General features: G+C 34.3%; 2 protein-coding genes, 1 long non-coding RNA gene and 4 pseudogenes across 3 annotated transcripts; 5 read left to right on the top strand and 2 right to left on the bottom strand.

The window, feature by feature from the left end:
• The first annotated feature begins 933 nt into the window (after positions 1-933).
• LOC111879428 (DNA topoisomerase 6 subunit B) lies at positions 934-6,653 on the top strand. The gene is made up of 13 exons (XM_052767351.1): positions 934-1,003; positions 1,113-1,165; positions 1,325-1,422; positions 1,553-1,619; positions 2,354-2,464; positions 2,546-2,631; positions 2,707-2,912; positions 2,994-3,109; positions 5,939-6,027; positions 6,098-6,170; positions 6,278-6,369; positions 6,443-6,551; positions 6,618-6,653. Exons 1-13 carry the CDS (start codon positions 934-936, stop codon positions 6,651-6,653), a joined length of 1,206 nt encoding a protein of 401 aa, XP_052623311.1.
• Positions 6,654-15,119: 8,466 nt separating this feature from the next.
• On the top strand, positions 15,120-15,961 carry LOC111879434 (uncharacterized; annotated as a pseudogene).
• Positions 15,962-27,863: 11,902 nt separating this feature from the next.
• Positions 27,864-32,845, top strand: LOC111879276 (DNA topoisomerase 6 subunit B-like; annotated as a pseudogene).
• Positions 32,846-42,181: 9,336 nt separating this feature from the next.
• LOC111879444 (casein kinase II subunit alpha-1-like) lies at positions 42,182-46,477 on the bottom strand (annotated as a pseudogene).
• Positions 46,478-72,659: 26,182 nt separating this feature from the next.
• On the bottom strand, positions 72,660-74,957 carry LOC111879298 (uncharacterized). The gene is made up of 2 exons (XR_002846049.2): positions 72,991-74,957; positions 72,660-72,911 (listed from the first exon to the last, which is right to left on the bottom strand). It is a non-coding gene; the product is annotated as an uncharacterized LOC111879298 (long non-coding RNA).
• Positions 74,958-80,201: 5,244 nt separating this feature from the next.
• Positions 80,202-127,362, top strand: LOC111879450 (DNA topoisomerase 6 subunit B). The gene is made up of 21 exons (XM_052767345.1): positions 80,202-80,363; positions 80,474-80,703; positions 120,344-120,426; positions 121,912-121,964; positions 122,143-122,240; positions 122,320-122,389; positions 122,517-122,606; positions 122,714-122,765; positions 122,866-122,933; positions 123,006-123,112; positions 124,941-125,043; positions 125,131-125,216; positions 125,291-125,502; positions 125,584-125,699; positions 125,791-125,879; positions 125,950-126,022; positions 126,127-126,218; positions 126,296-126,434; positions 126,531-126,592; positions 126,692-126,818; positions 126,893-127,362. The coding sequence occupies exons 1-21, from the start codon at positions 80,202-80,204 to the stop codon at positions 126,911-126,913; spliced, it is 2,133 nt and encodes a 710-aa protein (XP_052623305.1). The 3' UTR covers positions 126,914-127,362.
• Positions 127,363-140,722: 13,360 nt separating this feature from the next.
• On the top strand, positions 140,723-143,431 carry LOC111879458 (DNA topoisomerase 6 subunit B-like; annotated as a pseudogene).
• The last annotated feature ends 748 nt before the right edge of the window (positions 143,432-144,179 follow it).

The following is a 144,179-nucleotide window of genomic DNA, read 5'->3' as shown; positions in this document are numbered from 1 at the left end:
AAATCTTCAAACTGAGTTTTTTTGTAATAATAGACAGAGTTACTTCACTATTCTCATTACCTGAGTGTGAGTCAATATCGTTCCAAACCAACAAACACGCCTACATGAGTCTGATTCTTCATGTCGCTCAACGATTCATACATAGAAGTAGAAAAAGATAAATATGATCAGTCATGACGGTGATAGCGGTGTATAGTGGTGAAAGTTAGATTAGGGTTTTTTTTTAAAGAGAATGTTTACATTGGCTGAGAGATTTGGGAATAACCATAATTTGATGCCTGAATTATTGGGATTGCTATGCAAATTCAATTTCAAAAAAGAAGATAATCTTAAATCGGACGAAGAAGACGAAATGCAAGAGGTTTATTATAGATAAGGGTAATTTCAGAAATTCACTTTGAAACCTTGAGCACTGATGAAACGACACGTAGGATAAATTGTACTCTTTTTATTAGGATAGGGGATTAAAAGAAAAGATTTTGTTTTCATGGATAAGAAAGGGATAACTCATTTATATATTCTTATGTTTTTTTTTAAATTTTAAATAAGGATAGAGATGTCAAAGCAAAAAAAAATTAAATGGAAGAATCAAATAAACATGTGGAAATATCACTTCCCATTTCTTGTTTTCATCGGGCATATAAATAGTGATAAGAGGGTAATTGGGTAAACTTCAAATAAATTGGAAGGAGATACGGTTGACTTCTCTCCAATTTGGGAGGAAGATCTTACTTTTTTTTTCAAATCCACCCAAAAAAAAAACTCGGGAACAAGATCATCTCGTCGTTTCCTCCCGATTCCTTCATTACCTCCCCTTCCCTCCTTAATTTAGACTTGGGACATTTGCTACAAAAATTGTCTTATTCGCTCTCCAGCAAGACGAAAACACACTTGCCGCCTCTTGAAAACCCTACTGCTCAGATGAATTCTCGGATGGAGTCCGGAGGGAGCAAAGGCGAATCGAAAACAACTGGGAAACGTAAAGCTAGTGATCTTAATCAGAGTTAGTATCTCTCTTGTTCAACCTCGATACCAGGAGATGGTATTCTATTGATTCTTGTTTAATTTTAACTTTTAATTGGTTCTTTCAGAGTCTCCATTGGTTTTTTCAGAGTCTCTTGCTGAGTTCTTTGCGGAGAATACGAACATAGCTGGGTTTGACGACGTAAGTTCTATTCTGTAATCTAGTATATGTTTTGCTTGTTTTCTTATGAATGCTTCAGTATAACTTTACATGATGTGATCTACTACCACATATTATAAAACATCGAAGGCAATTAGTTGTTATGTATTTAATGTTTTATACGTCGTATTTGAGTTTCAGCCTGGAAAATCGCTTTACAGTACGGTGAGAGAACTTGTTGAAAATGCACTTGATTCTGCAGAGTCCATTCAGGAGCTTCCATTGGTCGAAGTAACAATGTAAGTGTTAATATATATATATATATATATATATATATATATATATATATATATATATATATATGTGTGTGTGTGTGTGTGTTATATGCTCAATAGTTGTATTTTTATCATATTGTTTTTTGTATCACAGTGAAGAGCTTAATAGAAGCAAGCTCAATTCCATGATTGATGATGACTTTGATACATTAAAGGATAGTGTAACGACCGAAAAATACAACCAATTTTAAATTTTTTAAAAACAGCTCGATTCCATTAAATTTTTACAAAAAGGTTTTCAATACAACACATTTAACGTATTCCCAGAATCACATTACTACAAAATCATGAGGAGCGGTACAATCACGCCTTCGTCTTGCCACGGTCTCCTGAAGAACCTGAAAAACATAAAACCACAACTGTAAGCCCGAAAGCTTAGTGAGATATCCCCAAAATACCAACCACATACACCATACACGCATAACATGCCACAACATATATGATCATAGAACAACCATGCACTTCGGGTCTACTGTGTGACTGGTCCGCCGCACCGGCCTACAGTCCATCTAGTCCACCCTCTGAGTCTAGCCATAAACCTCGAGTCTACAGTGTGATTGGTCCGCCCGCACTGGGCCTTCAATCCACCTGGTCCACTCTCCACATACATCGAGTCTGCAGTGTGATTGGTCCGCCCGCACCGGGCCTTCAATCCACCTGGTCCACTCTCTGAGTCTACAGTATAACTGGTCCGCCCACACCGGGCCTTCAGTCTTCCCGGTCCACTCTCCGAGCCTCGGCACGTCTGGTCCGCCCTCTTGGGGCCTACAGCCTATCCGGACCGCTCGCTGGGCCTTCGGAACAACCGGTCCGTCCTGGGTATCTTGGCCTACAGCACAAAGCAGGACCCGCCTCAACCCAACTCCAGTCCAAACAACCATGTGCACATATACATACAATCAGAAACATTCCCCATATCCATTTACATGAAAAGATAGGTGGCAATGAGAATTGGCATGGAGCTGAGATCAAAGTTGTAATTGACGGAAACTGGAAAACATACGGTGTATGTAAATCATGTATCATTTTTGTTCAATGTAATTATCTCTTAAATTAACATATATGTATATATGATTTATGTTTGCAGTCAAAGATATTGGAGTATATGCGCCAAATGGCAGTTATTACTCCTTATGCAGAATTTAAGTTTCGATTTGTTGCAGTTACACCGAAGTGAGTAGAGTCTTATTTTTTATATAAATATAATTTCACATGTTGTTTGTTGATTAATGTTTGTTTTTTCTGTAGTGAAAATGGTGTGGTGGAGAAAAGTTATTCAAGATTGACAGAGGAAATGCCTCCAGTTCCTGTAGAAACAAAGTACCATCCATCAGCTGTGGACTCGCTGCATATCATCCAACGCCTGATTGGTCAAACTAAAAATCAGAATCTTCTGGATTTTCTTCAGCATGAATTTGTTAACATTCCCAAGGCACAAGCTAAAAGATTAATCGGTATATTTAAAACAATTTTACTACTCACTCACTTGTTTTTTAAAAGTTAATCTTTATCATGATGATGTTTTATTTATACAGCAAAAATGGCTCCCGATGTCACCTCCGAAACACAAGTCAACTCTTTGACTCTCCAACAAATTGCTTGCATGAATCAGTTGTTTCAACATACCAAATTTGATGATCCTAGTGGCAATGTATGATATTTTTTCCTCTTCTAAACATATATCACTACAAGAAAAGGGACCTCTAGGGACGAAAAATGTCGTCTCTATAGGTTCCAAAAGTCGTCCCTATAGGTTTCCGGGACGACATGTCGTTCCCATAGCTCTCGTCACCATAGCCTCGTCGCAATAGATCTTTTTTGCCGTCACTATAAATTCCGTCGCAATAGGTAGCAATTAGAGACAACATGTCGTCCTTTTTTGGTTCGTCGCTATACGATGCTAGTCTCCATAGATAAATCTGTAGAGATGACATGTCGTCTCTATAGGTGTGTTTATAAAGACAACAAGTCGTCTCCATAGATACAACTATGAAGACAACATGTCGTCTCCATAGATACAACTATGAAGACAACATGTCGTCTCCATAGATAGAGATATATAGTAAATACATTTCATCCTACAGCCACATGTTTTGCAATTGTACCTACTAATATCTGTTCACACACCAGAATAGAGTAATTTTGAAACAATATAAATTAGTATAATCAATTATTTAAATAAGATTGTTGTTTTACCTAGAGAGAAGAAACTTTAGTTGAACTCTGTTTTTTATCAACTTTCTTTTTGAAGTGTAATTTTCATCCTTAGTATAATCAATTAAGGGATTTGCACGGCATGTAATTTTCATCCTTATTGATATGCTTTGAGGATTTATTTAATGATTAATTAACCTAACCATGATTAGATTCGAGATGATGCCTTTCCAAAATCCTCTTATTCCATCTTCATTATAAACCTCATATGCCTACAAATGGCAGTAAATCAAACCTTGACTTAAAAAGACATGATGTTAAAAACATTAAACACAGATATGTTAAGATTTAAGACTACCAACCACTTACAATCTCCCATGGAGATTAGGCTTCATAGAATCAAGGTCATGCAATTTATCATGCAATGAAGAGCTTCTTTCTTTGCTTCTAGAATCTTTTGTTCTGCTTGAGTATGTGTCTAAGACACATTGAAAGGTTAGTTGTGTATTGACTATTGATATGAATTAATGTATAATCTTAATAAATTCTAAACTATAACATTTGAATAAGTTGTTATTTTGTACAAGTACCTGCATACGTGTCATAAGAACCCATATTGGGTTTGTAAACAATACATTCAATGCCCTGAAATAAAAGGAATTTGTTATCATACAAACAAAAATCAGTTGCACATAAATAACTTGTAAAGTTAAACAAAATACCAAACACTAATATGGCATTTGTATAAAATGATTTTGTAAAATGATTTGGTGTAATTACCCTGCTAATGCTACCACAACAAGCCAGAACAACATGCTAATTATAATAAATCCCCTGCAAAGAAACAAAAGAAGATTGTTATGTTAACAAGTGACATTCATGAGAAATCACATGCCAAATGAATTGAAGTGTAACCTGTGATGTAGCAGTTCCAAAAAGAGAAGACTTATGGCCGCTGTAGAGTCCTCCAAGACCTTCACTTCTTATAACCTGCTGTGAAAGGACAACGAATTGAAACTATTATGTTAATAAGTTTGAATGTAGAGGACATGATCCAGAACAACATAATCAATACAACTTATCACTGAATTCAAGGGTGTTGCAATGGATAATTGTGAATGTAAAGGGGGCTATACAGTGGGTCTTATATTAAAGTTCATGCAATTGCTTAAAAACACTTTATAGCAACAAAGAGGATCCTTTCATATATTGCTCAAACAACATCTTATGGAATTTTGTATTCAAGGCAAGAAAAAATTGAATTTCTTGGCTACTCTGATAGTAATTAGGGAGGTGCATAAGGAGATATGAAGATTACAAATGAAAATTACTTCATTATTGGATTGTGATCATAGAAGCCAAAACATGTTTATGATGAAACGAAGAACATAAACATGAAGCATTTAAATAAGTGTATCACAAGACCAATAGGAAGTAGACAGAGAGAGTAAAAGGGAAGGAATAAGTACCGATTGGAGAGGATACATGATGATTTGAGCAATGATACCTCCGCCAGCTCCGACAAGGTTATTCACGACGGTGTTCGACATTTATCTCCGTCGATGATTTCTGTAACAGCTATCAAACCATAGAAAATCACAATTCCAGTTTCAAATAGATAATTGCTAACATAGACCCCAATTATAGTTTCTAACTGAGAATTACTAACCTAGGTCGCCGGAGTGGGGCTTGTAATTGTTAGAATTCATAATCGGAGGTGAAAAGAAAGCCGGTAGTTGGAACCGTCGGTGTTGAAGCTAATCGGTGGTGGTCTTCAGCAACTAGCATCAGGATCAGTAGAGAGAGGAAGAAGATTTGCCGGTAGTGGGAGGTAAGGAAGTCGCCAAGGGAGAATCTTTGATCGATCAATCGAGAGAGACCGATGATTGATTATTCAGCATGTGTGAATGAAACGAATGGGGCTGTTCTAATTTTGGGCATAGAGAGTTATGGGGACGACAAGTCGTCCCTATAGCCATCCCCAAAACGACGTTATGTCTTTATTTCCGTCAACGATTTAAGAAATATTTTATTTTTTATTTTTTGTTTTTTATTGGAGCAATAAGTCGTCCCCATAGGTGTTTCAAGAACGCGCCAAATTCACTTTGTTTCCCGCCTAACATGTTGAGACGAGAGATCGTCTAAAAGTCAAAATTAATTAGACAACTCTATGGCAACGACATGTCGTCCCTATAGGGCGGCTATAGTGACGACATATGTCATCCCTATAGATTTCGTCTCTACAGGTGCTTATTCTTGTAGTGTATCTATCTAAGAGCTTCACCCATTAAGATCATAAAAATAACTTAATGCTGCTTCTTTCTAGTGTCTTGCACCTTTAGGAGATGAATCCTTTTGCGAGGGTATATATAAGGTGCTGCAGCCGAAGATGGTTGCAACATATACTGCAAAAAGGTAAGAATCCATCCATATCTTAAAAATACACTCATAATCAACCATGTATTTAAAAATGGCTACATTTCAGTGCTCAAGTATATCAAGGACACCCGTTCATTGTAGAAGCTGGAGTTAGTATGGGAGGAAAATGCTTCAAGCAGGTGGGTTGAGTGAGTTTGTTTCTGTGTGTGTGATTTTTTGTAAAATCTAAAATCACACTAATTAATAATAATAATAATAAAAAGATTTTCACGTTTGAAAACTCTAGGGTATAAATATCTTCCTGTTTGCAAACCGTGTTCCATTGCTGTTTGAGCAAGATGCTGATGTTGTCACCACAACTGCCACGAAGAGAATCAAGTAAGAGTTGTTGTTTTATGTTTTATAATCTTCACTTTTACTAGCAAATTTTTTATTGTTATGGAATTTTCAGGTGGGAAAGATACAAAATTTTTAAGAGGCAGGAAAAAATTGGCGTTTTTGTTAACATTGTAAGCACAAAAATTCCATTCAAAGGGTCTGGAATGGCTAAGGCTGTCAAGGTCTACTCTCAATTTTATTTTTAATATAATATAATAATGTTAATTTTTATTTTGCTTCCTTATTAGGCTAATAATAATAATGTCCTGTATGTTATTTTCTAGACTTGTCTTGAAGATTGCTGCAACCAGCTCAGGTCTCTAGACCTTAAAAGAAATATGAGTTTGTAAGTTGATCATCTTTTATATCTGTGAGATATTAATTACTTTTGTTTTTTTCTCTCTCTCTCAAGTTGATAATAGTTTATGTTTTTATATTGGCTGTAGCTACATTGATCAAGCTGCAACTGCTTGTGCTAGCATAACGGAGATTGGCCGAGATTTGAATGGTCCAGATACTAAAGTATGGACAAAAGAAGAGCTGGTTCGAGATTTTCGTGAAGATTGTAAAAAGGTATCTAAATATTTTAAAGTTTTGCTTTGCTTTAATAATTATTTCTAAATTTGATTCTTGTTTCTTTGTGTTAGGCGGGATTAATAACAGATTAGATGGCAATGGAATCGACGCTTTTTGGAGCTTTTGTTCATATGGGTAACAGTTTGCATCAGAAAGGAACAATGGCTATGAGACTTTTTGTTTTCTTTTGTTCATGTGGGTTTTTTGGATGTTTGAATTAGGGTTTTTTTTATGTCACTACTACAAAAAAGAGTAATACCGACGGCCAAATCCGTCGATAATCTGTTGCTCATACTCTTACCGACGGAATTGTAATACACCCAAATCCGTCGGTATTCGGATTACCGACAGATTTTGTTGTGACTGATTAGCGATGGATTTTGGCATTATTAGAAAAAATACATAAATTCATGAAAGAATAAAAGATAATTACATATTCAAAACAGAAAAAATCTTAAAACATTCATCAAATGTTATATTTTAAAACCAACAAAAATAAAAGTAAAAAAGTCCAATACTAGACGCACATTAAATCCATACTTGACACACTTTACAGCTACATAAGTGGATTCAAACACTACACAATTGAAAAATAAATATAAGTTTTAAAATTAACCTTGACAAGAACTATTTTGTTTGTCAATCTATTATTGTTGCTCCCAAGATCGATTTGCAAACCTCCACTTAGGAGCAAACTAATTGTTTCCAAGTCACTCGGTAGATTGATTGTCTATAGACAATAATTTACAAACTTAAATTTTTTAAAGCAGTTTTATAAAGGTAAATGATATGCTAAATAGCTAATAAGTACTTAATGTATGACCTTTTGCTGAGTAAAGATGTATGTGGTTCCTCTTAGCTGCAAAATTGATATGATCGAGTCAAAGCCTATAGTTTCCCTCGGCAACACCTATACAACTTCTATAAAGTGGTAAAAAGCAACAAAAAACAGAAACAATACTATCCTCATTAAGCCTTAAACATTTTATGACTACAGCATTTTATGTTGAAAACAAAGACCATAGTCAATTCCAACATCTATGTCCATATATATATATATATATATATATATATATATATATATATATATATATATATATATATATATATATATATATATATATATATATATATATATATATTTATATGAATTTATTGTTTGTTGTAACTATATATAAAGGAATATCTTATTTTTATTATCTGATGAAAATATCTTGCTCTTTACTGAAAAAAGAAACCTTGAATTGAATTCCTTCCACCTTGCCTTACAAGTAGTGAAATCCATCCTAAAATTTATAGGATTCCGAGGGAACTGAATTCCAACCATTTGGCAACCAAAACAAGCCTGGAATTAAATTCCGTTCATTTGAAAAAAAAAGGTTAAAGATCTTTAACTACTATAAACACAAGACCCATGAGGAAAATGAAGCACAAACTCTAGACGAGTTGATAAAGAAGATAAAGTTGTATCATGAAGATGATATTGATACCTGTATAATATTGACTAACTGCATAGTTGCCCATCCAAATAGAAGAAAAAAGTAATGCAAAATTTTCCACAAATAACATAATTAAGAATCAAATCCATTATTGCTAATAATAGAAATCTTCAAACATCAATTTTCCATGCATGCCATTGTAAGGATAAATAAATAATATAAAACAAAATTTTATTTTATTGCGTAAAAATTTGTCCTTACAATGCAACTCATTGAAAACTATGTTAATACATATTTCTTAGCAATCTTTTCTAACTCCAATTAGTAGCTCAAGATTCTAATCTTCAAGTAATGCGATCGAAATCCATTTTTTCACGATTAGATTCCGCTCACTTCTTCCCTTAAGCTTCCTCTCCTTTTCTTTGATCCTACAAGACATCGAAATGTAATCTTATCACATCATGTATTAAGAATCTAGAATAGGAACTTAAGAGAGTTAGTTAATGGATTTTACCTAAAGCAGAGCCATACGTTTTGACTCTCTCATCTCTTAGATCTCTTAGGTAAATAGGGAAGTTTCGTCTCCAATGCCCCTTCTCTTGGAAATAAAAGCAAATTGACTCTTTTGGAACAACGCATGGAACTACTTCAAACTTTGCCTTTCTCTTATGATCAACCTTTTCGATCATGGCATGTCTTTCATTGCCATTCCTATATCCATAGAGGTCTGTAAGGCAGATTCACCAATCAACTTTGCTTTTCCAGTGCGCTAAATCATTGCTGATTTAGCAGCATTAAGCATGTAGGTGAGATCTATAAGGGTCATGTCGTGATTTATCATATAGTACTTTCTTACGAACTCACTATATGAGTTAGGAAGTAACTGAAGAACCCAGTCAACAGCTAGCTCCTCACAGACAACGGATCCCAACATTCTTAACCTATCAATGTGTGACTTCATCTCTAGAACGTGTGCACACACTGACTTTCCTTCTTCATGTTTACTTACCAAAAGGGCTTGAGTGAGCTTGAACTTTTCAAGCCTTCGAACTTGTGGGTTAGGGAGAATAATTGGAAGAGGTGGAGGAAGTGAAGCATGATCTCTTGTTCCTCGATCGAATCGTGGAATATCATCTTCATGTGGAAAGCTTGTTCCATGAGATTTGGGAATACCATAGTTGTCATACTTTGACATCTACAAAACGAAAGAAAACAAATTCAAGTTAGTTGATTAGAATCCTCGATGTGACACCCAAATGAAACATCGAGGCTAGGATCCAACACAATACACTACAACCTAGAAAAAGGATGTCGTAATCTAGTTGCAGAATATTTGAAGGTAGGTAAATGACGATTTACCAATTTCCACCATGAAAAACAAAAAATAAATTTAAGTTTTAAATCTATTGAAAATTCCTAGATCTTTTGAGATTCATTGAACATTTCAATGGCATGTTTAAATCTTGATATGCCCCTCTAGTTTGTGACTGGGATACCGGGGATCACAAAGCGGGTGTGAATAACCATGCAAACTTACATGGTGCCCCTACATGTTACAGTCACCTATTCTATGTGTCGGTTAACCACACACGCTCCACCGAACTGTGACAAACATTGAGTCACCATTTGCTACCTTTGCTTAGAACCATTTAGTGTGTCGGTTAACCACACACGCTCCACTAACGTCTTCGCAAGGGCACAAAGTGTAATTTCATGGAATTGCATCAATTCACTTTTGCCTAAAGTAACTAAAATTGGGAATTTGTAAAGGCATTTAGTTACTTTTGTATTTCATTATACTTATAATGGAAGGTTTTTGTCCTATCCTACCCGTTCGGCTAACGACCCTCCACTAGTCAAGAGTGCGGTGGGTAAGAGTGGATACCCATTTTATTGCCATTTTATAGGCAATTTCCTTAAACACCCCTTATACACCAGCTTCGTGAATGAGGCCTACTAACGGTAAGACTGACTTTTACTCATATATATATATATATATATATATATATATATATATATATATATATATATATATATATATATAATATTAGACTTTTAATGTTATGTATAGTATAGGGTGTATTTTACACTTTTAAAATACTAGGTGTTCTAATTTAATAATCTATACTTTTAATTTAATTAAATGTAAACCAAAAACTTTATGGATTTATTAAATCTCTTTTAATTATACACTTTAATTAATTAATAAAACCATAAGGGTGTGATTTGAACTTTTCAAAACTATACTAGGGTTTTAGAATTTAACAATTCTAAATTAAACTTTTAATCAACTTTTAAATTCCAAAACTTGAGGGCAAGTTTTGAAACATTTCAAAACATTAAGGTTTAACTTATTTAAATTTCAAAAACAAAACTTTTGAGTTTAAATTTAAACTATAAAACCTAAAGGGGAAAATTGAAACTTTTTCACAAGATAGTTCAAATCTAAATTACAAATAATCAAACTTTATCTAATAAAAGAAATGATTATCTAATTTTTGACAATTATCTTCTATTTTGGTAAGGATAATCACCAAATATTGATAAAATTCGGATTTGATTACAAAAACATGTTTATGGTAATTATCCAAAGCTAAAACAGGAAGAAAATTGTGAAAACGAGCTTTCAGACCCTTTGACTCGTCGAGTCTAGACCTGGACTCATCGATTACAGCTGACTCGGCGAGTCAAACACTCAGAAGCAAAAAAAAAATTCGATTTTCAGTGATAATTTCGATCAAATAAGCATCAATACAATAGAAACCAACCAGGCTCTGATACCACTGATGGGTTTTAGCCATAAGTATATCCTATGTGCTCATGCAAACCCTAATGCTTGGATCTAGGTTTCTCTATTGTACATGCAACTCATCCAAGACTTTAAATCCTAGATCTAGCATACTATTAATCATATTAACATAAGAATGGGGTTTAGATCTTACCTTGATTGTTATGTAGCAATAACAATCTCAAATCCTCCTTTGTAATGACTTTAGAAAGCTTAGAGTCACAAATGTCACTCCTCTAATGGTTCACAAACACCAAGAGCAAGAGGATGAAGAATAAGGAGAGGGGAGGCTGCTCAAAACATGTGGAAACCCTAGTGAATAAGTTCACCACGTTTTTTAGTCTCAAGGGTCCTTTAAATAGTGAGACTATTATGGTTATCTAACAAGGAATTTGGATGCTTAGGCCCTAAGCAACCCATGGACTCCCTCCTTAGAGGCCTAGGACGATTTCTAATGGGTTGCCCCATAGAATTCGTCCACCCCTCTAATATGGAGTCCATTAGCCCAATATTCAACTATCACACAACTGACAGTTCTAGTCCCTTAAGTTTAATTAATGTCTTTTAGCTACAAACTTAATTCTTATTAATTCTTGACTAATATTAATTAAACAATATGATTTCTCCTTTAATATATTATTCTCATAATATATTAATAAATCATAATTAATCCTTTCTCTCCATAATTCATCCTATCAAGTTGCTTTGGTAAAGGCAACCCAAAAGGACCATGCACCATCGGGTCAAGTACATACCAAAATAGTTATGGACTTAGACACTAATCCAACAGGTGTGCGGCCGTACACATTCAAAGGATGAAGAATAAGGTTGAAACATGAAGAATCAAGGGATATTTCAAGTATAACAAGCTAAGGAATGAATCACTTACGTTTTTGAGGCCTTTGGAATGTTCTTGGTTGAAGATTCTAGAGAGAGAAAGCAGTAGTGTGCAGCCAAATGAAAAAAAGAATGAAAGAAGGGGGTCTCCTCATATATATAGAGGTGGGTGACCCACCACCCCGAGTGTGCGGTCATAGGGTGGGTGTGCAGCAGCATACCCATGTGTACGGCCGTACACTCCTCCCAAGAGGGTATATGGCCCGATTCTACTACTGTATGACTTGATAGCTCATCCCTAATCTCAACCTTAATTGTACTTATGCTTAGAACACTAAAACGAATCCTAAAATGACGCTAGAAGGTGATGGAATTGATTTTAACATTGATAGTAGTTCCATGTTGTCACAATGTTGACCTGGCTCGTCGAGTGCAAGTTCCCAGTGTTTGCGGCCGAAAACTCTTTGGCCAACTCGTCGAGTTTCCTTGCAACTCACCAAGTTCATGCATGTCCAAAGGTCAGGAAGACCCTAGCTGACTCGCCGAGTCATTCGACTGACTCGCCTAGCCCACAACAATCTTCATCGGACTCGCCGAGTCGACCATGAAACTCGTCGATTCCCTTCAGTCCTCTATCCATTCAGATGCTTTTTAAGCCATGAAAAGGTTCCATATTGCAGATCCAACTCCCCAAAGCATGTTTATCACGTAAAGTTGCAAACTTTATGTGCATGCAAGGCTCTAAAGACTCTAAATGACAAATCCAAGCTTGCAATGGAGTTTTACACTCAAGGAGAGGCTCATGCTTGCTAAAGCTGAAAGCTTTATGAGCTTAGAGGTCAAAGAGAGTTCAGATCTAAAGTTACAACTTCAGATCTTTGCTCATACCCAAGAATGGCTCCTTATTATACTAGAAAAGCCCTAATCTTTAACCAAATGAAATCTAGAATGAAATGAGGTCAAGATAACGACTTGCTACCTTCTAAAAGATGATAATTGAAGTAGATTTCAGATCTCCCACACGTTCCTTGTTTCTAGCCTCTTGCTCTCCAAGTTCTTCTTACAAAGATCCACCTTCCAAAGCTTAAAACACACAAGGATGAAGCACACACACAGATTAGGGTTTTTTGGACTCTCAAGAGGCTACAATGGGGCTAAAGGAGGTTTATGATCCTTTAAATAGGGTGCAAAACCCCGGAAACTAGGGTTTCATCCTCCAGCTCCTACTCGTCGAGTCCCTTCTTCGAGTCAGGAGTAGGTCACTTAAACTCGTGGCCCAACCCGCTGCTACTCGACGAGTCAGGGCATCCAACATGTCGAGTAGACCTTGAAATCATGAAAACTATAACCATAATCAATACCTGAGAGTCGGTGTGTTATAGATAATTAAAAAAGCATCCATCTTTCATGATATTTCTACTATGACAGAGGTGGTGTATACATGTATCATATTGCATAATATGATAACAAAACATGAGGGAAACGCAATATGTGTGTATGAAGAGAATGAAGTCATCCAAGAGACACAACCATTAGAATATCGTGGTCAAGAATGGATACAAAGAATGAGGATAATTCACAGAGCAGTAATCCATACCGAACTTCGCCGCCATTTGACCGATCGTCTTTGGACGATGGATAATCTTGATCTAAATATGCCACTGAAAGACGAATTGGATGGCCGGTATTTGGAGTTAGACCTGTTGCTTTAGTGTGTTTTTTATGAAATGTGTTTTAGTTATGAAGTGTGTTTTTTATGTATTAAATCGTGTTTTAGGTATTAAGTCGTGTATGTTGGTGTTAAGTCATGTTTGTAGTGGTTTGAATTATTAAATCATGCTTTTAGGTATTTTAAGTTTTAATTTATTGTAACTTTTTTAATTTAATATGAAATGTTTGTGTTTTAAAAAATATAATTGATATCATATTAATTGTTTGTGGTTGAAACAAAAAAATTTGTTTAATATTATAATAAAATAAAGTATTTTAATTAAATTAGAAAAAGAAAATAAAAAAAATGGAGTGTTAGGAGTGCTAGGAGTATTATCACTCCATACCAAATGCTAAGAGTATGTGTTAAATGGTAAAAAATGAGGTAACACTCCAAAATCTGACATGACAAAGTGTTAGAAGTGTTACTACTCCCGTTAGCCTAATAATGTAAAAGATGTTAAAATATTAAATGTGAAAGTTTACATATTTTATATAAAATTGGAGGCAACAAAAATTAATAATAATATATAACAATTATATGCTTGATAAAATGGTTTTATAAGATTACTTTGTGATTGGCGTCACAAAAATATTGCTATATATATTTTGAAGATAAGCTCTTTTATAAAATATTAATACAAAATTCAAATAATTGATGATAAATAGTTTGAAATTTTGTTTTTCAACGAATAGTGGAAAGTAAATTTACAACTAATTTTTTTTTTTTTTTTTGTGAAATTACTTTTAGAAAATAGATGAATATCTTATAACTTATAAATATTAAACAGAGAAAATAAAATATCCTCCTATATTTTCTTCTTACAAATTTTCATATCATGTTAAATGTTGACATGCGTAACTCACTAATTCTTTTTTCTTATCTCATATTTTATTTTGACACTTGTCATGATCTGGTTACTAAGAACATTTGCAGGAAGAAAATAATAGAAACATATTTAATTTCTCTATACAATAACATGGTCTTTTCTCAATTAGTGGTTCATGCCTTCATGGTTAAAATTTGAAGTTTTATTTTTGTTAAAGATGTTTCGGTTCTTAAAAAGCCAAAGGCCACCTAGTATCCACTTTTTTTCATCTTTTACCACTTGTTGAAGGTGATTTTGAAACTAAAACTCATATGGTCCCTTTTAACCCTAAACACTCGCTTAAAATTTTCAATACACTCGTACAATTTAACACTAGAAACCGAAGGGCTTCTTGCGCAACAAGGCATCTGGTAATGCTCTCCTTCCTTTGAAGTCTAGTGTTCAGGTTTCATCGTGGACATAGGTGAAATTAGGAGTAGTTTAGGAATATATCATTCCAAAAAAAGGTTAAATATGTTATTTACTTAGAGGGTAGTTCACCATTTCTAACTCCCACCTTCCTGTTTTTTGATGGAGTTGCTAATGTGGAGTTGGGTTATAGTGACATGGCATACATTTTATCAACCTGGACCGAAATTCATCCAGCTTGACCAAAATCATGTAAATCCAACCAGCTTGACCGAATTTCAACATCTCAATATGTGTTTCCAATCTTTTTTTTTTTTTGCAACAGTGGCACTTGTGCCCAAATGGAGTTGGGTTACAAAGACACGGCATACATTTTATCATATTTTTACTACAATGGATCGATTTCCCATGTTCGTGTGTCCTTCAAACCTATTTAAACTTCTGTTACATGGTTGTACACAAGGTTAGTAATGTAAATAACCAAGCAAACAATTAAACAAAATCCATATATCATTTCCATGTTAGCAAGTCACAATAACATCGGTTTCTCTTCAAGAGAAGATGAATGTGGTATCTCCTTAGAGCCCTGCACCAAGATGGTCATGCCCAACTGTTGTCATGCAATGTGCATCAATTGCTTCCATGACCGGTAACTTTTATTACAAACATGTTTCACATTTCTTGTTTTTAGGCTAAATTTTTAACATTTTTACAGGAATCCTGCCCTTTGTGTCATGGTAGCTTGAAGAGAGTCAACTCAGAGGACTTATGGGTTCTTCCATGTACAACAGATGTGGTTGACCAAAAAACCATGTCAAAGGAGGATAAGAAATGGTTTTATGAATGTATTAAAAAGTTGCCTAAAGATGTCCAAAATGCTTTATTCTTACTATTTGTTTTAATTTGAGTAGGGTAAAAGTGGAACGTTTTTCGTGTATATTCGTAATTTTAACGCAAGTGATTTTGCAGCCGATTTCTGCAAAATATGTACATTCCCAATGTAGAATTTAGCTACGTTTTAATGTATGTTTTTACTCGTAGTTATAGATGTCTTCTTTTGAAAGTTAAATCTCTTCAGTCAAATGATTAGCAAAAGCACCTTGAACACCAATCTATATATGATCCTGGAACCATAAACTTCATTAAAAATTCAAAATGTCAAATTCATTACATAAATATAATAGAGTAGAAAAGGGTTGGATCCATAGTTTGGTTTTATCTCAGACTTGATAATTTTATATTTGATTAAACTGTGCATTCATTTGAGTGTTGTTTAAATGTAGGGTGCTAATTCAAATCCCAGAAGCTATCTAACTGTCCACTGTGAGTGTTGTATGTGTCATATGTTATGTATGTGTGTGTCATATGGTGTTAATGTTTCATCTATCATGGTTCATGATTTAACTCTTTTTTTTCATGTCTGTTTTTAATGTAACTATGCAGATTAATAAGCTACATTTATAACATTTATCAAGGATTTAATTTAAAATTGAATGGCAAATACATGTTCGTGATTAAGGGGAATATCTTTTGGTTTCCATGAATGTCTTGTGATAATATTAGGATGAAGGTAATGTGAGTTGTAACATCTGCAATAGCATTGAAAAACTCGGAGCCAGAATGAATAATCATGCATTATACTTTGTTGCTGAATGTTTGGGACAACAAACTTTCAACTTAAAAAATAATGACATTAATGCGTGTGAAATAACGATGCTATAGTAATCACTAAAATTGTTGAAATATTTTGGCTTAATCTCGAAAATTGAAATTCTGATTTTGGTTTTCCGCCAAATTCAAATAGATAACTATATCCCATCATAATCTAAGTACAATTTGTTATCCAATTTTTAAATCAAATTTTAAAAAAGAAACAAACCTTCTGTTCCAACTCTTGCATCCCAAGGTATCAAGCAAGCAAGAATCATATCCAACACTATAGAATTCTTTTGTGCTTTATAGACATACAAACAAAATCAAATCATTAGATAGTAATTTACATAAAACTTTAAAATGTTACTATTTAATCAACTAATGAAAAGTACCAAGAGGGACAAAAGTGGACATCTTCAACTAGACATAACTGGACATCTTTAAATATATATGTGTCACCCTACCACATTTTGAAATTTATAGCTTATAATTATCAAACAATTAGCCCAGAAATGATATAGCTTATAATTTTCTTGGTTATCAATTTCCCAGAAGTTGTAAAAGAATTATTGTGAACTGTCACATGGAAGCTTCATTTTGGAATTAATGTATGAAGTCCAAATTGAAGGTTACCTTCGATAGAGGAAGAAATGCAATTGAAATTAATACATTCATTTGAGATAAGGAAGACGCAAAAGGTACCTGATGGATGCAGCTTCTATTATTCTCCCTCCCTTCTTTAATTTTCTTTACAAATGATGACCTAAAAACCCTAGACTAGGGGATATACAAGGAAAGGGAGGCAAGATAAAGCAGGATTAGACCAACAGCACACCGAGTAATGTGCCCCCTTATATCCCATTAGGCAACATAACCAAGTCTTGATATATACTCTTCTTCTGCGGATTTATCTCTTTGCTTCATGCTACTCCTTCGTTTTTGTCTGTCTTTCGGTTACTCGTATACCATTTGTCAAGAACAAAGTGATGATGAAAACAATTCTTCTAGGTAAATTAGTTTATAGCTAAAAATAACAATGTTTTGATGTACCAATATAAAGTTATTGAAACCATTTAACAAATAGAAATGAGTTAAACAAAATCGAAGTCAATTACCAAGATGATGATATACAAGAGGCATGGTGAATGTTTCCGAAATACAAAAGTCTTTCATATATGTAAGTACCATAATATAATATATAAAATACAAGCAGGTGTTGTATGTTGCATCAAACTAGGCAACGAAAAGTTCTATTGCATATAACCTTGAAAAAGCTTACCATGGGAACATGGTATATCAAGACTTCTTTTAGAGATTGCACTATCATACTCTATCGGTTGACCATATTTCATACACGATAGAAAATGTGGACCAACCGGTTAATTGAGAAACATGTAGGAGGTTTGTATTAGTTTTTATAACGATCTCACCACCCATGTTATTTGCAATCAACAATGGCCTAAGCATACCAAGACATCGGATTTAGTACTAACATATCATATATGATGGACTTAATGGCAGAAGCCAATGGTCCACATGCCTTATCATGTGTGGTACAATATTGAGATTTGCTTAATGAGTTACATTGGTATGAGTTAATGTGGGATCAAAACATACATAACTAACTTTAAAAAAAATTACGTAACTACTGTTCCAATGTTTTTATTTTATTACAATATCATTGTTATGTAAGAAATTAAAAATCAACCGTTACTTTTCATGTTCTCAAATTTTACACTTTCGGAACTTGTTTAGCCACATCTTTTCCAATTCCCACAATAACAATAAAGGTATTTCAAAACCAACTGTCAAATTTTATAGTTTATATCCAAGTCCATAATGTTTCTTGAATATATATGCATATATTAATTTATTTAAACACTTCATAAACTAATATAAATTATATTAATCTATCATTAAATGAAATACTTGTTGGTACTAATTGCTTTATGTACTCTTAGTTTATAAATTTTCACCACTTGTAAACTTATATTTTTATAACATTTATACAGGAATCCTGCCCTTTGTGTCATGGTTACTATAAAATACAATTCTGCAAAAGTTTTGAAAACCATTTCTGATAAAATAACCTCCTAAATGATTTGCAAGTTACAATCGTAATAAATATTACAATAATCAATAATTGTAATTGGTTATAAATATTATAAAACAGTCATTAAAAAAATTATTTTCTTTTCATTTCTCCATGTACTACCACCATGCCCCTACATCTCCTATCTAAAAAAAAAAAAAAAAAAAACAAACAAACAAATGTAAATTTTCTTATTTATTAACAAACTTGGCATAATAAAAATAATTTAATTAGAAAAAATGATACTTACCCAACTTTAAACACAATCGAAATCCTACAGCTTTTTCGGTAGGTAGAGTTCAGTTAAATACTTCATCCCAAGAAATGTCACAGTCTGAATTTTTATCTTCTCCTTAGTCTCCAACATTGTACTCAACTCTTCAACCCACTTAAGCTTACTATTCACACATTCCTCTTCTAACATATTTACAGCCTCTTAATCACGCAGTATCATTTAGATTCAAACATCTTCAGAAAAATTAAACTTTCTTATATGCGAGGGTTGATTGCCTAACCATTTAACATTTGGTATGATTAGGTAACCATTTTCATAAGACAAATTCCTTGACCCTGAAAACATTATTTGAGTTTCATATGAATCACAGTCTATTAAAGCCAAAACAGGTAACCCAAATTCCATTTTCAACTTTCGTAGAAAAAGTCGGGTGGCAACATCCGGTTGCCTTCTAGCGGTTAAAATTATACATGGAAAACCATTATATAATTTTTCCGTGGCCAAAAAGAGAAAAGATTTACATCATTTTCAACAAAAAGTATGAAAGATGCCTTAAAATTCACAATTTCAACATTTTTAATGTCATTTGGGATTGTTTTCCCCCATTTACATTTTTTTGTACAATCAAAAGTATTGATCATTTGCCTTAAAAATAAGATTTCCAATAACAACTCCTTTATCCGCAACAAATATATTCAAGAAAGTTTTCGTGCAATTGAGCATACAAGCACAATATTTTCAATGACAACATCAAAAATGGCCTTAAACAGTTTGGATTAATATAGAGAACATCTCTTTTGGTCATTGAAACATTTTATGATAAAGTCACCTCTATGATTGATAGTATGCAAGATGTAATTATAGCCATCCAAAATGTTTTTGGGTTATCAAAACGTTGTTGATAGACATTCTCCTTAATAAAGATCTGAACGTACTCTTTAATATTGATTTGGTTAACTGACCTGCGAGAGAGTATGCTAAAGTAGTAGTTATGCCCATTGACATTCCCCTCATATTTGAGTGCTTTTATGACTCTTATGACGGCTTCAAGTTTTAACGCAGTAGCTTGACGAAGGTTACAATTATGACCAAGATCCGAGAGAGAACGCTTTGTTAGTTCTCTTCTTAGGGTTCTTTTAATCTTTTAGGGTTTTCCTTGGTACTACAATATACAAAAACCTACACTTTACAGACAAAGTCTAAATTTTTACAAATATGGTTCCATATATTAATATCCCTTGATGTTTTTCACCAAAAAAAAAACATCAACGTATCCTAGCAGTAGCTTTTCTCATTGTCATGAGACTCGATACATCGTACTCTTGCATCCTCAACTTTTTTGTCCTTTGCTTCCGTCTAATATTTATTCAACTCATCCATTGCCACATGTCTATCTTTTAGCTCCCACCTCCCCCCATCATGGGGCAATACACCAACGGCGGCGGATCCCGACATCGTAGATTAAAAATCCAACTTCACAAAACCTCGAATCCCGAGCCGAAGTTACTAGGTCAGTTCTATCACCTCCAAAGCGTTCGCTCTCGGATGTTGGTTATAATTACAACTTTTGTCAAGCTGCTACGTTAAAGTCTGAAGTCGTCATAAGAGTCATAAAGTGATAAAAGCACTCAACTATGAAGCATAATGTCAAGGGGCACAACTATTACTTTACTATACCCTCTCACAAATTAGTTACCAGATCTATATTAAGGAGTATGATCAGATCCTTCTTAAGGAGAACATCTATCAGCAACGCTTTGATAACCAAAAACGTCTCAAAGGGCTATAATGACATCTTGAATACTGTCAATCATCTTTATTAATTACATATGTTGTATGTTTTCATCAAATGGAGTATAAAAATCTGAGCATCTGATTTTTCCCGCCAATTGTTTGCTAAAATGCTTGAATCAAATATTTCAGCCAATTTTTGTGTAATCTTTGAACTATCATATCTCTCTCATACTAGCTTGGAATGATTTAAAAAAAATTATGTGCATGTTCTCCTTTGTGTTAGCTACAATTTACGTTCTGAAGTCATTTTAATTGGATTAATATTGGCTGAGCTATAGTCCTTCGAACATTGGATGTTACAACTATATTTAGCACTTTTACTTTGTTTTGAAAATTTTGTGATCTTTGAACTGTCATATTTCTCACATTCTTGCTTGTAATAATGTGACCTTTTTCCAACGTATTGTCCTCAGTGTTAGCTACAATATAAGCTCTAGATTCATTGTAATTAGATTAAGTTGATTATTTGGATCAAGTGACTCAAGGAATACTTGATTAAATGACTCGAGTATTGCATTATGTTAGAATAAATTAAAAGTCTTTAATGTCTAACACATTCAATTAGAATTTATAGTTTTATTCTTTTAGAGTATACTAAAAGTTTTAATATTTTAGAGTTGAGTATGTTTTTTTTTTGTGGATATAGATTTTGAAGAGGCTATCATTGATGTGGAAAAAGAAGAAAACATGAAGAACGAGAGTATTCTAGCAGAATTTATTCTGCCAAAATGTATAAAGTCTTTCTGTTAGATTTTAATGTTTTTATTTTTATTTTTTTAGATTTTAATGTTTTTATTTTTATTTTTTTAACCATTCTTAGTTTTAATCTTTAAGAATAAATGTAATTCTTATACCATTAGTAATCATTTTTTTCCGAATGAATGTAATAATTGTTTAGTCTTATTCTTTACGAATTAATGTAATTCGTGATTCTTAAAAAATAAAATATGTATTCTTTAAAAAATGTTATTCTTGATAATATGTTGTATAATTCTTTAAGCATGTTAATTATAAAAAATGTATTTAACGAATCATATTCTGGAAGAATAAAATCAAAAATATATTTAGTAGTTTATGTTTGACTCTCTGTCATTCTGACAGAATAAAATCGGTTATTATTAGAAATTATAATTAAATTAAATTTGAATTAATTTAAAAAATTCAGATTTATAAAAAGGAAATTAGTTATCCCTTAAATCCGGAAATTTCATTTTTTTAATATAGGTTAATTGACCAAAACACTCTTCTACTGAATTTTTTGTGATTATATGGTACATGTTACCCTAGTGTAATATCTTAGACGCTCAGATCATGTACATTCATTTTATTCATCCATTGGTCCAAAATTGTGCTTACGGACACACAATAGAGGTTAGAATCAAAATCACATTGCCCTATATATATATATATATATATATATATATATATATATATATATATATATATATGTTAGCCCTTTAATCGCTCAAAGCGAAGGGTAAGAATAGTTTTTTTAGAATTTATTTTCTAGAGACAAATAGTTTTTTGCACAAATAGTTACCATATCTAAACTAATTAAGGACATCATATCATCTCCTTACTTATTGGTACCAATAACATATATATATATATATATATATATATATATATATATATATATATATATATATACACACACACACATACTAGAAGTTTGCCCGTGCAAAGCAATGGTGATGAATTGATTTTTTGGCGAATAGTTTTTTACGGGGAAATGATTTTTAGATTTTTATAATTAGTTATTATGCAATAAAAAAGTATAATTTTAAATAAAATATTTTTGTTTATACCTTATATTTATAATATCAGTTTATACTATTGATGTAAATTAATTAATATTGGTGTTTAATTTAAGAAATGTAAATAAATTTATATACATGAATTTAATATTTTAAAATTTTCATATTGCTCCAAATTGAATTTTTTTTAATTACTTTCCTTAATTCAAGTCTTTAAACTTTTAGTAAGTATTAATGAATTATTTATGCATAATTGATGTTAACAAAAAGCTTTGTAACTTATATCTTTTAAAATTCAAGATATGACTAATATGCTTATATATATATATATATATATATATATATATATATATATATATATATATATATATATATATATATATATATATATATATATATATATATATAAGTGTGTGTGTGTGTGTGTGGGGGGGGGGGGCAATGATCTAAATATTACGTATGTATTAAAATATAGTAGGATATTAGTCAAGACAACTATATATGAACATGTCGTGAAAAAATGCTAAATAATGATTCTAAACATTAGATGACCTATTTTTTTATAGATAATGTTTAATATATAGCTTATGTCCTTATTAGAAAAATTTTGTATTTAAAACATGTGTTTGGTTTGAAGATACCAAGTTTTATTCTATATTATGAAACACAACAGTAAAAAAAAATTAATTTTTTTCTTCTCAAATTTTTAGGTGTTTCAGCCGTTAGACACTACCGATAAATATTTTTTTTAATTATTTTAACGATATAAAATAAAAGTTAAAAAATGTTTATTAACTTAAGGTAACTGTTTTTGATAAGTTGATTTTTTTTTAACTTATTTAAAAGTATTTATAATATGTGAAATTGATTTTACCTTTTTACCCCTATATGCAAAAGATGTAGATTAAACTAATTTCATTCCTTAAGAATATGATGTTAAACCAATTACCTCCCCTGCTAATTTCAAAATCAAAGATTTCTTTTGGAATCTTCCTAACCACTCTAACATCAATGTGCAGCTTAAATAAACATATATATAAAAAGAAAATCAAGTTTCGTAACATAAAAGTACCAACTTTAATTTTGTGGTAAATAAAAGATGTGTTGAAAATCACACAAGATGGATGATTAATGTGCATCATAAGGTTGTACAATACAAGAGATATTGTGCTTCATAACTTGGAAACTTCTTGATATTCTATATACAATCCACGTTAATTGTTACGTTGCTGGAGATAAAATCAACAACACTGAAATTAAAAATAAATACATAGTTAGAATAAAATTAGAGATATTCATGTTTCTAGATTTCTATTTCTTGATTGTCTAAAGAACACACTTAGTAAAGTTGAGGTAAAGCTTCGAGGAACTTAAATAAGCCTATAATATAAATTATATATTGAACTTCTTAAACCATTTTTTGCCATTTTTCTCTTCACATAAATAAATGCAAAGTTTTTGTAAATATAAATGCAAATATATCTAATTAGTTAAACTATATTAGATATATACACATTAAAACTCACACATAGCAGCAACAACACATACAATCTCCACACATAGCTAAAAGTTTTTACTTTATTCTTGTGGGTTGCAGGGATAGCAATTTACTTGATTAGATTACCAAAAAAAAACCTTCAACTATTGGTAGAATCTGAGATGTCCCAGGGTAGTACAGTTGGGTATTGGGTAGGGGCGACAGCATGGAAGATTTTGCTTTCGCCCGTAACACGTGAAGTTTGGGACATGGATAAAAACGTCCAAAAAAGAGGATAACCAACAAACTTAGGTGAAGAGTGTTGCAAAACTAACCAGAACATTGAAGATTCTATTTTAACCTTTTTTTTAACTCTCAGTAAATGCAGTGAGCAGTGAAACGTTGTTGCAAATTACCCACATATATAACAAGGGTAAATTGGTCCATCTTGCCCTTTAACAACCGGATCTCTTTCACCTGCCATTTCCACAACACAAAGAAAGATTTAAATCAACATAATGATTGTATCATACCCATGACAAAATATAGAAAACTAAAACATATCTTCACCATTTTATCTTAAAAAGAATACCTTATAAAACTATAATATGAGGTAGAACGCTATAAAGGACCACACTGAAACTTTAGATAAAATCCCAATATTCAATGATCTCACAACCCTCTGTTTCACTTGAAAATAAGTAATTATAATAAATAAATTCAATAATAAAAATGATAACGTTAGATCAGGTAATGAAAGAAAATTATTTATACCTAATCAAGAATAAGAGATCTCATTCAATAACCAACCAACATAACAACTTGAAGAGGCGAAAGAGTAAGAACCTTAAGGTGTCGGTCCATTCCTCCTGCTCAAAAAACAAGAAAAAAAAACACCCATATATTTGGCTGTAACAATGTACTTTAATAATGAAACTCAAGAAACTTATCATTAGCCATCAAGATAATACGCACACAAAAACAGATCCTACACATAAATCAAACATAAAATCGAACATTAGTACTGGTTTTAAAAGAAGACTTTTGTTCCTGAACAGAAAATGCTGGTTAAGAAAAACAGGACCTGATTTGGATAATATTTCAAGATATTGAAGCTATATTTACCATCAACCATCAAGGATTCATAAACACGCACAAATAAACAGATCCTACACATACATCATTCATTAAATCAAACATTAGTACTGGATTTTACAAACAAAAAAAAAAAACTTTTGTCCGATCCTACACATATATCATTCATTAAATCAAACATTAGTACCAGATTTTACAAACAAAAAAAAAACTTTTTTTCCCGAACAAAATATCCAAGATCTGTTTTACGGAGGGCTTTGACATATGCGATAAGGGATGCGACCTATGGTTTTGGAGAGAGAGAGAGAGAGAGAGAGAGAGAGAGAGAGAGAGAGAGAGATTATGGATTATAAGAAACCATTGTAAATCAAAAGCAAAAACCATCAAATTAAAACATATGGAAGGGTAAGAGAAAATTAAACTTGAAATCAACATCAAGATAACCTTGAAGAAACAAATTAAACACACAAAAACTATATAAATCAAAAATAGTGAATGGAAATTGTGTCCGTCGACAATTGAGAAGACAGATAGTCACACAGAATACAAAACGGGAATTGATAAAGACAGCAAATCCGTTTGTAGGTTGTTGGTTTGGTTTGGGGGGGGGGGGGGGGGGGCGGGGGGGGGGGGGGGGGGGGGGGGGTAAACGGTGGCGTTGAGTCATGTTAGAGTTAGAGTTTCTTGATCGGTAGTGAAAGAAAATTATTTATACCTAAGAGCGTATGATATATATATATATATATATATATATATATATATATATATATATATATATATATATATATATATATATATATATATATATAAGAAGATAGGCTAGAACTTAGAGCGTATGATATAGAGTGTTTCCACTTGACCGATTCAATTGCCATAACTTGAGGAATATCGGTTCATCTTTGACTATTGACCAGTTTAATTTCAAGATCAGTGCCAGAGAACTATTACCGGATAAGATTTGATTTCTTTGTATGCATAAAGTCATTGTACATGATGTATTAATAGCTTCTACCTCTTAAATTTTAGCATTTGAGGCTAAATTCTTATTAAGGTGTGTGTGTGTGTGTGTGTGTGTCTATATATATATATATATATATATATATATATATATATATATATATATATATATATATATATATATATATATATATGACGGTTTGGTTCGAGTATCAGTGGATAACTAAATATCCAAACTGAAACCGACCCGTAGGTACCCGGTTTTTTCGGTTTCGGGTTTTTTTTCGATTTTGGGTTTTTTCGGTTTCGGGGTTTTTTGCACACCATTTACAACTTTATCTCAGCTCCATGCCAATTCTCATTGCCACCTATCTTTACATGTAAATGGATATGGGGAATGTTTCTGATCAAAAGATTATAACACACAAGTCAAATATATATATATATATATATATATATATATATATATATATATATATATATATATATATATATATATATATATATATATATATATATATATAATTCAACATCCTTTTATTTATAGGCTAAGAACAATACCTACCAATGTCTACATCCAAATTGCACATCGTAGCGTAATTTTCATTCTTCATTGATGAGTATATCTGAATAGGTTCCCCTGTACTCATCTTTGACCATATTGATACCTTAAAGACACAAATCTACATCATCATAAGAGAAACCATGAAATATAAAAGTTAGATTTAAAGAAACAAACAAATATATACCATTTTTGCACCACCAAGTCTGAATTTTCCACTGTTTGTTTGACCCATACTTTTTCCTAAATAAAACTGCATCATCTTTATATATTAGAAAAAGTAACTTGACAATGCTACATACAAAAACTTTAACTACAATTTATTTATGGGGATATATATTAAATAACTAAACCTCGTCCAAACATATTGGGGATGGCATGCATCATGGGGCATTCCTTTTCCATTATCCTACATACGAATTTCAAAATGTATGTTGTCAGCAAATAATTTATGGGAGTAAAAGTTCCAATCAATACAATAACATCTCCTGGTATCGAGGTTGAGCAAGATAGATACTAACTCTGATTAAGATCACTAGCTTTACGTTTCCCAGTTGTTTTTGATTCGCCTTTGCTCCTTCCGGACTCCATTGGAGGATTCTTCTGATCAGTCAAAATTAGGGTTTTCATGTCGTCTTGTTGGAGAGCGAACAAGACAATTTTTGTACCAGATGTCCCGAGTTTTACTAACAGACAGAAAAGAAAGAGAAGGGAAGGAAAATAATAAATAAATAAAAACATGTTCCTGAGTTGGAAGGAAATGAAAAGAAAGGAAATAACACAATTTTACCAATATTTTTTGGGAATCATATTACATACATAGTTCTAATTGGATACGAATGTTAATCTTATTGTCATCTTCACATTTTGTGTCTTCACATTCTTTTACACACATAAAAACATATTTAGTCAAAACCCACCAACATATAATATTCAACTGACTAAAATATCAATGGGTAGGAAACATAAATAATATTAAAATGAAAATTTATGTGACTATCTTTTACTAGCATTTGTCTACCTGAAAAGAAACCAAACTTTAAAATTTGTCCAAAACAATGCAATTTAATCAGACTAACATTCCAAAAACCAAAATTCAATTTGTGAAACTAAAAATAACTCAAACATAAAAACAAGAAATCAACACCTATTATCCGAAATAATTTATTTACCTGCACTCATCATTGTTTTTAGTAGATCCTACTGTATGTTCATTGGACAACTAAACAGTGTCCAAGCATGTGCTTGGTTATGAGCTAAATACATGAGAGCACCTGGTATTTCATGGGGTTTCAAACCCATCGGCTTGTGATGGTAAGTCTACGTTGTGCCAGAATGGCCATCAACAAGCAACTTAGATGAACTACTTGCATTTGTCTCTATTTCGGAATATGAGTGGGTGAAAGAATGTCATTATTAATTGAATTCCATGTGACTTTTTTTTGTAAAAAATGGAAAGGACTATGAAGAGGGCATCTTAACAGAAGCAAAACCAAGCAACACAGCACAGATATGGCCAAGGGCAAAATAGTTCAACGGAAACAACAAGGAAGAACAAATAGCATCAACAAGAAGGATTGAAAACAGAAAGCAACAACACATTTTGGCTTATTTTTGCTGATGGTATTGGTTCCTAGTGTTGAAAAAATGTGTAAATCAGGAAGAGCAACTAAGGCTGTTTTTTTTTTCTACATTGTTGTTGTCTAGATATAGTATTGTTTGGATTAATGATGCATCAGCAGCATGTTGACAAGAGAATGAAGAAATCCAGGAATATTTTTTACAAAAAGTGGAACATATTATAAATACATAAATAAACGTATTAATTTTACTAAAGTTTATGGGGAAAATGAGGTTATTTCATCTTCTACATAGTTAGCATAGACTCCACAAATTTCAATGCAGCCAGTGTCCACCATACAAATATTTCTTTGCTATGATATTATGATATCAACATTAAAATCAAGAAAATTCTTTTCTTGCTGCTAACATGGAAGATGAGAATAAGTTTTCCATTGTGTTTGTCAATTATTAATCATTGATAGATATCACAGTGAGAGAAAACAAGTAGTTAGGTGCATCATGTTAAAAGTTTTCACTTAAAATGTTTGATTGTCAATAACCAGGTTCGAGTGACTTTTTTCTTAGCTCTTCGAGAGTAAAGAAAAAAAAATGAAAATAGGATCAGCGAAAGTAGTCCATGAAATACGTAAAGCAACAATAACAAAGGAATTGAACCAAAACAGGTGACGATTTAATGAATCAATAGTCAAATAACACCCATAAACATTATTAGCTCATTGATTATTTCTTAGTTGAAATACACTTGCAGTAGAACACTGATTTGAAACTAAAAAAGAAAACAGAAACAAGTTTTACCTGTGAGATTGCAGGGACGAAGATTGAAGACCTGATGAACGGCTTGAAGATACAAATCTTTTACGTGATGTGGTTTATACAATTTATGATTTGCATCGTGCGTATAAATAGTGATAAGAGGGTAATTGGGTAAACTTCAAATAAATTGGAAGGAGATACGGTTGACTTCTTTCTAAATCTCTCCAATTTGGGAGGAAGATTCGGAGGGAAGATTTTCCCTTATCTTCTATTATTTTCTTTCCAAATCCACGAAAAAAAAAAACTGATTAGACTTGGGACATCTGCTACAAAAACTGTCTTATTCGCTCTCCATCAAGACAAAAACACACTTGCCGCCTCTTGAAAACCCAACCGATAAGAAGAATTCTCCAATGGAGTCCGGAGGGAGCAAAGGCGAATCGAAAACAACTGGGAAGCGTAAAGCTAGTGATCTTAATCAGAGTTAGTATCTCTCTTGTTCAACCTTGATACCAGGAGATGTTATTGTATTGATTGGAGATTAATTTCAACTTTTAATTGGTTCTTTCAGAGTCTCCGTTGGTTTTTTCAGAGTCTCTTGCTGAGTTCTTTGCCGAGAATAAGAACATTGCTGGGTTTGACAACGTAAGTTGTATTGTGTAATCTAGTATATGTTTTCTTCGTTTTGTTATGAACGATTCAGTATAACTTTACTTGATGTGATCTATTCCGACATACAATAAAACATGAAAAGGCAATTAGTTGGCCTTAGGGTTGTTATGTATTTAACGTTTTATAATTATATAATTGTATTTGAGTTTCAGCCTGGAAAATCGCTTTACAGCACGGTGAAAGAACTTGTTGAAAATGCACTTGATTCTGCAGAGTCCATTCAGGAGCTTCCATTGGTCGAAGTAACAATGTAAATGTTAATAATATTAGTATATATATGTTATATGCTATATAGTTGTATTTTTATTATATTGTTTTTTATATCACAGTGAAGAGCTTAATAGAAGCAAGTTCAATTCCATGATTGATGACGATTATGAGACATTAAAGGATAGTAAGGTGAGGTTTGTATACACAGATTTGTGAATAGATTTGATGAATTCTATTTAAACTTTCAAATAAATCATTTTTCTTGTTATAATCTTATCAGAAACGGCTTGGCAAAAATTCAGCACTTGGGAAGAAAACTGCTGCAAAACCCATGAAGGGCCCCTCAGGTTATTATAGGGTGACTTGTAAGGTGTGAAGATAACATAATATTTTCCATTTCAAACCTTGTATTATTCTATTAGTTTCATGTTTTACTCCCATAAATTATTATATATACATTTTGAAATTTGTATGTAGGATAATGGAAAAGGAATGCCCCATGATGCAATCCCCAATATGTTTGGACAAGGTTTAGTTATTTAATATATATCCCCATAAATAAGTTGTAGTTAATGTTTCTGTCTGTAGCATTGTCATGTTACTTTTTCTAACATATAAAGATGATGGTTGCAGTTTTATTTAGGAAAAAATATGGGGTGAAACAAACACGTGGAAAATTCGGACTTGGTGGTGCAAAAATGGTATATATTTGAATCTAATTTTTATATTTCTCTTATAATGATGATGTATATTTGTGTCTTTCAGGTATCAATATGGTCAAAGATGAGTACAGGAGAACCTATTGAGATATACTCATCAATGAAGAATGAAAATTACGCTACGCACTGCACTCTAGATGTAGACATTGATAGGTATTGTTCATAGCCTCTCTGATAAAAGGATGCTGAATTAAATATATTATTTTTTTGACATGTGCTATTGATTGAAATTTTACATGATCAGAAACATTCCCCATATCCATTTACATGAGAAGATAGGTGGCATGGAGCTGAGATCAAAGTTGTAATTGAGGGAAACTGGACAACATACGGTGTATGTAAATCATGTATCATTTTTGTTCAATGTAATTATCTCTTAAATTAACATTTATGTTTGCAGTCGAAGATATTGGAGTATATGTGTCAAATGGCAGTTATTACTCCTTATGCAGAATTCAAGTTTCGATTTGTTGCAGTTACACCAGAGTGAGTAGAGTCTTATTTTTTATATAAATATAATTTCACATGTTGTTTGTTGATTAATGTTTGTTTTTTCTGTAGTGAAAATGGTAATGGTGTGGTGGAGAAAAGTTATCCAAGATTGACAGAGGAAATACCTCCAGTTCCTGTAGAAACAAAGTACCATCCATCAGCTGTGGATTCGCTGCATATCATCCAACGCCTGATTGGTCAAACTAAAAATCAGAATCTTCTGGAGTTTCTTCAGCATGAATTTGTTAACATTCCCAAGGCACAAGCTAAAAGATTAATCGGTATATTTAAAACAATTTTACTACTCACTCACTTGTTTTTTAAAAGTTAATCTTTATCATGATGATGTTTTATTTATACAGCAAAAATGGCTCCCGATGTCACCTCCGAAACACAAGTCCACTCTTTGACTCTCCAACAAATTGCTTGCATGAATCAGTTGTTTCAACATACCAAATTTGATGATCCTAGTGGCAATGTATGGTACTGTTTCCTCCTCTAAACATATATCTATCTAGGTGCTTCACCCATTAAGCTCATAAAAACAACTTAATGCTGCTTCTTTCTAGTGTCTTGCACCTTTAGGAGAGAACTACTTTGGCGAGGGTATATATAAGGTGCTGCAGCCGAAGATGGTTGCAACATACACTGCAAAAAGGTAAAAATCCATCCATATCTTAAAAATACACTCATAATCAAGCATGTATTAAAAAATGGCTACATTTCAGAGCTCAAGTATATCAAGGACACCCGTTCATTATAGAAGCTGGAGTTAGTCTGGGAGGAGAATACTTCAAGCAGGTGAGTTATTATATAAAAGTTGTGTAAAATAACACTAATCTAACCTAATAAATGAAAATCAATTTTGCCAAATGTCATGTTCTCATTGAATTTGACACATGTCATTTTCTAAGAATTTTTGAATTATTTCTTTTCCACTTGTCATTTTCTTAAATATTTCGTTTTTCTTAGATTTAAAATCCACATTTTAATGAAATTTATATATGTAAAGTAGATCATTCTATTAAATTTCATAATAAATGTTCTACAACCTTTATTACTTACTTAATTTATTATATTCTTTGTATTTATGTAAAATTATTATTTTAAAAAATATGTAATGCCTATAATTTTATACTAAACTTTTTTTATAAACCCCTGTAGTACACGGGTCTCACACTTAGTTTGTTGCTATGGAATTTTAAGGTGGAAAAGATACAAAATTAATAAGATGCAGGAAAAAATTGGCGTTTTTGTTAACATTGTAAGCACAAAAATTCCGTTCAAAGGGACTGGAATGGAGTATATTGGAGATGACATAAGCGAGATTGCTGAGGCTGTCAAGGTCTATTCCCATTTTTATTTTTAATATAACAATATTTTGCTTCCTTATTAGGCTAATAATAATAATAATAATAATAATAATAATAATAATAATAATGTCCTCCTCTATGTTATTTTTTAGACTTGCCTTGAAGATTGCTGCAACCAGCTCAAGTCCCTAATAATTAAACAAAATATGGATTTGTAAGTTGATCATCTTTTATATCTGTGAGATATTAATTACTTTTGTTATTCTCTCAAGTTAATAATAATTTATGTTTTTAAATTGGCTTTAGCTATATTGATCAAGTTTCAACTGCTCATGCTAACATACTGGAGATTCGCCGACAATTGAATGGTTCAGATACTGAATTAGTGACAAAAGAAAAGCTGGCTCAAGATCTTCATGAACAGGCTAAAAGGGTATCTAAATATTTTTAAAGTTTTGCTTTGCTTTAATAATTATTTGTAAATTTGATTTTTGTTTCTTTGTGTTAGGCGGGATTAATATAAGATTAGATGGCAATGGAATAGTCTGCAGGTCTCCAATTATTGGAGCTTTTGTTCATAAGGGTATCAGTTTGTTTATTTGGGTTTTGTTCATAATGGAACAAAGATTATGGGACATTTTGTTTATTTGGGTTTTTTTTGTTCATCTGGGTTTGTTGGTCTTTTGAATTTGATGTTTGAACTAGGGTTCATTTATGTGTGGAAATTGAATATAGCGATTTGGAAAACAATTACTGGTTTTCAGGTAGATGCATATGATTGATCGGTTCAGTTTGGTACCGATTTACCGTCAATTTTAACTTACTCAAAGCTTTAGCCTCATTCTAGACTAGTATTATATCCGTCCGGTGGCCGGTTGACCGATGTAAAAACATGTATTTATTTTCTTTTCTTTTATATCATCCAACTTTCACTTGTTCCCATTATAGTATTGTAGTATAACAAATCTACCGAATTATAGTCATATCATTCATATAAAGTTGTTTTTTTTATAGACAACGCATTGCGAGCAAGTACCTTTGGTGATGTGTGATATCTTGTGTACATCTGTGTCACAGGGCCTTGCAAGTTTAACAAAGCTTCAAACTCAAATTTTCCGTTCACATTTAGACCATTTGTTGGATACAAACCAGAAAAACAATAACAAAATGCTTCTGTACACACATAAAGGAGAAGAGAAGATGGTTCTTCTGTTCTAAAACAAAGACTTTTATTATCAACACCAAGAACAACTTTTACATCAGATTTACACATATGTATATATAGAGTCTCAATAGTTATGACTTTTCAACCCAACCATGACAACCCTTCAAACCATTGTGATTCCTCAATTGTGATGCTTCTATTCAATCTGAACCATCATATCCCTGGGTAGAAAAAATATAACCCAAAATGCACAAAAGAACAAAAATAAAAAATTGTTACTCAGGGCCTGTGTTTGACACAGTTTCCTTAAAACAAATTCGTCTTATATGTGTGTTTGTTTCCAGGATACAACAGTAGTAAGGATACAACAGTAGTAACTGACTTTTCTTGGTCACCCGAACCCTCACTTGGTTTGGAAATTACCTTGGTTGCAACAAGAGATGATAGAAGTAGAATCGTAAGAGAGGAAGAGATTGATTTCATTTCATTCAGTGTAAACTAAATACTCAAGGAGAGGTTCTATTTATACTATAAATCGTCATTGATGTCATTAAACATCAAAACGTATCAGCCAATTAAATAGCATAATTAATTTATAGATCAAAACCGAAATCTATTATAATAGCTTTTAATTCGGGTTTGTAACTGTTAAGCGAAAAGAAAATAATTGCAAAATAACATCAAAACGTATCAGTCAATTAAATAGCATAATTAATTGATAGATCAAAACCAAAATCTATTATTAATATCTTTTAATTTGGGTTTGTAACTGCTAAGCGAAAAGAAAATAATCACAAAAAGGTCCTTGAGCTTTTTTGGTCGACCGATGGCGCATTCGTACCCGCACAACGCACACTCGCACACATGTTCAACGAACTGAAGCCAAATTGGCTCGCATTTGCACCCCTTTGTGTGCGTGCGCGCGCAAAAGAGAGCATTGGTTTCTATTAATCTTACAAAAATAACTAGCCTTTGTAGTTATAAACCAATTTCCTTTTCATTCTCCCACCAATGTGGGATGAGTTAAAACTCACTTAACTCCTTTATTTTATCTTCCAATTACCCTACTTTGACAAGTAATTTCTCATTCATTTTTAATCCATTTTGGACGTGTGACATATCGAAGCGAAGATATCATGGAGGAGAACACGAATATATAATCAATAGTCCATTTTGATTATATTTAGAGTCCTAAATTTGTGCTAAAAATTAGAAAAACCCCATTTTTGGAAATTAGTAAAACTAATTTTCCAACAGTCCCCCACATGAATGAAAATTGCTTCAACATTTTCAAGTTGCTTCAGTAAAACCCAGCAGTTGAATCATGCATAGGACATGTAGGTGTTACCCTTTGAACCTTCCCTTAAGGTACATATTTTTTTTACTAGTAAACCAGTGGACTCGATGTCCTTGAAATGTTCCTTCATTTGTGTAAATAATCAATACATATCTTACATGATTCTCCCTGACCTAGTTAGGTTCTCATTGATGTGTATGTTATGGTTATGGACACTTGCCTAGTTCTATAAGAGCTCTTACGATATTTTCCCATTCAATTCCATTTGAAGCGACCCCACTTCTCTCTCACATAGGTGATTATATCATCATCATTAAAAGCTAAAGCTTGATGATTTCCAACTTATCATCAACTACTATAAGCTTAACCTACATCATTATTTGTAACATCTGATTCCTGGTATGCATTTTATTATAATTTGTTCTTTTTTGAAGAGCTACTCAACGAGTTGGGAGCCCCAAACTCGTCGAGTAGAAACAAGATTTGATGTAGGATTTAAGTCGCCTACTCAACGAGTTGAGAAGCCTCGACTCGACGAGTATGCTGTCAGGATGAAACTCTAATTTCGGGGTTTTGCACCCTATTTAAGCATCTTAATCCCCACCTTATGGCCTCATTTCCAGCCTCTAAGTCCCAAAACCTAATCCACGAAACCCTAGAGCTAAGTGTGAGCTTGTGAGCCATTTTCAAGTGATCTTTGTGTGATTTGAAGCTTGTAGAAGAAGAAGAAGAAGAAGAAGAAGAAGCTAGAGGATTTCAGGAGAAGATTGTAGATCCAGAAGCAACATCTCATCCTCTTCATTTTCTGGCAAGCAAGCCTCAACCTTGCCTAATAGCTTGTTAGATCTCTTCTTTGTTGCTTTATGGGGTTTTTGGTCTAAGAAGCTTAGTCCTTGGGATATGGAAGTCCCAAGTGATCTACCTTTCAGAGTTGGGGTCTATTAGGGGTTTCATGGCATAAAGGGGCAAAATTTATGACCATGGAAGCCCCGTGCAATCTTTAAGGTGTTATTATAGCCATTTAAGCCCCAAAAGGCCATGCATGGAAGGAAAGTTAGGAGCTTTACGTGTTCAAATGATGTCTAAGGCCTAGATCTATGTTAGTATGCTTTAGTTTGGAGTATTACGGCTTTTGGACCAAGATCTATGTTCTAGATAACTAGGGTTTTAGGTAAACCCATTAAGAAGGACTAATAACGGGTAAAGTTAGAAACTTTACCCTTAAAAGGGCATTTCCAGTATGTAGATGAAGTATGGAGCATAGATCTAAAGAGTAGGGGCTTAATACTTTAAGATGGCCAAAATAGACTAAGGAACTCAACGAGTCCAGAGAGGGACTCAACGAGTTGATTCTTTTTATCCCGATGTTGTACAAGGTAGAAATCGACGAGTCCACGAAGGGACTCGACGAGTTCATTTGCCAAATCGCGACTATGAGTAGCCAAGTAACACGGAGAGTAAGGGGATAACTCGACGAGTTGGATCGCGATTTTAGGGTTTTTGATTCATAGAAATCGGCGAGTTGGTGTCACACCCCCAAACCAGAACGGCGGAAATGTTCGGGGGTGTAGGACGTTATGTATAGTATCATTACAATGCACAATAGTAAACAAGCCACAACATCATCCATTGCATTAATAATATAATTTAATACAAGTGTGTTATGTGTATAGTTTGAAAGACACCAAAATATGAATAAAAATAAAAGACGAGTCTTGAACACGCTCCGTCTTATCAAAACCTGGTCCAATGTATCTGTCTACTGGTGACCTGAGAATACAAGTTATTTTGAAAGAGTAGATCAGCATTTAAGTTGGTGACTTCATAAGTATTTTAGTGTCATTGTTTGTATAAGTTTGATGAAAGTGTTTGTAAGTATTTGATGTAAATGATTGTAAGTTGTTTGACGTAAATGTTTTTATGATTGTGTGAAGTAAAACCAACTCAAGAATGTGTCATATCCATTTGTTGGGCATGCACTACATTAGCCCACTGACCCAATTTGAGTCCGATCAGCTTCTAGCCCATTTTTCTTCAAGTTCTCTTCAATTTGAGCCCAATTTGGCTTCCCTAAATGATCCATAGCTCACATAATCACCTTATCACTAATTCTCGTACGCTCGAAAAATTCTTTCATCTTCGTTTAACTAAGAGACCATTTTTTCAATGTTTCATCCATCTAAAGCCCATTTTATGTATCACCTCCACTAGATATTAAGCCTAAAAATCTTTATTGTTCTCCAAATCCAATCGACTCCCAAAGATCCCGCTCTGCTAGTCTCCTTAAAATTTGCAATTATGCTCACAACACTAAAAAGTATCCAAAATAGTCATAAAATAACAAAAAGAAAAATATGCATAGAAATTAACTAAAATATGAATGAAATATATACTAAAACAAACTATTAAAATAAGTAAATAAAATAAAACTATCAGTTTCGTAGTTTAACGAAATCAGAAGTTGACGGAAATGTGTCCATCAACTAATGTTGATGATGTGTTCAATATATGTTAGACTAGGAATAGAGTAGCAGGTGCATTAGTCGTTTCAAAAAAATGTTGTTATTAAATATACATAAAGTTCTATATAATTTATATTTCTACAAATAAACAGTGATCGGTTGAAAAATCCAACGTGGAAGTAAATGTCGTCATAGATACTAATTCGGTAGTCCAACACAAAGGGTAGTCGGAATATGTTACCTTATGGCATTTTTGGTAATTTACTTCAAAATGAAGTGCCACAAAGTTTCCTCCACCAGCCGAACTACTCCCCTGTCGTCTGAATTTAGAATCACTGTTGTTTTCGTCCGAATTAGCTGTTAATTATGTGTGGGTTTTGATGATTCTACAGTCGAAGTTTCAATTAGATTGGTTTGATTTTGATTTTCTTCAATTTCTATGTGTTTTCCTTGATCGATCTAGAGCAGTTAGCCTTCAGGTATAGTACTATGCCGATCAAATACTATAGTCGTTTCTACAAATCTACGTGTCTACATGCAGGAGGTTACGTTAAAACTATAAAGTTTAGCTCTTTTATTTGATAGATCGGAGTCATTGGATTAATTTTGTTTAATGAATTATTGATCTTGGATATGATCTAAGGTAAATGATATGTTTGAACTGTCAATGTGTGTAACATGATTGATATGTGGTTTTACTTGGATTTGTTTTAAAAATGTACCTTTTATTGTATACTTTGCATTTGGTTCTAAAGATTGGTGCAGTGTAGGTTTTTCCTTGGAATCGATCGAAATTGATGTAATTTAATGAGGTTATCATCTATTCAAAACTACTCAATTAGGTTTTCACTTTTTTTTTGAATAACAGATTGTATGTTAGCGGTTTCATCTTAAATCTTTGTTTTTTTGTTTTGTTTTGTGAAGTTCTCAACAATTAGGAAATGTTGGTTTTCTCTACAATGAAGTGGACTATGTTTGCGCATGGTTTGGTTAAAAAGAAAAGTTTATTATTATCTTTCGTCAAAAATAAATGTACATTTTTTTGTTTCAAAATAATTTGTATGTTGTTTTCGTTTAACATATAAGTTGCATTATTTTTTTGTTATTAAAATAAAATTATATTATTGTTTTGGATATTATGTATGTCGAGAGTTTCTTATTAAAAATCAAAATATGTCAATATTATAGAGTTTTGTAAAAAAAAGTAGAGCAAATTAAACATCTATTTCTTTTTATAGGATTGTTGATATTATCTATATTTTTTATTTTCTTTTTATACTGGTGTACATATTAAGTTATAATATGGAATCTTTTTATTTAATAATTTATTGGTTAATCAATATATTAAAATAGTTGGTTTCCGGTTGATTTAAATTAGACATGTTTGATTTTTATTGTCAAGAATTTATTTTTATTTAAGATTTTATTTCTTGTTTTGTCAAACATTCTCAAATATAAAAATAATAATAAATTTCATGTAAAATGCATAGTTTTATTTTCTTCATATTGAAATTATTTTTTATTTTTGATAATTCTTATTTTCAGATTTGATATAAATGATGTGTATATATGTATAATAATGCTTATTACCACTTTATTTAGAAATGAGTAATTTACACGAATGGTTCCTATGATTTGGGGTAATTTACACGTTTGATCCCTAATTTATTTTTTTAACTTGGAAGGTCTATATTATTTGTTTTTGTTACGTGTTTGGTGCCTACTTTTTGTTTTTGTTACGAGTTTAGTCTCTGTCTTACCTAAAAAAATTATTATTTAAATAAGGAAAAATGATGGGGTAGGTAAGGTAAGGTGAGGGGTGGGGTTGGAAGTGTGTTTATTTAAATGAATTAAAAAATCAAGGACAAAATAGTATTTTTAGGTAAGACGGGGACTAAGTACGTAACAAAAAAACAAACAGTAGAAATCTTTCGAGTTAAAAAATAAATTAAGGACTAAATGCACAAATTACCCTAAAGGATAGCGACCATTCATGTAATTTACTCTTTAGAAAGTAATAGTTTTAAACTTAAAAAAACAATGAATAACTTTGTCTTCGTTCATTTTCACTTTATATTTATAATCTATATTAATAAGTAATAATTAACTTGTATTTTTGTGTATTTTGTATAATGTAGATAAAGATTATAATCAATATTTGTAGACATAATTTAACTTATTTTCCAAGTATTAATTAACCTCAATAATAAAAGCGTGAGTTATAACCTTCAGTTTAAATTTTGAATCGTTGCCTAGCATTTCCAATTTCCCACAATATATGGAACACGTTTTTATTTGCTATTTTACATAAGGATTTATTAATTTTAGTTTACGCATAATATAATTTTAAATTGAACATTTGCCTATCTTTTCCACCTAAATAGGGTTAAGTTATAAATTTCTTATTATTTTATTGGTAGTTACTTGTACCATGAGCTAAATCATTTAGACGTCTTAAAAAAATAATATTATTATATTGAAGCTATTTTTGAAAATAGTGAGATTTCCTTTATAATATTATATATATATATATATATATATATATATATATATATATATATATATATATATATATATATATATATATATATATATATATATAACAAGTAAGTTCTTTCTTTATGTAAATCAACCAAATTAGTATGGGTGTCAAATAAAACCTAACAACTTAATATATATATATATATATATATATATATATATATATATATAGAGAGAGAGAGAGAGAGAGAGAGAGAGAGATAGGTTCAAATGTTTTTGACAACTATTGTGTGCATAAATGCACCAATAGGAATTCAGGAAAAAATTAATTCTTAAATAATCAAGATAAGGCTAGATATGTAATTTTGCATATAAATTAAATAATAACCAAATATAAATCCCTTGATTCATGGATCAAATCCCTTAAATTAGACCACCGATTCTCCCTTTTCTCTAAAAATCATCGTCTACACTGCCGGACTCTCTGGATTAGTAGCAGCAAGGCAACTGATTTTTCTAGGGTTTAAAGTCGTGGTCTTCGGTTGATCATCCCAGAAGCAGAAATTAAAACGAAACTAAGGAGCTGTTCAAATCGGTTCACTTCATCTTCAAGTTCTCCATCGTCATCTTCAGTTGATCGTCCCAGAAGTCATGGAAGAATTGTTCTCCCTTCATCATCGCTTTTGATGCTTAATTCCCCATCTTCTCAGGCAATAACAGTCTGTAATGGTAATCATCTGTAATCAATCTTCCTTCTTTTTATTTTTTTAAGCTTTTGGGCTTTTTATGAAGTTGAATCTACGAAGCACATGAACGAGTGTTTGGTAATGGTTGTTAACTACTCAAAATTCGTACAAGTTACAACTAATTGATTCTTGATATAAGTTATAACTACAATGATTTAAATAAAGATTTGTGCATCTGATTTGCCCGCCAAATGTTTGTTAAAATACTTGAATCAAATATTTCAACCAATTTTTTTTTAATATTTGAGCTATCATATCTCTCTCATACTAGCTTGGAATGATATGAAATTTGTTTCTGCATATTCTCCTTTGTGTTAGCTCCAAGTTAGGTTTAGAAGTCATTTAAATTTGATTAATATTGGTTTAGTTATAGTCCTTCGAACATGCAATGTTACAGCTGTATTTTTAGCACTCTTTGTTTAGAAACATTTATGATCTTTGAACTGTCATATTTACCACATTCTAACTTGTAATAAGTTGACCTTTTTCCAAAGTATTGTCCTCTTTGTTAGCTACAATGTAGTCATTGTAATTAGATTAAGTCGATAATTTGGATCAGATGACTTAGGGAATACTTGATCAAGTGACTCGAGTACATTCTGTTAGAATAAATTAAAAGTCTTTAATGTCTAACACATTCTGTTAGAATTATAGTTTTATTCTGTTAGAATATACTGAAAGTTATACTATTTTAAAGTTGATTATGTTTTTTTTTTTGGATTTAGGCTTTGAAGGGGCTGCCATTGATGTGGAAAATAAAGAAAACATGGAGAACGAGAGTATTCTAGCAGAATGCTGTTATTTTTTAAGAATGTTATTCATTTTTGTTGATATTCTTTTAGAATATTTATAATATATTAAAATGTATAAGACTTTTAGTCTGTAACAATATGTATGAATTTGTATTTAAGTTCGGATGTATAAGAATATATTAGAATGTTTGTTATTTTTCAACATATGATTCAAGAATTTTGTTTTTCATCAATAATATTCTATTAGAATAAAATTCTGAAAGAGTATCATTCTAACAAAAAATATTCTAGTAGAATAAATCGGTAAAATTTAAACTGAATTAATTAAAAAATTCAGATTTTTTTTTAAATTAGGAGAATTAATCATCCCTAAAAATCCGAAAATTTCCTTTTATAAATGTAGTTATTTGTCCAAAATACCCTTTTGCTAAAAATTGTGTGATTATATGGTACATGTTACCCCATTGTAATATCATACACTCTCAAATCATGTCCATTGATTAATTTCATCCGTTGGTCCAGTCTGTGCATTCTGGAATACAATACTTAGTAAAAACAAAATAACCTAAGCCTATATATATATATATATATATATATATATATATATATATATATATATATATATATATATATATATACACACAAGTAAGTTCTTTCTTTATGTAAATCAACCAAACTAGTATGGGTGTCAAATAAAACCTAACAACTTAATATATATATATATATATATATATATATATATATATATATATATATATATATATATATATATATATATCAAGTAAACCTTTTAAGCATGTTTGTGTGACAGCATATTTATTTAGCTTTAATAGTAAAATAATGATATAAAAGTGAACTTGCCTCAAGTGATGGCAACATTACTACAAAAACAGCCTTTTACGACACATTCATTCAACCCAACCTACACAAACTTACTGTGTCCACATCATGTTGTTTTATGCAGCCCTCACTTGCATGAAATAAGGGTGCGCCTATTCCAATAAAAGAATATATACTTTGTCATATTACTCATGATTTTATAAAATTAGGTTTTTTAAATAAACACTTATATTAAGAAAATTAACAAAAATAAAAGTAACAAGACCATTGCTTCTTTTGTTGTGAGCCTATCCTAATGATCATAGCGAAGGAGTTTATCCCGAAAATCAATTGCCTGAAATGAAAAATTATATTTAGTTTTAGTAACCAATAATTTATTTATAAGATTAAATTAATTACCTTTGGAGATTCTAAATGCTGATTATCTGCATTCATAAACTTTGACCATGGTTTCCTGCAATGCCTGATGACAAAGTAATATAATACTTTAGTATATGATATCGATTACATCTTAATATTACATATTTTTAATTTTTTAAAGATTAAATATTACCTTCTAACAATAGCTTCAAGTTGCGGTTCAAGTTCTAACTAATATTTGTTCAAATATGTTTTTATTTCATCAGTCCCAAGCACCTATTTTCAGTTCACAAACTTTATTAAATTATTAATTCTTGCATTAATACTTTTTAAAAGAAAAAAAAATATTACCCTAGCAATTTTCACAAGCTGATCCTGATTGTCATGCCCATAAAAGAAAGGTTCCTTGCGAAATATCCACATCAAAAGTTAAACTGTTGTGCGGGATTTATTAATAAAATGTCACGTCAGCAGTATAATATTAAAAAAATATACCATTCCTGCAAACATGCGACCGAGTCTTCACATCTCTGTGCATGATTCCTTGTGAGTGACAATAATCCAATGCATCCAACCCCACATAAGAGACTAGTACCAACTTCAGAAATTTTACCATTTTACCCTTCTCACCAAATCCCATGATAAAGATAAAGTTACCTCAGAAACTCATAAATATAATATCAAATATCATAGTATGTTAATGTTGGATACCGGACCTTGAAAATAATCTGGTCCTTAACAGGATAAAGATATACGGATATAAGGATGCACTGATTTGTTTATTCAAGGAATGGAATCAAAGCAAAACATCGTTGGCATGAAATTATTTGTATATATGGAAGAATTCATTCTTTGCTTAGAACTGAAAATAAATCTGTGATAAGAAGCCAAATTTTGTCTTATTGTATCTATATAAAGGGCTAACATGACATCGGTATGAACAAAGGAAAGCTAACTTGATCTTCACGTGCTTGGTACTTCCAGGTCTAGAAAAAAAAACAAGTCATATATAGGCTAACAAGGGTATATGGGTTTTTTCTGATTTATGCTATGGACTTTTCGAATAAAAAAAATTCCATCGTGTCTTGGAAACCGAAGAAATATGAGCAAATGTATATCAGGGGCATATTGGTCTCGTCTTCAATCTTGTTCATGGAAGCTAGAGGCGGAAATAAGAAAGTTTTGGAAAGCAATAACCAAGAGTAGCTACAGGTCTGAAAAGTAGTGAATAGCATAAAAGTATGCAGCAGGTCATCTCTTCGTTCTGATGACAACAGAAAAGGAGGTATAGGGGCAGTTTGGTCAAGCAAGTTACATGGTTCAAAATAGAGGTGTCAATCGTGTCGTGTCGGGTTCGTGTTGTGTCGAAACACTAAACGGGTTGAAAGTGCTTGACCCTAACCCGACCCATTTAATTAACGTGTTGTGTCGTGTCAACTCGTTTATTTTCGTGTCGAGTTCGTGTCGGCTTTCGGGTTAGGGCTATAGCTCGAAATATGTCGTGTTATGTGAGGTTAAAAGAGTGAGCATCTTGAAAGAGTAGGAGTTAGGTAGGCAGAAAGGAAAAGCTAATACTTTGGAGGCAGAATAGTTGAAGTCATAGCAAGTTCAGATGACAAAATTAAAAGAGTGGGAGTTGGGGAGGCGGATGACAAAGGTCATGAGGATGCGAGACTGGTGAAAGACACTGAGTAGTTTGGGAGAGAATGAAAATTGAAATGAAGTCTTGATCTAGATGGCTAAGTCATTTCAACATTACAAAACAATTTAATTCGAAAGCTTTCTTTTACTTATGGCTTTGATTTTGTATCTCTCTAGTTTATTTAAATAATTCAAAATACTTGCATATAAATAAACGGGTTATTTTCGAGTCATATTCGAGTTGAAATTCTCAACCCTAACCTTACCCATTTAATTTTCGTGTCGTGTCGTGTCAACCCGTTTATTTAAACGGGTTGAAATATCTTACCCAAACCCGTTTATTTCGTGTCGGGTTCGTGTCGTGTCAATTTTTGCCGCCTCTAGTTCAAAAGGGTATTTTTTTTTCTACACACCAATCTATATTTACATCACACACCAATCTATTTTGACCTATTAAAGGTTGATTTCTCTCTGTTACTTTTTTTCTTTCTCTCTTTTTTATAATTAACCTTTCTATTGCTTTTTATATCTTATTAAATTTAATTAAATTTTATGTTTTATGAAAAAAATGATCTTAACGGAAAAAGTACTTGTAACTAAAAGCCAACAAAGGCACGGGAGGAGTACAATGTATTATTATAAACTAGTTTATAACCCGTGATAACCACGGTTATAAAATTAATTAAACTTTCGTATTAAAAAATCAAAATTATTACTCAATTATTTTAAATAAATTATTACTTAAGAGATATTTTTTTAGTTATATAAAATTATAATCGTTGATTTAAATAAATATGTTGAGTTATATCATTTATAATTTATATTAATTTTATTTTATTTTTTAATCTATTGTTATTAATTTAATATAATTAAAGAAAGAAATTTTAAAATTTGAAATTTAAAATGAAGAATCAATTATTAATTTAATAAAATTAGAGTGAGAAATTTAAAATTTAAAATTTGAAATTTGAAATGATAATTAATAGGTTGACAAGTGGCATGAGAAATGATATATAATGTTAATGATGGGTTCTAATTACATGACACTTGTCAACATGAGATTAAACATATTCTTTTATTAGAATAAGAAGATATAAATTATAATAACTATTATTATTTTATCATTTACATTTAATAATTTTAAATGTTTTGTTTTAAATTTTTTAGTTAAAGTTTAGCAGTCTTTTAATGTATATACTACACAATATATAGTTCAAGTTTTTTTTTAGTAAAAGTTTAGCAGTCTTTTAATGTATATACTACACAATATATAGTTCAAGTTTTTTTTAGTAAAGTTATTTTAAATTTTTTTAACGATCAACTATATATATATATATATATATATATATATATATATATATATATATATATATATATATATATATATATATATATATATATATATATGTATTATGAGAGAAAAGCTATTTTAAATTTTACATAATGTGAACCACCATGGATACTTAATTATTTTTCGTTTTTATTTTTTGTTTACCTAATTATACATATACTAAGTACTAACATTAAAAAAACGTTTTAAAATTATACATGCATTACAGAAACATTTTTTATTATTAAAAAAAACTTGGTAGTGCCATGTATATTCTTGTAAAACATTTTATATGAATCCCATAGCTTAAAAAGCTCTTTTCAATAGTAAAGTTAATATTTAAAAAAAAATTAACAAACATGAGCACAACTGATTACAACAATGTAAAATGAAAAGCACACAAATATTCAATTGTGCACTTGTAATCCTGTCACAAGAAGACAATTAAGTAAATGAGAATATATTCCAGATCATATAACTCTAAAACTTCATTACCACAAATCTGAAACAATAGTTTCCTTTCTCTTTCGTGATATGTTTGCCATGTGTCTCATACACCTTCTTTGGATCTTTAACATCACTCATTAACAAACATAGCATGGATTCCCATTGATTCTTATTGATGGAATCACCCACAAACACTAGCCTTTTTCCTCGGATCAATTCCAGCATGTTTGTTGCGTTGAACCTATATACAACGTAATTCATTCAAAATCAGAACCCAACAGCTCAGGTTTTTTAGGGGTATCAGTGTTTGCAACTTTATGCATATTTAGAATCAAGGTAATCGGAGAATAACTCTCTATTTGAAAAGTGCTTGCAGGACTAAGCATTAAAAAAATTACCTTGGAATGTAGCAATCGTGAGGCTTCCACCTCCATTTCATATAGTCTTTGTCCAATATTCCATTGTCCTCACAATTGAAACCTTCATCTATAAAAAGGCAAGTAAAAGTAGAGTACAGAGGATAACTCTCATCATAAACCCATTTCCCCTTTGTAACATCACACACCGTTTCACCCTTTTCTTCCTGAAAATCAGTTGTGTCAACTCTAGAGAAGAGAACAAACTTGAGAATCATGTTGATTGAAGCCACTAAATTGAGGAGCAAAATGAGCAAGCTTGGACTTGAATGTTGTACAGCTGTTGCCTCAGAAGCCCATAATCATTATATACTTATAAAGGAAACATTTTTTCTTTCACCACATTCATTTGAAACTCCCATTCCTTTTTCCTTTCACCACATTCATTTGAAACTCTCATGACTTTTCAATTTCTTTCTAATAATGATTATAAGTTGGTTAATAAGGTTAAATAAATATCAAACCTAAAATGTAATCATATATAAACTAAATGTCAATATTAAAATAATATATTTTCTTATACTTATAAAGTTATGCTTTTAACTTTTAACATATTATACTTAATTTATTAGGTTTAAGATGTTGTTGTATGTAAACCATTATCATTTTAAAGCTAAAACTTTTGAAAATTTTGTATAAAATACTTAAATTGTTAATTTAAATACAACCATACAAGATCAACTTAAACATAAACTTTTGTTTAACTTAAACAACCCAAAAAATATTTTGTAAATAGTTAAAAATGATAAATTGTAGTGTCTTTTTAATAATGATTATAAGTTGGTTAATAAAATTAAATAAGCATCAAACCTAAAGTGTAATCATAAATAAACTAAATTTTAATATTAAAATAATATTTTTACTTCTACTTATAAAGCTATGTATTTAACTTTTAACATATTACACTTAATTTATTAAATTTAATATGTTGTTTGATGTAAACCATTATCAGTATAAAGCTATAATTTTTGAACAGTTTTGACAAAATACTTAAATTTTTAATTTAAATATAACATTATAGTGTTAACTTCAATATAAATTTCAGTTCGACTTAAAAAACCCAAAAAATATTTTGTGAATAGTTAAAAGTGATAAATTGTAGTGCTAAATACAAAAACTAAATAGTAATATCAATTTAACTAAAATATTTCCTAAAGATATTTTTATAATCATTAAAAGTTTTAAAATAAGTAGTTTAAAATAACTTACAATAACAATAGTTAAAAATAATCTATATAAATAATTACAATGATAGATTAAAACGTTAAATAAATAAATTTTAAAAAATTAATTAACAATAACAATAACTATAAATAACTTTAAACCATATATTATATTTAATTTTATTCATAAGCAACCTGCGGGTAGAGGTCATTCAAAATATTGTGATTATGCAGTTTTAATAGATTTATATATTATCATATAAATCAAAATAATCAATCTATTATATCAATTTAGTATAAAAATTATTATATCAAATTTAACAACATAATTGTCATATTTTAAAAACATATATTTGTAAATATTTCAGCTATATAGATGTTTCTGCGCAACGCGCGGGTATACTTATAAAGCTAACATTTTTCCTTTCACCACATTCATTTGAAACTCTCATTCATTTTTCCTTTCATCACATTCATTTGAAACTCCCAAGACTTTTCAATTCCTTTCTAATAATGATATAAGTTGGTTAATAAGGTTAAATAAATATAAAACTTAAAGTGTAATCATATATAAACTAAATTTCAATATTAAAAGAATATATTTTCTTCTATTATGTTTTTAACTTTTAACATATTATACTTAATTTATTAGGTCTAATATGTTGTTGAATGTAAACCATTATCATTTTAAAGCTACAACTTTTGAATAATTTGTATAAAATACTTAAATTGTTAATTTAAATATAACCTTACAAGATCAACTTAAATATAAATTTTTGTTCAACTTAAACAATCTAAAGAATATTTTGTAAATAGTTAAAAGTGATAAAATGTAATGTCTTTCTAATAATGATTATAAGTTGATTAATAAGGTTAAATAAATATTAAACCTAAAGTGTAATCATAAATAAACTAAATTTCAATATTAAAATAATATTTTTACTTCTAATTATAAAGTTATGTATTTAACTTTCAACATATTATACTTAATTTATTAGATTTAATATGTTGTTGTATGTAAACCATTATCAATTTACAGCTAAAACTTTTGAACAGTTTGGACAAAATACTTAAATTGTTAATTAAAATATAATATTACAAGGTCAACTTCAATATAAATTTCAATTCCACTTAAAAAACCCAAAGAATATTTTGTGGATAGTTAAAAATGATAAATTATAGTGTTAAATGCAAAAACTAAATTGTAATATCAATTTAACTAAAATATTTCCTAAAAGTATTTTTATAATCGTTAAAAGTTTTCAAATAATTAGCTTAAAATAACTTACAATAACAATAGTTAAAAATAACTCTATATAAATGATTATATTGTTACCTTTAAAATAAAAAAAAAAATTGTTTGATGTTTTAAATAATTACAATGATAGAAATTAAAACGTTAAGCAAATAAATTTTAAAAAATTAATTAATAATAACTACAACTATAAATAACATTAAAATATATATTATATTTTATTTTATTCATAAGTAACCCACGGGTAGAGGTCGCTCAAAAGATTGAGATTATGCAATTTTAATAGATGTATATATTATCATATAATTCAAAATAGAGTAAATTACATGAATGGTCCCTATGGTTTAGAGTAATTTGCATGTTTGGTCCCTGACTTATTTTTCTTAACTCGGAAGTTCCCTACTATTTGTTTTTGTTACGCACTTGATCCCTGTCTTACCTAAAAAGACCATTTTTCCCTTGATTTTCTAATTTATTTAAATAAACACACCCCAACCCCACCCATTCACCTTACCTTACATAACCCACAAATTTTTCCTATTTAAATAATAGTCTTTTTATGTAAGACAAAGACCAAACAAGTAACAAAAACAAACAGTAGGGACAAAGCACGTAACAAAAACAAATAGTAGGGACCTTCCGAGTTAAAAAAATAAGTTACGGACCAAGCGCGCAAATCACCGCAAACCATAAGGTCCATTCGTGTAATTTACTCTTCAAAATAATCAATATATTATATCTCCTTAGTATACAAATTATTATATCAAATTTAACAATAACGTTATTGTTATATTTAAAAAAAAACATGTAAAGATTTTAGTTATATAGATGTTTATGCGCAACGCGCGGGCATTCGCCTAGTGTCTTTAATAAATCTCCAAATGCCATTGCAATCTCACCCTGTCATCATACCTATCGGCCATAGCCATAAAAAAAATCAATAATCTTCTACTTGTTTGTTTGCTACTATAACTATTCTTGCAGAAATACAAATGAACAAAACCAATCATTTATATGGGACATTTAGGGCTAATTTCATTAATGATGACCAACACCAACTGATATGTTATATCTTGACAGAAAACCATTTGCATCATCAAAAAATAGCCCTAGAAAGAAAGAAACTCAAAAAGAAACTAGAGACTAGAGAACTATTCATAAAACAAGTGTTTCCCAAGTTCTGTAAACCCGTTAACCCCAACGAACCCTTCTCATGCCCGAATAAGAAAAAGATTGAAAGTACAACTTACCCGAAATCAACTTTCACTCAACCTGAAATTGGCTCCTTCAAAGGCACTGGTGGGAGGTACATGTTTGCCCTAGATCCTGAACTCCCACCGGATTTCTTCATGGACTTCTTGCTCTTCCGTGGGTCGACTTTCTTCCCCGTGCCACTCCGATAACGTAGACATACCTACGAGAGAGTCGGTCCTCGAAAATTTCAGTCTCGGGTGATTCGGAGGTGGGACCACCGGTAGAGGAAGAATCATCAAGCATTGCTTTCATTTTGAAGGAGAAGGTTAGCGGCAACGGTGTGTGGGATTTGAGTGGGGACAGAGAGTGGGTTAAATCAGGGTTTAAAATTGTTGTGGAGTCGTCGTGCAGGCTTGAATAGTCGGTGTGGGTTGGAGGTAGTGGAGGTGGGTGAGGGGCGGAGATGAAGGAAAGGAGATGTTAGAGAATAGTTCGAAACGAACATAGGAGAAGAAAGCAGGGTTTAAAATTTTTGGGGATTTCATTTTCCCTCTAAGAGAGATGCGCGTTTTTTGAAAAAAAAATATAAAATGACATTCACAGAGGATGCAGATTTTAGATAGAGTGCCCTCCGTGTATTTAATTTTTTTTACATATGACAGTAATTTAAGGGCACGCAATAATGCGTGACCTAAATCCTTAAATTTTTTGAAGAGCTGACACTTTTTTAATGTCACTCTCTTTTGTGTAACATAAATCAACGAGTGTCGTGGTTTGCACATCGTAAAAGGCTCTTTTTCTTGTAGTGTAAGAAGATGTTCATACAACTCAATAAACTTGATTATTAACAGAAAATAATTATCATTAATATGCAAGAATATTTTAACAAGCTTAACAAGATAAATAACTCAATCAAATTAATCCAAACCACTCAATCAAACCATATTCATAAGATCATATAGTCTAAACAAAAGTATGAAGCCTTTAGCTTGTAACTACAACAAATAGCATCCTAAAATCGAAATCTAATGATTCAAACATGGTTCACACAAAAGATTAACATAAAAGTAATGTTTGTTTTCCTTTGATCTGTTCAAAATTGACTTCTAGGTTGAATTGTCAAAAACCACAGCTCTAAGAACCCTTTTGGCCTCCAACATTAGTTAGGGTTCGGAATGATAAAGTTCTATATACAAATTCTTAAAAACAATGCAACGCGATGAGCTTTTGGGAAAAACTCTCCGAGTTTTTCATTTAAATTGTGTGTATGACAAGTCGTTAAGAATCGCGAAACTTCTATTCAACTCGTCGAGTTGAAGTCCCAACTCATCGAGTTCACTTGGAATCAACATTTTCTCAAAACATGAAACTCATCTGAAATTGTGTCTAGTTTTCAAAAAAATTTGAATCTCGTCAATCAGAGTTACGGTTCATAAGATATGGCCAAAACACTGATGATGGGTCAAGTTGTCCAGCAACATCCTTCTTTCTTCAAAATCCAATCTCCAAGCTTCAAATTGCTAAATCCGCTTCCTTTTCCATCCGAGCATGCCATTGTTGCTGAAAAATGAAATTCTAAACTAATTAAGCACCTTTTGTTCATCAAATTATATAAAAACAACATAAATTATTAAGATAATGCATGAATTTTATAACTAAATATGCTCATATCAAAATACCCCACACTTGACTTTTACTTGTCCCCAAGTAAAACTGAATTTTAGCACACTAATACCATATACGACAATCTCAATCGAACCCAACCATTCTGCCAAGACCACAATGCACGCATTTGTGTCTAGAACTTTTCCTAAGGACCCCCTAATTCTAAATACTAACAATCCTCATAAACACTCACCCACTTTTTTGAACAACACTCATTTTATGCATCCCTCCGAATCCATCCCCATAAAACTTTCTTAACCTCTTTGAATATTTGGTTAAACCCAAGCATACATATTGTAAAAAAAAACTAGAAAAGAAAAATACAATAAAAATAAATAACTTGATAACTTTTTGTCGTGAATCTTTAATAATTTGCAGCTTTCTTCATATATTTCTTTTTTGTCTTCATAGCTTTGTAGATTTTTTCAAACAATTCATCACTCTTTTTTTTTTCTTTTTCAACTCTTTTTTTTTGTTTTTAAACTCTTTTTTTAACCTTTTTTTTAACTTTTTTTTTTTCAATGCACTTTTTCCATTCAAAACTAAAAACCTAGAAAAACATATGCTTAAGCAAGACTGCAAGAGAATTTAACTTCATCCTTTATTAGTTAAAGACATTACTGTAGTGTGCAATGACTACATAAGCTCTCCTGGATACATTTCAAGTACACGATGTTAAACATATTTTGATCCTCAAACTAAGCAAGGTTGTATTTTTGTCCCATGATTTCACTAGAATAAAGGGGGCCACAAATGCATTATAACGTATATTGGCTCAACTAAACGTTTAGGTCCACATATAATTATCAAACACAATACCAGCATGGAATCTTAATTGCTTTTACCAAATTTTTCTAAATTAACCCTAGCAATTTTTATGCAAAAGTTTTAAAATTAAACCTATGATTCTAATTTGACTAATGTAACCAACCCCTACCCCACACTTAATTCATGCAATGTCCCCATTTCACGTTATGCATGATAAAGAATATAAAAGTAAATAGGGAATTGGAACAAACTCCCCTGTGATAGAAGTTGCAAGGTTGATATTCTTCTGGTTAAGCTTCATCTTTAGTTGACTTTGGCATGGGAATAGCTCATTGACGCCTTGGGTGTCAAACATCTCATGTGGTTGACAGCTCTAAATATACCGGTAAAAACCTCTTGGAAAACTTCAAAAATGGACTTCAAAAATATAACCAATGCCCGCCTTGAATGGAATCAAATCAAAAACTTGAAAGGAAATAAACTAAGCAACTCGCCGAGTTGTAAGTGAAGACTCGTCGAGTTTGACCGTGACTCGGGCAGAAAATGCGTATTTTCTCTTGCACTCGTCGAGTTGTAAGAGAGCACTCGATGAGTTTTTGTCGTTGATCATGCAAATTCTTCTTTCTGCTTCAATGTTAGCCATACCGAGATTTGATTAAGTAAAAGAAAACCTTCATTTGCAGAAGATGATATAGATGAAGAGTTTCAAGAGTGCTAGGCCAAATCCACATAACTGTAATTTGACGAAGTAAAAGAAAAGCGTGGAAGTTGTGGAAACGTGGATGAAGACGAAGAAGGCACATGTTACAAAAGATGTCGGATGGAGGCCGAAGCCTATGGCCTATGGGGTTGAAAACCAGCCGACGGAAAGGTTCAGATAAGGTTAAGAATTAGACTTTTTTTTCTTAAAATAAGATATAATTGAGATCGTGCTATTAAAAGAAGTTTTATGTTTGGTCTAACCTTTTTTTTAGGTAAAAAATAATAACTCTCAAAAATTCAATTGAGTTTTTTTTTGTTAAATATTTAAAACACTAAAAATAGCTTTTAAAAATTGATGGTCTCTCTTACCTAAGCTATTTGATTTCGAAACTAGAATATATTATTAATAATATAATTTGATGTTAGTTAATTTTTTTTTTCATTTTTCATGATAATAAAAAGGTTAAAAATAAAGTTCCGATACAACATAAACTAGTCAAACATTTTTACCCATATCTAGATTTAATCTACATTAATATTAATGATAAATACAAAAGAAAATTTGTGAAATGACCAAAAAGGAGGGGTTGTTTGAAGAAAATGACCAAGAATTAGGAGTTTTCGAAAAATAACCACGACTTCCGTAGACAATAAGGATATTAGCGGTTTTGTCTTAAGTCTTTGTTTTTTTGTGTGAAGTTCTCAACAATAAGGATATGTTGGTTTTCTCTAGATTGCTTTGTTAGGCTAAAGGGTGTCACAAATTGCTTACCCGTGGTAAGCTTATGTGGCATATATGCTTGGGATGGAAATTTCACCCGACCCGGTAGGGAACCCGATTCACCCGCTCCAATCGAGGATGGGTATTCCCCGCCAAAACGGGTACCTGGTACGGGGCCGGGGATCCTCATTATGCTAAAACTGGGGATGGGGTCGGGGACGGGTATAACAATCCCCAACCCGCCCCGCCCCCGATATATATATATATATATATATATATATATATATATATATATATATATATATATATATATATATATATATATATATATATATATATATATATATATATGTCACACCCCAAAACCAAGAACGGCGGAAACGTTCCGGGGTGGAGGACGTCATGTGAAGTATCACAACAGTGTAATATAATAAACAAGCAACAACATCATCCATTGCATTATAAGTAGAGTTTTAGTACATGTGTGTTCTTTCATAAGGTACAACAATAAAATGAATAATCAAAATAAGGCGAGTCTTGTCTGTGCTCCATCTTCTCAAAAACCTGGCCATCGCACCTATCTAACTGATGACCTGAGAATACAAGTTATTTTGAAAGCGAGTATGAGCTTTAAAGCTGGTGAATTAATAAGTATTTAAGTGTCATTGTCTTGTTTGGAAAAACTGTCATGATTGTCTGGCAAATCTTTAAATGTAACATTTGATATAAGTTTGAAAATCCTAGAAAATCCCTTATTTCCTACAAGTATGAAATGTAGTCTTCTACCAAGACCCGAATGTTCTGTAAGTAAAATGATAGTTTTTCCTTTCTATTGACTAGTACTAAAGTATTTAGTCTAACTCCTCGTTTATGTGAAAGTATCACAAAATAAAGTAAACAGGAAAAAGTATAATCATGTAAATGTTAGCCGGAGGTACTGGTGCCAACAAGTACTTAGTCTAACTACTCGTTTATGTGAAGATATCACAAAATAAAGTAATAGGAAATATGTAATAATGTAAGTGTTAGCCGGAGGTACTGGTGCTAACAATACATCGCGGTAAGCGAAATAAATAACCTACTGAACATCCGAAGATTGTCCGATTAACCTCTGTAGCGAACAGTAGGTTCCAGGAATGGTTAGTCCCGTAATTGGCCCCTAATAATAGTAATAACAACCTAATGAACATCCGAAGATTGTCCAATTAGCCTCTGTAGCGAACAATAGGTTCCAGGAATGGTTAGTCCCGTAATTGACTCTCGTTGACCAGGGATAGGCAGGACGATTTACTGAAGGTACTAATAATTCATCCTAATGAACCGAGGTTCAAGTATTCATGTAAGTATACATAGGAAATTGTATCTACGTAAAGGTATTCATGTAATGTGTTCATGTAAGCGTATTCATGTATCATGTAAGCATATGTAAAGGTACTCATGTATCAGGTAGTGTACTCGTAAAGACTCATGAATGAACTGACTCTTGTGTGATTCCTTGTAATAGGAATAATGATTGATATCTTCTAACTATCCCTATGATAATTAACTGGAAAGTAATTGGTTGTTCAAGTAGATTTATGCACTCTTACTACTCAAGGGTGTGAGAAACTAAATGAAAGATGTAAACTATAATATTAATACATATATAAGAAAATATAAGTGTATATGCATAGTTTATTTCAAGAATGTAAAATGGTTTTGTAAGACATCTTATGGGTTTTGAACAATAATTAGCAATGACTTGATGTCATTTTAATAAACATTTCAAAGGTAAAACATTTGGTAACAATGTGTTTTTAAGATGTAAAACCATTTCATGCATCACATTTTGTAGCATTTAAAATCATTTAAAATATTGATTAGGGGTATGAACTCACCTGTAGTTGGTGATTGGGATGAACTGAACGGTATAGGATGGCTAGGTGTCAAGCGAGGACTTGTACACACACTACGATCCTAATGAACATATAATCACACATATATGCACTCAGTTAGACTCAAATGACTAATTGATAATCTTAAGACAACCTAGACATAATAAACACTTTATATAAGTGTTTTAAGCCCTAAGGATTGCATCTAAGCTATTGTGGGACAAGGTACTTGTGTTTAGGGTTCTTAAGGACCCCATATATGAGTTCACTCCTCATATACTAACACACATGGAGTTTACGGTTGTAAACTCTTGAGTTTACGGTCGTAAACTCCCAACCATGGGGTATTTGTGTGTTTTGAAGTCCCAAATGCTTCCTAGAATTATTCTAACTTGATGGTTCCATCCTTGAAGGGGTTTAAGCTCTAGAAATACTCCCATTAGGAGTTTACGGCCCCAAGGCCATTCCCCTTGGAGTTTACGGCCGTAAACTCCCTTGGGGTGTTGTTTTTGTTGTTTTCAAGCCTTATGCATTTGAAGGATAGGTTCTAGATATTTGTTTAAAGCAATTGGGGACCCTAGGCACACTTTGGTGCCCTTGTTAGGTGTTTACGGCCTAGGAGCATTAACAAGGCCGTAAACTCACTTCAAGAGGTGATTTTGATGCTTTCAAGTCTCTTGCACATGTGGTATAGGTTCTAGGCTTTTATTCCAAGCATATGAAGGCATTAGGCACACTTTGGTGCCCCTTTAGTGAGTTTACGGCCCATGAACCATGTCATGGCCGTAAACTCTCTTTGAAATGTGATTCTTATGTGTTTAAGGCCTTAGATTAAATGGGAAACAATTCTATGTAAAGGTCTAGGGCTTTAGGTGTATTAATAACACCCTTTGGTCCATTTCCATGGAGTTTACGACCTAAGATTGCTCTTGGGCCGTGAACTCCCATGTGTTTGTGTTCTTTGATTGTTTTCTTGTCCTTAATACACCTACAATTGAGTCTGAGGCAGTAGCATAACATAAGGAACAAGCTAGGCTCGGTTTCGGGAGTTTACCGCCCAAGAACACCTTGGGGAGTAAACTCCTAGATCTAATGATTTAGCCATCTAAATCATGTTATAAGCACCTAATAAGCATTCTAACATTACTAGAAAGAGTTACTCACGTTTTGGTATAAAAACCCAAAGATCCGTGAGAGAGAAAATGGCTTTTCTCTAGTTGGAAATGTGAATAATGAATGAATTTGGTTCAGAATTCTATTTATAGTCCTGAGATATTTTGGCAGAAAATATTTTTATTCCTGAAATGATCTCTAATATAATAGAGTGTTGGAATAACAGTGTTGCACAAAACCCTAGTGCACCCACTCTTCTGATATTTCCTGAAGTGTAAACCCTGAATTACTCAAACTTACGCGAAAAGTCTGAAAATTCACTGTGACTACTATAACTTCTATTGAAGTGATATAGTTTGTACAGAATGGAAATTTCAGATTGTCACATCATCCCCCCGTTAAAGGGAATTTCGTCCCGAAATTAGAATTTAGGCAAGGAAGTATGTACGAATGATCGACTCGTGAGGAGGAAAAACTTCCAAATCGATTGGTTCTAGCGCTCCTAAGTGAAATCGGGTTCTCGGTTGGCATTCCAACGAACCTTCACTAACTGGCGACGGCGTTGCTTCGTCCGCTTGACCTCTCGGTCGAGGGTCACTACGGTTCTAATATGAAGGCAAGGATCTCGTAAATCTCGATCTCGTCGAGAGGAATTACGAAAGTCCTAATGGAAGGATACTGTTTCAAGTTCGAGAGGCGAAGGGGAAAATGTACGTTATGGAGTTCGCGGAGTAGGTCTAGTTTGTGAAACGTAGGACCGATTCTGGTAAGAATCTCGGAGGTCCTAACTATATTGGATTTTAGCTTCCCACGCTTTACGAAGCGTAATAAGCCGTTCCCAGAGTGAGGTTTCCTAAAGAATTTGGTCTCTCACTTGGAATTCCAAATGTTCTTCCTCTCGCTTACTTCCCAGTCAAGGGCCATCCCTTGTTGGGTCAAAGTCGAAAGGGTTCCTAAAGTTTACGGGGAGTTCCGAATGGACTATGATAGTAGGTCTGTAAGACCTAGAATTTGGCGAATTTTCCATCGGTGACTATGGTGCCGACAAATTCCCAACAGTTTTGGATAATTTGACAGAGTACTCAAGAATTCCCACAACACTAAAAGTGTGTCTCAGGAATTTTGACTCTAAATTCCAAAACTCTTGTTCAGAGAACTTTGTGGAAAGTATCTCCGAGGGTAACGTTTCTATGGGTTCTTTCTTACTACGAGGGTGGATAAGTAGTCATTATATGGAGAAATGACGAACTGATCCCAGTAAGGAAGGCGCACTCTACTTATTCAGCTCATGAATATTATGGGCGTATTGGTCCTATCCGAGGGGTATCACTACGGACTTGAAGTGTCCGCATCGAGTTTGGAGGGTAGTCTTTAGGACATCCTTCCCTAACACTCGAACTGGTGATATTCGGATCTCAGGTCCATTTCTGAAGTAATTCTTTCCCTGTGTTTTCTCATTCAATTCGTCTATGCAAGGCAGAGACAACGATTTCTAAAGGAAATCTAAATGAAGTCTCCGGTCGTCGAGGTACATAAAATGCACTCCGTCGACTTCTGGTAAGAATAAGACCGGAGCTCTCAAGGGTGAGAAGCCTGGTCTTCTAATTCTATTGTTGAGTAGTTCGCGGTGTTGTCCGGGCTGTTCTTGTATCTTCCTTAGGTGTTTAGACTGTAAGGCAATCTGGTTATAAGAGTCATACTGGGTTCTAAGTTTGTTCTTATGCCAATGCAATTACTCGTACTCCTGGACAGTCTCCATCCTAAAGTTCATATTAGAATTCATACGTGATTCAAGGATCACAATTTCGTGTATACGAGTCATATATAATTAAGACTGAAAAGGTAGTCGAATAACTGATTCTTCCTTAATCTCACATCCCATCGCGGGAAAAGAAGTTAAAGTGGAATCATCAATTCTAAACCTGTAGAACATTGATTATATATCACTCTCTTGTATACCTTCTTTAGTGGTGATCAACCGTATGAATCCTGGAATTGAACTTCACGTACTACACGAGTAATACTGTTGGGATTCCTTCGGAAAGGAAAAGAACTATAAGGTACTCCTTGTATGAGTACTTCAGTGTTCTGATATGACGGCTTCGCTAAAGGACGTTTACTGAGAAAGAGATGTACTTATGAAGTTGGTATTGCGAAGATCGAATTGAATCGAGTCGTATGATAATGTCGGAAACATATGACAACTAAAGACATTAGACTTGAACATAAGGCGTTACAGTCAAAACACGACAGTGCAACCATTAACAGAGTTACTGAACTTAGGATTTACTACAAGACTATTGCTACGAACAAGGTATACTACAAAAGACAAGTATACGCAGCACGAGCATCCCTATACCGACAGGATCCCGCAAAAGATAAGACTCTAGTTGCACTAGTTTTGGGATGGTGCATAAGTCTGTTACAACGAAATGCCTAAGTTACATTAACGTGGGTCCGGAGTAGACTCTCCTGCGGCGGAGGTTGGTGGTAGACTTTCTTCTGTGCCAGCAATTGCTGCCCCTGGGCAGTTCCTTTTGTAGTGACCTACTTTGCCACAACCGTAGCAAACCTGGTTCACCCGGGTGTTTGGCACTTGAGTGTCCTGAGCTGTTGGCGTCCTGCAGAAACGGGCTGTATGCCCCTTCCTGTTGCAGTGTGAGCATTGCATCTCCTTACAAGGTCCATAGTGGTGAAAATTGCATTTAATGCATTTTGGGAGAATTCCAGCATAAAGTTTGGCTGGTTTGGGGACCATTGGGACGCCCGAAGGGATGGTAGTTGGCGGTGCTGATGTCGTGGCTGTGAAAGTGGTTACTGGTGGTTGTTTCCTGTTCGCCCTTCGAAGCGACTTGTTCTTCCTTTTGGCCCATAACTTCTGGCTGTTACTCTTGGCCTCGACACTCAGGGTACCATGGTAGTTTGTTGGTCGTTGCGGGGCTGGATTGTTACTTGGATTGGAATGATTTATAGCGATCCTGCTAACACTTGCGTTGTTAGCGTTCAGGTGGGTCAGAATAGCTGACACGGCAGCCGAGACTGCAGCTTGAAAGGTAGCTGCATCAATCTGAAGAGTTGGTGTTGGGTTGATGGGCTGATCGTTTTTCTTGGGATTCATGATTCTACTACACCGAAAGAAAAATGAATTTGTGAGTGAAAATGGTTGAATCTAAACGTAGTTCGATCGCTCATGTAAAGAATAGAAGTATGTTCTCTAAGGTTCGACCTACATCCCTATGATGCAGTCCTAATATGGAATGGAAGTATGTTCACGAAGGTTTGACCTACATCCCTATGATGCAGTCCTAGCAAAGATCGGGAGTAAGTTCATGCAATGGTCTCAAGATGTTTGTCGTGTGAGCCGAGGTATCGTTGGTTGGCGAATAACGTGATCCAACCATTGAAAGAGACTTGGAGATGTCTCCGGAGTTAAATTGCTATAGTCCAATGACTTGACTAGAGCATGTTTCAAATAGACTCTAATGAAAGTATGATAAGAGTATTTGAATAAAGAATAACTCAGAGGTTAGCCGACTGTTAATATCTCTGATATTCATGACGTACAAGTTTGGGAAAATGACCTTGTAAAAAGGTCTTACATCATAACCAGAGAAGATAGTTCCTGACAGTATAAAGACCTAACTAAAGTACTTACAGTACAAGATAGTTTCATAGAAAATGCCACATCAGGCATAGACAGGAACACGATTCCTTTCTAACAAGGAATATAAAGTAAAGCATCTACTACTGGCGACGGTCATCCCTCTAGGGATCTCTCAGTTCAGCCAGTTGGAATTCCACATCAAGTAGGTGTCTTTCGTACACTCTCTGGCGTACCCGAAGTTCCATGACTTCGGCTCGTGATTCAGCCAGTGCTTGCAGCAGGGTTTCATGGTCTCTCTCAGACCTCTCACGAGCATGTTCAAGGAGACTGGTGCGAAGCATATGCATTCCTCCATTTGTATCAACTTCTGTGATACGTTGTACAGCTGTCCTGCCCTGAATTTCGTTTCGGGCAACTCTTCGGATCAGAATTGGCATGATTCTGTCTGCTGAGCCCCCATTGCTCAGGTCATAGAAACTTCGGTCACCATTAAATGGCATGGGCTGATCTTGTCCTTGGTTCCATGTTTCCAAACATTCCACCCACTCAGGCGTCGGGCCATGAAAAGCCGGACGAGGGTTAGGAATCGGAAAGGGAGCTGCCTGGGGTAGGTTCTCAACCTCGGGTTCGGAGATGGCATCGTCTGAAAGGTCTTCAGCATGGTGATCATTCAGAGGGATTGGATGATCATTAACTGGTTCTTCTCCAAACCATCCAGCAATAACCGCGTTCGGAAGGAACAGGTTGTCGTGGGGATGGAATCCAGCCATGTTATCTACGCAAGAATTTGGGGATATAAGAAATAGCTACATAGACGAACTGACTAAGATAATTACAGTAAGACCAAATACCCCTATGGTATTTCTTTATGGTTGTGTTGGTAAGTTTTTAGACTTGTTGCCATATCACAACCATTCTTGGGCATATGCTAATCACTCCTCGGACCAGCATAGTTGATCAGGCTATGCCATTCCCAAGACTGACCATATATCCCCAGGCTTACTTGTGATATTCAACAATCGTAATACTTTTGTTCTTGTCGTTGTGACACTGATTTTAGTATGAATGGAGGCACGTATACTTTGTTAAATATTTTATTATTTAAAGGTATAAACTCTTTAGACAGAGTGTTTTAATCCCATGTATTTATAGTTAGTATATCTTTTATGGGTTGATATACTTAATTCACTATAAACAATGCTCTGATACCAATCTGTCACACCCCAAAACCAAGAACGGCGGAAACGTTCCGGGGTGGAGGACGTCATGTGAAGTATCACAACAGTGTAATATAATAAACAAGCAACAACATCATCCATTGCATTATAAGTAGAGTTTTAGTACATGTGTGTTATTTCATAAGGTACAACAATAAAATGAATAATCAAAATAAGGTGAGTCTTGTCTGTGCTCCATCTTCTCAAAAACCTGGCCATCGCACCTGTCTAACTGATGACCTGAGAATACAAGTTATTTTGAAAGCGAGTATCAACTTTAAAGATGGTGAATTCATAAGTATTTAAGTGTCATTGTCTTGTTTGGAAAAACTGTCATGATTGTCTGGCAAATCTTTAAATGTAACAATTGATATAAGTTTGAAAATCCTAGAAAATCCCTTATTTCCTACAAGTATGAAATGTAGTCTTCTACCAAGACCCGAATGTTCTGTAAGTAAAATGATAGTTTTTCCTTTCTATTGACTAGTACTAAAGTACTTAGTCTAACTCCTCGTTTATGTGAAAGTATCACAAAATAAAGTAAACAGGAAAAGGTATAATCATGTAAGTGTTAGCCAGAGGCATTGGTGCCAACAAGTACTTAGTCTAACTACTCATTTATGTGAAGATATCACAAAATAAAGTAATAGGAAATATGTAATAATGTAAGTGTTAGCCGGAGGTACTGGTGCTAACAATACATCGCGGTAAGCGAAATAAATAACCTACTAAACATCCGAAGATTGTCCGATTAACCTCTGTAGTGAACAGTAGGTTCCAGGAATGGTTAGTCCCGTAATTGGCCCCTAATAATAGTAATAACAACCCAATGAACATCCGAAGATTGTCCAATTAGCCTCTGTAGCGAACAGTAGGTTCCAGGAATGGTTAGTCCCGTAATTGACTCCCGTTGACCAGGGATAGGCAGGACGATTTACTGAAGGTACTAATAATTCATCCTAATGAACCGAGGTTCAAGTATTCATGTAAGTATACATAGGAAATTGTATCTACGTAAAGGTATTCATGTAATGTGTTCATGTAATGTGTTCATGTAAGCGTATTCATGTATCATGTAAGCATATGTAAAGGTACTCATGTATCAGGTAGTGTACTCGTAAAGACTCATGAATGAACTGACTCTTGTGTGATTCCTTGTAATAGGAATAATGTTTGATATCTTCTAACTATCCCTATGATAATTAACTAGAAAGTAATTGGTTGTTCAAGTAGATTTATGCACTCTTACTACTCAAGGGTGTGAGAAACTAAATGAAAGATGTAAACTATAATATTAATACATATATAAGAAAATATAAGTGTATATGCATAGTTTATTTCAAGAATGTAAAATGGTTTTGTAAGACATCTTATGGGTTTTGAATAATAATTAGCAATGACTTGATGTCATTTTAATAAACATTTCAAAGGTAAAACATTTGGTAACAATGTGTTTTTAAGATGTAAAACCATTTCATGCATCACATTTTGTAGCATTTAAAATCATTTAAAATATTGATTAGGGGTATGAACTCACCTGTAGTTGGTGATTGGGATGAACTGAACGGTATAGGATGGCTAGGTGTCAAGCGAGGACTTGTACACACACTACGATCCTAATGAACATATAATCACACATATATGCACTCAGTTAGACTCAAATGACTAATTGATAATCTTAAGACAACCTAGACATAATAAACACTTTATATAAGTGTTTTAAGCCCTAAGGATTGCATCTAAGCTATTGTGGGACAAGGTACTTGTGTTTAGGGTTCTTAAGGACCCCATATATGAGTTCACTCCTCATATACTAACACACATGGAGTTTACGGTTGTAAACTCTTGAGTTTACGGTCGTAAACTCCCAACCATGGGGTATTTGTGTGTTTTGAAGTCCCAAATGCTTCCTAGAATTATTCTAACTTGATGGTTCCATCCTTGAAGGGGTTTAAGCTCTAGAAATACTCCAATTAGGAGTTTACGGCCCCAAGGCCATTCCCCTTGGAGTTTACGGCCGTAAACTCCCTTGGGGTGTTGTTTTTGTTGTTTTCAAGCCTTATGCATTTGAAGGATAGGTTCTAGATATTTGTTTAAAGCAATTGGGGACCCTAGGCACACTTTGGTGCCCTTGTTAGGTGTTTACGGCCTAGGAGCATTACCAAGGCCGTAAACTCACTTCAAGAGGTGATTTTGATGCTTTCAAGTCTCTTGCACATGTGGTATAGGTTCTAGGCTTTTATTCCAAGCATATGAAGGCATTAGGCACACTTTGGTGCCCCTTTAGTGAGTTTACGGCCCATAAACCATGTCATGGCTGTAAACTCTCTTTGAAATGTGATTCTTATGTGTTTAAGGCCTTAGATTAAATGGGAAACAATTCTATGTAAAGGTCTAGGGCTTTAGGTGTATTAATAACACCCTTTGGTCCATTTCCATGGAGTTTACGGCCTAAGATTGCTCTTGGGCCGTGAACTCCCATGTGTTTGTGTTCTTTGATTGTTTTCTTGTCCTTAATACACCTACAATTGAGTCTGAGGCAGTAGCATAACATAAGGAACAAGCTAGGCTTGGTTTCGGGAGTTTACCGCCCAAGAACACCTTGGGGAGTAAACTCCTAGATCTAATGATTTAGCCATCTAAATCATGTTATAAGCACCTAATAAGCATTCTAACATTACTAGAAAGAGTTACTCACATTTTGGTATAAAAACCCGAAGATCCGTGAGAGAGAAAAGGGCTTTTCTCTAGTTGGAAATGTGAATAATGAATGAATTTGGTTCAGAATTCTATTTATAGTCCTGAGATATTTTGGCAGAAAATATTTTTATTCCTGAAATGATCTCTAATATAATAGAGTGTTGGAATAACAGTGTTGCACAAAACCCTAGTGCACCCACTCTCCTGATATTTCCTGAAGTGTAAACCCTGAATTACTCAAACTTACGCGAAAAGTCTGAAAATTCACTGTGACTACTATAACTTCTATTGAAGTGATATAGTTTGTACAGAATGGAAATTTCGGGTTGTCACAATATATATATATATATATATATATATATATATATATATATATATATATATATATATATATATATATATATATATATATTGTAACGACCCAATTTTCACGTCCAAAAATTTCGTTTTTAAGACATTACTTAGAAAACATTAATAATTAAAACATTGTTTAATTAAACCAATTCACATCGAAAACCAAATTTGAAATCCACAACATTTAAACAACCAAAATATCAGAGTATCAATCCCAGAATAAACTCATAACTGCGGAAACAAGAGTGTGTGTGATATGCCGCTACCGCGCCGGCTCCTTTCCGCTAGCTGAAGAGGTACCTGAAACAACAACTGAAAAATGTAAGCACAAAGCTTAGTGAGTTCCCCCATCTTACCACATACCGTACAACACATATCATACATACTGCCAGGCCATTCTGGGGTGCCTGACTACCCAGTACGGCCATTCTGGGGTGCCGACTACCCGTGCGGCCATTCTGGGGTGCCGTCTACCCGTGCGGCCATTCTGGGGTGCCGTCTACCCGTGTCAAGCTATTCTGGGGTGCTGACTACCCATCGGTCCTAACAACCGATCCTCGGGGACTATTTCACCCTCTACTGCTACTATCACATATATCATAACATAACATATTATCAGACATATATGGGGTGTCCGATCTACCCTTCGGTCCTAACGACCGAACTTGGGGACTATTCCTCGCCTACTACCACTATCACACATAACATATCATGCCAGCATATAAACATATCATCAAATACTGTCAGACATATCTGGGGTGTCTGACCTACCCTTCGGTACTAACAACCGAACTCTACTACTATCACATATACATATCGTGCTAGCATATAATATATCAGGTAGTAGCAAACCTAGATGATATCACAAAGACAATCATCTAACATACAACTCCTACTGGTGGGCCGGCATTGTGGCCGTAGACCCACCACTACTGGAAGGTAACTCACCTCGAAGTAGCTGCTGATCTGATCGGGAACTGACTGCCTACTGCTGCTGGTGCTGCTCCGGAAATCCTCCGGCTGCAATTCCCGCAACATACTCAATCAATTACTGATAACAGTCCTTTGGGTAAAATGACCATTTTACCCCTGATCATGTCATAAGTCAAGGTCAAAGTCAACTTTCAGTTGACCCGACTCGCCGAGTTGGCTCTCCAACTCGCCGAGTCCCTATCCAATCGATTGTCCTGAATCCTGTCTCTACTCGTCGAGTTAGGCATTGACTCGACGAGTTCTCCTTCTAAACTGATGTTCAAGTCCTTCATCCTACTCACCGAGTTGTATGAACAACTCGCCGAGTTCATCTTCATCTGATGAACACTTATGCTGAGGCTCGCCGAGTTGTATGAACAACTCGCCGAGTCTGTTCTTGATCTAAGAAGATTGCCTTGAACTCGCCGAGTCAGGGCATTGACTCACCGAGTTCCTTCATGGATGAGTTCGGCTTCCAACTCACTGAGTCACACCCCGTGACTCACTATTCCCACTCAGCAAACGCGAAAAGGGAAAACTCGGGGACTCGCGACTCGACTCGCAGAGTCAGATGAACGACTCGCCGAGTCGGCCACATGCAACTACTACACACGCGATTCTGCTTGAATCCAGCTTATGCTATCCACAGATCTGGGTTCCTAGAGCATGAATAACACGTAGAGTTTCCAACTTTACGTGTAGATATTCACCAATGAGGGTTTTAGGGCTCAAAATGCACCAAAAGAGTAGATCTAGGGTTTTCATGCAATATGGGTCCATAAAGGCAGTAGATCCAAGATCCTGGAGCTCAATCCCACCTAGATCTAGAGGTTACTCAGCTTATTACGAATCCTTAAACATACACAAGCTTGGAAATGGCTCAAGAAGGACTTAAATGGAGTTATAAGGAACAATAAGCACGAAACCAGAGGGGAAAATCAAGTTTTACCTCAAGGAAAACACTAAGATTGCTCAAAGATGGTTGACCTCCTCTTCCTCTTCTTGATCCACTCTTCTCCCTTCTCCAAAACTTCAAAACACACTAAGAATGCTTCAAACTCTCAAGGAATAAAGCTTTGAACGAGGGTTAGGGCTCTGAGGGTGAATGGGGGTTGGCTTGGGGCGGAATGAGGGCTTAAATAGGGTGCACACCCCTGAAACTTAGGGTTTCCTCAAACAGCGGTGACTCGTCGAGTCCAGGATATGGACTCGCCGAGTCGCCAACTTAAACGTGTCACGGGTCCCGTCTCTAATCGGCGATTCGGACCTATAACTCGCCGAGTCCAAGGCTTAAAATGAAAAAGAGCTCAAATGAAATTTACGTACCAGGAACCAGGTGCTACATATATATATATATATATATATATATATATATATATATATATATATATATATATATATATATATATATATATATATATATATATATCGATCATTTATTGAATTTGAATTAAGTCCACTAAAATGAATTGATCTATATTAGACCATTAGAGATAGAGTCCATATACCAAATTATGTACCCAATTCCAATAGTTCATCGATCGTCACTTTGTTCGTCAATCTATATACCAAATCGACACTTTTTGTTTTGATGTTTGTTAAACTTTATGATTGATGTAAACAAAATCTGTTTATGGAACATGGTTTTGATCACTTATTAAACATGTTTTTTTTTTGTGTAACTTGAGTTTATTATGTTGATAGATCGGAGATAGGTTGGGGATGGGCTGGGGAAAAGCCCAAAATACAAACGGGAGGTGATTTGATTCCCCGCATCCGTCGGGGATGGGGATGGGGACGAGGTTAGACACTCGGGAATGGGGATAGGGATGGTCAACCCCGCCCCAAACCCACCAAATTTCCATCCCTACATATGCCAACGGTAAATACCATGTCAGAATCCATTTTTAACCGCAGATATAACACCAACGACACATTTACACCGGTGATAAATTAAAAATACTAACTATTGATCGCTCAATGGAAAATTATGGTTTTTTTTTTTAATTTCAATTGTAAAAATTTTACCACACCCAACGTGGTGCCTATGTGTTATGTTTTTACCATTGACAAAACAACTGTCACACCCTTTAGCCTTAGGGCTTATTATTTTGTGGTCCAAGTTGATGTCTTTATATATATATATATATATATATATATATATATATATATATATATATATATATATATATATATATATATATATATATATTCATATCTGATGCTGAGGAAGAGTCATTTTTGGGTTGTAATAGAATTTGTAATTTAAAGGGCTTGTTCAACTTTTTTATGGAATTGCTCTAAAAAGCAAGCATTTTGTATTTATTTAGTAGACTAGGTGTGAGACCCGTGTATTACACGGGTTTATTAAAAATAAAAATTTAATATCAATATATAAATATGAAATATTTTATAATGTAATACTTTACATTACAGAATATAATCTTCTGAAAATTTGCAAAAAAATTAAATCGTTTGAAGTATTTATAAGAATTTATTACCAAATTAATAAGATGATTTTATTTCTTTATAAAACCCATTACAATTTGATGAAATTTTATTTTAAGAAAATGGAAATTCCTAAAAAATAACAAGTGGAAAATAAAATTTCCAAAACTCTCACAAAATGACAAGTGTCAAAATGAAAGAGAAGATGACATGTGGCAAAAAAAACCTTCATTTATTAGAGAGGATTTTATCTAATACCTGATTGGGTTTCAGAAAAAATTACGGAAATTATCCCTGTGGATTGTAAAAATTATACGTTTGGTTCCTAACATTTTTTTTGCACTCGGATGGTCCATAGGTTTTGATTTTGTTATGTGTTTGGTCCCTTGCAGACATTTTTTAATTTTTTTTATTATTTATTAAATATAAAAATAATTTAAGTAATTTTTGAAGTGGGATCCATTACCACCACCACCGTCTTGCTAACGGAACCAGCGACCACCCTTTTTACCTCTAGCAACCACCACCCATTTTCCCTCCGGCAACCACCACCCTTCACCTCTAGAACCCACCACATGTGTTCATATTTTGAATTCTAGAAACAACCAAACCACCAAAATCAAACATTAAACAACAAACCTGTGTTCCAATGTTCTAGATAGTAAAATCGATATCACAACCAAATCAACCAAACATCAAACCTAATTCTAGAGATGAAAATCGAAATCAACTGTCTTTATTTCGAATTTCAGAAATCCAAATCAAACCTAGTATCGATCTGCAACTATATGGTTGTACACCAACAAAGGAACTTCGATTTGTAGTGTTGGGGCTGTGAGGTGGAGTAGATGCGAAGCAGAGTAGACTATGGTGGTTGTTGCTGACATTTTCGACTAGAGAAGGAGGAAGTGGAGAAGCTAAGGCTAACACACAAAAGTATCTAGCCTCAAACCATAATCTAACATCAAAATTGGAAATCAAACAACCCTTCTAATCTGACGGTAACTCGAGGTGCAAATTCGATGTCGGCTTTAGAGGTACATTAGAGGTACAGAACTCTGGTGGCAACGACTTTAGAGGTGCCGGACTTCGACGACTTTAGAGGTACAGATCAATGGAGGTTCAAATGGGTGGATTTTAGGGTTGAGTTTACAGAAGAGAGCCCGAGAGAAAGATTCCATGTCTAGAAAGGGTGGTTGTTAGACTTGGAGTGGTCGCTCGCTGACAAGGGTGAAGTGGTGGTCGTCAGCTATGAAGAAAGTGGAGAGGAAATGCGAAAAAAGGAAGGAGATCGACGCTTCATTTTAGGGTTGGACCAATTTTCTATATTTAATAAATTATAAAAAAAAAAAAAAAAAAGAAGAAGTCTAAGGGCAATATGATATTTTCATGTTTGCAAGGGACCAAACACGCATTAAAATCAAAACCTAGGGACTGTTTGAGTGCAAAAAAATGATAGGGATCATACGTACAATTTTTGCAAACCACAAGGACGACTTCATTAATTTGTTATTGGTTTTAAACACCTTTTTTTGGAACAAGCTAGACAACATGCAGTTGGTTTATGGAACAAGGTTAGTTGGTGTTGTTACCCTAAAAAAAATTTGATATTAAAAAGTTGAATATATGACATGTGCTTTTGATGATGGGTATCAAGAACCCTCACAAAGGCAAACCCATGGAAGCCATTGGTAAGCAAGTTGGTGATGGAAACTATCTCTTGTTCCAGAATTTCAGTTTGTCCAAGTTTTCGTTGTTGGAAACCAAATTATTATTTTTATACGTATTCATAAAATCAGGAAAAGTAATTTATATCTTTTTAAATGTGTCTACTAGTCACCCTTAATGGGAAGAAATGCAACACAAGAACCTAAAGTACCAATCTAAGTCCCATCAGAAGAAACCAATTCAGAGTCTCGTGGGCCCTTAACATCAGCCCAAAGAATCACAGCCTTGAATGAAGTTTCCCTTATGCTTTTGGGTGACAAACTAAACATGCGTGAGTAATCTCTTATTTTTCAAGTTTCCCTAATTAAATCAACACATAAAAATGTACACCCTGATTTTTGTTTATTATTGAACACGTCTGCAGATGAACGTTGAGGTAATTTCACTTACTTTATTTATTTTTAATTAATTACAATAAATGATTAAAACCATAATTTAATAATTTTGATATCAGATTGAAGTGGAAACAGATGATAGAACCAGAATGTTCATAGGGACATTATGGGAATCAAAAACTAATGTCACAGGGGCTTATCTTCTACTAGAAGTTGGACTTAAGACATTCGGTGCTAATAGAATTCCAGAGTTTCATCTTCTTACTCAGGCTGCAGAAAGTATATCACAGTTTTGCACTATAATTAATATCATAATTTTTAATCTCTAAATTTATAAAAATGTTGCAGAAATGGGAAAGTTATGTGGAAGTTACCAATGCCGACAAAAAAAAAAAAAAAAGAAGAAGAAATTAAGGTTGTTGTGAATGGAGGAGGCAAATTCTATGTCCAAGTTGTTTCAGATTGATGAAGAACAGAAATTTAGTGATAATGAAAATTAAGAAAAGCAAAAAGCAGGAAGATATTAAGGAAAAAGATGAACGAAATGGAAAGTAAAACAGATTCAATTGAATGATGTAATAAACACAAGACAATCCCAAGGGAATCTCCCTTTTCTCACTAGCTAATAAGCTAAGATCCTAATACATTCACCATACTAATCCACATAGAAAAATAAAAATTCTCTCTCTCTCCCTCTCTCTCTCTCTCTCTCTCTCTCTCTCTCTCTCTCTCTCTCTCTCTCTCTCTCTCTCTCTCTCTCTCTCACACATATATTTAGCCACTTTTTCTGATTTGCCCCCGGAGCCCTTCTAGAATAATTATGCTACATATTTCTTTGTTTGTGTAATACTTTAGTAGTTCTGAATTAATATAACAGATCCAACAAACTCTTCTCGCTTCTTTAAACCTCACCCGTACTTGGCGCCTTTAGTCCCAAAAAGGGCGATAACTCATGGAAATGGTAATAACATCCATTTTTTTTTCCTTCCAAGGGTGCCTTACTTTTTGATGATGTGATAGTTGAGTGATATGGCAAAGACAATTTCCAAGTGTTTACACCGATTAGATACATCAGTTTCGTCTACACCTGGGCTGGCTCAACTTTGCTAGCTGTAAGGTACCGACTTTAAATGATGATTATGGTTACGAAGCAGCAATGCATTTGAGTGAAATCACACTAAGTGGGCCCATGGAGTTTAGGGCAGTTATCGAGGAGAATTATTCGTTTGGACGAAAAGTGAAAGGTCAAGACATGAACTATGTTGTTGTTTACTTGGACTGGAACTGTGTTGTTGGTTACTTAGATTGATCCGGAAGCTGATATAGCATCAATGGCTCCATGCTCGAGGTTTTAATATTATTAGAAGGATAGTTTTGCTTTCCATTAATTAATTTGGAAGCATTTTATTTTAGGGAGGATTTTGGTTCGGATAGAGACGAGGAGGACGTGGGAGCCGAAAGATAGACAGGTGGCAATGGATAAGTTGAACAAGTATCAAACGAAAGCAAATTAAGGGCAAAAGAGGTTGGGGTGTAGGATTATGGTGATATCGAGTCTAATGATGATGAGAGCCCTTTGCCCAGTGCTAAGAAAAATTGTTGCTGGAATACATTGATTTTTTTTTTGAGAAATATCAAGGGATATTAATATAGGGATCATATTTGTAAAAATTAAAACTTTGTCTGTATATTGTTGTTTTTCAATTAACACAAGGGCTATAGAACTCCACAATTTAGCATACCCTCACGCAGTCATTTAACTAGACCAAATCCTTCTTAAGGAGAAGGTCTATCAGCGTTCCTATGATAAACCAAAAACGTCTCGGATGACTATAATCACATCTTGCATATTGTCAATCATCATAACAGTTTTATCACAAAATGTTTTAATGACCAAAAGAGATGTTTCTATATGAATGTCAAGTTGTTTAAAAATCAAACTGTTTATGATGCTGTCATGGAAGATATTACTTGTATGCTTAATTGCACAAGAGTTTCCTTGAATATATTTGCTGTTGGTAAAGGAGTTGTCATCGGAAATCTTACTTTTAAGAAAAATGGTTATACTTTTGATTGTACAAAACAGTGTAAATAGGGGAAAGCAATCCCTCAAGATATGAAAAATATTGAAATTGTGCATTCTAAAACATTTTTCATATTTTTGGTTGAAAAAGATGCAATCTTTTCTTGTTGGTCACTGGAAAAATTCTACAACTGTTAAAATTATGCATGAAAAATGGTTATAGAATTTTTCCATGCACAATTTCAACATTTTCCATATGTTTGGGGATTGCTTTTCCCACTTTAGAGTGTTTTGTACAATCAATAGTATGATCATCTTCCATAAAACTAAGATATCCAATAACAACTCATTTACCAGCAACAAATATATTCAAGGAAGCTCTCATACAATTGAACATACAAGCAATATCTTCAATGACAACATCTGAAATGGTTTGCTTTCTAAACAACTTGATATTCATATAGAAAATATCTTTTTTGGTCATTGAAACATTTTGTGATAAAATCATTATGACAATTGACACTATGCAAGATCGGCTATTAACCACCCTAACAAACAAAAAACTAACACCAAATCATCATCATCATCAACAACTTGGACTCAAACGATAACTAGAAGCAGTAAATATACATATCTATTAACAAATAGTCTTTTTGCATTATTGCATCATTCCTATGTACCTTTTCTTCTTATGTTGTTTAAAACAGCAGTCTTCCCTTCAAATAAATCAAACAAATGATTCTCCTAATCATCAGGATTGTACCTTAAGTATTTTCCAGCATGTCTTCCACTCTCGAAATTTACTTCCATGTCTTCCTACAAATGCATGATATTTAGGAAGAACTTTCTCAGATATTGATATTCAAAGTTCTTCACGAAGTTGATCATCTGGTACCTTCCAAAGTGACTACCCTTTAAATTTCTTCAAAACACACATTAAAGTTCTTGAATTTTTCTTTTAAAATCAGCTTCAATGTGTTACTTGACCCAACACCACCAATTCCGTGTCTTTCATACACAACAACGCCTTCTCCATGACAAATTTGCCCTCAGTGTTTACAGATCCATCTGTCCCCGAAAGCTCAGAGTTTTTTTTAACTTTTGAACAATGTAGTTAGAATGTTGTTCATCAAAAATATGTATCCAGGTTTAAAGTTTTGATTTTTCATCGAGGTTTGATTCTAAACAAAGTGATTAGAGAAAGCAAACAGCAAGAAATAGGGGAGAGAGTATCACCGCTGTGGATATCATCAGCTTCCTTACAGCACGGATCATGTTCTTGAATGTTTGGTAAAAGGGTGTTTAACGAATCTCTATAATCAACCAGATACCAGTAACTTGATGTAATTCATGACATACGGTGTAACAGGATGAATCTCGCCGCTTGTAAAGCCCTTTTGGAATTTTCACCTTTGACGGCATTCTCGAACTCCATGAATGTTCCGATGGCAGCTTCACTTAATCCGGTTAAAACCACCTTGACCTCGTTGCCAAGACTCTGTCTTGCCCTTCTATTGTCGTCATCACCGGTAGTGGATTTATTGATAACGAAATTATTAGGTTGTGCGTGTATTGGTTGATAAATTAGGTTGGTAAATTAGGGTTCTAACGGAGAAGAAGGTGGAAGGACTGTGTGTAGATCGATGGTCGACGGTGATGGTAGAATCATGAAAATGGAGAATTGATTATCTCCACCGGCAGCGTAGATATTTTTATGAAGAAAATGGTAGTCGGCCGGTCGGAATAGGTTATAAGGTAAGGGTTTTATTTATATGATGATTTGAGGGTGAAATGGAATCACTTGTCAGTGAATATTTTTTTCAAACCTCTGTTGCAGTGACCAGTGAGAGAAGGATTAGAAAAGTGATCAAACCAAAGTTTTTGAGTAAACTATACCAGGGATAATTTGTACGTTTGATCCTTAGTATTTTTTTTAACTTGGTTCCTTAAATTTTATTTTGTTGCGTATTTCATTCCTATCAGACATAAAAAGACTCTTTCACCCTTATTTATTTTATTTTTAACATTTTTATAATTTATTTTTGTTATTATAACCTTTTTATAAACTAGATAAGGCCCACCACTAATAAATTTTAATCATTTATACTCATACAACCAAACAGTCATCATCATCGTCTCCGATAGCCACCACTGCCACCACATCTCCACCAGCCACCATGACTACCTGAATAGCTTCTAACCATGGTGTTTGTTTCTACAATTTACAGAGGATGAACCGAATGAAAATCAAACTAAAACAAAACCAAAACCAAATCAAAATTAAACCTGTTACATATAATCAAAACTTAACAAAACAAAAACCTAAACCTAAATGCTAAAACCTGATGAAAATCTCGATTTCAAAATCAAAATCAAAGATGAAAACAAAAACCTACTGAAAATCCAGATTCCAAAAGAAATGTCAAAACACTAATATATAAACGATTTCAATATCTCGATTCCAAAATCAAAACCAAAGACAAAAATTAAAATCAAACATGAGGAATTGATCAACGATTTATGAGACCCAAATAAAAATCAAGCGCGGGGCGGTGGTGACACAAATATCTAGAACACAACGGTTTTTGAAACGAACAAACATTTCTTGAACACACCGATTTTGGAAGCGATTTTTGGTGGCCATGACAGGGTATCTGAATCGATTTCCGAATAACATTTGAATAATCAAGGGAATGTAGCAATGGTGGTGCGGCTCCAATAAACGATGTTTTACGAAAGTTGTTGTATGCCGATGAACGTTGTTATAGTCGTGGCGATTTTTCCTGATGACGATGTTTTGGTGGTGGTGGTAACCGAAAAGGAGATGTAGTTGAGAGGAAACAATAAGGGGGTAGTGGGCAATGAGAGCAACATGAAAGAGGGAGGGGGGGGGGGGGGGGGGGGGGGGGGAGGTGGACAAATATCTGCACGTTCTAGGGTCTGAGCACCTTATTTGTCCTTTTTTTTATAAATAATAACAAAAATAATATGTTAATTAAAATTAATAAATAAGGGTAATATAGTCATATCACTACTAGAAATAAGAGTTTTAGAGATGGACGAATCCGTTGCAAATCCGTCGCTAAAGATAATTTGCGACGGATCAACCACAAATTTACTCCATAGCAAATTAAGGGGTGGCTAATGACTTAGCAAGGGATTTAGCGACGGCTTAGTTTTCTCTTGCGACGACCTTAGCGACAGAATATCCGTTGCAAAATGACACTTAATACTATTATTTCAGACCTTAGCGACAAAACCTAATAACAATATTCCGTCGCTAATCCTTTGCTAGCATCTATATCTGGTTTTTTAATTTGTCGCTAATCCCTCTCAAACTTTAGATATGATTTTTTTCGTTCCGTATCTGTTGCAAATTTAAGATGTGATTTTTTTTTCTCCGTAGCTAATCCCTTGCAAATATATAATATCATATTTTTGTTTGTTTTGAATATAAAACAAAATAATACCAAAAAAATCAAATAATTATATAATCCCAAAACAAATATTAACATTTAAATACCAAAAACATCCAATAATTATGCAATCTAAAACAAAACTTTAACAATAAAATACCAAAAGAATCTAACAATCAAAGTTTACCAAAACATCCATAAACATCAAATATCAAAGTTTAACATTGATTGATATTTGATTTCAAAGTAATGTACCATAATTCTAAATTTCCTCTCCTATTTTGCATTTCCGCATACACCTTCGTTGCTTGATATCTTGCATCCAAAAGAAGGATAATAATGGAATTGGATTCCAATTCCCATTTAATCCTGCGGAATTAGGAGAACCAATTTCGACTTAGTTTTTCCTGCAATGGAAGGAGACTTGGTTGTTTGATGTCTTCTTGTTTTTTGCTAGATTCAGGGTCTTTGATGGAAGCAATGCTTTTCTGTTGATGAAAAGGACATTAGTGTCTACTCATTTGAAACCAAATGTAGGACTGGAATGGAATTAAATTTCAATTCCAACTAAAAAGCAAATGATAATAAACATCAAACTGGTCTTAACATGGGCCCTTCTCTGATTTCATGCAACTGCCTTTATCAGCACAAATGCAGTTGACATCAACTAAAATTTTGAGTTACAAATACACCCAACATGTGGTTAGACGGAATGGAATGGACAAACGAAGGGAATAAAAAAAGGTAAACGGAATGAATCTTTAATGTACTCACTTGTCCTAGTTGGCAGCAGATATATTGAATTTTAGACAATGTCTAACCACATAAAAAAGATAAAATAATCAATAAAAAAAGATTTTCCCATAATTTGAAGATAAACATTGAAGAGCAGTCAAATCTTGGTAACACATAGAGAATTCACTATATATATATATATATATATATATATATATATATATATATATATATATATATATATATTGAGGTAAATGGCTAATAACTACATAAAGAAGGATTATTAGGCTTCATGTGTTCATACTCATTTTTCAATTAGAGAGAAAAAGAGAAATACCCTTTTCATGTTTAATTTCTGAAATACAGATCTTCTAAAAGATTCATACCTACTCATTTGTTCCTTAGTGAACTGTGATAATATTGACCTGGAACATGTATATAAAAACTTATATTATTATTTCTGATGTTAAAAGTGACTTTGAAGGACATATATGTAAACTTACTGCATTTTGGCCATTTTGTCGGGGTCTCTTGTAGATGGGAATTTTCCAAGTTAAACATCCATGTTTTCCTCTTCTTACTCATCGTCATCTTCTTTGTTCTTTTGATTGGTTGGGATGGCTGCTGAAGTTGAGGTGAACCCGACTCTTGATTTTGGTTTGTTTAAAGGATGAATACTGTTTTCCAAATCATCTCTTTGGGAGTTGATATTTGGTTTTGATGATAGAGTTTGAGCCACAATCTCATCATGAGTGTCAGGGGAATCAGCCAGGGATTCATCTAATTCCTCAAATGCTACTTCAAAAGGATCTTTTGATTGCTTCATGAAACCTTGTAGAACAACTGTTACAAATGGTATCCTTCAAGATTTAGCGACTGAGTTGCTTTTGTAACCATTGAATGACACTATGCTTGAGAAAACAAATGAAATTTGAAAAATCTTGAATAAAGAGGTGCTTTCCGTGTTTAATTTTAGCATTAAAACAACAATGTAAGAAAAAATTTAGGCAAAAACATTTTGTTTTTGCAATCAGAGATGTGTCTGTAATACTAACAGTCAAGATTCGTAGCTGCAAAATCATTTTAGTTAGATTTAAGTAATGTGAAAGTACTGACCAAATATATAACCGATAACTCCTTGCTTTTGTTCCCTATCGAAAACGATGAAACCTACAATGACGATTGATAAAGTTTCCACCAGCTCTCTTTATCCTCACTCGCGACCCAAAATCCAAAAACCTAAAATATGCATTGACAATTAAGTGTGATCAAACTATGTATAAAAGTACATATGCATGTAAAAAGAATTTTTATTCATCATCATGATAATCAAGAAAAAAAACTCACTACAATTGGAAGAAAAGAGAGAAATCAATCTCAATCATAGATACAGACAACTAGTCACAAAAGATGATGCCAAATCCAAATCCAAATCACAAACTCGATGTAACTGAACAAACAAACTCGGAAATAGCAAATCAAAATTCTACCTCACTCTGTACATAAGAGTATCATAATTCATCAGCAACACCACAAACTCACGATGAGCGAAAACTAGAAGAGAAAGCCCTTCTAGCTCTGGCAGCAACTAGGGATGCCAACAAATCAGGAATAACAAAACTGAAAATCGAATGGAATGTTTATAAGAAACGAAGTTACAAAATTACAATCCTTGATGACACAAGCAAATATCTAATCGTATAAAGTGTTAGGCTATATAACACTATTATTTTAATCAATAGAATTAAGACTTCAATTGACAGGGGATAGACTTTTACTCTTTCAGGGAGTGACACCTTCTTCTGTGACACCTAAATTATATTCATAGCAATTTCATCCAAAATTACATCAAATTTATTCAAATTTCATCAATTGTAACATCAATTCACAGCTAGTACTATCATCTAACACATATAACACATAACAACGGCCTAAAATTATGCAATTCATCCACAAAAGTTCAAATTTACCTCAAAGTTAATCGGATTCATAAGAATAAGTGCTTGAATGACCACCATAGTTTTCTAGCAACCAACAAATCAAAAGGCGTTGGCAGGAAACCACGAGTCAACGAGGAAATGAAACAGACCAAGAGGAAAGCCACGCGGATGTTCTTCGGCGTTGCTTCAAGTAAACTTCTGTGAGAGGCGATACAAGTAAGAGAGGCGATGCAGGTGGACAGTGGTGGAGGTGATTTCCATGGCGGAGGATGGAATTGAGTCAATTCGTTGCGATTTAGGGCTTTAGGAGGAAATTGTGTTTAGGGCTTTCAGACGGAATGAAATTAAAATGAGTGAACGTAAAAGAAAAGAGAGCGGAATGAGAAAAAAAGAAGTGTGGGCCTTTCAGCGATCGATTGGCGAGGCCCAATAAAAAAAACTCATGTTTTTAAGAAACTGTTCCCTAGCTAAAAATTTTTAACTTGCGACAGATTAGCAAGGGATTTCTTTTTGTCGAAAAAGTTAGATCAATCCGTCGCTAAGCCCTCGATAACCCATCACTGAATTTCTAAAACTAATCGAGTTGAAGGATTTTGTGAAATCTGTAGTTGATCCCTCGGAAAACATACGCTAATTAGCTACAGAAGGATTCTGTTGCTAATTCCGTCGCAGAAGGTTTGGTTTCTAGTAGTGTATTAGGTGCAACAACCCAAATTCTATGTGTTAGTGAAACTAGTCTTCCGTTATATATAATTAAGCTTTACGTGCGTTTGTGGTGGGAGATTAGACGTGATAAGTATATAATAAAATAAACGAAAGCACGTTAATTAGCGTTTTAAGAATTTTAATAGAGATTAAATTTATTTATAAGATTTAAATAATATTTAAAAGGTATTAAAGGTATTTAAGTTATATAGAATTTAGCTAACAAATTGAATTAAGGGAATATTAACAAGTTAAGGGGCTCAAAAAGATAATTTTGGAAACTAAAATTCAAATGAAAGAGTGAATAGGGGTAAAACGTTATAAGGCTTAAAATGACTGAGACCAAAATGGTAAATGTGTAAGGAAATAACTCCTCATACGTTAGTAACCTACAATGTGTCGTTCCCGTGCTCCCTTCGTCCGTTTCTTCCTATTGTTTCCTTCCTCCTTAACCGACAGTTACTTCCCACTCTCTAACCCTACTTAAGATTGTTGAAGCCTTTATATGTGGTTTGTTCTTACAACAAGAGGGTGTTGGGCAGAGGCCGAGAGAGACACAACGTGAGTGAAGTGAGGCTGAGTGATTTCCTGCGAGTATCTAATCTTCGGCGAGGTGATCCTATTTCTCGCCGACTTACTCTTGCAAACAGATCATCATTACGTGCCCTGCTACTGTACGAATGATTAACCTGATAAGCTTTCTCCTCTACTCTTATGTAATTGAGTCCCAAAAAGCCTTCATGTGTTCGTGACTACCTTCAAGTTGTTCCTTTCTTTCTGTTGGTGATCTTAAACCCTAACCCTCGACCGAGACATCGATTACATGTTTATGGTGTCCTTCTGTTCTTTCTAGAAAACCCAAGAATATACATAAGTGAATTCCAAGTGTTATATGTTGCCCGATGATGATTGTATGACTACTTGTGTCTGGTCCTATATTACCCTTTTCTTGTTTCCCGTTTAAACCAGAAGTATTGGAAGTGTAGTCTCCCTTTTTCCTCTTTTTATTTCAGTTGTTGTCATAGTCCCATTTATTCAAAGTCTTACAGACATAAACCCGGTGAGTCATGAGCCCATACAGCTCCAAGATGGGCCAATATCCTATGCAGTTGATAGAGAGCCTTTCTCTCATTGGTCGTTGTCTTTCGTCTTCCCCACCACGAAAATGTCGGACCACGATCGGCCGGGGTTGTATGCACGGACAACGCTCGTGGCCACGTAGACCATGAGCCTCTTCGTCGTTGGTATATATATATATATATATATATATATATATATATATATATATATATATATATATATATTTCTGTATGGTCAATTCCGTCTCTTTTCTTCTTTGTCTTTACAATGTGTCTTTTTATGTCATTATCTGTATTGTTGGTGGAAAAGTGTTGTTTCTATCTTTGCTTCACCGTTTTCTGACCCAATCACATTCCGATTTGTGTTATTCTTCTTCACCTTTTTGTATCTCTGTTTATATCTGCCGCCTTCTTCGATTTGTTGCTTTCACTTTCTTCTTTTAATCCCAAGTATTATTTATCCATTGTTTTTTTTGTGTGTGTTTGTTTGTTAATGTCTTCAGATTATTTCGTTTGGGTTTTTCGGTATGTCTGACCGTTGTAAGCGGGGGTTTGCTGTTGTTGGCTCTTCTTCTGTCGAGCTTGATGTTGGCTCCTATTCTGTCGGGCCTATTGGGTCTGTGGTTAGGCGTCATCGGAAGTCTCAACGAATGCAATTTGTCACTCTTCTTCTGGAGTATCTTGACTGTGGTGATTGTGATTGCGTTTGCAAATTTTGTGGTGTCTATTTCTGGTTTGTTGATGTGTGTGGAATGTACTAGTTTTAATCCTACTAACTTAAACATAAAGACAAACACACAAAAGGCAGTGTACCTATTGATTAACAGTTTAGTTCAGGTAAGTAGGGTATCGAACACAGGGAACGGTAAACAATTAAAATAAATGTTAATATTATCTAAATAAAAACAAATAATAGAAAAGGGGGTTTCTATAGTTTTGCAAGACTAGATACTTAGTAATCAAATAACACTCAAACAAAAGATAATTAATTAACAACTAAGGTAACAAAAGACAATAAGATAAAGAGACTTATGTTCAGATTCGATTCACTTATTCCTATGGTTGATTTCGTGGCAAGTGCAATGGTTACTGATTTCTAATGTGATTTGGTTCATGGTCACTATTATTAATCCTTTAACAAACAAGTTACTTCAAACAGTGATCAAGTGATTAAACTAACAAGTTTCCTAGTGTTCAGGTCGAATCATGTAAGACTTGTAATATTAGTTAACTAAATTTGTCAATTCAATCAACTCATATGTGGTTGTTCATCACACATGCTCAAACATCAACTTACTTATTTTCTAGTTAACTCTAGGTTCATGTTAACTAAATTGCGTGTACGGCAAGTCAGCGTCAAGAATCACGAAACTTCTATTTAACTCGTCGAGTCGGAGTCCCAACTCGTCAAGTTCTCTTGGAATCAACATTTTCTCAAAACATGAAACTTGTCCGAAACCGTGTCTAGTTTTCAAAACATTTTGAATCTCGTCAATCGGAGTTACGGTTCATGAGATATGGCAAAACAATGACGAGGGGTCAAGCTGTCCAGCAACATCCTTATTTCTTCAAAATCCAATCTCCAAGCTTCCAATTGCTAAATCCGCTTCCTTTTCCATCCGAGCATGTCATTGTTGTTGAAAAAATGAAATTCTAAACTAATTAAGCACCTTTTGTTCATTAAATGAGATAAAAAACAACATAAAGTATTAAGATAATGCATGAATTTTATAACTAAATATGCCCATATCAAAATACCCCATACTTGACTTTTGCTTGCCCCCAAATAAAACTGAATTTTAGCACACTAGTACAATATAAGACAATATCAATCGAACCCATCCATTATGCCAAGACCACTGTGCATGCATTTGTGTCTAAAATTTTTCCTAAGGACCCCCCTAATTCTAAATACTAACAATCCTCATAAACACTCGCCCACTTCTTTTGAACAACACTCATTTTATGCATCCCTCCAAATCCATCTCCAGAAAGCTTTCTTAACCTCAATGAATATTTGGTTAAACCCCCAAGCATATATATCGTAAAAAAACTGGAAAAGAAAAATACAATAAAAATAAATAACTTGATAACTTTTTGGCTTGAATCTTCAATAATTTGAAGCTTTCTTCATATATATCTTCTTTGTCTTCATAGCTTTGTAGATTTTTTCAAACATTTCATCACTCTTTTTTTTTCTTTTTCAACTTTTTTTTTGTTTTTTTAACTCTTTTTTAACCTTTTTTTTTCAATGCATTTTTTCCACTCAAAACTAAAAACCTAAAAAAACATATGCTTAAGCAAGAGAATTTAACATCATCCTTTATTGGTTAAAGGCATTAGTCTAATGTGCAATGACTACATAAGCTCTCCTGGATACATTTTAAGTACACGATGTTAAACATATTGTGATCCTCAAACTAAGCGAGGTTGTGTTTTTGTCCCATGATTTCACTAGAATAAAGGGGGCCATACATACATTATAACGTATATTGGCTCAACTAAACATTTAGGTCCTCATAGAATCATCAAACACAATACTAGCCTAATTGCTTTTACCAAAATTTTCTAAATTAACCCTAGCAATTTTTATGCAAAATTTTTAAAATTAAACCTAGGATTCTAATTTGACTAATGTAACCAACCCTTACCCCACACTTAATTCATGCAATGTGCCCATTTCTTGTTATGCATGATAAAGAATATAAAAGTAAATAGGGAATTGGAACAAACTCCCTTGGGATAGAAGTTGCGAGGTTGATATTCTTATGGTTAAGCTCCATATTTAGTTGACTTTGGCATGGGAACAACTCATCCACGCCTTGGGTGTCAAACGTCTCGTGTGGTTGACAACTCTAAATATACTGGAAAAAATCTCTTGGAAAACTTCAAAAATGGACTTAAAAAATATAGCCAATGCCTGCCTTGAATGGAGTCAAATCAAAAACTTGAATGGAAATTGACTAAGCAACTCGCTGAGTTGTAAGTGAAGACTCGTCGAGTTTGATCGTGACTCGGGCAGAAAATGTGAATTTTCTTTTGGACTCGTCGAGCTGTAAGAGAGCACTCGACGAGTTTTTGTCGCTGATCGTGCAAATTCTTCTTTCTGCTTCAATTATGATTTTGTGGTCAAAGAGGGTATTAAGGTAATACATCCAGTTATATTCTTTAGTGACGAGACTCCTTTTTAACCATTATAAACACCAGACTCAAAGTATCACTCAAATCTTCAATTTTTCTCGTTAACGACTCGACCCCTCACTTTAATCCCCTCACGCTTTAATTATTAGATTAATTCTCACCCTAACTTCTGCAAAGATCAAAAACAAAAACCAAATAATAAAAAGGAAAATCAAACTCTAATGATGGGTTGCCTCCCGCAATCGTTTCTTTTTGTGCGAGTCTTTAGCTAAACTCTTTACTTAATAAACTTCTAATAAAGTCAATGTCAATCCACCCGTTGCATTGAATATGTTTTGTGGACCAATTTGTAAAATTTTGTTAACTTAATAAACTTCTAATAAAGTCAATGTCAATCCACCCGTTGCATTAAATATGTTTTGTGGACCAATTTCTAAAATTTTGTGCTTTGCTTCTAAAATTGGCCAAACGAGCTTGAATATATAAAACCCAAGAATCTTGATAAGGGTTGGAACCGGTTAGATACTAATCAGAAATGGATCGCGCTTCAGAACTTTCTCCAGAGTTGGAGTCATCACCCCATGCTTCGAAACACAATATGGGAAAATAGGGGCCACGTCGTGGTAATGGTCAAACCACGACTTGGTTCCTGCAACTCAGCTTGTTCTTGTTCTTCATCTGACCCTTCTACTAGCAATCTTTCCAGCTCCTCCAAATCTCTTTCTGGATTAAATTCTTCATCTTGTAAATTTTGCTCTTGTAACTCAGATTGATCTTGTGTGTTAGGCAAATTTTATCTAACCATCTTCCAAATTTCCTTAAATCTTCATCTGAGTCATACTCCTCATCTTCTTGCTCAAATTCCTGTACTACTTCCTCAAGAAAATCATCAAAAGCATCGAGATTTGGAAAAATATATAATAAAACGATAATAAAACTTAAAACACAAAACGTGTAACTTTATATGAGATAAATCTCACACAAAGGATCGATAACACTAGCAAATAAAATTAATTATTTAGAACCGTTCCCCGGCAACGGCGCCAAAAAGTTGATGTGTGTGGAATGTACTAGTTTTAATCCTACCAACTTAAACATAAAGACAAACACACAAAAGGCAGTGTACCTATCGATTAGTAGTTTAGTTCAGGTAAGTAGGGTATCAAGCACAGGGAACGGTACAAATTAAAATAAATGCTAATATTATCTAAATAAAACAAGTAATAGAAAGGGGGTTTCTCTACTTCTGCAAGACTAGAAACTTAGTAATCAAATAAGGCTCAAACAAAAGACAATTAACAACTAATTGAACAAAAGACAACTAGATTCAATAAGATAAAGAGACTTCTGTTCATATTCGATTCACTTATTCCTATAGTTGATTTCGTGGCAAGTGCAATGGATTAATATATCAATGGTTACCGATTTCTAATGTGATTACGTTCATGTTCACTATTACTAATCCTTTAGCAAACAAGTTAATTCAAACAATGATCAAGTGATTAAACTAACAAGTTTCATAATGTTCAGTTCGAATCAAGTAAGACTTGTAATATTAGTTAACTAAATTTGTCAATTCAGTCAACTCATATGTGGTTGTTCATCACACATGCTTAAAATCAACTTACTTATTTTCTAGTTAACCCTAGGTTCATGTTCACTAATACTAGGCATACAATCTTGTTTTCACAAAACTATATGATTCAAGCAATTAAGAAGATGTTCATACAACTCAATAAACTTGATTATTAACAGAAAATAATTATCATTAACATGCAAGTATCTTTTAACAAGCTTAGCAAGATAAATAACCAAATCAAATTAACCCGAACCACTCAATCAAAACATATTCATAATATCATATAGTCTAAACAAAAGTATGAAGCTCTTAGCTCATAACTACAACAAATAACATCCTAAAATTGAAATCTAATGATTCAAACATGGTTCACACAAAGTATTAAGATAAAAGTAATGTTTGTTTGCCTTTAATCTCTTCAAAATTGACTTCTAGGTTGAATTCTCAAAAACCACAGCTCTAAGAACCCTTTTGGCCTCCAAAAATCGTCCAAAGCCTCCAACATTAGTTAGGGTTCCGAATGATAAAGTTCTATATATAAATTCTAAAAAACAGTGCAACTCAATGAGTTTTTGGGAAAAACTCGTCGAGATTTTCATTTAAATCGCGTGTACGGCAAGTTAGCGTTAAGAATCGCGGAACTTCTATTCAAGTGGTCGAGTTGGAGTCCCAACTCGTCAAGTTCCCTTGGAATCAACATTTTCTCAAAACATTAAACTCGTCTGAAATTGTGTGTAGTTTTCAAAACATTTTGAATCTCGTCAATCAGAGTTACGATTCATGAGATATGGCCAAAACACTGACGAATGGTCAAGCTGTCCAGCAACATCCTTCTTTCTTCAAAATCCAATCTTGAAACTTCCGATTGCTAAATCCGCTTCCTTTTCCATCCGAGCATGTCCTTGTTGCTGAAAAATGAAATTCTAAACTAATTAAGCACCTTTTGTTCTTTAAAATGAGATAAAAACAACATAAAGTATTAAGATAATGCATGAATTTTATAACTAAATATGCCCATATCATTTGTTGAAGGGGTTTTGAAGTTATCCACTCCTCATCGTCCGAGGTATAATCATTGTTGCAAGGGTGGGAATGTTATCCTTCCTTATCCTCCTAGATTACCTCTTGAATTTTATGGACTTATCGATAATGTTCGTTTTTTAAGGTACAATAGGGCTTATAACAATATGTTTTTGATGACATCCTTTGGAGCAAATATGGATAAGGAGCTGAATGATAGTTGTGGTCCGTATGTGTTCAAGGTTTCTGGTCAGATTAGTCATAAGATTGGGTCGCTTTGTCCTGATAGTCTGAAGGGTCTAAGGTTTCTTCAATTGTATTTATTTGATACCGAGAACGAGATTGTTAATAGGTTTAGGGCGTTTGACAGTCCCATAAAAAGGGATTTGGATGTGGGTATAGTTAAGTTTCTGGTTGAGTTTTTGAGGGCCAACAATGAATATGTGCGAACGTTCAAAACCGCAAAGCAACTTTCTGATGAGATGAATGTAGAATCTTATGCCGTTTGTTTGATAATGTTCCTATAACATCCTCTCTGGTACGTATCACAATATTGTCCACTTTGGGCTCCTGACACGAAAACTTCGCAGGGGGTTACCCATCCCTATATTGCTCTCGTCTGGGCACACGTAACTGCAGAGCTCTCGTGGGATCTGTTGCCCATACGACTTTAAAACGTGTATTGACAAGGAAGGTGTCCACACCCCTTATAAGGAAATGTTTCGTTCTGCTTCCAAGCCGATGTGGGATTAGATGTACACCACCTTCACCCCCCTAATATAGGGTTCGACGTCCCTGTTGAACACATTGACCCGTGCCCCAGTTGTGATACCATTTGTAACATCCCTCTCTGGCACGTATCACAGTATTGTCCGCTTTGGGCTCCCGACACGAAAACTTCCTAGGGGGTTACCCATCCCTGGATTGTTCTCGTCCGGGCACGCTTAACTACAAAGTTCTCATGGGATCTGCTGCCTTCACGGCTTTAAAACGCATTGTGACAAGGAAGGCATCCACACCCCTTATAAGGAAATGTTTTGTTCTCATTCCAAGTCGATGTGGGATTATGTGTACCCCACAACATCGGGAATCGTTCTCCGAGTTATAACGGAGAAGTTATGACCTGTCGAAGTTTTGCGGCAAAATCAGTACGACATCGGGAATCGTATAAAATGAGTTTGTGATAAAAAAAACTTTTTAGCCTTAGCGATTCAAACAAAAGTCGTAGTATACGTTGAACCGAGGGCGTGCATAAAAAGAACGTCCAAATCTGACTTTATATGAGAAAGTTATGATTTTTCTAAGATTTGGCATAACAGTATGCAGTCTGGAATTCGAATTTTAGATCGACCGATTTTTAGCCGACACAATCTAAACGAGAATCAAAGATGTCGTTAATAAGAGCTCAACGATAAAAGACAAACGAAACGAACGTCAGATGAAAAAGTTATGAATTTTTAACGGACCTTACCTGTCTAGGCCTATTAAAATATAACTTTATAAATAAATTCAAAACTAGTCGACAGAGTCTAAACGAAAGTTGTAGAATATGTCGCCTCCTACATGTGGATATAAAGAATGTCGAAAACAAAGCTCGTATGCGAAAGTTATGGAATTTAGAAGTCTGGAATGAGTTGTTGCGAAGAGGGTGACGTGGCCAAATCTCGACCCTTGCTTGCTCCCTACGATCTTCACTTCAGATCGCAACACATGCCCCCTTGTACGCGCAGCGTAGCCCTCGATGCAATGCATCGTACTGGGAACGTGCGGCGTATCTCCGAGGAACGCCCAACATAAGGCCGAAGCTCAGCCTATAAATAACATGCGAGGGCACCCCATTTTCCTCACACTTAACCCTTCTCTCTCTCTCTCTCTCTAACTTCTCTCTAAACCTCACCCAATCCTTAGCAACTTCCAAGTGTTAGAGGCGAGTTTCGGGCGCCAGAAGGCTTCGAGAAGAAGAGCTTTTCGGCTCGGAAGTTCTGCCCCCGCAAAGCCCAGTTCCTAGCCAAACCCCTCTGTAAGTGAGATATGATTACCCTAGTTTAAGTATAGCTTATGTTTAAGTTCAATATTGTTATTTTGAACTTATAAACAATATATATATATATATATATATATATATATATATTATAAAATATAATATACAAAGTGTTATTATAATATGTTTTAACTACTCGCGGTACGAGGAATCCGGTTTGAAGGGTCGTATGGGTTGTTGGATTTCAGAAGTGCTATAATGCCAAAATGGTCCTGCCCTCCGGTGTTTCCTGTATGCCCCCTGTCTGTACATAGTGGTTCAAAAGTATTGTTTAACACTTACAAAACAATATCGCTCGTAAATAGTCATAATAAATATTAGACTAAAATCTAGTCGTAATAATACTAGGTTCCGTCGAAGGAAAAGACGATTATTAGAAGTGAAGTGTTGTTCGAGTTTCGAGTCATCACTTTAACAAGTGAGTTCATAGTTACTTTCATCTTACACACACACACACACACACATATATATATATATATATATATATATATATATATATATATATATATATATATATATATATATATGAAGTATTTAATATAAATTACATGCTATGTGTGCATATTATCTGTGTTCTTGATATCTATGTTGGATGAACAAAACATACATGTTTTATTTGATTTAATATGTATACATATTTTATACCTATAATTATGATGAGTAAAGATGGGTAGATTAAAGATGACATGGGATGAGAGATTAAAGATGAGATGAGATGAGATGAATGATGAGAGATGAAAGATGATATAGATGATAAAATGTAAAAGATGATGAGAAGCGATGACCCAAGCGATGGCCCAGTCATTTAGCAGAGTATAGATGACAACCATGAAGTATTCTAGATAATCTAGTGGAACACTAGTAGGCTCGCAACCTGTAGGTGTTGTGAACGATATGTTCATCAGATGTACTCTAAAAATCCATTGACATGTATAATGGGTGGACTCCCTAAAATAATACAAGTCAATAAAAGAGATAAACCCTGGCAGCTATGGACTTAGTTCCTAACAAATAACATCGGCAACTATGGACTTAGTGCCTGTTATACAAACCTTGGCAGCGATAGACTTCATGCCTATTCCTTAGGACAATCCTTAGGAATGAACGAGTGAATGGTAGATGATTCTTAGGGTAGATCCTTCAAAAATAAAGAAGATAATGGGGATGTGTAATTGGGATAATTGTTTGATGATGAAACATAGTAACTTTATTATTGTGGGTTGAAAACCCTATGTACTCACCAGGTTTCCCAACCTAACCCACTTAGTTTATTTGTATCACAGGTGTCGATACGAAGCTACATTACATTGAGAGATTAAGAGGAGATGTAAATCACTAGTGTAGATGAATGTAAGGTCTATTTATGCTTATGTTTTTGTATTGACGATGACATCCCAAAGTTTTAATATAAATAAAATACGTTTCTTCAGAAAATGCTTTATAATATATTTATCATGTTTTCTAGGAACAAATTCCACAATATTATTGTAACATCCCAAAATTCAAGTCCGAAAATTTCATTTTTGAATTAATATGTTTAATAAACATTTTACCAAAACATTGTCGATAAAACAACACCTTACAGAATCAAAATGTTGTGTCTCAAACCATGACATCAAAAGTAATAAAAATCAGAGTACAATCCCTGAAGCTCAATGCGGAAACCATGTGTATATGTGATGCGCTGCTACACCGCCGGCTCCTTCCCCTTCGACGAAGAGGTACCTGAAACCAAACCAAAACTATAAGCATTAAGCTTAGTGAGTTCCCCCATCATACCACATACCATACAATATCGTCAGTATCTTTCAACCGGTAACCTTCCTTGGTATCTTTCAACTGGTAACCTTCATCGGTATCTTTCAACCGGTAACCTTCATCGGTATCTTTCAACCGGTAACCTTCTTTGGTATCTTTCAACCGGTAACCAACATCGGTATCTTGCAACCGGTAACCAACATCGGTATCTTGCAACCGGTAATCAACATCGATATCTTTCAATCGGTAACTGGGGACTATCTCAACCCTATCACTAGCATACAATCAACAAATATAAACATACAGTCAGGCATATACGGGTTCTGACCTACCCTTGGGTCCTACAGACCTCTGTTAGGGAAACTAATCCCTACTATACACATAATGTATCATCCAGATAAATCTCATAACCGACACATAACCAAACCAAGATAATTATCACAAAGACCATTATCTTCTAAATACCCCTTTTTGGTGGGACGACATTGTGGCCTTAGACCTATGAACCACCCCTATGGGAGTTTACGGCCCATGAACCACCCCTATGGGAGTTCACGGCCGTGAACTCCTATCCCTTATATTTCATTGAAGTTTAAGGCCCTTGGTTCAATTCTAGTGATTTATAATGAAGTATGATGCCATTTGGGGGGGTTAAAACCATCATTTGTCATGGTTTGGAGGTGTTTACGGCCTAGGCATGTGCTTGGGCCGTAAACTCCTTTTTACCCCTCAAATCTATGTGTTTAATTGGGTTTAAGGTCCCTAGCTTGTTGGTGGTCAATTCTAGAATTTAATCCAAGGTCATAGGTGTGTTTAAGGGCATTTTTAACACACAAATATGAGTTTACTCCCCATGAAGAGGAGTTTACGGCCCAAGCATGTTCTTGGGCAGTAAACTCATGTTTACTCTTCAAAATGCTAGTTCAAGGTGTTCTAAGTCCGAATATGCATGCCTAAAAATCATATCTAAGCCTTAGGGCAATTTGGAGGGGTTTTGGGGCTTAAAAACCCTAATAATTGGTGTTTACGGTCCAAGAGTGTTCTTGGGCCATAAACACATGATTATGTCCCTATTTTATGTTTTAAACTCGAAATTGCAGGCTAGATAAGTCATACAACGAGTTAGGATAGTTTACCTACTCGTTTGAGGCTCGAAACGGACGATTTTTGGCTCGAAATTGAGTTGTAGAAAGAGGAGGTTTGGGGAGTGTAAAAAGTCTCCAATGGACTCCATTCACCCTTATATAGGGTTTTGAGTCGGGGCTCAGCGGAATTCTACCCAATACTGCCGTTAAACGGGGCTTTTGGTCGCACCCGATTTAGTGGTCGTAATAATAAAAACTAACTTTTTCCAGTTAAATGGAAATCTATGTTATGTGTTTTTATTTCCTTTCATCACGAATTAACGGCCTAATAAATAAATGAAATGTTTATTTAATTGACGACCTCTAATTAACGGAACTTTTACAACTGGAATATTCCGTTAACGGTAACGGGGAAAGGTAACGGAACAACTTGGGTTGTCATATCATCCCCCCGTTAGAGGGAATTTCGTCCCGAAATTCAGGTCTAGGCAAGGAAGTAGGTATGAATGGCCAAGTAGAGGTAAGGGAGTACTTCCTATACGGTTGTCCTCGCATTCCCAAGTGATCTCTGGCCTGTGTTTGTCATTCCAGCAGACCCTCACGTACGGGATGCGGACTCCGTCTCGTGTAGCTGGTGGGTTCCGACTGGTGTATCTACGAAGTTAGGATTCTCAATGAATTCTATCAAGATGAGTGAGGCACGAAGATTGATGTCACGTAATCGCATATCTAGTCTAAGAAGTGGATCGACCGGGTGTGAATCTTGTGGTATATCCGAAGGTAGTGGCGGCCGGAAAAGGGTTGGACCGAGTCTCCATGAGGATTCTCATATGGTCCTTTGCTCTCGAAATGGTAGAGCTTTTTAGTACCAAGAACATAGTGTACTTCTATGGTAAGATCATCATTGGCGTGATCGCCATTCCGAAGTTCCTAACGTTCTCACTCGTACTGTGCGTGTAGTCCTTCAGGTTGGTTCTTAGGAATCTCGAGTGGTCTTTGGTTTTGTGTTTTCTGTCAACTGGCTGATAGAGACTTTCTAGATCGTCGAATGGGTTGCATGACTATGGTTATCGGTTTGCTGTAGAGTGTCTACCTCAAGCTTGTGCAAAAGGAATCTGCACTAACGAAGCTTGAGATGCGGAAACCCTGGAGGTCGGGAATATAAGGTTTCACCGGACGAGTGTTGGACTATCTCGGGAGGTGGTTCTACTATCTCTGCATGAGATAGTATTAGTGAAACACCTAATAGTCTAATGAATCTCTAAGACTGTGGTTTGATCTAGTGCGGAAAGCGCATGTTCCTGCATAACCCTTTGACTAACACCAAGGCTGGTGTCAAGTCTATAACCTCTTCAGGATCTGGGTCATGAGGCTCAACGCGACTACTATCGCACTTTAATCAGGGGTTCTTGGCTGCGAAGGTTATCATGTGGTTCTCGGTATTCTAGTGTTTACTTCGGAAAGTGTGATTCTTCGTCTAACGGACGACGACGATTTCCTCCTTGCGAGAGGGTGGAGGATGATAAGCACCACTTGTCTATAACTGGGTGGACGAGGTGCCTGAGTAGTGCGAACATCTACTGCAACTACTCTTCCGAAGGTTCTGAGTTTTCTCGGTCTAGGTCAATTCTAGTAAGTATAGGGTCTCATCACTCGGAACTTTACTAGCTTAACCCGCAGTGATTATCTTGATTCCGGCTCCTATGTTATGGATTAGGGTGAAAGTGTCTTGCGAAGAGGTTCGTGGTAGAGCTCATTCTTCGTCTAACCACAAATACCGGGTGTATGCAGGCAGTATACAATTGAGGTCGGCAGGATGTTCAGCTGTGCGACCCCACCCGAAACCCACAACCCAACGAGGAATAGGGAATAGGGAGGAAACACACACCTTAAATCTTTTTGATCTCAATTATATGCCACCTTTACGCATATACCTAGTTATAGTGGTCAGTCTCATGAGTTCTAATCTCTATGCTTACGAACCTGACGTGCGAGGTGCGAAGGGTCTTTCTGGGATTCTTTTGAGTACGCTCCGGATGGTTGTCGTCTTTTGGAGTACCTACAGTGTCGTTCACTTCGGTGTTCATCTGACTACGAGGGGTCGGTCAACGGCACACGGTACCCTCTCTTGGGTAGTTCGGAAGGTTTGAGATAAGAGGGACGATTGACGGATCGCATTAGGTTAGATTATTTGTGTTAGGTTTTAGGTTCAGGAGAACCTTTATTTGCCGACATGGCTATGGAGAAAGTTCTTTTTACACAGCACTAAGGATGAACACATGGTTGCGCGAAGTCAAACCATGATCAATAGAGTCGTCGAAGTTGGCACACTCCGACACGATATAAAGTGAGGATCGATAGAGTCATGTGCCAAACAGGCACACAAGTTCTAGGCGTCTCGGGTTTCGTCCTATGTATCACTACCGCGGATACTTGGACCGATAGAGTCGATGCGGAACTATAGAGAGTTCTAAGTGTTTCTGAGTAAAGTATCTTTTCATGAATGGATTCCCATGAGGCATTTCTATAATCGTCTCGCATATACTAGTCATGTATATTTAAGGTGGGGAGGACTGTTGACTGAGCGACCCCGCCCTAAATCCACAACCAAACGAGGAACAGGAAATGAGGCGGCATTCGCTCACTCTAGGTCTGTCCATCTTAAATATACCTAGCCGTAACGTATATGTTTAGCCATTATAGTTTTACCTAATGAATTTTAAATTTTATAACAGTGCTGCGACTTTCGCCTTACTGGGGAGAATTTACATTTGAATTAGTCTTTTATTGTTCTTAGTTTAGTTATCCGAGATCGAGAGACGTACCAAAATCTAACGAGTTCCTTGCTGCTTCTCCCTAAGCAGTAGTGTCAGGCTCCTTCTGTGTCTTTGTCTTTCCCTTCGGTTGGGCAGTCCTTCTTGAAGTGTCCCATCGCACCACATAGACAGCAAACTGGATTGGTCGTCACTTTGGTGGTTGATGTAATGAACTCAACCGGGGTTCTGCAGATGCGAGCAGTATGCCCCAACATGTGGCACCTAGCACAATAGAGCTCCCGGCAGGCATCATGATGATGGTAGCTGCACTTGCTGCAGTGGGGAAGGTCTTCTAGGTACGTTCTTCTTGGAGGTCGGGAGGGAAGGATTGACAGGGGTATGGACTACCTCAGCTCGTTAACCTACGGAAGGTCCTTGAGCCGAGGTACTTCCCTCCTCAATCTTGAGTTTTCTCTTTAGTGGGTTTAGTGGAGGTTCTTGGGTGGCTGAGTATGGAAGTGTTGGTTGTTGCTGTCCATTGCCAGGATCGGAATTCCCGACAGGGCCCTTGCTAACATTGGCGGCGTTAGCATTCAGGTGAGCCATGACAGCTGCTACGGCTGCTGAGACTGCAGCTTGGAACGTAGCTTCATCGAATAAGAGAGCAGGTTTCTTGCTTGTGAATTGGTTACGCTTCTTCGGTGGCATGGTTTTCCTACACGGAAAAGAATACAAGGTAATGAGATACGATGGTTAACCCTGGACATTTATGTCCTGAACATATTAGGCATAAATTTTCCCGTGCCTCGGGTACTGGTCGTCTGAGTGTTGACCTACATCCCTATGATGTAGTCCTGGTAATCGAAGTGGGGGTATGAGTATCGGAAAAAGGCCATAAGATGCGAGTCATTCCTACTAAGTTACCTTTATACTGGGAAAGGTTTCACTCTCCTGCCTGGAGAGATTTGAGAACGGTTCGGAACGAAACTACGGAAAGAGAGGCTCACAAGGGCAAATGGCTAAAATTCTCTCAATAGAGATGCGGGGATCTGCCCTAATCGTGTATCTGGCAACGGGAAACGACGATTTTACCTAACACATAGCGTGAGTAGTGTAACCACTAACTCACTAAATTGTATTATTTTATGGGTGTATTAGCGTGACGAACACGAGGAAAAGACAATTCCCGGGTTCCATGTGCTGGCTCCCTCGGTCTACCTCGTATCTTTGACTGGAATCGGCGTTGGTTTCCTTCAGGTACTTTCCTAGGGTTCTCTTCTTGTATGGACATATTTTATTTCTACTCCGCCTTCCTTCTGATTCCGACTCTGGGTGTCACCACTTCAGGATGGATGACTGGGAATCTCCGAAGTTTAGGCAGATTTCCTCACCGATGTCCCTAAAAGAATATAGGCACCTGGTGAATTCAATAGTCTCGACCCAGTTCATTTATTTCTGATCAGGAAATCTTCTCAATGAACCTTCTCTGGGTCTGAATCAACTCATCTGCCGAGCATTGAAGTGGATAGGGTTGTCTATAGGGTTCGCGCGAGAATGGAAATGTTTAAAGAATCCTAAGAGATTATTAACATTTCACTGGATGATCCATATCGAGTCCTGCTACGATTACACAGGGTATACAAATCATATATAGCTTGGATCCAATAGGCCTTCGAATATGTGATACTACTCTAGAACCACATCCCAACGAGGAAAAGGAAATAGAGCGAAACCACACATTCTTAGCCTATGGGATCCTTATTATATATAACCTTGAGAGTACACCCTCTGTAGTTGTAGGTATATCAATAAGGATCTTTTTAGTTATTCACGCAAGGTTGTCTATGGATTCTAAAATACCCCTATGGTATTTTAATTCTTGTTTGATTCTTATCTTCTGATTATGATTCTGGGATTAGTGTGGATCTTTTAGTTTTCTAAAATACTCCTATAGTATTTTAACTTTATGTTTGGCTCTAGCATTCCTAGTTGGTAAGTTTCAGACCTGTTGTACACCACTATCACTCCCAAGCACACGTTCATCGCATCTCGGATAAATGTAGTTGATCAGGTTACATTTATCCCAGCTTGCGAGTACATAACTGCCCAGGTTTGACGGTAATGCTCAACATCCGGAGACTTTTATTATTGTTCTTCTTGTGATACTTGTGTTCGAGTGTTTAGATTCTGGATGTTATTATACTTTGGTAAAATATGGTTATATTTTAAAGTATAATTCTTGGTCAGAGTGTTTTATGTCTTTGTGTTTATAGGTTGTATATCTTTTATGAATTGATATACTTAGCTCACTATAAACAATGCTCTGATACCAATCTGTCACACCCCAAAACCGGAACGGCGGAAACGTTCTGGGGTGGATGACGTCATGTCAAGTATCACAACACATGCATTATAGTAATCAAAGTACAACAAAACATTGCATTAATAGTAATAGTTTTACATGGTTACATTAATACATCAATTCAAGTCATACAAGTAATAGAATAGATACAACATGATACTAAGCTATCTTCATCAACAGCTCCGATATGTACCTGTCTAATGCTAACCTGAGAATACAAGTTATTTGAAAAGCGAGTATCAGCATTTTTACAAATGTTGGTGAGTTCATAAGTATTTAGTGACATTTCATTCAAATAACTTTATAAAGTAATAGTTTAAGTGTTTACAGTGTATTAGAGTTCCTTCCAGAAAATCCTATATTTTCTTTAATCAAAGTAGCCTTCTACCAAGACTGCTCAGTGTTATGTGAAAAAAAGTGGTTTTCCCTTAATTTCTATCAATATCAAAATTTTGAATTTGATTATTAAAGAAAGCAAGAGACAACAGGGAAATCACATATGCCTCAGCAGTGAGGACTGCTGACTAAGGCAAAGGAATCATAGACTCCAGGAGAGTATCGAACGAACGACACGCCTGGTTCAGTCTAACAAATAGAGACACAGATCCCAGAAGGTACCAAATGAAAGGTACAGCTGGTAAGGTCCAAAACAGTGAATACAGACCGCAGACAATATCAAATGAAAGATATGTCTAGCAAGGTTTAAAACAGTGAATACAGACCCCAGACAGCATCAAATGGGAGATACGTCTTGTAAGGTCAAAACAGAGGAGACAGACCCCAGACGGTATCAAATGAAAGACACGTCTTGTAAGGTCAAAACAGAGGAGACAGACCCCAGACGGTATCAAATGAAAGATACGTCTTGTAAGGTCAAAATAGTGTGACTCTGAAATTGAATTACCAGCATACAGTGTAGATTGCCGGTGAATACTATTACCTTAAGGCCATGAATTATAAGGTAACCCGGGATACTCGTAACCATAATAACCGACACTAGAGTACCAGACGCCCTACAAACGTCTATATAATGTGACATTTGTCACCCCTTGGCTTGGTGAGCCGTGGACTGTAGCTAGCAGTCAGGGTGCGGGGGTGTCAATCCCATATAGATCTATACACACAATGTCCGCTCTCCCTACAGGAGACTCTGGTTACCAACTAGACGACGGAGAAGGCCGTGTCCTGAAGATGCATCCCAAATAGTGGGTAGAGACTTCTAACTAGTGGGTTTCTAATGTAAGTGCTGACCTAGAGGTAGAGACTCATAACTGAATTGACTGAAGAAAACTCGTATGTCTATGCTTGTGTACATAATATATAACTAATGAATCAAACGACCTTCGGATGGACATCCGATCCCACCAGACCACATCTCAACAAAGAAAAGGAAATAGAGTGGACAAGCCTTCCTAAGTCCTTCAATCATTATTTATATGAATCTATACAAGCACAAACATACATCTAACTACGCTTGAGTGTGTATCAAGTGAAATCATACAGTGAAGTATAAGTGTACAGTGTGGAATAACCGACTTGTGAAGTATAAGCGTACAGTGAAATATCCGAGTCGTGAAGTATAAGCATACAGAGGAACATCCGAGTCGTGAAGTATAAGCGTATAGTGGAACATCCGAGTTTTGAAGTATAAGCGTACCAAGTGTAAGTGTATCACGAAGTGGAAACGACGATAAGTGAAGTAAGAGCGTCTATCAAGTATAAGTGACTACAAGTATAAGCGAAATAGAGACAATAACAAGTATAAACGCATCACGAAGTGAAAGCGTTATCGAGTAGGAGTTTAAAAATAAGTATAAGTGAAGCAACAGTAACTAACAAGTAAAAGTATACATGAAAACCTTGGAAAAACTGTTATACTCAAGAAAATCGCATTTGTATTCTTTGGTAAAATAAGTGGGAAAACCTTTAGAAATCTTTGGAACCTTTATAAACCAGTTTGAAATGATTTTAAATAAAACAGTATAAGTAAGAGTTTGAAACAGTTTGAAAACCTTATTGAAAGTCATCATAGTATCCTACTTGGTAAAACAGTGTAAAGTGTGGTAAAATCTTGTGCATGCGGGTTATCAATCACATGTGATTGATATGATAACTGGCATGTTTAACTTGTATTCCCCCCTATAAAGCATGTAAAAACATTGAAAGGTTCATTCAGGGGTATGAACTCACCTGGTGTAAGTAGGTCGGATGAAGGTGCCGTTTGGGCATTCGGTGTCACGCAAGGACTTGAACACACACAATAACCTATTTAACATATGATAACATATGTTCACATATAATTAGTATGCTTAATACTAATTAAACAAATATACGCACTCAAAGGAGCGGAAAACACTTTGGTTAAGTGTTTGGGTGTCCCGGGTAGCGTCTAAGGGTGTGTATGACTTAGGAATGGAGTTTACTCTCCGAGAGTAAACCCTTAACACTTAGTTTACGGCCCAGGGACTACTCACCATGATTTTACGGCCGTAAACTCATGGTGAGGGTATCTAGTGTGCTAAAATGCCTCATATCAATTGTGGGATTTTTCCTAGGTCCAAATATAAAAGGTGTGAATGGATTTATGGCATCATATGGACCATTGAGGAGTTTACGGCCCTAAGCAAGGGAGCTTACAGCCGTAAGCTCCTATACCCTCTTTCTTTTGGTGTTTTCAAGTCTTAAATAGTGGAGGGTAAATTCCTAAGCATTTTTCTAAGTCATATGGAGAGTTTTGGGCATCACTTGGGCACTAATTGGGAGTTTACGGCCCATGAACCACCCCTATGGGAGTTCACGGCCGTGAACTCCTATCCCTTAGATTTTATTGAAGTTTAAGGCCCCTGGTTCAATTCTAGTGATTTATAATGAAGTATGATGCCATTTGGGGGGGGGGGGGTTAAAACCATCATTTGTCATGGTTAGGAGGTGTTTACGGCCTAGGCATGTACTTAGGCCGTAAACTCCTTTTTACCCCTCAAATCTTTGTGTTTAATTGGGTTTAAGGTCCCTATCTTGTTGGTGGTCAATTCTAGAATTTAATCCAAGGTCATAGATGTGTTTAAGGGCATTTTTAAAACACAAATATGAGTTTAGTCCCCATGAAGAGGAGTTTACGGCCCAAGCATGTTCTTGGGCAGTAAACTCATGTTTACTCTTCAAAATGCTAGTTCAAGGTGTTCTAAGTCCGAATATGCATGCCTAAAAATCATATCTAAGACTTAGGGCAATTTGGAGGGGTTTTGGGGCTTAAAAACCCCAATAATTGGTGTTTACGGTCCAAGAGTGTTCTTGGGCCGTAAACACATGATTATGTCTCTATTTTATGTTTTAAACTCGAAATTGCAGGCTAGATAAGTCATACAACGAGTTAGGATAGTTTACCTACTCGTTTGAGGCTCGAAACGGATAATTTTTGGCTCGAAATTGAGTTGTAGAGAGAGGAGGTTTGGGGAGTGTAAAAAGTCTCCAATGGACTCCACTCACCCTTATATAGGGTTTTGAGTCGGGGCTCAGTGGAATTCTACCCAATACTGCCGTTAAACGGGGCTTTTCGTCGCACCCGATTTAGTGGTCGTAATAATAAAAACTAACTTTTTCCAATTAAATGGAAATCTATGTTATGTGTTTTTATTTCCTTTCATCACGACTTAACGGCCTAATAAACAAATGAAATGTTTATTTAATTGACGACCTCTAATTAACGGAACTTTTACAACTGGAATATTCCGTTAACGGTAACGGGGAAAGGTAACGGAACAACTTGGGTTGTCACAAGCTACCACCACCGCATTCCTGGTCTATGTCGAGAAAGGATCTGTGACAACTGTGGCAAGAAGGGCCATCTTACTCGAACCTACAGAAAACCAGCCAAATCAACGAACCAATCATCCGGAACGGGAATCAGTCCAACCTGCTATAGTTGTGGCGAAGTAGGACACTTCAAAAGAAATTGCCCCAAAGCAGCTACAACCGCTGATCCCACTGTCGCCGCAGGTACACTCCTCTTTGACAATTCGTATACCTGCAACTCTTTTCGATTCTAGTACCAGAAAGGAAACTTGTTATCTATCCATCCGAGCAATTTCTAAACTTAATCCTTTGTTTGTAATCGAGATTTAGTACAATCGAGACGGCTAACCAGTGAGATAGAGAACACTAACTTCGTACCTATAGATTGCATCCTCAGTTCGGAGGATTATTCTGTTCCATTCAATTTAAATGGGGGAAACTTTTCACAAAATACTTTGATGCTATGTTTGACATGAAATGACCGAGTCTCATTCATGTTGTTATCCTTGGTTTTGAAAGGGTCGCTCGTCTAGATCTTTTCCCCGACCCGTCTCTCGTGATCTTCGGCATCAAACCTTCGTATCATTTCATGCCTTAAAGCTCAAAAGTTTTCCCGATATGAATTGCCATGCACCCCTCGTTCCTGTAATCATTGAGAAACAGAAAGTCAGCAGCTCTTTCCCCTAAATGTCTTTCCCGAAGAATTCCTGAGAATTCCTTCCGAACATTTAGTCTAGTCTCGCACCGACCTAATCTATGGAACTACCTCATCACCAAACCTCAGTGAGAGAAACATGTCCAAGACGGTGACCAAGAATTGATATGATTACTACGGATTAGTAGTGGTATCCTTTCGGTCAAATCTCTTTCCCTCGATCATGTAGCCAAGCAAAGTAGTCATAACCGTGTACTTTTCCAACGTCTAAGGCGATAGGGAATTAGTCGGCACTGAAAATACCCATAGAAACCTGTCGATTCTTGGGTCCCATCGACTATTATCGCAGACCTACCCAGAAATTTCTTCGAGAACCATCAGACCCTTAGCTACTCGGCTCCATGAAGATGTGCCTTCCTGTTGGAGCGTCTGTCCTGTTGAAGGCTTTATCCCAGAAAAGCATGATGTGCTTTTAGAAGTGTAAAATACTTCCCTCGTGATACATTAGACCCTTCGTGATCCTCGTAGAATCGATTTCGTAACCTTCAAACCTCGGCCGCCCTTAGAACTTAGTAACATCCATCCGATACTTCAAGTCTCGAATCCTTAGAAGTATCTACCCAACGAAACCCTAGTGATTCCTTTGAGGAGACCGAAGTCATCAATGGTCGGAACCCACCATGGGAGAATCAATTGAGATCATAGATTGAGAGAGAGTCAATGTACGAAACAAAGTCGCGTCCTGATATTGAGGGTTCGCTGGAACGCCAAGCGGAGACCCTATTTCCACTTGTGAGCGTGAAGATCCGAGGCAACAAATCCATTCGTATCTCATTCCAATTCATGATTTGTATCTTAATCTTTGAATTTCGGGACGAAATTCCCTCTAACGGGGGGATAATGTAACAGCCCGAAGTTGTCCATCGCCGAAAACCCATTCTACCCGTAAAAATGCACCGTTTATCAATTCGTTCCGATTTCGTTTTAGGTTAAATTATTTAAACTTATATGTTTATTATAATCTAACGAGTGTCCAAACCCCTTAGGAACTCATGAAATTAATCCCAAAATGTTTATTCCAGAAACTATAGAAACGTCCCTGCCGGGTTACGGAAACTTAATCGGCTGCGACCAAAAGCCCCGTTTAATGCCGGTATCGGGTAGAATTCCACCGTGTCCAAGTTTTGAGACCTATTTAAACGTTTTTAAACATTCATTTGAAGCTTTTGCTTCCTCTCTCTACTCTCTCTAACCTCTCTCCTCAAACCAAGTTTAAGGGTCCAAAATCATCAAATTTAAGCTCCAAATCACCAAGGTAACTTCCCTAACTCCTAGTATAACATCTTAGGCCTTCAAATTCGAGTTCAAATCATGGAATAGGACCATATTCATGAGTTTACGGCCCTAGAACAGTCCTAGGCCGTGAACTCACATAAAATGGGTTTTGAAGCCCAAAAACCCTTCCAATCGACCTTTGGAGTTTAGATATGGATTAATGGCTTAATGGAATGGACTTGGAATGCCTTAAACATGGATTTGAAAGAGTAAACATGAGTTTACTGCCCAAGAGCATGCTTGGGCTGTAAACTCATAAAAATAAGGGTTTTTATGCCCTTAAACCCTTCCAAAACTCCATTGAAGCTTAGATATGAATTTTAGAATATTGGATTTGGCCTTGGAACACCTTGAACATCAATTTAGAGGAGTAAACTTGAGTTTACTGCCCAAGATCATGCTTGGGCCGTAACTCATTGTTCATGGAGAGTAAACTCCTCTAAATGTGTTAAAATGCCACTTTAACACACCTAAAGCCTTGGGATAAATTCCAGAAGTGTTTACAAACGAGTATTGGACCTTAAAACATATTATAACACCCTTCCAAGGAGTTCACGGTCATGAGGGGGTTCATGGGCCGTAAACTCCTAAAACCATGTCAAAAGTCCCTTGAAAATCCATTCAAGGCTTGGAAAAATCATTAGAATCACATGTGATTGATTAAAGGACCAAAACATTAAGGATCTTGTGTGTGGGGGAGTTTACGGTCGTAAACTCCATGTTTACAGCCGTAAACTCCAATAAATAGTCCCTAAGTGAGTTTAAATTCATCCATATGCCTTAGATGCAATTCTAGCTAAATTATCCATGAATTATGAAGCCATTTAGCATCCAAAAACACAACTTATGAGTTCACGGTCGTGAACTCATGTGGGTGTGGTATTTAGGGCCGTAAACTCCCTAAGGAGTTTACTCTTGAAGTCCCAATTCAATATCCTAGCTATATGTGTCCCCAAATGTCACCCGGGTCCTTCCAAACACTTGTAAAGGAGTGTTTCCACAACTAAAAGTGTTTGTCCCTAACAATTAAATAATCTAAGTCCTAGTTAGATACAAATGTGTATCTTTTCATTATACATAGGAACCTCGTGCGTTTGCAAGTCCCGAACCAACATTTAACATTCGAAATCGTCACATTTCTCGTCCGGTGAGTTCATACCCCTACCCTTTTTAAATAGTTTTTCAATGTTTTCAGGGGGGGGGGGGAATACAAGCAAACTATAAATGTTTTCAAAACATAACTTTAATGTATTTCAAATAATATCTGGCAAACTTATAAATACTTTTACCCCTTATGTATTATGCTGAGCATAAGGGATGATTTATCAACTACAACTAAATGAATTTTAGTTAAGGAAATAACCAAACTAATCAAATTATTATGGGAATAATTTTAGGTTCTTTAGTTTTCGTTTTATCATGTACTGATATGTGTATAAAGTTATTAGATAAACTATGTCTGATTCAGTTTATCTCCGCATCATTTGAATGTATTGCCAGATAGTTTCATTGTATGTATCTATATTCACTGTATTATGTTTCATAATCTTTTATATATGTTTGAAATCGTATGAGAACCCTGTGAATAGTTTAGTACTAGCTTGTGAGTTCGTCACTACCCTTTATGGATGATCAGTAAATCCTCCTCGGAAGTGTAACCAGAGTCTCCTGGAGGGAGAGCGAGGAATTTATGAATAGATCTATTCGGGACTGACAATCCCACACCTTAACTGCTAGCTACAGTTAGGCAGGCACGCCTGGGGTGACAAATTCTGGATATCGTCCGACGTCTGACAAGCGTCAAGGAGGTCTTGTTGTCGTATCAGCATGGTTACCCGACTCACAATACGTATTAATATAAGTTTATTCACGGCTTTGGTTTTGGATATATATCTAGTACGGGATGGTAATCCCATGGTTTTTAGTCTATAGGTTTCATATCTATTGCAGGATGTTATTCCTATGGTTAGAATCTATATCTAGTTCGGGATAGTAATCCCATGGTTTTATCAAAATATCTTATATCTAGTTCGGGATAGTGATCCCATGGTTTTATCAAACTATCATGTATCTAGTCCGGGATGGTAGTCCCATGGTTTTCAATCGATATTTTCAAGTATATCAAACTATCTTGTATCTAGTCCGAGATGATAGTCCCATGGTATTAAATCTATATGTAGTACGGGATGTTAGTCTCAAGGTTTTCAAACTATTTTCCATCTACAGTTCACATATATTAAAGTATTTTATATCTAATTCGGGATAGTAATCCCAAGATTCTCAATATATAGTTTTGTGTATTAAACTATACTATGTGATATTAAATCGGTCTTGTATTTAGGAAAATATGGTATTTTCCTGGGGTAACATATAACGTGTAATTGAACTGTAATGAAAGATAACTAAAATATTTTACATAAGAAAATATGGGATTTTCTTGGATAACAAACCTTTTCGGAAAACTAAAGGAAACCGGTACATTTTTCAGAAAACAAACATCTTATGAACTCACCAGCTTTATGCTGATTTTCAAACCGCTTGTAGTCTCAGGTCCACGTTAGACAGGTATCCGGCGATATCTTTTGGTGAAGACGGAGTGCTCAGAAGACTCGTCTCTACTTTTGTTCATATGATATATGTATAACACTTGTACCATTTACTTTTGAACCAAATGTAAACTTTCATATATATGTAATGTAATGGTTGTTTACTTTGATTACTATGTGCATTGGATTTGATACTTAACGTGGAGTCAACCCCGGAAACGTTTCCGCCTTTGGTTTTCGGGGTGTGACAATACGGGTTTTGCGGTTAATTTTAATTACGGTGCGGTTTTTGCTCACCCCAATATATATATATATATATATATATATATATATATATATATATATATATATATATATATATAGGTTATTGTGTTTTTGATAACTATTGTGTGCATGTATAATTGATTGTGGACCAATCATTTTAGTTATTTTAAGTAATGATTAATAAGTATTATTAAATTAAAGATAACACAAAAATATAATCTAAATTCATTATAAGAGTATTTTAGTCAACTGAGACTAATTTGGTAAAGGAAAATTCGAGATTTAAGGGATAATTAATGTTCTTTATTTAAAAAATATGATTTTTTTTTAATTTTTTCAATTTCAAACGTAATTTGTAAGCATAAACCGACTTTATTCTGTTAGAATGTTATTTTGTTATTTTGTTAGAATGATGTTCTGTGATTCTGTTAGAATGATATTTTATTACAATATTATTAAATAATTAATTTTTTTGAACCCCGGTGGAATAATAACAACATCCTTATATCTATTCAAAGACATCCGAACTTAAATACAAATTAATACATATTTTTACAGAATAACAGCCTTATACATTTTAATATAATTACACATATTCTAACATAATGTCATAAAAAATAAATAAATTTTTACAAAATTGCATTCTTAAATATACAATTATTGAAAAATGCACTTAATCTTTTTCAATGGTCCAAATAATCAACTTGATTCCAACTATTCTTATAAAAATGTGACGCATTATCGTAAGAATGTAATTCTTCAACCCATTCTTCCAGCTATTCCTATCACAAATTAAACAAAAACTAAGAATGCTTAAAAACATGTTATTTTCAATTCCTATCACTTAATATATTCTGGAAGAATACATAGAATATGATAGAATACATAGAATACATAGAATACATTCTGATAGAATACATAAAATAAATTCTGATAGAATACATAGAATACATACCACTATTTTCTTATTCCAGTAAAATAGTAAACAACACATATGAAAAATCCATTGCAACTTGCAAGAAAAATCTACTTTGTCAAAAGTAAATCGAATAATATTGAATCGTGTAAGAACAAGAAATGCAAAATCTATCTAATCTAATTTAATACCAACAATAAAAGAGCAGTGAAATGGGATTGAAGAAACCAAATGTAATTCCAAACTTAATCTAAATCAACTAGCATCAACATGTTATGAAAAGAGCATCCAACCCAATCTAAATTAATTAAGTTATATATTTCTGAAAATAATAACAAACAAAGCGAAATAAAAACATTAAAGATTATTAACTATTTTTTCATTGAGGCATATTATCGAACACATTGAGGCCATGACCGAATCATATAAGGAATACATACTTTTTTTAGCATCAGTGTTTACATGTACACGTCAAAGGATGTGAAATTTACTTGGATCGTAGAAATATGTGAAGTCAAAGAAGGATAAAATAGAAATATAGGAAGTCAAAGAAGGAGAAAATAACGAACCTGATGAATCTAAACTTCGGATTGTGAACCTGATTGCAACTAGCTATGAAAAATACCTCCAAGAATCGGATATTTAACATTAAGAAATCCATCTAGAAAAGTTTTTTAGGAAGTGTTGGCCTATATTTCATGATCGGTTATGTTGCAGATGCTTGAATCAATCATTGATAGGGTTTTGTTGTATTAATTTTGGGTAAGAAATGGGAACAATGATGTTAATGTTTATTTGTCAATAAGCAAATGGGAGAAGTCAGAATTAGAATACGTATGATAAGAGTGGTTAGGCTTAAAGAGTTGGTCAAAGAGATTTTTATGGTAATTTTCATGAATCAAGGGATTTTATTTTAATTATCATATGCTAAGTTACATAATTACCCTTATAAGTGTTGAGAGAAATAACTTGAGACACACTTGAACAAACGTTAGAACAAGTATGATTGCGGAATTAGTTAATCTCAAAGGATCTAAAAGCTCAACAATAATAAGTTAATATGTTAGATGGTTAGATAGTTAGTTGCGGAAATATAAAGAAACATAAATGACAGCAGGTGATATATCAAGTAAACACATCAGTTGATTCATAACATGGAATGCATTCAAACCAAGTTAGTGAGTGAGATCAATCTTAATGATAGAGTCACAAGTGACTTGCTCCGAAGAGAGGTATTAATCAGTTGTGGTCGAGAGGATTTCAGAGAGTAAGAAATATACGAGATAACTTGAAGATAATTAAGATCTAGAGATGAGTAAGAAGAGATCTATTTGATTGATAAAACGTAGTCTCTATTTATAGATACTAAAGAGATACAATAGATTGACTCTCTAATAGTAGCCATGCAAGGCATACTGGACAATAGAGAGTATACAAGAAATAGATACAAAATAGACTAAGTACAGAAAGAAAGACTGCGGTAGGTTGATGACTTCGGATGTGATCGCTGAAGGGTCTTGATTGCGGAGAGCTATAGACTGCGCTAGATAAAATTAAGAGGGTCACTTCATGTATCAACAATAAGAATTATTAATTATTTAATTATTCCTAAATTCCTATTAGTTCCTACATGCATACAATAGTTGTTAGAAACATTTGAACCTATCTCTATCTCTCTCTTTCTCTCTCTATAAATATATATATATATATATATATATACACACACACATACACACACTTATACTATTACCCCAATTCACTCACTTACCTGCACTCAACATTGATTTTAATTGATCATTCCCTATGTTCATTGGACAACTAAACAGTGTCCTCACATCAGCTTGGTTATGAGCCAAATACATGAGAGCACCTAATATTTCATGGGGTTCCAAACCTATCGGCTTGTGATGATAAGTCCACGTTGTGCTAGAATGGCCATCAACAAGCAAATTAGATGAACTACTTGCATTTGTCTTGATTTCAGAAAATCAGCGGGTGAAAGAAGGTCATTATCCATTGAATTCAATGTGACTTGTTTTTTGTAAAAAATGGAAAGGACTATGAAGAGGACATCCTAACAGAAGCAAAACACCGCAACACACCACCATTAGGGCCAATGGAAAAATAGTCTAATAGGAACAACACGGAAGAACAAATTAATAGCATCAACAAGAAGGATTGAAAATAGAAAGCAACAACAACATATTTTGGCTTATTTTTGATGATTGGTATTGGTTCCTAGTGTTAAAAAATGTGTAAATGAGGAAGAGCAACTTGTAATGCCTGAGTCCAGTACGCTTTTAAATGAATTAAGTATTCATTTTGTAAGAGCTACTCGACGAGTTGGTAGCCCTAACTCGTCGAGTAGAAATCTTTTTGGGTGCAAGGTTTAAGTGACCTACCCGATGAGTCGGGAGCCTTGACTCGACGAGTGGGGCTGCCTGATGGAAAATCTAATTTTAAGGTTTTGGTTCCCTATTTAAAGGAACATAACACCCTTGTGGCCTCCCTTATCACTCCCTCAATGTCCAGAAAACCCTAAGCCACCACCTTGATCCTTGTGTGTATTTGAGTGCCATTTTTTTAGTAATGTTGTGTGATTTGAAGCTTGTGTGAAGAAGAAGAAGCAAGAGGACTCTAAGAGAAGATTGTAGATCCAGGAGCAACATCATTTTCTCTTCACTTTTTGGTAATCAAGCTTCAAAATTGACTTGTAGTTCCTTAGATCTCCTCATGGTCATTTTTATGGAGTTTTTGGTTCAAGGAGCTTGATTTATGGGGCTTGGATGTCCCAGGTTGATATACTTTCAGATTTGGAACCACTAAGGATTGCTAAGGCATAAAGGTGCAAAATTTATGCCTTTGGAGCCCCATGCAAGCTCTTAGGATGATTTTAGGGCCTTTTGTGCACCAAAAGGCCCTGCATGTGAGGACAGGAAAGAGCTTTACGTATCCAAATGGTGTTAGGGGTTCAGATCTGTGTTTGCAAGCATTTGTTCGGAATATGAAAGGCTTATAGACCAAGTTCTTTGTCCCAAGGAATTATGGTTTGGCCTAAACCCTTAGGGAAGAGGTATTGATGGGTATAGCTGGAAGCTTTACCCTTGAAAGGACATTTTCAGGGTTTGTGAAGCTTGGATCTAAAGTATAAGGGCTTAATTCGTTAAGATAGCCAAGTAGACAGGGGAACTTGACGAGTCCAAAGAGGGGACTCGACGAGTTGAGCCGCTTAGTCCCGATTTTGTACCAGGTAGAACTCGACGAGTCGGTGAAGCGACTCGACGAGTTGGCTCGGTTGATCACGAGTCTTATTAGTACAGGAGCTCGCCGAGTTGGGAAGTAACTCGATGAGTTGAGTTGATTGGGAGTTGACCTAGACTTTGACTTTGACCCGGCGTTGACTTTGACGGGGGTTAAAATGGTCATTTTACCCTAGGAAGGATTATCAGATCTTGATCAAGTGTTATTGTGGAATTGTTAACCTGGGAGCCGTTGGAGCAGCTGTTAGAGATTCCTCACTCGAGATTTTTGCAGTCAGCTTTGGGAGGTGAGTTTTCTTCTGTAGGAACGGGTTTAAGGCACCAAGGCCAACACGTTTAGTTAGTAGTAGTTCCAGACCACAGTCCGATGCCAAGCGGGGCCCGAAGTAGGTTTATATGTTTTCTGGATTCCGGTCCGATGTCAGGGGAGGTCCCGAGGAATGTTTGTATGCTTGATGTCTTTGTGATTCATACATGTGATTATTATGTGTTATGTGTTTCGGGCTTAGGCCTGATGTCGGGGCAAGCCCGAGGAATGTCTAGTTAACATGTTAAGATAGTATGTTCCGGACTCCGATCTGATGTCGGGGCGGTTCCCAAGGAATGTTAGTATGTTTCCGGACCTCGGTTCGATGTCGGGCGGGGCCCGAGGATTATTTGCATGTTAGTATTATGTGTTTATGTCATATGTTGATTGATATGTTATTATGTATGCTGAGATCTGCTCGATGTCGGACGGGGCCCGATGCCGAATAGGGTTCAATGCTGGGCGAGGCCCGATGCCAGGCGGGACCTGATGTTGGGAAAGTCGATGCCGAGCTTAACTCGATGTAGCATGGGCGGGGTCCATGATATTGATGGGTTTTATGCATAAGAACAATCATATGTGCTCATACAAACCCTAATGCTTGGATCTAGGTTTCTCTATTGTACATGCTTTGAATCCAAGACTAATAAACTTAGATCTAACATATTATAAACTGAATTAGGGTTTATAGAATTACCTTTGATTGTTATAAAGTAATAACAATCAATTCCTTGCTTGGATTGGCTTCAAAAGCTTAGTGCCTCAAGTGCTGCACCTCTAATGGAGTCACAAACACCATATGCAACTTGGATGAAGAGGAGAAGAAAGGGGAGGCACCAAAAACGGCTGGAAACCCTAATGGAAGACTTGTCCACGTTTTTGGGGCATAGGGGCCCTTTATATACATGTAGGCTATTAGGGTTTACAACTAGGAAACCCTAATCTGACTGCTTAGGCCCTAAGCAGCCCATGGACTCCTTAAACATATCCCTTGGACGATTTCTAATGGGCTTCCCATAGAATTCGTCCAACCTATATATTATTAAGTGATCCATAGCCCAATTATAATTATCTTATAATTACAACTTCAGTCCCCTAAGTTTAATTAATCTCTTTTAGCCACAAAATTAATTATCAATTAATTCTTGACTAATATTAATTAAACAATATGATTTCTCCTTTAATATATTATTCTCATAATATATTAATAAATCATATTTAAACCTTTCTCTCCTTAAATCATCCTACATATTGCTATGGTGAAGGCAACCCAAAAGGACCATGCTCATAATCGGGTCAAGTACATACCAAAATAGTTATGGACTTAGACACTAATCCAATAGTCTCCCACTTGGATAAGTCTAATAACTATTTTCCGTATGACTTCAGAACCTGATCAGCAATCGTAGCTTTCAAAAGCCGTTGTCAACTCTGATCTTATCAAATAGCGTGTCCTTTAGATAAGGGATTATATATTCCTCCATTCTCAAGATATCGTATAGACAAAAGACATGAATTTTAATCATTCTCTCTATACTTTTTCCCAACTTCCGATTTATGACGACTGATAACAGACTACAATTGAACACATCAACTTAGTCCCGGCTTGGCCAAGCGCTTAGGTGTCATCATTAAATCATAGAGAGGCCCATAGATATCGCTTTTATCTTACTTTGGGTAAAAGGAATGGATAAACTTCGACTCATATGCTCGCTTGCATTTATTGATCGAGTCACACACAACAATAAGTTTTATAACACCAAGTTACTGGTGCGTTTACTTATTATCAATGTGTAACCGACCAACAAATAACAACTCACACGTCTTGGTTTCAAGAATATACAATATTATCGTCTCACTAATCACTCGTGATAAAACCATGAGGTGATCCAAGTGAGCGTGGGTTTAATCCAATACTTTAATCTTATCAAAGCACTCATGAACTCTGCAACAAACTTGTGCCATGTCTAAACACTTCAGACAATCTACAGACAGATTCATGACAGTCTTTATTCACACCTACTCCCAACGTATGACTGACTGTGGATGTTTGAATAACCTAGTTATTCTGGAAGTCAAAACATGCAAATTGAAACATAACAATAATACTTAATCCTATATGGCCTCAAACTTGTGAGAGTAAATAAAACACTTCTATTTATCCACCATATTGATTACTCATTATTATCATTTACTGTTTCAGATAATCAACTTATTACTTGAATTACAACGACAACTATCCCATGCTCTAAGCATGCACACTTTATTTCCTATGGTCCATGCTTTGTGAAATAGAACAATTGAAAACTTTTCCAATGATTCTCATTTCATAATTCCTCAATCCCCATTATTAGTGTAAAAACACAAGGTTCTTCCACTACTAGGATATGCTATATTCTAACATTTTACGCAACGATGCTTTCGTAAAGTCATAGCACAAAAGTCACCAAGACTTGGCTAATGAAATTACAAAGTACTTACTTAGAATTTGTTACAAGACAATTCTATAGACGTGAAGTCTCACATTCAAAGTACATTCCTTTGAACATCCTTCTTGCATAAAAGTTTCTAATTAGACATAGATTCTCAATCTATGCAGTTATCGCGGTTAAAATTTCAATAGCGGTCACATGCCGCTATTTGAGATCGCGGTTATCGCGGTGGTATAGCGGTGATATAGCGGTTTTTTAATATTACGTATAATTTATAATTTTATATTATATTTATATAAAAGTTATATATATATTTGAGTATTAATACTATAAGTCTATATAGAATTAATATCATAAACCTAAAAAATCATATAAAAACATAACATAATATTCTATTATGGTAATATGGAAACTAGGTAGTGTCAAAGTGTCAAATAGAGCTTAATTGTATTGTTCGTGTTCAATATCGTATTAGTAGGTCATGGTTGATATAAAGAGTTAAGTCCCAAGTCGTAGCCTCATAGGTGTGGTTTGATTTACAAAAAGCATTAATGTAGTCCGACCATAGCAGTTCAAGTTGTCATGAGTACAGAAAGAGATGAGAAAGAGAGTTGTCGGTAGACGTATTTGCTTTGAATGCTTTTAGTTATGTTAGTTGTTTGGGCATTTTAAAATGAAAGTGTAGTGAGATCATTAAAACTAGTTTTTCATTGACAAAGTAACCAAATGACCCAAAATGTGAACGAAAATGGAATAGCGCCCGTAGTGCCGCTATAGCGGTTATTGAAATAGCGGTAAATAGCGTTGAATAGCGCCGCTAATAGCGGTACCACGAAATGAAAACGCTAAGTTGAAAATAGCGGTTCCTGACCTCCGCAAAACGCTATAGCGCCGCTATAGCACCGCTATAGCGTGCAATTGATGGCTTAGTTCTCAATATCCAACTCCAAATATGGAAACATTTCCACATTTGCCATATGACAACTCATTCTTAATATAATCTTATCTATTCATAATAATGTCGATATGGTCCAACCAATATCATACTCCCAACTACTCACAAGCAACCAATCCTCAGCGAACTTTGGATCGTCCTTAGTCAAAACCAATTCTAGTCCTTTTTCCCTCTTAATGCATTAGACATTTGAAAAAAAAATTTAGAATGGTAAATATTACAGCATTTGCAATCGATCCTATACCCGAAGCGTATGGGACACGATGCATGATGTCTTACATAAAGATATGATACTTTACCAATCTTTTGCCATAATGTTTTATGTGTCATGTTCTCACAATTCGAACTATGAAGAGGGATGCCGTAATCATAATCGAATTTTAAGAACACACAATGTATTCTTTGACTGAAAAAATATTAAAATTTCTTAATCTAAGCTTTAGATTTTGAAACAGAGTATAATATTCTCTCCCTTAATTATAGCAAAACAAATTTTCAACCCATGCAACTTTGCAAACCGAATCTTTGTTTCTCTATAATTAATATTGCTAACTTGAAATACTTGCCATAATGATCATACACGCTCCCACTATCATGATGATTATCATATAAGCATAACACTTATGCTCCCACTAGCTTTGACATGTATTCAGAAAACAAATGAACTTCCAGAAAACAATGCCTATTGAATTTCTGAAATTCATATTTCTAATACCAGATGCTTCGATAAGCCTTTATCTAAGCTTCTTGAACTTATACACCTTTGCCTTAGATAGCTCACATGTGTGTTTAAACAATCTAGAACTTATGTTACTAAGTTCCAAATGTTCAAGCTAATTGACAAATCTCACAATTCGAACTATGGAAAGGGATGCCGTAACCATAATCGAATTTAAGAATACAATTTTCACAATCGCTATCTTCTTAAAACCTCTCTTAGTGAAAGCATTTCCTCACAGTCATTTTCATGAAGGAGGGAATCTTATGACACTTAGATTTTATGGTGTATGAGTTCCTATCCATGTGAATTTTCCAAAACCAAGGTTTGCGACAAATCCAAACTCATATGGACTGAACTTTCTTAATCTTGATTTCTTGCCCTATGGTAACACGAGTGCCCACCATGTCTTCCAAGTAGTTTAGTAACTTGTCCTTACATATCAATGTACTTTCCATCGACTAAGGCTCTAGTATGCATTCAAATGAGAACTCATAGAACTCACATACACAATTAACTCAATTGGAATGGCACAGAAACAAAATAATGTCAGCACGATAGATTGTAAACCTCAAGTCGTGTGCTAGTGATGATCGACAAGGTTTATTCTTGATTTGTTCTTGAAACCTTTCAAGACCATTAAGACTCCCACTGACTCTTTGACATATAAGATTCTCTTGTCAAGAAACATTTCTTGACAAATCAAATACTCAAGAGTTAGTGTAGTTCTTATCAAGACAAAACACTTCACATAATTGGTCCCAGTTGGTCTTTGTCTTACCCAAGACAACACAACTTACCAATTTCAAATGTGTAAGAGTAAGAAAACTTTTCCAAGTTCCACATTTGATGAGTGTTATAAACCTACTTAAGACTTGTCACTCAATGTCACAATCTTGGAGTATGACTCTAAGACTTGATATTGGAACGAAGTATGATTGACTCTTTGATTTAACCATTTCTATAATTCTCGATTCCTCTTCTTAGACATGCAAATGCACTAAGACTCACTTAGAGGATCAATTGAGATATGGTTCTTAATAATTAAGACTTCATCATAAAACACAATAAAAGGTACTCTCCCTTCTTCTTAGAATGGAGAAACTTTTATCTTCCTGCCTTCTTAATTCTTCTTATTTGTTCTGCTATTGATTGAAACTATTTCAGTTAACTCAGAATTATACTCAATCTTATAAGTATAATCATCTTTACTAAACTTTAGTAAATCATGACGAATATCTTTGTCACTCTTGTGGTGGACTTGATCAACGCACAACCTAGTGTACTTGATCTCCTAGTCCTTCAATTGACACTTTGTCAAAGAATTAGTCTAAGTTTCCCAAATGTGAAAGTTTTTCATTCATCATACAATACACATTGCATGATTCCAAGTTTCTGTCCAATTGAAACTTGGGCGATGAGAAACTCTCCTATTTGGTAAACTTTTGACATTTCCACAAATAACATAATTAAGAATCAAATCCATTATTGCTAATAATAGAAACATTCAACCATCAATTTTTTTTATACATGCCATTGCAAGGATAAATAAATAAGATAAAATCAAAATTCATTTTAAAACGGAAAAAAAAATTGTCCTTACAATGCAATTCAATTGAAAAAAACTATGTTATTACATATTTCTTAACAATCTATTCTAACTCCAAGTAGTAGCTCAAGAATCCAATCTTCAAGTAATGCGATCGAAATCCATTTCTTCACGATTAGATCCAGCTCACTTCTTCCCTTAAGCTTCCTCTCTTTTCTTCGATCCTACAAAACATCAAAATGCAATCTTATCACATCATGTATTAAGAATCTAGAATAGGAACTTAAAAGAGTTAGATAATGGATTTTACCTGAAGCAGAGCCATACGTCTTGACTCTCCCATCTCTTAGATCTCTCAGGTAGTTAGGGCAGCTTCGTCTCCAATGCCCCTTCTCTTGGCAATAAAAGCAAATGGACTCCTTTGGCACAGCACATCGGACAATCACAGACTTAGTTCTTTCTGGACTTCCAATGTTGCCAGTGTCCATTGAAGTTTGGGAGTTTGATTCACTAGACAAATTTGCTTGACCAGCACGCCAAATCATTGCTGATTCAGCAGCTATAAGCAAATAGGTGAGATCAATTAAGGTCACGTCGTGGTCCATCATATAGTACTCTCTAACGAACTCACTATATGATTCAGGAAGTGACTGAAGAACCCAGTCAACAGTCAACTCACTTGAAATCTCGACACCCAACATGCTTAACCTATCAATGTGTGACTTCATCTCTAAGACGTGTGTACACACAGGTTTCCCATCTTCGTGTTTACTTGCCAAAAGGGCTTGAGTGAGCTCGAACTTTTCAAGCCTTTGAACTTGTGGGTCAGGGAGAACAATTGGAGGAGGTGGAGGAAGTGAAGCATGACTCTCATTTCCTTGATCGTATCTCGGAACGTCATCTTCATTTGGAAAGCTTGTTCCAAAGGATTTGGGAAGACCATTGTAAGATGTAGACATCTACAAAACGGGAGAAAATTCAAGTTAAGTTGATTAGAATTATTGATGCAACACCCAAATGAAACATCAAGCTAGGATCCAACACAATACTCTACAACCTAGAAAAGGGATGCCGTAATCTAGTTGCAGAATATTTGAAGGTAGGTAAATGACGATTTACCAATTTCCACCATGAAAAACGAAAAGGAAGTTTAAGTTTTAAATGAATTGAAACTCCTAGATCTTTTGAGATTCATTGAACTTTTCAATGGCATGTTTAATCTCGATTATGCCCTACTATTTGTGACTGGGATGCCGAGGATCACAAACAAGGTGTGAATAACCATACGAATCACGTGGTGCACCCAATGCTACAATCACCTAATCAATGTGCCGGTTAGCCACACACGCTCCATTGATCTATGATAAGCATCGAGCCACCCTTCGCCAACAATGTCATCCCCAAATTAGTGTGCCGGTTAACCACACACGCTCCACTAACGTTTGACAAGGGTACGAAGTGTAATTCCATGGGTTAGCATACAATTTCACATTTTGCCTAAAGTAACTATGATTTGGGAATTTGAAAAAGCATTTAGTTACTTTGTACTTCATTATACTTATAATGGAAGGTTTCTGCCCTATCCTACCCGTTCGGCTAACGACCCTCCACTAGTCAAGAGTGCGGTGGGTAAGAGTGGATACCCATTCAATCTCCATTTTATAGGCAATTTCCTTAAACACCCCTTATAGACTAGCTTCGTGAATGAGGCCTACTAACGGTAAGACTAACTGTTTACTCATACATATATAATATTAGACTTTTAATGTTATATATATAGTATAGAGTGTATTTTACACTTTTAAAATACTAGGTGGTTTAACTTAGTAAATTATACTTTTAATTTAATTAAATGTAAACCAAAACTTTATGGGTTTATTAAATCACCTTTAATTATACACTTTAATTAATTAATAAAACCATAAGGGTGTGATTTGAACTTTTCAAATTACTAGGGTTTTAGAATTTAACATTTCAAAATTAAACTTTTGATCAACTTTTAAATTCCAAAAAACTTGAGGGCAAGTTTTGAATCATTTCAAAACATTAGGGATCAAACAACAAATAATTCAAATTAAACAATTAATTTCATAATTATCTATATTTGACCTAATCTTATTTTAGTCACTAGATAATTACCAAATAATTTGAAATAATCCATATTTATCATATAAACAACCAATATGTAAAATATTTGAAATTATCTATTGTTTTGGCAAGGATAATCATTAATTTAAGATAAAAATCGGATTTTAACTTCAAAAAACGAACTAAGCATCAAATCCAAGTCAAAACAGCAACAAAAACCCGGAATTGCCTCTGTCTGACCCCTGGACTCGCCGAGTCAGGGACAGACTCGCCGAGTTCATCCACTGACTCGCCGAGTCAGGTCGGGCAGATGCCAAAAATCGTTTTTTCAGTAAATAAAGCAGTTAAGCATCACATACAACTGAAACCAATCAAGGCTCTGATACCACTAATGGGTTTTATGCATAAGAACAATCATATGTGCTCATACAAACCCTAATGCTTGGATCTAGGTTTCTCTATTGTACATGCTTTGAATCCAAGACTAATAAACTTAGATCTAACATATTATAAACTGAATTAGGGTTTATAGAATTACCTTTGATTGTTATAAAGCAATAACAATCAATTCCTTGCTTGGATTGGCTTCAAAAGCTTAGTGCCTCAAGTGTTGCACCTCTAATGGAGTCACAAACACCATATGCAACTTGGATGAAGATGAGAAGAAAGGGGAGGCACCAAAAACGGCTGGAAACCCTAATGGAAGACTTGTCCACGTTTTTGGGGCATAGGGGCCCTTTATATACATTTAGGCTATTAGGGTTTACAACTAGGAAACCCTAATCTGACTGCTTAGGCCCTAAGCAGCCCATGGACTCCTTAAACATATCCCTTGGACGATTTCTAATGGGCTTCCCATAGAATTCGTCCAACCTATATATTATTAAGTGGTCTATAGCCCAATTATAATTATCTTATAATTACAACTTCAGTCCCCTAAGTTTAATTAATCTCTTTTAGCCACAAAATTAATTATCAATTAATTCTTGACTAATATTAATTAAACAATATGATTTCTCCTTTAATATATTATTCTCATAATATATTAATAAATCATATTTAAACCTTTCTCTCCTTAAATCATCCTACATATTGCTATGGTGAAGGCAACCCAAAAGGACCATGCTCATAATCGGGTCAAGTACATACCAAAATAGTTATGGACTTAGACACTCATCCAACAGATATGTCATGTGATATGTGTATGATATGTGGTAGTCGGGGGAGACTCATTAAGCTTCGTGCTTACAGTTTTCAGTTTTAGTTTCAGGTACTTCCACTAGCAAGGGGAAGGGCTCGGGATAATCGCATGACACACACCATAGTTTCAGCCTAGGATTGTTTAGACTCTGATATTTCTCTTACATGATTTGATACAATTTTTGACATGATGTTTTGAGATACATGGTTCTTGATTTTCTTTATGATGATGGATGTTTTATGGTTTTGTTACAAGTTTTAAAACGAAATTTTTGGTCCATATTTTTGGGATGTTTCACAACTAAGGTTGTTTTTTTTCCTCCATTCGTGTTGTCAAGATAGTCTTATTTTGATTAATGATGCATCACCAACATGTTGACAAGAAAATGAAAAAATCCAGCAATATTTTAACAAAAAGTGGAACACATTATAAATACATAAATAAGCGTATTTATTTTACTAAAGTTTATGGGGGGGGGGGGGGGGAAATGAGGTTATTTCAGCTTCTATAGATTAACAAAATTACCATAGACTCCACAAGTTTCAATGCGGCCAAATGTCCACCATATAAATTAATATTTCTTTGCTATGATCAGGCAGTCCAGACGGTGGGCGACCCGGGCGACAGCCCAATGCCTACGTCTCTAAAGGGCCCATATTTATGGGTTTGTAGTTTCTATATATAATTTTTTTTTATTAATTTTACATGTTTCTTTGGGCACCAGGTTAGCCCATCCTCAAATTAGCCCTAGAAAGAAAACAAATGGGTCTGTTTAGAAGCTAGTTGAACGAGACAAAAGTAGGAACAACCGAATGAAGGAAGCGGGAGTTAGGGCGCCCTGTGAATCGAAATTGAGATCCTCGATGACTGAACCGTCTCTACATCAAGCGGGAACTCGTGTATCGACATAAGAACTCTGAAGACGAATTCAAGAATCTTCAATTTGTCATCTACTTTTCCTCTTGCTTTAATCGCTATCTATTTTTGTCTATTATATTCACAATCAAATTCTCCTCTACTTCCCACTCTTGTATCTCTCAATATCTCTCGTATTCACCTTCTAGTTTTCACTCTCTCGATTCTTGACCTCGCCTTCCCCTCCTGTGTTGATTTCTAAAATGTTAGCAGATAACAGATAAGGTACGATTTTGGTTGATGATCTTTATGTTTATGAAAGCTTATAGGTTTGTATATTAGGTTTTTGTGTTTGAATTTTGCTTCTCATTCTTGGTTGGTATATCAGATTATTGTTTCTAAAATCTTATAAGTTTTGTATATGATTTTTGTTTGCACAGATTTCTGAAGTTGATTCTTTCATAAATAATGAAACTCAATGCTCTAAGTTTCAATTTTTTCTCTCAATAGAGTAGTATGTTTGTAGAATTATGTATGTAATTGTATAATGATAATGTTCCAAATTTTCTGATGTTTGTTTTGGTTAATATATTTTTGTTATTGTTTTATTTATTATTTTTATGACTGTTCTTATTGACTTTATTTTGTTGCTTGCTTTGATATAAAGCTTCCACAAATTTGACACAGAAATCAGATGTATTTTTTTTAAAGTATTGTTGATAATGTTTCAAATTTAATCTTACAATCATTATTGAGCACTTAATGAAAATGTAAGATTACAAGCATAAAAACCATTTAATGAAATTAAGGTTTATTAATATTTTAAGGTTCTTCTTAACTATCATTTTGTTATTTTGCAGAGAAAAGTTTTGCAAAGCCCGTGTTATTAAAGAATTATTAAGGTCATCAATGTCATAAGAAATGTTTAATAATCTTGCAATATTATGTATAGAGAAAGATATGTTACATCTTGGTAGTATTATTAATGATTTTATATCTAAAAAGGCTAGAAGAAGTATTTTTCTTTAAATTTATTATTATTATTATTATTATTATTATTATTATTATTATTATTATTGTTGTTGTTGTTGTTGTTGTTGTTGTTTTTGTAAATGATGTGGCTTAGTATTATTGATAATATTATCTATAATCTTTGTAAATGGTAGGTTTTTTTAAGAATTTTTATTATATTGGATTTTGAGGGCCCTTTTTTTTTTCTTCTTGCTCCGGGCCAAAATATGTCTGGACGTGGCAATGCTATCAACATTAAAATCAAGAAAATTCTTTTCTTGCTGTTAACATGATAGATTAGAATAAGTTTCAAGTTGTGTTTGCCAATTATTAATCATTAGGTGTTAGACCCATGTATTACATGGGTTTAATTAAAAAAATAAATATAAAATTTTAACAATTTAAAAAGTATGAATTTATAAGAAAAATGAGAAAAATTTTGAATTATTAAAATTAATGAGACTTTAATGTATTGAATACATTACATATATATACCATTTCTAATAAATATTTTACATATATATTACCTTACACATGAAATGTGGAATTTTAATTTAATAAAATGAAAAATACAATAAAATGACAAGTGGAAAATAGAAAATTTAGAAATTCTAGAAAATGCCATGTGTCCAAATGAATGAGAAGATGACATGTGGCAAAAAACCTTCATTTATTACAGTAGATTCATACTAGTTAGGTGCATCATGTTAACAGTTTTCACTTAGATGTCTGATTGTCAATAACCAGGTCGAATGAGAAAAAAATTATCAACCATAGATATAGTATTGCTAGTGTTAACAATAAAAAAAATGAAAATAGAATCTGCAAAAGTAGTCCATGAAATACGTAAAGCAACAGTAACAAAGGACTTGAACCAAAAAAGACGACAATTTAATGAATCAATAGTCAAATAACACCCACATACATACTTTGATAGCGCATTGATTATTTCTCAGTTGAAATAAACTTGCAGTAGAACACTGATTTGAAACTAAAAAAGAAAACAGGAACAAGTTTTACCTGTGTGAACGAAGATTGAAGACTTGATGAACAGCCTTTTACGTGATGTGTTTAAACAATTTCTGGTTCATATAAATAGTGATAAGAGGGTAATTGGGTAAACTTCAAATAAATTGGAAGGAGATACGTTCGATTCTTTCCAAATCTCTTCAATTTGGGAGGAAGATTAGGAGGGAAGATCTTCCCTTATCTTCTCTTTCTTTTCTTTCTAAATCCAGAGTTTTGTACCTGTCCATTGCCTTTTTTAAAATTATTTAGGATAATTCAACGTCTTTATCTCGTGTATTATGAAATTAGAGATTTTACTTTAGGAAATATATTTCACAGATGACAAGTATTTATTTTTTGAATGGTCATAAATTATATTCCCCAAAATTACATTACATAAAAAAAATCTTCATTTTTTATTTTAAATGGTCTATAATTCATATAAAATAGCATTCGACATGGTTTAGAGTTTTCCAAACTATGTATGATTCCATTTTTTTTTGTAACTGTTCTTAATGTCAATTTTCTATCGTTTTTAGTATACAACTCCATTAAAAAAGTGATAAGGTATATATCTACAAATGGTAATTTAGTCTACTGTTAAATTTTGTGAAATACAGATTATTTTAAACCAATTATAGGTTATCTAAAATAAAAATATGAAGAATTTTATATGTAACGTAATTTTATGGAATACAATTTCTGACTATTTAAAAAATAAAAACTTCAGTATCTTGTATTATCTTGTATGGAATGTATTTTTCTAAAGTAATTAAAACCTCCCTCATTAATAGACAAGATAATGGCGTTGAAGTATCCTAAATCCTAAATTCCTAATAGATTAAACAGGAAAAACAAGGAACTATCTTTTGGTAATTATTTTTAAAACTACAATGAATTGGTAAATAATTTATAAAAAGACAATGGACAGGTAAAAAATTCTCCAAAAAAAACTCGGGAACAAGATCATCTCCTCCTTTCCTCCCGATTCCTTCGTTATCTCCCCTTCCCTCCTTAAATTAGACTTGGGACATCTGCTACAAAAACTGTCTTATTCGCTCTCCAGCAAGACGAAAACACACTTAATTGCCGCCTCTTGAAAACCCTACTGCTCAGAAGAATACTCGGATGGAGTCCGGAGGGAGCAAAGGCGAATCGAAAACAACTGGGAAACGTAAAGCTGGTGATCTTAATCAGAGTTCGTATCTCTCTTGTTCAACCTCGATACCAGGAGATGATATTCTATTGATTCTTGTTTAATTTCAACTTTTAATTGGTTCTTTCAGAGTCTCCGTTGGTTTTTTCAGAGTCTCTTGCTGAGTTCTTTGCCGAGAATGAGAACATTGCTGGGTTTGACAACGTAAGTTCTATTGTGTGATCTAGTATATGTTTTGTTCGTTTTGTTATGAATGATTCAGTATAACTTTACTTGATGTGATCTATTCCGACATACTATAAAACATGAAAGGCAATTAGTCGGTATTAGGGTTGTTATGTATTTAACGTTTTATTATTATATAATTGTATTTGAGTTTCAGCCTGGAAAATCGCTTTACAGTACGGTGAAAGAACTTGTTGAAAATGCACTTGATTCTGCAGAGTCCATTCGGGAGCTTCCATTGGTCGAAGTAACAATGTAAGTGTTAATAATATTAGTATATATATGTTATATGCTATATAGTTGTATTTTTATTATATTGTTTTTTATATCACAGTGAAGAGCTTAATAGAAGCAAGTTCAATTCCATGATTGATGACGATTTTGAGACCTTAAAGGATAGTGAGGTGAGGTTTGTATACACAGATTTGAAACACTAAAATCCATAAGCTTTTTCACAACTGGAAGCTGTCCAACCCTAAAATTCCATTTAAACTTTCACATAAAGCATTTTTCTTCTTATTATCTTATCAGAAACGGCTTCGCAAAAAATCAGCACTTGGGAAGAAAGTAGAAGAAGTGGCTACTGCAAAACCCTCAGGTTATTATAGGGTGACTTGTAAGGTGTGAACATAACATAATATTTTCCATTTCAAACCTTGTATAATTGTATTAGTTTCATCTTTTACTCCCATAAATTATTATATATACATTTTGAAATTTGTATGTAGGATAATGGAAAAGGAATGCCCCATGATGCTATCCCCAATATGTTTGGACAAGGTTTAGTTATTTAATATATAACCCCATAAATAAGTTGTAGTTAAAGTGCCTGTCTGGAGCATTGTCATGTTACTCTTTCTAACTTATAAAGATGATGCAGTTTTATTTAGGAAAAAGTATGGGGTGAAACAAACACGTGGAAAATTCGGATTTGGTGGTGCAAAAATGGTATATATTTGTTTGTTTCTTTCAATCTAACTTTTATATTTCATGAAGATGATGTATATTTGTGTCTTTCAGGTATCAATTTGGTCAAAGATGAGTACAGGAGAACCTATTGAGATATACTCATCAATGAAGAATGAAAATTACGCTACGCACTGCACTCTGGATGTAGACATTGATAGGTATTGTTTTTAGCGTATAGATAAAAGGATGCTGAATTAAATATTATTTTTTGTTGGGTTAATCGGTTTTGGTATAGGAAAGTTGCCTTTTATTAATTCCCAGTTTTAGATTAGGAGTGAAAGTCTTTTATTTTATTGTTTTAGAAGTTTGAGTAGGTTTCAATTTCTTCTAGTATAAAATAGGTGTCAAGGGTCATTAGTTTTATTTTCAATTTAAGTACTTACGTTTTAATAAAAACTTTGTGTGCAAGTTAATAACTTCTTCACCTATTTTATTCTTTGTTTCGTTTCTCCTTTATACACTAGAAATTTTTCTAGTTTATTTTTTTACACTTGGTATCAGAGCGCGGTTTCGTTGAAGGGGGTGTGATTCGAGGTTGATTACAAAACAACCCCGGTTTCTTATCAGGCTTGTGAGAGACTAACCGGAGGCGCGGAGTAAACGAACGGGAAGACGTCAAAGCAAGTGACTTTGATTCGGTTCATTTTGCGGGTGACGGAAGACGGTAAAAGTGGTTGTGACCTTGTCTTGTTGTCCGGTGGAAGAGTGCTCTCGGAACAAGCTTGATTAAAGAAGTCGGGGTTAAGGAGAAAAGGATGTCGTTGGTTAAAGAAGGAGGTTTGTTGACATATCAAGTTCCGGTTTTGACTCTAACGAATTATCCGGTGTGGGCGGTTAAGGTCAAGTCAATTATGGATGCACATGGCATATGGGAGACGGTCGAACCGAAGACGTTAGATAAAGCACCAGATCAAAAGAAGTCAAAACAAGCTCTTGCTTTTTTGTTTCAAGCGATACCCGAAGACATGGTGTTGCAAATGGCGAGTTACACCGACCCAAAGCAAGTGTGGGATGGGCTAAAAACACGGTATTTGGGAGTGGATCGGGTGAGAACGGCTCGACTTGCAACCTTAAAAAGGGAGCTTGAAAGTTTACGCATGAAAGAGGATGAAACGGTTGATGATTTTGTGATGAAATTATCCGGTTTAGCTTCAAAAGCAAGGAGTCTTGAATATGAGCTTGAAGAAGGTGATTTGGTAAAAAGGTTACTAGATTCGATGCCTAAGTCGTTTCTCCAAATCGTGGCTTCAATAGAGCAATGTTTCGAGTTGGATTCAATGTTATTCGATGAAGCGGTTGGTAGATTGAAGGCGTACGAGGAGCGTATAAGAGGAACCGAGAAAGTGGAGGATACTCAAGGTGGGTTGTTGTTGGCTAGTGAGGAAAAGTCACATGTTTGTAAGCATTGTGGCAATGGACGTTCAAATCGGGATGACTTTGGACATGGCCGGGGAAGAGGTCGGGGGTCCGCGAAAAGTCGAGATGGTAATGAACGTGTCCGGGATAAAAGTCACGTTAGATGTTACAAATGTGGTGAGCTTGGTCACTATAAAAACGAGTGTCCTAAATGGGAAAAGGAAGAAGCGGGTCAAATCGAAGAGGAACCGGCATTGTTTTGAACGACGAGTGGCTCATATGACAAATCCGATTAACGGGGTGATTGTTGGGTTAATCGGTTTTGGTATAGGAAAGTTGCCTTTTATTAATTCCCAGTTTTAGATTAGGAGTGAAAGTCTTTTATTTTATTGTTTTAGAAGTTTGAGTAGGTTTCAATTTCTTCTAGTATAAAATAGGTGTCAAGGGTCATTAGTTTTATTTTCAATTTAAGTACTTACGTTTTAATAAAAACTTTGTGTGCAAGTTAATAACTTCTTCACCTATTTTATTCTTTGTTTCGTTTCTCCTTTATACACTAGAAATTTTTCTAGTTTACTTTTTTACAATTTTTTTTGACGTGTGCTATTGGTGTTGTAATATTTTGATCAGAAACATTCCCCATATCCATTTACATGAAAAGATAGGTGGCAATGAGAATTGGCATGGAGCTGAGATCAAAGTTGTAATTGAGGGAAACTGGACAGCATATGGTGTATGTAAATCATGTATCATTTTTGTTCAATGTAATTATCTCTTAAATTAACATTAACATATATGTATATATGATTTATGTATGCAGTCGAAGATATTGGAGTATATGCGCCAAATGGCAGTTATTACTCCTTATGCAGAATTCAAGTTTCGATTTGTTGCAGTTACACCAGAGTGAGTAGAATCTTAATTTTTATAAAAACATAATTTCACATCTTGTTTGTTGATTAAAGTTTGTTTTCCTGTAGTGAAAATGGTAATGGTGTGGTGGAGAAAAGTTATCCAAGATTGACCGAGGAAATGCCTCCAGTTCCTGTAGAAACAAAGTACCATCCATCAGCTGTGGATTCGCTGCATATCATCCAACGCATGATTGCTCAAACTAAAAATCACAATCTTCTGGAGTTTCTTCAGCATGAATTTGTTAACATTTCCAATGATCAAGCTCAAAGATTAATCGGTATGTATCAAACAATTTTAGTACACACTCACTTGTTTTTTAAAAGTTAATCTTTATCATGATGATGTTTTATTTATACAGCAAAAATGGGTCCGGATGTCACCTCCGAAACACAAGTCAACTCTTTGACTCTCCTACAAATTGCTTACATGCATCACTTGTTTCAACATACCAAATTTGATGATCCTAGTGGCAATGTATGATATTTTTTCCTCCTCTAAACATATATCTATCTAAGAGCTTCACCCATTAAGATCATAAAAATAACTTAATGCTGCTTCTTTCTAGTGTCTTGCACCTTTAGGAGATGAATCCTTTTGCGAGGGTATATATAAGGTGCTGCAGCCGAAGATGGTTGCAACATATACCGCAAAAAGGTAAAAATCCATCCATATCTTAAAAATACACTCATAATCAAGCATGTATTAAAAAATGGCTACATTTCAGTGCTCAAGTATATCAAGGACACCCGTTCATTGTAGAAGCTGGAGTTAGTCTGGGAGGAAAATACTTCAAGCAGGTGGGTTGAGTGAGTTTGTTTCTGTGTGTGTGATTTTGTGTAAAATCTAAAATCACACTAATTAATAATAATAATAATAAGATTTTCACGTTTGAAAATTCTAGGGTATAAATATCTTCCGGTTTGCAAACCGTGTGCCACTGCTGTTTGAGCAAGATGCTGATGTTGTCACCACAACTGCCATGAAGAGAATCAAGTAAGAGTTGTTGTTTTAAGTTTTTTAATCTTCACTTTTACTAGCAATTTTTTAATTTGTTGCTATGGAATTTTAAGGTGGAAAAGATACAAAATTAATAAGATGCAGGAAAAAATTGGCGTTTTTGTTAACATTATAAGCACAAAAATTCCATTCAAAGGGACTGGAATGGAGTATATTGGAGATGACATAAGCGAGATTGCTGAGGCTGTCAAGGTCTATTCCCATTTTTATTTTTAATATAATAATATTTTGCTTCCTTATTAGGCTAATAATAATAATAATAATGTCCTCCTCTATGTTATTTTTTAGACTTGCCTTGAAGATTGCTGCAACCAGCTCAAGTCCCTAATAATTAAACAAAATATGGATTTGTAAGTTGATCATCTTTTATATCTGTGAGATATTAATTACTTTTGTTTTTTCTCTCTCTCTCAAGTTGATAATAGTTTATGTTTTTATATTGGCTGTAGCTACATTGATCAAGCTGCAACTGCTTGCGCTAGCATAACGGAGATTGGCCGAGATTTGAATGGTCCAGATACTAAAGTATGGACAAAAGAAGAGCTGGTTCGAGATTTTCGTGAGGATTGTAAAAAGGTATCTAAATATTTTAAAGTTTTGCTTTGCTTTAATAATTATTTCTAAATTTGATTCTTGTTTCTTTGTGTTAGGCGGGATTAATAACAGATTAGATGGCAATGGAATCGACGCTTTTTGGAGCTTTTGTTCATATGGGTAACAGTTTGCATCAGAAAGGAACAATGGTTATGAGACTTTTTGTTTTCTTTTGTTCATGTGGTTTTTTTGGATGTTTGAATTAGGGTTTGTTTATGTCACTACTACAAAAAAGAGTAATACCGACGGCCAAATCCGTCGATAATCTGTTGCTCATACTCTTACCGACGGAATTGTAATACACCCAAATCCGTCGGTATATTCTTGTCGCTAATTGTTTGTAAAGGATTTCCGACAATTACGGAAAATTTTTATCGACGGATTTTTCTTTGGTGATTAGTAACGGATCACCAACAAAATATTTTTTGCAATGGATTACCGACGGAATATGTTGCAACGGATTAGCAACGGTTTTCAACGGATTACCGACGGAATCTGGAATAACTTACTAATGGATTACCCACAGAATCTGGGAATAACTCACTAACGGATTACCGACGGATTTTATTGTGACTGATTAGCGATGGATTTTGGCATTATTAGAAAAAATACATAAATTCATGAAAGAATAAAAGATAATTACATATTCAAAACAGAAAAAATCTTAAAACATTCATCAAATTTTATATTTTAAAACCAACAAAAATAAAAGTAAAAAAGTCCAATACTAGACGCACATTAAATCCATACTTGACACACTTTACAGCTACATAAGTGGATTCAAACCCTACACAATTGAAAAATAAATATAAGTTTTAAAATTAACCTTGAGAAGAACTATTTTGTTTGTCAATCTATTATTGTTGCTCCCAAGATCGATTTGCAAACCTCCACTTAGGAGCAAACTAATTGTTTCCAAGTCACTCGGTAGATTGATTGTCTATAGACAATAATTTATAAAGGTAAATGATATGCTAAATAACTAATAAGTACTTAATGTATGACCTTTTGTTGAGTAAAGATGTATGACCTTTTGATCGAGTCAAAGCCTATAGTTTCCCTCGGCAACACCTATACAACTTCTATAAAGTGGTAAAAAGCAACAAAAAACAGAAACAATACTATCCCCATTAAGCCTTAAACATTTTATGACTACAGCATTTTGTGTGAAAACAAAGACCATAGTCAATTCCAACATATATATATATATATATATATATATATATATATATATATATATATATATATATATATATATATATATATATATATATATATATATGGAAAATGAATGATTAGGGCAACATATATTTGAACCAATGAAAACATAACAACACATCACTTCCACAATACATTACTTGTGAAGAAAGAAATGGACACGTGTCATTTGATTATTGGTTCCGTTAGATGTTGCCCTAGTTATTTGTTTTCCATAAAACTCATTCCTATATATATATATATATATATATATATATATATATATATATATATATATATATATATATATATATATATATATATGAATTTATTGTTTGTTGTAACTATATATAAAGGAATATCTTATTTTTATTATCTGATGAAAATATCTTGCTCTTTACTGAAAAAAGAAGCCTTGAATTGAATTCCTTCCACCCTGCCTTACAAGTAGTGAAATCCATCCTGAAATTTAAAGGATTCCGAGGGAACTGAATTCCAACCATTTGGCAACCAAAACAAGCCTGGAATTAAATTCCGTTCATTTGAAAAAAAAAAAAAAAAAAGGTTAAAGATCTTTAACTACTATAAACACAAGACCCATGAGGAAAATGAAGCACAAACTCTAGACGAGAGTTGATAAAGAAGATAAAGTTGTATCATGAAGATGATATTGATACCTGTATAATATTGACTAACTGCGTAGTTGCCCATCCAAATAGAAGAAAAAAGTAATGCAAAATTTATCAAACTTTGTCATGCAGCACCAAGCAAAACCTACATTTTCATAAAAAAAATCACATCTATACAAATTTAACCAAAAAAAATATGGCACCATATAGATTCAGCCTTACATTGGATCTTTTCCAACTCCTTTGCAAGAAGAAACAAAGTTATGTAAAGAACCTGTAGGATCAAGATCAAAAACTTCACTTCATAACTCTAGTATACTTTGTATTGAACAATAAATGTGTAAAAAAAATTAAAATAACCAACTGGTGTTGTCTTTCACATCTTTATGATTATTTTTTCCAACCAAGAAAGTGCTGCAATATTCAAAAAGGCTCCCATAAGCTCACAATCACAACTCAAAAGACAGAAAATAGATGAAAGGGTATTTTTGTAAATACACATTTACAACCAGTGGCTGGCAATATCCAAAGCAAGCAAAGACAAGAAAACAAAGCTAGGCCTGGAAAGTTAACAAGCAAGGATGTTAGATTTATCATTTATGCATGGAAGTTCAAAATATAGAAGTAATTAAAGGTAAAAGTTAAAACTTGTAGAGTCGAGAGAGAATAACCAGAAGACATGTAGTACTAATCCTGAGAGATGCCAAATTATTGTTGTTAATTTGGATTAGAGTTAAAGAGCATCAAGAGAGATTAGGAGGATAGACAACTCTCTGTCTCTCTCTATCTTTCTCTCTCTCACTCTCTCTTTCTCTCCCTCTCTCTCTAACGTCCCAAAAATACCAAGAAAAAATTTCATTTTTATTAAGTCAAAACCATTCATTCATTATTCCAAAAGACAATTATAATAAAAGTATTGTCAAAACATCATAATAAAATCACAAAAATAGTCAATGCGGAATAAACCTCAAGGAGGGGATGCAGCGCAATCAAGTCGGCCTTTCCTTTTGTAACCAGAAGTACCTAAAGTCATTTTAAACATAAATCATAAGCACGAAGCTTAGTGAGTTCCCCAAAATACCACATACCATACATACATGCATACATCAGGCCCCGCCCCATACAAATATGTGAGTCATATGTGGTGGGCCCCGCCCAACACATTCATTAGGCCCCGCCCAGCATTTGTCCCAGCCCAGTATACATACAAACACATGCAAGAGTTGCAGAGACAACTAGTAACCTATAACATAACAACGGGTCGTCATTGGTGTCATCGACCCGTAAATACTGTGAGAAGACTCACGTGAACTACTCAACAGAAGCCCAATAGCTACCTCGGCATCAGAACAGCCAACCCAAACTTCCTAAAATCAAACTTAGATCAATCCTTGGTTGGTGGTTGTTGAGACCAACAAATAAAAAAAATGTAAATACGACGACATACAAAAATGAATTGTAGTGACGGTAATAGGGATCGAATCCATAGAGATTGGATCGAATCAAATCTATGCATTTAGTTTCTACTAAATAAAAATATAAAATGATATGGGGTTTTCAAAATGTTTAAATGCGATAAAAACTATTTTACAAAAATAACAAAAATGGAAAAAAAATGCAAAATCTATAAAATAAAATATTCCAATATCGGGATAAATCGCAAGTTTAACTATTTGACTAATCATGGTAATTTTGTGGTGCAATGAGTTTAATGGATACTAATTTGGCTATCGCAATCTAAGAAGCTTGAGATTACCTAGACTTTTCTTAGTTAATACAATGGTTAGAGAAACTCATAACACATTTTCTTAGTTAAAGTCACAATTTCCATGAAGCATCTACTTAATGAAAATTAACTAGCATTAAGATTTAAAAGTCACCAAATCCAAGAGGAATCATAATGTTTTCACTACCATGTTGGAGAAAATACTTTCATGATTGTGTGAAAGGAAAACGATCATAAGAACCATTTGTCATTTGATAATTTGAGGATCTATTACGTAATCAAGAAATTAACCAACTAATTAAACATTCACATATCTAAACTCATGATTAAACACATATGAACATAAATAGATGTTTTACTAGAAAATATTTTCATAGCATACCATCAAAACCAAACAAATCTATCCTAATCAATTAATTGTTCCATAGATTCACCCAATATTGAAAATAAAAACTAATTAGACATGATAATGATGACAATAAAAAGGATAGAAATTATACCAATACCGATTACGAAACGAAGATGACAGCTTCTTGAAATCGTCACTTTTTATTGCTCCAAAAACTTCATCCATAATCAAAGTATTAACATGAAAAATAACCTAATCTAAACAAAAGAAAATAACTAATTACAACGCAATAAAATCATGATATATATCAATGAAAATATTGTTTGATTTCCAAAAATAAGAAAGAAAAAGAAAGGAGGAGACACCAAAGGTGTCGTCACTCCCTCTAATCCTACTGCTGGCCAAAATGAAATGAGATGCCCTATTGCATCTTTTGATGTTTGCGTTCAATTCCTAACACAAGTTCAAAGTGGGTTCAATTAAATTGAAACATGGGCTGCTTGCCAAATAAGTATAATGGGATGCCATATAAATTAGATGGACTGCCAAATGGGTTGCTGCACAACATTCTGTGTTGTTCGTCAAATCCAAAAACCTGACCAAAACATGTCCGAATCAGCTCAGTTTTTGTGAGATCGAATATCAACAAGTTGGGAAGATGCTCCTAAAATTTCAGCTCAATCGGATTGGACAACGTTTTCCCCATCGTCTGATCGCTTGAAGAAAGCTGTACAAAGCTGTCAAAATCCGAAAAATTAACTTATATCACTTTGTTTTTCTTTTTGCTCCCAGATTTTGCTACAAGACTTCAATCGTGGTTGCAAGGAATTCGATGTGGCTTTAACGATACTCCAAAATACCATCTTGCTCGAACAAATCTATACAAATTAGCTTAAACAAGTAAAAATATTCAATAAATCTAACGATTTAATACAAAAAGAATATTAAAAATGCTAAAACTAAAATAAAACGAATGATAAAATATATACAAAAAATCAAGCTATCATTAGTCAAATACTCAATTCTACCCAAATTTAACCAGAAGTGAAACTTATCCAAAAAATCAACAGGTTAAAAAGTCAAAAGTCAAAGCATGTCAACACAGACTGAGTACGCCCAACATACTCAATCTCTCTGCTCAACGTAGTATATCCCTTCCTAATTAGGGTTCCAGCCTAGTACGCTCATTGTACTACTAGGTACGCCCAACGTACTAGACCAATTCCATTTTCCTTCATTAACAATAACAATAACAATAACAATAACAATAACAATCACAATCACAATCACAATCACAATCACAATCACAATAACAATAACAATAACAATAACAATAACAATAACAATAACAATAACAAGAACAAGAACAATAACAATAACAATAACAATAACAATAACAAGAACAAGAACAAGAACAAGAACAAGAACAAGAACAAGAACAAGAACAAGAACAAGAACAAGAACAAGAACAAGAACACGAACAAGAACAAGAACAATGTCCTCCTCTATGTTATTTTTTAGACTTGCCTTTAAGATTGCTGCAACCAGCTCAAGTCCCTAATAATTAAAGAAAATATGGATTTGTAAGTTGATCATCTTTTATATCTGTGAGATATTAATTACTTTTGTTTTTTTCTCTCAAGTTAATAATAATTCATGTTTTTAAATTGGCTTTAGCTATATTGATCAAGTTTCAACTGCTCATGCTAACATACTGGAGATTCGCAGACAATTGAATGGTTCAGATAATGAAGTAGTAACAAAAGAAAAGCTGGCTCAAGATCTTCATGAACAAGATAAAAGGGTAACAGTTTGTTTATTTGGGTTTTGTTCCTAAAGGAACAAATGAGGTAAATGAAAGTCGAAAACCGGAAGAGGGCTATTGAGGAAATTACTAATAAGATCGAGTGACGCCGAACCTAAAACGATCGTATCGTTACGGGTTGATCAGAGCCTAGTTGGGCGATCGTGCTATCAAATTCGGCACTGTAAATAAGTTAGGAAAGTTGGGGATATGGAACACCGATCAATTTGAGGGAACACAATACAATTTAAGAGATACCGTGGCTCGTAGTATTGTTAAAGTGTACCATAGGTCCCGTACGACGATCTATTTGGAGATGTGGCACTCGAGGGAAAACACAGAGAGAGCAGCGAAGGGGCCTTTCCTTACTTCTTTTTTTTTTTTTTTTTTTTTTTTTTTTTTTTTTTTTTTATAGATCAGTTCAGTCACGATCGGAGAATTGGGCGAGACAGTGTTTGGGGGAATAACTTTACGTGAGGGTGTACTCACCGACGCATTGATGGAGGGATGAATTGAAAGAAGCCCAATATCTATTTAAAAAGAAGTTAGGGAATAAACACGCACATAAGCTCAAACCATAGGCACCATTAGTGTAAATTCCTCTAATCAATAGCTAACAAAAGAAAAGATAAAAGAAATTTAAAAGGGTATGATAGTCTTTTTAATATAAGACTGTGCGACCAAACACGATCAAACTTGAAGCTACAGGGACCATCCGTGATAATAAATTTATTTAGGGAAAATTGATATTTTAAAAAATCACTACAAGAAATATACCCTTTAGCGGCGACACTATTAGCGATGACAAGGGGCTTTACCGGCGACTCTAGCTTGAGTCGCCGGTAAAGCCCCTTGTCGCCGCTAATAGTGTCGCCGCTAAAGGGTTGTCACCCGAATCCGCACTTTCCCCCTCTATTGCATCTCAAGCGTTCGATGAGATATCCAATCCAACGGGTGGGGTGCCTTATCCGGTCTAACCTAATACCGACGACACAGATGTCGCCGCTAAAACTCCAAAAAAGTCGCCGCTAATAGTCTGCTAAAAATGACGCGGTACCCTTCCCTCCAGTTTGTCGCCGCTATTACTATTGTCGCCGGTATTGCCCCTAGCGTCGCCGCTAAAGGTGTCGCCGCTATTGGTCATCACAGATAAAAAAAAAACGCACGCAGATAACCTCCCTTCTTCATATTCCTTTCTGTTTGCTTCCAATTTCCTTCACCATATCGCCGATTTCTTCTTCAATCTGCTTCTTTCAAGCAAATTTCTCCCCTCATTGTTCCAAGCAAGTGTCTCTAGGTGTGGTTAAAGCTTTGGGATCAATTTCTACCTCCATTTCTTGAAGAAAGGTAAGTTTTATTTTGATGATTTCATTTTTATGTTGTATGAATTTCGATTAGTAGCTTTATGTAGTGATTGAATGATAATAAATTGCTCATATTCTTTATTTTTGGTGGTGTTGTTTTGGATTAGAAGCATTGTTCCAAGCAAGTGGTTAAAGCTTTGGGATCAATTTCTAGGTACCTCCATTTCTTGAAGAAAGGTAAGTTTTTTTTTGATAATTTCATTTTTATTTTGTATGAATTTCGATTTGTAGCTTTATGTAGTGATTGAATGATAATAAATTGTTCATATTCTTGTTTTTGGTGGTATTGTTTTGGATTAGAAGCAAGTTATTCAATTTTTTGTTTGTGGTTATTTAATTGCAATTAGTTGTATAGCTTCAAGTTGTATTTATATGTGAAATTATGAGATAATTGTCATATGTGAAAATTGGATTGTATATTTTGTATTTGTTTGAATATATCTGAATTTGGTATATATATTCCAATGTATGTGTGTTTGATGTATATGTGGTATATTAGTAAAAATTATATGTATTTGTTATAAGTAGAATGTTATTGTGTGTATGTGAATGTATGTATGTTTGTTGTAAATGTGATATATGATTGTGAAACTTTTGTATTTGGTAGGATGTTATTTTGTGTGTATTTGGTTTAAATAGGATGTTATTTTGTGTGTATTTGTATTTGGTGTATATGTGGTATATGTATGTAAAAGTATGTGAATTTCACCTTCTTATGTATTATGTAAAACTATGTGGTTTTGGTATAAGTAGGATGCTATAATTGAAATAAAAAAAATACATTATTTTTATAATTTGAAAATAGAACACAAAAAAAACTATAAAATTGTTTAAAAACTTATATACAAAAACTAGAAAGCTTCTAGTTTTTACCCAAGCTAACTCCAAATTAATTAACCAATAAGTTATATAGTTAACTTATAATTGGAAAAAAAACACAAAAAAAATTATAAAATCCTTTAAAAACTTATATACATTTTAATCTCGACGGTAAAAAAAAAACAACACAGCAACATAATACGTATGTAAAAGTATGTGGTTTTCTTATAAGTAGGATGCTATAATTGAAAAAAAAATAAAAATACATTATTTTTATAAATTGAAAAAAAAACACAAAAAAACTATAAAATTGTTTAAAAACTTATATACAAAAACTAGAAAGCTTCTAGTTTTTACCCAAGCTAACTCCAAATTAATTAACCAATAAGTTATATAGTTAACTTATAATTGGAAAAAAAACACAAAAAAAATTATAAAATTCTTTAAAAACTTATATACATTTTAATCTCGACGGTAAAAAAAACAACACAACAACATAATACGTATGTAAAAGTATGTGGTTTTCTTATAAGTAGGATGCTATAATTGAAAAAAAAAATAAAAATACATTATTTTTATAAATTGAAAAAAAAACACAAAAAGAAAAACTATAAAATTGTTTAAAAACTTATATACAAAAACTAGAAAGCTTCTAGTTTTTACCCAAGCTAACTCCAAATTAATTAACCAATAAGTTATATAGTTAACTTATAATTGGAAAAAAAACACAAAAAAAATTATAAAATCCTTTAAAAACTTATATACATTTTAATCTCGACGGTAAAAAAAAACAACACAGCAACATAATACGTATGTAAAAGTATGTGGTTTTCTTATAAGTAGGATGCTATAATTGAAAAAAAAAATAAAAATACATTATTTTTATAAATTGAAAAAAAAACACAAAAAAACTATAAAATTGTTTAAAAACTTATATACAAAAACTAGAAAGCTTCTAGTTTTTACCCAAGCTAACTCCAAATTAATTAACCAATAAGTTATATAGTTAACTTATAATTGGAAAAAAAACACAAAAAAAATTATAAAATTCTTTAAAAACTTATACACATTTTAATCTCGACGGTAAAAAAAAAACAACACAACAACATAATACGTATGTAAAAGTATGTGGTTTTCTTATAAGTAGGATGCTATAATTGAAAAAAAAAATAAAAATACATTATTTTTATAAATTGAAAAAAAAAACACAAAAAAAAAACTATAAAATTGTTTAAAAACTTATATACAAAAACTAGAAAGCTTCTAGTTTTTACCCAAGCTAACTTACAAGTAATTTTAATTAAAATTAATTAAAAAAATGCATAAATAAAAAATTTTAATTTATTTTTTTCATTTCTTTATTACTTAATTTTTGTATTATTTTAGATGTAAAAAAAATGTGGATTGAAAAAAAACAATGCTAATTCTATATACTAAACTCTAAACCCAAAATTATGTTTCAGAAACATCATGTCTATTGATAAAAGCTGGACTACTAATCCATATCGAAACCATCCCGAGTTCCAGGCAGGACTCAAAGCTTTTATTGAGAAGTCGAAGTTGCACCTTGATAGTAATGGTAAAATCAGATGTGCATGTGAAAAATGTGATAACCGTTACTTCAAGTACCCGACTGTAGTTGAACGCCATATATTTATAAATGGTTTCAGTAAGGCGTACAAAATTTGGATCTATCATGGTGAATCTTTTATTCCTCCCGTCGTCTTGCCAAGTAACGAAATGGCCGATTTAATCGACGATGTGATGTGGGAGTCGAGAGAAAATGATACCAACCTCGATGAAGGAACCTCGAATACAAGGGGTAGCGGTGTGGATGATGATTTTGCACAGTTGTTGGAAGAAATGGAAACTCAATTGTATACTGGTTGCATCTTTTCTTCCCTTGAGTTTCTTGCAAAGTTAATGCATATCAAGGTGAACAACAAATGGACTGATAGTTCATTTGATCAACTCCTTGAGCTCTTGCAATTAGCATTTCCCAAAGGCAACAAGGTTCCCCTTTCACATTATCTAGCCAAAAAGAAACTAAAGTCTATTGGCCTGGGGTATGAGTCGATACATGTGTGTAAAAATGATTGTTGTCTCTTTTGGAAAGAACATGATTCATTGCAAGTTTGTCTCGTTTGTAAAGAGAGCCGATGGATCGATAAAAACACCAAGGGTAAGAAAGTACCTCATAAGGTGTTACGGTACTTTCCTGTGACCCCTAGACTACGACGTTTATATTGTTCGAGGCACACTGCCAAAAATATGATTTGGCATAGTACCAGACGTTCAGAAGATGGTGTGATGATTCATCCTGTTGATGGGGAACATTGGCAAGATTTTGATAAAAAATACCCCGACTTCTCGAGTGAACCCCATAACGTACGCCTAGGTCTTTCAGCTGACGGTTTCAATCCATTTGGAAACATGTGTAATCCACATAGCACATGGCCGGTCATACTCACCACATACAATCTGCCACCCTAGCTTTGTATGAAAGAGTCATCATTCATGTTGACTTTGTTGATTCCAGGACCGAAAGCTCCAGGTAAGGATATGGATGTTTTCCTTAGACCGTTGGTGGAAGAGCTTAAACATTTGTGGAACTCAGGCGTACGTATTAAAGATGCGGCGACAAACACATTCTTCACGATGAGAGCTATGTTGTTGTGGACAATAAACGATTGGCCAGCTCGTAGTAGTTTATCGGGTTGGAGTGGGCAAGGGTAGGTTTATAATTGTTAGGTTCATCAAATGAAAATAGAAAAATCTCCAGAATTCCACAAAGAGTTGTCGGTTCTTGCAATGGGCCCGCAAATGAATGCCTATTCTTACACCGCATGCATAGTCAATGGTGTTAGGTTTATGGTACTTAGTCGTGACACACAACGTACAACACAAAACTCTGGGGTTTTAGCGATGGGTGAGAAAGGCGAGAAGTATTATGGCCAGTTAGAAGAGATTATAGAGTTGAGGTATACACATGATTATTCAACTGTACTATTTCGTTGCAAGTGGTTTGATACTCGAACAGGAGTTATTTCTAGTGATAGTTTCACAAGTATCGACACACGACACGAAGCATACAAAGATGATCAACTCATATATGCGTCACAAGCCAAACAAGTGTTCTACATCAGAGAGCCAAACAATAACCATCGGTGTGTTGTCGAGCATGTTAATCATCGAAGTATTTGGGATCTACCATCGAACGATGACCTTGTTCAAAATGCTGACAATGTCTCACACGAAAATGTAGACGATGTCGATGTACTTCAAAATATCTCTTCATCCGATGCTCCGCTTTTTATCGATTTCAGCATGTACTTTCAAAACATTCCTAGAGTCATTGTTGATGTAGAAAGTGCATCTGAAGTTCCTCCGCCAACTGGTAGAGTCAATGATGTTTCTGATTGCGATACTGATTACGATGACACCGATTCTGACTATGATACCGAAGAAGACACTGAAGGATATGAGGAAGATTCTGATTAGAATAGTTCTTATGTAATATGTATTTGTAATATGTGTTTGTAATATGAACTGTATTTGGATTTCTAGTTTAAATGGAAATGTTTATTCCTATCTAAATGTTTATTCCTATCTAAATGTTTATTTCTATGTAATGTGTATCTATAATAAAAATTGTATTTGTATATCTTATAATTTTTCAGGAAATGATGAGAGTGTGGCTGTTGTTTATGTTTACCATGGCTGCTGTCATGGGTCGTGGACATGGGGGAGACGGAGCTGAGGACCCACCTTTCCCAGGTGGTAGAGGTACTGGCCAGCACGAGCAGGACGGTAAGTCTTATCATGAATTTTTATTTACTATTTTTGTTCAATTATCATAAATTAAATGTCGTTTCTAATAATTTTTAATTACATTTGTAGTTGAGGGACGTGCCCGAAGGAAAGCTCGAGGAAAAGCAAAAAATATAAAGCTTGAAAAAGCAATCTTGCAGAACCAGGGGAAACCAATAGCCATGCAATTTGATAGGGATATCACATTTAATCCCGTAGGAGAGGCGGGAGACATGTTTTCCCGAGAAGTTGGGAAAACAATGTGGCAGATGGTCCCTTTCGACAAATGGAGTTGGAAAAGAGTTTCCCCTGATATAAAGGACACTGTATTACAACATTTAGCGGTAATTATTTATTTAAATATATTTTATAAGTTTAACTATAATTGTTTCTTACTTGGTTAACTTTTTTTTTATTGTAGACAAAGTTTGATCTCAATCAAATGTACCAGGATGCACAAGCTACTTTATTGACAGAGAGTTTTCAAGCAGCCTTGTTAAGAGGTTTTCGAGAGCGTAAAGCCGGCGCAAAAGAATATTTCAAGATGGTCGGAGGGTATGAAGATATCCCGAGAGCATTGGCAAATCCTCCGGATGGTATGCTTGTTGATAACTGGGAGAAGACAGTTGAGTATTTTCAAACTGACGAACACAAAATTGCTTCAGAAAGGAACAAAAAAATCCGTGAAAAGCAAACAATTGTGAATCGTGGGGGTTCGAGCTCGTATAGCAGTACTTGCTATAAAAAGGTACCGTACGATACATGTAATTATTTATTTAAAATATAATCTAATTTTTAAACTTAAACAGAACCTTAAGAGAGTGGAAACATTTCGCAAAGCTCATACCGATAAGAATGGTGTATTTGTTACTGCTGAATCGGAACAACAATATGTAAGTATTTAATTATAATTTTATCATATATTTAAATGTTTATTTATAATTAATTGTTACTCACTTTTGGGAGTTACAGAATCGGTTAGTTGAAGAGCTGCTAGAACAAACTCAAGGTGAAAGTGAGTTTACGCCAACTCAAGAAAGAGCTACGTTCGAGAAAGTATTAGGAGAGCGACGTGGCCACATTAGAGACATTGGCCGCAAACCTTCTGGTCTCCCGACGATTCCACAGCCTTCGCAACCATCACAACCATCACAGGTAAAATAGCAATCTACTTTAGCATCGTAAAATGCATGTTGATTTGGTAGTTTTGGTTTTGTGGTGGTTATTTGCTAAAAAGTTTGGTAATTTGGTTTTTGTCCCAAGTGCAAAATATAGCAATGTACTTTGGTTTTCTATCTTACTTTAAAAATAACAATGCATTTTGATAGTTTTTGTTTATGTTTGACGATCTAACTTATAAGTTTATATATATTGTTATTAATTATGTAGTTGGAAAATCTTCGTGCAATGCTCGCCGACCCGGCATGTAGGGATGAGCTTTATTCGTTTTTTCAATCCCAAAATAATCAAGGAAACGATGGGAACGGCGAAGAGAGTACGTAAGAATGGGTTTTATTTGCATATGTTGTCTCGTTTTGCTACTTAGTAGATTGTAAAAAGTTTGTTGTTTTGCTACTCGGATAGTATGACTTTTGATATTTAATTGTATTTTGGATGTTTGTTTGTAATAGGATGTTTGTTTGACACTATTATGTTTGATATTTAATAGGATGTTTGTTTTGTAATTAGCGTCGACACTATTGGTTTTGATATTTAATCGAATATTGTTATTACCGGCGACACTTTTACCTGCGATATTATCGCCGGCAACACTTTTACTTGCGATATTATCACCGGCAACGAAAATCATTATTTAAAAAAAAATTGAAAACAAATTACCGGCGACACTTTTACCGGCGACACTTTTGCCGGCGACACTTTTACCGGCGACAAATGTCATTCCCGGCGACAACATTATTAGCAGCGACACTACTCATTAGCGGCGACATACTAATAGCGGCGACTATTATCATTAGCGGCGACAAACTGATCAATAGCGACGAGGCAGTAGCGGCGACTCATTACCGGCGACGCGTCGCCGCTATTATCAGTACCGGCGACTTTTGGGACTTTTAACGGCGACTTTTGTCGCCGGTAATGGCCTTTTTCCTTGTGGTGAATCACAACCGAAGTTTTTTCTTTTTACTTTAATTATTAAAAAAAAAAAAAAACCTCTTGGAACATTCTCTTTTACATCTGGTACAAAAACTGTCGTTTATTCGCTCTCCAGCGAGACGAAAACAGCGCCCTCTTTGAAAACCCTAATTTTGATTGATCAGAAGAATTCTCCGATGGAGTCCAGAGGGAGTGAAACAAGTCGGAAACGTAAAGCTAATGATCTTAATCAGAGTTAGTATCTCTCTTGTTCAACCTCGATACCAGGAGATGGGAGATGGTATTGTATTGATTGTAGTTTAATTTCAACTTTTGGTTGTTTCAGAGTCTCCTTTGGTTCTTTCAGAGTGTCCTTTGGTTGTTTCGGAGACTCTTGCTGAGTTCTTTGCGGAGAATAAGAACATTGCTGGGTTTGACAACGTATTGCGTAATCTCGTATATGTTTTGTTATGAATGATTGAGTATAACTTGACTTGATGTGATCTATTACGAGATACTATAAAACATCAAAGGCAATTAGTTGTTGTTATGTATTTAACGTTTTATATGTTGTATTTGAGTTTCAGCCTGGAAAATCGCTTCTGAGTACGGTGCGAGAACTTGTTGAAAATGCACTTGATTCTGCAGAGTCCATTGGGGAGCTTCCAAGGGTCGAAGTAACAATGTAAGTGTTAATAATAGTATATGTTATAGTTGTATTTTTATCATATTGTTTTTTGTATGTATCACAGTGAGGAGATTAATAGAAGCATGATTGATGACGATGTTGAGACAGTAAAGGATAGTGAGGTTTGTGAATAGATTTGAAACACTAAATTCTATTTAAACTTTCACATAAGTCATTTTTCTTGTTATTATCTTATCAGAAACGGCTTGGCAAAAATTCAGCACTTGGGAAGAAAACTGCTGCAAAACCCATGAAGGGCCCCTCAGGTTATTACAGGGTGACTTGTATGGTGTGAAGATAACATAATATTTTCCATTTCAAACCTTGTGTTGCTGTATTAGTTAGTTTCATCTTTAATTTACTCCCATAAATTATCATACATTTTGAAATTTGTATGTAGGATAATGGAAAAGGAATGCCCCATGATGCTATCCCGAATATGTTTGGACGAGGTTTAGTTATCCAATAAGTTGTAGTTTAAGTTTCTTTCTATAGCATTGTCATGTTACTCTTTCTAGCTAACATATAAAGATGATGCAGTTTTATTGAGGAAAAAGTATGGGGTGAACCTATTGAGATATGCTCATCGATGAAGAATGAAAATTACGCTACGCGCTGCATTCTGGATGTAGACATTTATAGGTATTGTTCTTAAATGTTATTTTTTTGAATTAAATATTATAATCTTTTGATTGAAAATTTTCCATGATCAGAAACACTCCCCATATCCATTTACATGAAAAGATAGGTGGCATGGAGAATTGGCATGGAGCTGAGATCAAAGTTGTAATTGAGGGAAACTGGACAGCATATGGTGTATGTAAATCATGTATCATTTTTGTTCAATGTAATTATCTCTTAAATTAACATTAACATATATGTATATATGATTTATGTATGCAGTCGAAGATATTGGAGTATATGCGCCAAATGGCAGTTATTACTCCTTATGCAGAATTCAAGTTTCGATTTGTTGCAGTTACACCAGAGTGAGTAGAGTCTTTTTGTATAAAAGCATAATTTCACATCTTGTTTGTTGATTAAAGTTTGTTTTCCTGTAGTGAAAATGGTAATGGTGTGGTGGAGAAAAGTTATCCAAGATTGACGGAGGAAATGCCTCCAGTTCCTGTAGAAACAAAGTACCATCCATTAGCCGTTGATTCACTGCATATCATCCAACGCCTGATTGGTCAAACTAAAAATCAGAATCTTCTGGAGTTTCTTCAGCATGAATTTGTTAACATTCCCAAGGCACAAGCTAAAAGATTAATCGGTATATTTAAAACAATTTTAGTACACACTCACTTGTTTTTTAAAAGTTAATCTTTATCATGATGATGTTTTATTTATATAGCAAAAATGGGTCCGGATGTCACCTCCGAAACACAAGTCAACTCTTTGACTCTCCAACAAATTGCTTGCATGCATCAGTTGTTTCAACATACCAAATTTGATGATCCTAGTAGCAATGTATGATACTGTTTCCTCCTCTAAACATATATCTATCTAAGAGCTTCACCCATTAAGCTCATAAAAACAACTTAATGTTGCTTCTTTCTAGTGTCTTGCACCTTTAGGAGAGAACTACTTTGGCGAGAGTATATATAAGGTGCTGCAGCCGAACGTGGTTGCAACATATATGGCAAAAAGGTAAAAATCCATCCATATCTAAAATAAACTCATAATCAACCATGTTTAAAAAATGGCTACATTTCAGAGCTCAAGTATATCAAGGACACCCGTTCATTATAGAAGCTGGAGTTAGTCTGGGAGGAGAATACTTCAAGCAGGTGAGTTATTATATAAATTTTGTGTAAAATCACACTAATTAATGATAAGTAAAAAGATTTTCACGTTTGAAAATTGTAGGGTATAAATATCTTCCGGTTTGCAAACCGTGTGCCACTGCTGTTTGAGCAAGATGCTGATGTTGTCACCACAACTGCCATGAAGAGAATCAAGTAAGAGTTGTTGTTTTATGTTTTTCAATCTTCACTTTTACTAGCAATTTTTTTAATTTGTTGCTATGGAATTTTAAGGTGGAAAAGATACAAAATTAATAAGATGCAGGAAAAAATTGGCGTTTTTGTTAACAATATTTTGCTTCCTTATTAGGCTAATAATAATAATAATAATAATAATAATAATAATAATAATAATAATAATAATAATAATAATAATGTCCTCCTCTATGTTATTTTTTAGACTTGCCTTGAAGATTGCTGCAACCAGCTCAAGTCCCTAATAATTAAACAAAATATGGATTTGTAAGTTGATCATCTTTTATATCTGTGAGATATTAATTACTTTTGTTATTCTCTCAAGTTAATAATAATTTATGTTTTTAAATTGGCTGTAGCTATATTGACCAAGTTTCAACTGCTCATGCTAACATACTGGAGATTCGCCGACAATTGAATGGTTCAAATACTGAAGTAGTGACAAAAGAAAAGCTGGCTCAAGATCTTCATGAACAAGCTAAAAGGGTATCTAAATATTTTTAAAGTTTTGCTTTGCTTTAATAATTATTTGTAAATTTGATTTTTGTTTCTTTGTGTTAGGCGGGATTAATATAAGATTAGATGGCAATGGAATAGGCTGCAGGTCTCCAATTATTGGAGCTTTTGTTCATAAGGGTAACAGTTTGTTTATTTGGGTTTTCTTCATAAAGGAACAAAGATTATGGGACATTCTGTTTATCTGGGTTTTTTTTGTTCATCTGAGTTTTTTGGTATGTTGAAATTGATGTTTGGACTAGGGTTTGTTTATGTGTGGAAATTGAATATAGCGATTTGGAAAACAATTACTGGTTTTCAGGTGGATGCATATGATGATCGGTTCAGTTTTGGTACCAACTACCAAT

Source organism: Lactuca sativa, chromosome 1, assembly GCF_002870075.4.
Source record: "Lactuca sativa cultivar Salinas chromosome 1, Lsat_Salinas_v11, whole genome shotgun sequence".
Classification (NCBI taxonomy): domain Eukaryota; kingdom Viridiplantae; phylum Streptophyta; class Magnoliopsida; order Asterales; family Asteraceae; genus Lactuca; species Lactuca sativa.
Note: the sequence above shows the minus strand (reverse complement) of the source record. Positions and strands in the feature narration are given on the sequence as shown.

Bases quoted from the DNA above. Each gene is read 5' to 3' on its own strand.
- LOC111879450 (XM_052767345.1), top strand. From the start codon at position 80,202: ATGGTCAATTCCGTCTCTTTTCTTCTTTGTCTTTACAATGTGTCTTTT. The intron at 80,704-120,343 runs GTTTGTTGATGT...GTCAATAACCAG, and splicing joins TTTTGTGGTGTCTATTTCTG to GTCGAATGAGAAAAAAATTA. The intron at 126,593-126,691 runs GTAAGTTGATCA...TATTGGCTGTAG, and splicing joins ATTAAACAAAATATGGATTT to CTACATTGATCAAGCTGCAA.
- LOC111879428 (XM_052767351.1), top strand. From the start codon at position 934: ATGGAGTCCGGAGGGAGCAAAGGCGAATCGAAAACAACTGGGAAACGT. The intron at 2,465-2,545 runs GTATGTAAATCA...TTATGTTTGCAG, and splicing joins GAAACTGGAAAACATACGGT to TCAAAGATATTGGAGTATAT. The intron at 6,171-6,277 runs GTGGGTTGAGTG...TGAAAACTCTAG, and splicing joins GAGGAAAATGCTTCAAGCAG to GGTATAAATATCTTCCTGTT.